At 36.6% G+C, this 121,896-nt stretch overlaps 1 protein-coding gene across 1 annotated transcript; it reads left to right on the top strand.

Annotated features, from left to right (window-relative positions):
• The first annotated feature begins 2,807 nt into the window (after positions 1–2,807).
• Positions 2,808–81,322, top strand: LOC121384202 (sodium/potassium/calcium exchanger 3-like). Its single transcript, XM_041514477.1, has 11 exons — positions 2,808–3,107; positions 27,898–28,095; positions 37,787–37,887; positions 49,973–50,059; positions 63,115–63,215; positions 67,655–67,848; positions 72,677–72,769; positions 77,397–77,621; positions 78,322–78,423; positions 79,244–79,375; positions 80,789–81,322. Exons 1-11 carry the CDS (start codon positions 2,906–2,908, stop codon positions 80,986–80,988), a joined length of 1,635 nt encoding a protein of 544 aa, XP_041370411.1. The 5' UTR covers positions 2,808–2,905; the 3' UTR covers positions 80,989–81,322.
• The last annotated feature ends 40,574 nt before the right edge of the window (positions 81,323–121,896 follow it).

The raw sequence follows: 121,896 nt of genomic DNA, 5'->3' as shown, positions 1-121,896 counted from the left end.
GATATTCAGAAAGGGTCAATACAAAGATAATATTCAGTAAGGGGTCAATACAAAGATAATATTCAGTAAGGCGTCAATACAAAGATAATATTCAGTAATGGGTCAATACAAAGATAATATTCAGTAAGGCGTCATTAAAAAGATCATATTCAGTAAGGCGTCAATACAAATATAACATTCAGAAAGTCGCCAATAGGAAGATAATATTCAGTAAGGCGTAAATACGAAGATACTATTCAGTAAGGCGTTAATACCAAGATAATATGCAGTAAGGAGTCAATACAAAGATGATATTCAGAAAGGGTCAATGCAAAGATAGTATTCAGTAAGGGGTCAATACAAAGATAATATTTAGTAAGGGGTCAATACAAAGATAATATTCAGTAATGGGTCAATACAAAGATAATGTTCAGTAAGGGGTCAATACAAAGATAATGTTCAGTAAGGGGTCAATACAAAGATAATATTCAGTAAGGGGTCAATACAAAGATAATGTTCAGTAAGGGGTCAATACAAAGATAATATTCAGTAATGGGTCAATACAAAGATAATGTTCAGTAAGGGGTCAATACAAAGATAATGTTCAGTAAGGGGTCAATACAAAGATAATATTCAGTAAGGCGTCAATACAAATATAATATTCAGAAAGTCGCCAATAGGAAGATACTATTCAGTAAGGCGTAAATACAAAGATACTATTCAGTAAGGCGTAAATACCAAGATAATATTCAGTAAGGAGTCAATACAAAGATGATATTCAGAAAGGGTCAATACAAAGATAATATTCAGTAAGGCGTCAATACAAAGATAATATTCAGTAATGGGTCAATACAAAGATAATATTCAGTAAGGCGTCATTAAAAAGATCATATTCAGTAAGGCGTCAATACAAATATAACATTCAGAAAGTCGCCAATAGGAAGATAATATTCAGTAAGGCGTAAATACGAAGATACTATTCAGTAAGGCGTTAATACCAAGATAATATGCAGTAAGGAGTCAATACAAAGATGATATTCAGAAAGGGTCAATGCAAAGATAGTATTCAGTAAGGGGTCAATACAAAGATAATATTCAGTAAGGGGTCAATACAAAGATAATATTCAGTAATGGGTCAATACAAAGATAATGTTCAGTAAGGGGTCAATACAAAGATAATGTTCAGTAAGGGGTCAATACAAAGATAATATTCAGTAAGGGGTCAATACAAAGATAATGTTCAGTAAGGGGTCAATACAAAGATAATATTCAGTAATGGGTCAATACAAAGATAATGTTCAGTAAGGGGTCAATACAAAGATAATGTTCAGTAAGGGGTCAATACAAAGATAATATTCAGTAAGGCGTCATTAAAAAGATAATATTCAGTAAGAGGTCAATACAAAGATAATATTCAGTAAATGGTCAATACGAAGATAATATTCAGTAAATGGTCAATACAAAGATAATATTCAGTAAAGGGTCAATACAAAGACAATATTCAGTAAGGGGTCAATACAAATATAATATTCAGAAAGTCGCCAATAGGAAGATACTATTCAGTAAGGCGTAAATACGAAGACACTATTCAGTAAGGCGTAAATACCAAGATAATATTCAGTAAGGAGTCAGTACAAAGATGATATTCAGAAAGGGTCAATATAAAGATAATATTCAGTAAGGGGTCAATACAAAGATAATATTCAGTAAGGAGTCAATACAAGATGATATTCAGAAAGGGTCAATATAAAGATAATATTCATTAAGGGGTCAATACAAAGATAATATTCAGTAATGGGTCAATACAAAGATAATATTCAGTATGGCGTCATTAAAAAGATAATATTCAGTAAGGGGTCAATACAAAGATAATATTCAGTAATGGGTCAATACAAAGATAATATTCAGTAAATGGTCAATACAAAGATAATATTCAGTAAAGAGTCAATACAATGAACCACACACACACACGCAAACACACACATACACAAACTTCTGAAGTAAATTTCAGTATGAAAAAGGCGTTCCCGGTGGGAAGGACTATGGGAATTGGAAATGTTAGAGGTAAATTAGCACAAGTACTCTGACTGTAAGAGAGCTAGATGGACATTTGGACATATTTATGTCCAAATGTCCGTCTAGCTCTCTTACAGTCAGAATACTCGGGCTAGAGGTAAATATACTTTAAAATGTTTGTGCGTCTGGGTATGTCTACCCCACCCCCTTTCTCTCTACTATCCCAACCCTGTTATTTTAGGTTAAATAGGGTCATGATGTCTTTACGAAATTTGTTTTATCACGGATACACTAAATTGTGACTAATTATAATTTGGGTAATAGTTTTGCTATCAGGGAATGACACATTGACATACATCTGAAAACCGTGTTTAGTTTTTAAGCAACAAACTTCACTTTATTTTATATGCATGAACGATACATAATTTTATAACATGTCACAGCGTCGTGATTTTTTAATGCTCGAGGAACAAACATATATTTTCATTCACGATTCCTATACCATTATCTCACAGCGACGCCTGTCATTTCTTTAACTGGAACGGTCTATTCATATTTATAGGGGTGGAAGCTTCAGAGGTATAAAATAAAACCATGAATACAAAATATATCTCAATACAGTGCCTAATCTAATACCACATACAACTAAAACTAATATAGATGCGTAGATAGCAAATATGTTCTGTCTACCATTTTTGACCATACTTTGAAAACATTCAAGCTGTTTGCCTCGAGATATAAACTGATCGTCCATTCCAATGTGTAGAGAATTAACACTTCCGTATTGATATCAGTGTATCGCACGACACGGCAGGACGGGCAGGTGCTGATCGTAGTAATATGTGGTTTATCGGGTGTGTTTTGTAGCGTAGATCATGGTTTCGTCGAGTTAGGTCTGTGTACAGTCATTATGAGGGTGATGCGACTCGCCGTTAGCTCACGAGCTGTCATATTCACGCTCGTGGTTACTGTTCCCACGCTTACACGTTTGTTTTGGAACGGAACTGTCAAGTCGACTTCTAGTAGTAGTAAGACGTCTCTACCTGTTTCCGATGTACCCGACGATCGCCGTACGTTACTGGAACGGTCCGAGAATTCCTGGAAAACGCACTGTGAGTATTTTTTATGATGGTTTAAACTATTTTATCGTTTTCTTGTCGGATTTGATAATACGACTAGAGTACACATATGTAACAGATTGTCAATTTTCGACAACTAAAGGGTTGCTAAGTAGTATATTTAAAATACCAGGGGCGTAGGCTGGGGGGGGGGGGGCGTAGGTTGGGGGCGGAGGGTCTGGACGACTTCCCCTGTTAAGGTTTTTTTAAAATATAAGATTAAGAACATATGGGGGAGGGACAGGAAAACAACAAACAACGGAGGGGACAGTCTTTTGGGGGAGGGCATAAGCCAGATTTTTATTTTTAAATATTTTGTTTATTTTCTTCTAAAGTGGGGTGGGTGGGACAAAGCCGCCCCCACCCCCCCAGTTCCTGAGTATTAGTCTAATCATATAGGTGTCCAGGGAAAATGTAGACAAAAGGGTCTACCAGGTTCATATTCAACCTCCCCCCTCCCCCCTCCCGGTTGAGAGACTAAGTGTCAGAATTACCAGATGTTTGATATCCAATAGCTGGTGATTAATTAATCAACGTGCTCAAGTGGTGTCATTAAACAAAACAAAGTTTAGACACAATTAGCACAGATGCTACAAGAAAAAACCTCACAACAATCCCAACCAAAACTGGAAACAGTGTCTCCCACCACTTGAGGATGGAAATGTAAGTTTTGTACATCCTACTCTATGTACTGTGCCCCTCCCCTCCACCCACCCCCTCAAGAAATTGTGGTCCACCTATTTCAGATATTGTTCGTGTGGGCCTGTAGCTGTATTCTGACATATATAAACATAATACGCTCGAGTTAGGTTCAATGAAGCAGGAACAGATATAGATGGCGGCCCAATAATTATATGTTTATCAATGCCACCAAAACATTAATGTTATACACGTCCACGCCTCCCCTTGCCTGGAATACATGGTTTCAACTTTCAGGCAGGGGTGCAGAAATGGAAAATATTTTTCTAGGCCACCGGACCAGAACCAACAAAATTTTACTAGCCTGCCAGAATTTCTACTAGTCCACCAGCCTATAGAACAATATATTATTGCTTAACAATTTTGTAATATACACTGTTTTGACTTCAAATGATATACAGTCAAACCTGTCCTAAGCAGTCACACAAGGGAGTAGATAAAAGTGACTGCTTAAGACAGGTGGCCACTGATTACAGATTGTGACATATAGAGTCTTTAAAACAGGCAAGCTAGTTTAGTATTTTATTTATTACAAACCAACTGCAAACAATCCGCAATGCAGAAGTAAGCAGATGTCGAGACCTACTACATGTTATTTTTCTACGAATTGGGTCAGCAAGTGATCTACGTCACACTCACGTCATGCCAATATTATACTAGTTAGATATTGAGTGATTGTTATGACATGAGCAATATGGTGTGTAATAATTTATATTATTACATTAAACAGTGAAAAATATATTTCAGTGACATTTCATCCCATATAGGACAGACAACAAAAGGGAACATTTTGTTCTGTATCGCAGTGCGATTCACTATACAAGTTTCAGAAATCACTACACAATTCTGTAACGTTTACAATGCTGTCATGTTTACAATTGTTACAACCAGTAATTAAACTTTTGAAAAGGAAATGAAAAAACCAATTGGTGGGATGGGGATATAATATTGTTAGGAATCAGTTGGAATTTCATGATCAACCAAATATAATTGGTCCTAATAATCAGTTTGCACCAATCAATAAACTGTTGATTATAAATACAAAAACGTTTGGTTAAAATGATAATGGATCACTTTAAGAAGTACTTTAATTAAGACTATATGTACCTATTGTCATCTTCACCAGACCAGCCAAAACCTTCAAATCATTAAAATTGCCTTTAATAGTTATTCAGTATCTGTTTTCTTTACATACACAATATGGAAGCAAACCCAAACCATAGCATATTGAGATCAAATTCATCATATGAACTGTAGAAAAAAAATTCAGACCTTAATCACTCCTGCTCCCCATCACTCACCAGACATACTAGTTCAATAACAGTAATGTTTTAGTTCCCTGTAGCATATGAATATTTATGGTATCAGTGTGGTAATACATGTATCATAAATGATTCCACATTATCTAAGTTAGGGAAGCAAGTAATCACTTCCAATTTTTTTTGCTGACCTGCTTCCGTGTTTTGTCGCACCCCTTTCACGTTCTGCTGCCCCCTTTATTTTCTTGCATCCTACTATATTTTACAGCATCCAGCTCTGCTATTTCAAAAGGCACGCTTTTTTCACACACTGGACATCAAAAGCACAACTGACAAAAAACGTTTGTAGCTTAAGACAGTTGGCGTAACATAATTTAACAGAATTATTAACAGCCTTTACTGTGTCTCATACCAGTATCCACTTGTATGTTTAATGCACATAATAAAATATTATTTTATTTGAGCAATGACATTTATTTTTATCATTCCGACTTAAAAAGCACTCATTTGGTGCCTAATTCGTAAAAAAAAAAAATTCGTATGCACAGGAATTATTGGAAGATAAAATCCAGTTTCAGTTACTACAGTGAAACACCTCTACACCGGACACCCTCGGGATCAAGTAAAAAGTCAAATTTTAAGAGATATCTGGTTTATAGATGTTATCCTCTGTACAGATATTTAAAAAGGGACTGTGAAAAATGTCCAGTTTTAAGGGAATTCTGGTTTACAGAGGGTCAGGTTTTGAGAGGTTTCACTGTACAAACATTAGGGTGACAACAAACACCTCGTTTATACAGATACTGATATTCTAAGCAAGAAAATGCATTGTGTAATTTTAATATGTATGGTATGTAAACAAATTTGTCATGAAAAAGGCTCTGCATGTCGTACACATTTCACAATGGCAGCAAACTCTAGTATAGCTAGAGTCCCTTTAACCATTTAATTGCACTGAATTCATGTTTAGAAGTGTCATATGAACTAACTTCATTTTGGTCTTGTTTAGAATTACTTAAAATCAATATTGATTCATATCGTATTACAGAAATGTTATTTTGTAATAAGAACGAAATACAATAGGCCCGACATTTGTAATTAGGTGCAATTTTTTAAGACAAGTTATATGAAACTTGCATTGTATTGAATGTGGTTATTTGTGGATTTATATACAATTCCCAGTTTTCATGTATTCTCTATATATTTGGGTATTTAATATACAGTGAAACCTCTCAAAATAGGACCCTCTGTAATCAGATTTTCCTCAAAACCAGACATTTTTCAAGGTCCATTTTTAAAAAATCAATAGAGTACTATAATATTTATTAACCTCTCGAAACTGGATACTTTTCAAAACCAGACTTTTTACTTGGTCTTGATGGTGTCCGCTTTAGAGGGGATTCACTGTATATGTACAATACAATACATATCATATCATTGCAGTATGTGAAAATAGTGGAGGTATAAAATGGAAATAAATAATCCCACCCCAACTTTTCTTTTGCATCCAACACACTATTCTGCTATTTTTCTGAATCTACATGTACATTCACCTCCTTAAACAAGCCTTTTTCAATAATTAATTCTAAAACTGACTTTATAAAACACCCAAAAAGGTATTAGTAATGAATGGAGTATGCCTTTTATATATCTTGCCATTCATTTATTAAAGCAAACATATAAATTACATTAATGTTTATTTCAATTAATTTTTGTGTATTTTTAATGAAAAACAAGTGCCCCGAAAATGGTGAAAATGGCCCAAAAGTGTTTGGTCTACCATGCCTTGCCAAATTTCTAGGGAAATCACTATACTGGTATATGTAAGGCAACAGAAACCTGTTGCTGAAATCTTTGGACTGATGCAGGTGGGGTGAGCCATAAATACAACAACAAAAACCGAGAAAAAAGAAGATATTAAGATTAACGTTAAAAATAGGACATACCACATTACATGTACCTGTAAGATATGGAGGTAGAGAGAGAGTGGTGATGGAGAATATTTTTTAGATTATATGTACAAGTTTCTCAACAGCTAGATATATTAATTTTGTTTTGGAGTATACATGTACAGTGTTATTGTGTAATATGAATGGGAAGGAAATGTCAGTGTGGAACAACTTGCCAACACATACTGTTTTAATAAATGCTGTTTAAGTGTTGTGTCAAACACATGGTATCCTTTAAGTGTATGTGTGATGGCTAATTTAAAGTGCTGCATGCATGCATACACCTTTGGCTCAGTTGGCAGCCCTAGAATACCGGTATGTGCCATTTTCAGTAATGGACAATATTATACACATTCGTCCTTATGGTTTGACGTGAATATGTGATCGCACAATACGGTTTAAATTGTAACACGCTGGGGTGGGATGTAGTCCAGTGGTAAAGTCACTTAGTGCTTGCTTGATGCACGGTTGGTCTGAGGCCTTGTTCTATCAGTTAAAGTTTATTTTGTTTAACAACACCACTGGAGCACATTGATTAATTAATCATCGGCTATTGGATGTTAAATATTTGGCAATTCTAACACATAGTCATCAGAGGAAACCAGTTACATTTTTCCTAATGCAGAAAGGGATCTTTTATATGCACTTTCCCACAGACAGCATACCACAGCCTTTGTCCAGTTGTGGTACATTGATTGGAACGAGAAAAACCCCATCAGATGAATGGATCCACTGAGGTGGTTTGATCCTGTGATGCAAGCACTCAAACACCTCAACAGTTAGATTGTGGCCAGGTTTTTTAACAAGAAATGCCAAATATACAGTTAGTTCTGTAGAAAAACGATTCAGTTTACAGTGGACATAACCATATGGAGTTTTTAGATTTGTGGGTGTTGTTGTCTATTTGATGCCCGCAAATGTTTAATTTTTTACCTCAGGCTTAATGCCTTCGGTCAAAAGTGACATTAAATTTGTGGGATCAAATAGACAGATCTAAAAACACCATATGGTTATCTCCTAATTGACAACTATACAGTATGACAATATGAGTTTCCATCAAAACATAAACTACATGCCCATTTAATAGAATATTAAAATTATCCTTTGTGTGATATACACTATGTCAGATTGCAGGAAAATCACTTTTTTCCTGTCAAAAAGGCATACATGGATATATCGCATTTTGGAAATTAATGCTTCAGTTGGTTTTTTCTCATCTTGTGAATTTATTGATGTATGACAATCATAAATTTAGTATAAAAAAGCTTCTAGGGATTTTCTGATGGGATTAGGAAAATCATCACATGGGTAAATTATACTTGGAATATTTTTACAAGCCACTGAATGAAGCAGTATACTGTTACACCACTGTTGAATTAATTTATTAGAACAGACTTAATTAAATATACATACATACATGTGTATTGGGAATTTTTGACACAAAAATTCTGAATTTTCAGTGCAACTTTCATTTATGGAAACTATAGGAGCCTATGTTTGGATGCGCAGAATGCCTGGATAAATCCCTTGCTTCACTTACACTATATGTATATGATTTTAAATATTTAAATATTTACAATTTATGACTGTCACAAAATATGAAAAAACACACCCAAGAAAACAAACCATTTCTCCATCTATATAGGAATAATACCTAGTAGTAGTGGAGTACAGCTGAACTATTAAACAATTTGTAGCTGGTCTGTCGATGCAAGTTACACCTGTAACTTGTTATACCTTATGTTAAGCTAATTAAATTCAGCTGTCTTTCAAATCTAGCTTGAGGTATGATGGCATAGGATCGATCCTCATCAATGGACATAACTATCAGATATTCCACCAGTGTTTGACAACTCAAGACAACTGGTGTATATCAAATGTCAGTGGAATGTCTGTATAAAAAAGCCCACAGTGTTAATCTATACCGCTAATCAATTTGGCTTTCTATGCTGAAGAATGTTCATAGTTTAGTGATCAATCAGTTGTTAACAGGTGAAATCATTTAAAACATTTCTAAAACATTAGTATTGAGTAGCCATAATAATAATAATGAGGAGGTAACTCAATTAGTACACAACTATTCTCCCCTGAGGATTTCTCTACAAATCAATAACAATATATAATGTAATATGTTATATAAACAATACAATATATATATTTTAATGTATATATAAGCAAATATCAGGCTTCTAAAATTGATAATGTTCTTAGTGTATTGCATACACTTTTTGAGTCTAGTTTTGCATTATAACCAGTTTTTCATTCACACATTAAATTATGACATTATTTACATTGCCATGATGGGTTATGCAAAACGAAATAGGTTATCTGAAATTTTTTATATCTCACAAACTTGTTGGTTTTGTTTAACGACACCTTTACTAAAGACAAACAGAAATTCTCCTACAATCATAACTTCATGTCCGATTTCCAAAATTCAAAAAAATAAAATGATATACTCACCAAGTACAATTCAAATCTGTTGTTAAATAGCAAATTAAGTTATTTTGAAATTTTGATTTTGAGTTGCTAAAGGCTTTAGTACACATTGATTAATAAACATAGGCTATTGGATGATCAAACATTTGGTAATTTTGAAACCTAGTCAGCATAGGAAACCCACTGGGTGTTTTTCCATTAGTACGAAAGGATCTTTCCATATATCCACCTTCATGTCTCAAATAAGAGGACAAGGCCATTTTGCCTCGACCAACGGAGATTTGTTTTAGGGCATTATAATACAGCCAAAAGGCAGGGCAACAAGGCAACCTTCAACAAGTGTATTAATATTTATAACACAACAGCACACATTAAAAATAAATAAGTCTGAACAGTTCATGTTTTTGTAATAAAACAACTTTTGTCGTGTTTCTTATGATGGCCAGTGATTAATATGCAAAATAAGGCCAGTTTGACCATAAGATTCTGTTTACCTTTCTGGACACTGGAGCATATGATTAGGGCATTGTGGCCATTTTTCACATGGTCACCATTAAATTTGAACCCTTCAGTTTCCCACAGGCAAGACAGTACATACCAGTCCTTGGCTTTTGAAAAACCATGGCGAGTGAAAAATCGCACACTTCAAAATGCTTAGCCGAGTGAAAAATCACACTCATCAAAATGCTAAGACGAGTGAAAAACAAGCATTATTAATTTATCAAGTAATTGGTAATGTACATTGTAAATGTAGAGACCTATGTTGCAAAAATTAACCAATAATGTTTTCTTCTAATTTTATGTTGTTTGGTTCATTAGTATAATGACTTCTTTTCCCTTTCTGGAATGGAGTTATTCAAAAGAATTTAAGGGTCAGACGATATTTTCGATATTATTTTCTGAATGTCAGTTATATTAGCTAGACCATAATGTCACGCATGGTATTGTTCCATTTTGACGAAAGTGGGTCTAAGCAACCCATAAATGAATTAAAATCCACTGTCATTTGACACTGTCGACTAGTTCTAATGGCGAAAACATGTTTACATTTGCACGTAAATTAGGGCGAAAGCGAAAGGTCTGCTAAGTGCCCATAACTTGCTTTTTCACAAAGCGCTTCATTTGCATGCTTTGCATGTGTATTCCATGTTCCCAATGCTGAATTTCCATATAATTGGAGCTTGCGTTCGTGTACGGTGCACACTCCAAATTCGACAATGGTACGACGTCAACTGACTATCGAAGATCGAGGAAGGGCTATTGCTTGGCTTCAGGATGGCAATTCGCAAAGAAATGTTGCTCTGAGACTTGGTGTCAGTCAGAGTGTCGTTGGCCGACTGTGGCAACGGTACCAAGCAACGAATTCTGTTCGAAATCGTCCACGTTCGGGAAGACCCCGAAGCACTACAAATAGAGAGGACCGCAACATCACCAATGTGGCTCTACGTCAATGCACAACCACTGCACGCCGATTACGTGACAATCTGCGGACTGCGACTGGAACTCGAGTGTCTGATCAAACCATACGCAATCGTCTGAGAGCCAATAATCTATGCTGCCGTCGCCAGGCTGTTCGACCACCACTCCTACCACGTCACAGAACGGCCAGACGTCACTGGTGCACGCTTCATCTGCGGTGGCAACGTGTTCAGTGGGGTCGAGTGATGTTCACTGATGAGTCCAGGTTTAGTCTCCAGTTCAACGACGGTCGGGTTCGTGTCTACAGACGTCCTGGGGAGCGCTTCACTGACGTTAACGTTAGACAACGTCACCGGTTCGGTGGTGGCAGCGTCATGGTGTGGGGCGACATTTCTATCCACCACAGGACCCCCCTCTATGTGGTGGATGGCAATCTGAATGGAATCCGCTATCTGAATGAGATTATCCGGCCGTTGGTTCTCCCAGGCCTTCAGCAGATTGGCGGCGGGGCAGTTCTGCAGGATGACAATGCCAGACCCCACTGCGCCAAGGTGGTAACGGACTTTCTCAGACAACAAGGTATCGCCAGGATGGATTGGCCAGCATATTCGCCTGACTTGGCCCCAATAGAGCATGCCTGGGACGAATTAGGCAGGAGAGTTCGGGATAACCATGCCCCTCCGGCCAACCTTCATGATCTGGGTCAACTTCTTATGGCAGAGTGGCAGGCCATTCCCCAAGAGTTCTTCAGACGTCTGATCAACAGCATGAGGCAATGATGTGTCGAGTGTATTCGCACCAGGGGTGGATTCACACACTATTAAACGAATGTTCTAATGTGTAAAATCCATGTTTGACAACCTTCAACTTTGACAGCATGTCATGTGACTTTCTTGTATACAGTGACGTTTATTTGTGTTTTTTTGTAAATATGGAACAATAAATTAAATTTTTGGTGTAGTTTACATCATCAATCTAATACACACTAAAACTTATTTGGTTATAAATTTTTGACCCTTAAATTCTTTTGAGTAGTATATATAATCATGACATAAATGATGCAGACAAATTGATTTTTTAATTACAATGTGTACTCAGATATTTTGATGCACCTAATTATAGATACCGTTTCAGTGTTAGATGGTTTGATGAATGTGCAGCTAAACATGTGTAGGAATAAACTTGCCTTGAAGTTCATTATTATATATAACGAACATGATTAGGATAGTTGGAATGGGAAAAACCCACTGGTTCTGAGGCGGTTCAATTAGAACTACGACCCAAGTATCTTAGGTATGCACTACCGACTGAATTAGATATGTTATATTATTATTTTAATTTTTTAAATAACTCGTTAAACGTAGGCCTTCAATTAGTTCAAGTGATAGTGTTGGTTGGGGCACTGACATGCACATGGCATTTTTAATTCAACAATTACGCAGTCAGTTCTCCTCCCTCAACATTTTGTAACATGTCATTTTACCTAGCACTGTCAGTTAGGAATGGCTCTGGCATCTATGTCAAGTCGGGGTGAGGTGTAGCCCAGTGGTACAGCGCTCGCTTGATGCGTGGTCAGTTTGGGATTGATCCCCGTCAGTGTGCCCATTGCACTATTTCTCGCTCCAGCCAGTGCACCATGACTGGTACATCAAAGGCCGTGGTATGTGCTATCCAGTCTATGGGATGGTGCATATAAAAGATCCCTTGCTACTAATTGAAAAGAGTGGCACATGAAGTGGCGACAGCGGGTTTCCTCTCTCAGTATCTGTGTAGTCCTTAACCATATCTGACGCCATATAATCATAATGTGTTGAGTGCGTCGTTAAATAAAACATTTCCTTCTTTCCTATGTCAAGTCAGCGTTATGTTATTGATCTAGAATGGTCCCAATGTTGTTGATAAAAAATATATATACAAACTCCTGACAAAATCTGTCATTACAAAGGATTTTATTCCAAACGAGGGATGCCATAATAAAGGTAATCTAAAAAAAACCCATAATTTTAGACACCATCACTCATAAATGCATAACAGCTTGTTAAATAGACCAGCTGTGTGCGTGCAGCTAGAGTTCCAAGAGTAAAAATAATCTGACCCCGATTGCTCTGATTGGTCAAATGCCACAGAATACTGGCGCATCAAATCATGTAACGGTCACATAGTCTGTGACTTTCTAACATACGTATTGAAACAAACAACAATTAAATAGTTGGTATGATTACTGTTACTATAGTTTGAACACATATATATATATATATATATATATAAATAACAAATGTACATCCATTAACCTCTGGCTGAAATACAGATATTTAAATGCAGTTTTATTTGACTTTTTTTTTTAAAGAGAATAAAAAGAGAAAAATAATAGATGTAAAAAAAAGAAAAGATACCTTTGTTTTGGCAAATGAGACCTAAGCCTATTCTTACATACTTATTATCATTTCTTTTCCTTCTTTTTATTATTCCGTCTACTTTTGAATTGTCTTTGTCTAAATTTCATTTCTTTTTTAAGGAAAGTAGAAAGTTACACTCTTGCAATTTCCGGGACCTCACGTAAGCTTTGTAGGCTAACAGTTATGAACTAATTGAGACAATTTTACGGATTTCGCTGATTTCTATAACGAATTCATCTGTGTATGCTACAGAAGCCACTATTTAATTCATCTCCATTTTTTTTCAATACTATATGACGTTGTGATCTATTACCTTACAATAGTGGACTGTTTCTAATTAATAATAAATTAAATAGGCAAAGGAGTTCTGATTGGATTGAAACATCTTCGGAGATGTCTATTAAACCAGTGTTTTTCCGATTTGTATAGCAAAGATAAGTACCAGTTGTATATTAAAAGCTTGCATGGATGCTGCCATTCTCGTCACATTTTTTTTCTGGTATTATTAAACGGGTTTTTCTATCAGCTACATATGGTAAATAGTGGCAATCAATATATAGAATTATTTTTATGTGCACTGTAACGTGCGTTATTTTTCACACTCGCCAGATTGAAATTACGTGCGCTGTATGAGCGTGGTCGCACCCGCGCACCTTAAAAGACAAGGTCTGACATACCACAGTATTTGATATATATTGTACCAGTTGTGGGTCACTGGTTGGAATGGGAAAACATTCATAGAATGGCCTGGTTCACTGAGATAGTTCGATCCTTGGACCCTATCAGATCAGGCAGTTACTAGATTCTGCCCCCAATATATATCGGGTGGCCCCCAAAAAACAATGACCATATTGAATATGGAATTGGCTAAAACATTTGGGAACTGTATTTCACTCTCATTACTATATGGATATTTGCCACATTCAGTGACAATTGTAGGCCCATATAGGTCAAATAGCAACAGATTCAAAATTGTAAGTAAAAACAAAAGTGACACCAAAAGGTAAGATGCGTCTAAACTTTTCACTGAAAGGTGTGAAATATCAAAATTACAATCCCCATACTTTTAAAATAAATGTTCAGTAGGGTTATCAGGGTTTTTTTTAGGGGGTGGGGCGCCACCCAATATATATATAAATATATATATATATATATATATATATATATATATATATATATATATATATATATATACACACACACACACAGGGTGAACCTCACATGGGTGGCTGTCTCTGCAGTGTCACAGGATTTTGTACAGGTCATGAAAATCCTGGAGAGTCATAGAATTTGCTACTGCCATTTTCCAGGCCTGGAGAGTCATGGAATTTTGAGTAAAAGAAAAGGAAGAAATGTTTAATTTTACAACACAGTCTCGGCATATCATTTACGGTTATATAGGATCAGAGAGTTAAAGACCTCACTGATAATATGAGAAGAAACCAGCTGCCACGAACCATTCCATGAGCTAGTTACCTACTCTTTTTAATTAGCATCAAGGGATCTTTATGCCATGTTAAATATTTCCACTTTATAAGCTGCTTATGTATATCATTTATTACTATGCGGCATGTGCATGTTCTGTAGCCCTGTATTGATTTTTCTTCATATCATCAAAGTTATTACATATTTATGACCAGTGCTATAAAGTGGCTCCATTTTCACATTTCCTTCCTTTTATGACTCGAATGACTCACCTACAATATTTTATGATTTTTGTGTTTTGTGACCTAGAGTCTCAATTCATTAAACTCCCACAACTTTGCCATCTCATAGTGCGATGCAAGGACAATGCAGTGTTGCTTAAGAGGGCTTTTATGAATTAGGCCCATGTTTTACAAATATCAGTGTGGTCCTTAACCATATGTCCAACACCATATAACCGTAAATAAAATGTGTGAAGTGCGTTGTTAAATAAAACATTTCCTTCTTCTTCATATAGTCATGGATGCAGTGCTGCAGCTATTATTTTATTTTAATAACTCAAGAATGAGCTCAAGATATATAATTAAAGGAAAGTAAAAGTTTGTTTTGTTTAACAACACCACTAGAGCTAGAGCACATTGATTTATTAATCATCAGCTATTCGATGTCAGATATTTGGTTTCATTAGTAACAAGGGATCTTTTATATGCAATATGTCCAACACCATATAACCGTAAATAAAATGTGTTAAGTGCGTTGTTAAATAAAACATTTCCTTCTTCTTCATATAGTCATGGATGCAGTGCTGCAGCTATTATTTTATTTTAATAACTCAAGAATGAGCTCAAGATATATAATTAAAGGAAAGTAAAAGTTTGTTTTGTTTAACAACACCACTAGAGCTAGAGCACATTGATTTATTAATCATCAGCTATTCGATGTCAGATATTTGGTTTCATTAATAACAAGGGATCTTTTATATGCACACACAGGTATCCCCAAACAATGACATGGATATGTTGTACTTACATTATATATATAACTATAGTATTTGTATTAGGCAGGGCTTCTAGAATTTTATAAAAATCCACTAGCCATGGGATCAGTGATTTTAAAAATGTACTAGCCATGATTAAAAATGTACTAGCCCTACTTTAAATAGATACAATTTTACTAATAGTAATAATCAGATATGTTACCTAAAGAGGGAGACTGAGCTTAAAGATCCTTAAATTGGGGTAAAAAGAGGGGGCAAGATATTCATATTTACAAAATATGTAAATGCAGCATTTGAAAAGGGATTTTTTCCACTAGCCGTCGGGCTAGTTATAGTAATTATTTACTAGCCTAACACTGAATATCACTAGCCATGGGAGTGGGGCTACCAGAATCTAGAAGCCCTGTTAGGGGTTTCTGTTTGGGGGTACCTGTGTATGCACCATCCCAAAGACAGGATAGCACATACCACGACCATTGATATACCAGTCATGGCTGGAATGAGAAATAGCCCAACATATAGGCCCACCGACGGGAATCGATTCCAGACCGATATAGTGCATCAGGTGATCACTTTACCACTGGGCTATGTTCCACCCCTAAAGGAAAGTAATACTTGGTGACACCCCTGCACATAATTATAATAAGCTACAGCTTATAACTTTTTAAGTTACTAGGTGCAGCACCTAGTTATAAAACTCTTCCGGACTGAAATCTTTAATGATATCACACATATACAGTGTCTCAGACTTCATTAGGGTCTCTGCATCGTTAAATAATGCACATTTCCTTCATTAGGGTCTTGAATCTAGACTCTAAACCTTTTAGCACAGGTCCTGGTCTTAAGAGTAAGAGAAAAAGATTTTCTTCAACCATAATGGCTGTTAAATGTTTAACTATAATAATTAGCAGCAAGTTATCTTGTATATACATACAGAGAAGCCACTCTAAACCTGACACCCACACCCATGGCACAAAGTCAAAACTCTGTGTTTAGGAGTATTCTGTTTAGTTAGGTTATGTACTGTACTGTTTTGATGGAATTCCGGTTTGCAGAGCATCAGGTTTGGATTGGTTTACATATAGGCAATATATAAGATGATGCATGTAAACTGGATGGCACGTTCCACGGCCTTAATTGGACAAACCAGTTCAGAACACTGGTATAAACAGTACAACCCGAACATCCCACAACTCATTGCATCTTAACTTAAGTAAACACTTTATATTGCTAAATCACATTCCATGTACTACCTCATTATACCATACAGGGGCGTATGCTCCCCCCCCTCCCCCCCCCCCCCTCCCCCTCCTGTTGAAGCAAATGGCCCGCTTTCAGAACTAAAACATACAGGTTTATACATGTGGAGTTTCTGGTGGTGCAAAACAAAATAGAAAAAGGTCCACTTGGTTCATATTCAACTCCACCCCCCCCCCACCCCACCCCCTCCAGGTCCAGATCACGCTACGCCCCTGCCATACATCATGAAATTAACGTGTCCCTAAATTAATGCAAATGACTAAAATGTGACATGAAATTAATGCGAGTGACCTCCCTTGAAATATTACTTTGTACCATAAGAACCTTAGTTTCTGAACACCTCAGTTAAATCTGAGTTACAAATGTTTTCAGTGATATCAACTCGCCTTTGACAATGCAACATGTTTGTGTATCAAATCAATGGTGATTTCTAAGTGATAATGAAAAAAGCCACTCGCAAAGTGGTACATGTATGCATACATGCATATATATATGGTATAGTAAGCATTGTGAATGTATGCATACATGTATGGTGTATAGTAAGCATTGTGAATGCATGCATACTTGTAAAGTTGTATAGTATAGTAAGCATTGTGAATAATCTAAACACTAAAAACTAATTCTTTATGTTCAGATTCACACATGGTTAATCTTCATGTTGACTTATATATGGTGAAAGACACTTATACAACTGTCACACATGGCCCACAGCTAGTTGGGCTATTGATTCCATAATTGGACTGTTACATACCCTGAATTGTGTTTTACAAATATATTAATTAATATTTGATTTTTTATTTTGTTTGAATAACCTGTTAGATATAAAGCCCACATCTGCTCACATTTTTCTCATTAATATCATGATCACATTGATTTAGTATTTGTAGTATATAAATGAAAGGAAAAGATTTAAAAAAATATAAATTCCAGCACCAGGGTCTAGAGTGAGATAAAGGTGGTTTTTTGTTTAATGACACCACTAGAGCACATTGATTTATTAATCATTGGCTGTTGGATGTCAAACATTGGGTAATTTTGACATTTAGTCTTAGAAAAGGAAACCTGCTACATTTTCCCATTAGTATCAAGGGATCTTTTATATGCAACATCCCACAGACAGAATAGCACATACCACAGCCTTTGGTATACCAGTCACGGTGCACTGGCTGGAACGAGAAATAGCTGACGGGGATTGATCCTAGACAGACCTCACATCAGGCGAGTGCTTTACCACTGGGCTACGTCTCGCCCCTAGAGTAAGAACACACTGCTAAACAGAAAAGCATAAACAAATCTTTTGTGAATATGCCCATTGACGAGAGCTGGGACATAGCCCATGAGTAAAGCACTCGCTTGATGCCTCTCTAAAAAAAAAAAAGCTGTCCCTATATATAGCACTGTAACAGATTAGTATACAGTTACGTGGTATTTCTCAGTTGTAACCGACTCTGTTATTACTCTAGTTTCGAATTCCAATCAAGTTGCTGATCAGAATGGATCATACTAAAGGAGAATACTTTAAAAAAAAAGTTTGGTCAGTAAATTTCAACGCGTTTGGATGTTTTGTATCAGACCCATTTAATTCGCACAAGATGAAATCCTGCGAGATGTTAATGCAATTGAAATGGTTTCAGTAAGAATTTTCACAACCATAAGAAATAAATTAAAATTTTTGAAAAATGTTATTTACTTATTTGTTACAGTAAGCACTATCACCTGAGAAAATTTTGAAAACCACGCATTGTAAACAAGAAACATGATCGCAAATGAACTATCAGTTATGGGAAAACAGCAAAAAACAATACGAGGCTTGATGTATTGTTAGCGACTTATTTCAAGGGCTGCTGATGCATTACTGATCTATAAGGATGAATCCCAGTTAGTGGGCTCATTGGGCTATTTCTCAGTCCAGCCAATCCTGCACAACCTTGTGCCATAGACACCATATGGTATGCACTATCTTGTCTGTGGGATGGTGCATGTAAAAGATCCCTTGCTGCTAATAAAAAAGAATAGCCTATGAAAAAAGAAAGAAAGAAGTGTTTTATTTAATGACACTCAACACATTTTATTTATGGTTATATGGCGTCAGACATATGGTTAAGGACCACACAGATGTTTTTAGAGGAAACCCGCTGTTGCCACATAGGCTACTCTTTTATGACAGGCAGCAAGGGATCTTTTATTTGCGCTTCCCACAGGCAGGATAGCACAAACCATGGCCTTTGTTGAACCAGTTATGGATCACTGGTCGGTGCAAGTGGTTTACACCTACCCATTGAGCCTTGTGGGTTTGGAGTCGGTATCTGGATTAAAAATTCCATGCCTCGACTGGGATCCCAACCCAGTACCTACCAGGCTGTAGACCGACGGCCTGCCACGATGTCACCGAGGCCGGTGAATAGCCTATGAAGTGGTGTAAGTGGGTTTCCCTTTTCATTATCTGTGTTGTCCTTATCCATATGTCGGATACCATATTTAACAAAAATTTAAAATTTGAGTGCATCTTTAAAGAAAACTTTGCTTTCTTACTCTGATCCCATAAATAGGATGTGAAAATATACCAGAACATGGGATGGGAGGGGGGGGGGGGGGGGGGGGAAACATGAGGTTGTCAAGAGCAGTTGATCCATCTCAATCTCAATCAATCTCTCCTCAGTGTGCTCTATTGGTGTCGTTAAACAAAACAAACTTTAAGTCAACAAACTTTAACTTGACTTTGCTCCTGAAATATGGCCAACTGAATTGCAGCATATGGCAACATCTTTTCCTTGATGGCCTTAATAATGTATTCTCAATTTCTGCATCTCTCAACACACTGTTATTCAGCAGTCTGTATGGTACATCTCCAAACTGTTAACATGTTAATTATCAGGGGATCAGTAATGCTAAAACAGGTTAATTGGAGATCTTTATTTCTGCTAGATGTCATCAGTTGACGTCCACCTGATCTAGAATTTATACGAGAAGATTGCGAAAATGCCAATCAGTGACGTCCGGATGACTGAATCAGCATGCTCCTTCAACAATAGACTGGTATCCGTGCATATTAATCATAGTCTGTCGTGTAATAAGCAAATAATCATGACGAACGGTTCATTTGTAGCAGATTGGCAGTGTACCAAGATAATACTTCCAAGGTGGAGCACATGTATCCAGCCAGATTCACTGACTGGAGATCTTCTTTTATTCAATTAATTACCTCAAGGTTGTGCGATCAGTATCAAAAACTGGCTTTAGTAAGACTTGTCATTATTTAGTACATGGTTCGACAGGGACCATTTTGCTCAGTATAGCTGTGATTCGCTCTGCGTGTTTCAGATATTGCCACACAATTCTAATATATGTTAAATAAAAAGGATAGTGGCTAATAAATTTTTGTCTTTGTCTTGATGAAAAAAAAAGAAAAAAGTTTGGTTTGTTTAATGACACCACTAGAGCACATTGATTTATTAATCATCGGCTATTGAATGTCAAACATATGGTCATTTTAACACAGTCATAGAAGGGAAACCCACTACATTTTTCCATTAGTAGCAAGGGAACCTTTATATGCACCATCCCACAGACAGGATAGCACATATCACAGACTTTGATATACCAGTCGTGGTGCACTAGCTGGAAGAAGAAATAGCCCAATGGGCCCACCGACATGGAGCGATGCTAGACTGACCGCTCATCAAGCATGTGCTTTACCACTGGGCTACGTCCCGCCCCTTTTGTTTTGATGAAGACAAAAAGTGAGATATAGGTACATGTGTGACTTATCTGATGGTGGCAGTGGTGTCGGCGTCAACTTTTCCATTAAAATTTTACATTGGGATCAGTTTCTCACAAACTACATGCATAATTAAGTTCTGTAGGTCAATGAAACTAATTAGTAGATAATTTGCACCAATGGATATTTCTCATAGTGCACTGAAAAATTTAATGATAGGCGAGATATTTAAATCTGTGTATTTCTTGTCTCAATGTTTATGTTTATGGGTCCATTTCTCACAAACTATATATAAAAAAACAAGTTTATTTTGTTTAATGACACCACTAGAGCACATCGTTTAATTAATCATCGGCTATTGGATGTCAAATATTTGATAATTCTAACACCTAGTCATAAGAGGAAACCTGCTACATTTTTCCTAATGGTTCTTTTATATGCACTTTCCCACAGACAGGAAAGCACATACCATGGCCTTTGACCTGTTGTGGTGCATTGGTTAGAATGAGAAAACATCCAGTCAGTTGTATGGATACACCGAGGTGGTTCGATCCTGCGATGCAGTCATCTTAAGCGAGCACTCAACTGTGTGAACTAAATCTTGCCTAACCCCTCCCATCCCCCACACATGATAAATTAAATTCTAGACCAATGAAGCATGCTTTATAATTGTGTCTATCAATATTTATTTTCATTTGAAGAATGCATGTATATTTTTGTTTTACATTTACATGTAGGTCCATTTCTAAAAAACTGTTATGCAAGTTTTAGATCAATGAAACTTGATTTATGGTTGCATCTATGAATGGTTATCCTAAAAAATGTTTTAACTGTATTAAAATTTTAATACGTTTTAAAAATTAATATATATTTTTTAAATTATCATTTTGTGAAATGAATATTTGTAGATGTATCTGCATATATGAATGAGACCGTGACTGTACGTAACAAAACAACTAATGATATAAGAATTCGGAATTCAAAATTTTTGGTTTGAAGCAAAATGTTCATTGTTGTGGCTGGATTTAGCACACTGGCCTTGTTGGTGCACCATTGGGCTATTTTTCATTTCAGCCAGTACTCCATAACTGGTGTCACAAAGGCTGTGGTATGTACTATCCTGTCTGTGGGATGGTGCATATAAAATATCCCTTGCTGCTAATCGAAAAGAGTAGCCCATGAAGTGGCGACAGCAGGTTTACTCTCTCAATATCTGTGTTGTCCTTAACCATACATGTATGTCTGATGCCATATAACCGTAAATAAAATGTGTTGAGTGCGTCGTTAAATAAAACATTTCTTTCTTGGTTGGTGCATGTAGTGGTTAAGTCATTGAACATAATTGGTACTGGGTTCTCCTTCTGGTATCGGCTCACATCCAAAGTGAGCTTTAAAGCCATGTCTGCATCAACCTCTCTCACTAACCACTAACAAGTAACCACTAACCCAATGTCCTGGATTTTCAGATTGTTTTTCCTTCCAACCATGTGCAGTACACCACAGCTGATACACAAAAGGCCAATACTTTCCTGTATATCCATGGGAAAGTAAATATTAGAAGGTTGCTTGCTACTTTGTGGTAGGAGTAACCTATGTGGTGCCAACGGGTTTCCTCTCAACCATGAGTCAAAATAACCATTAATTTAATTGTTATACACCAAATACACTTAGTTTAAAGGGACGATCAGTTTCGGATAACATACAGGACTGAAAATAGGCAGTAAGATATGGCCAGCTGTTATTATTTAAAACAAAAACCAGCAGGCTAAAATATAACCTGCTAAGAAAAAAGGAAAAAAGGTCTCCTGGAAATAAGATATCAGATATGGCTAGGGGAGGATTTAGAATATAGTGTGTGCAAAATTATAGGATCTCAGAGATGTATTGTAAAGAATTAGAATATAACAGAATCACAAGAAATGAGATAATCATGCATACGTCTATCCTTTGAAAAGTGACGTACAATATTTTTGACGGATTTTTAGCAGCTAAATGGTTTTTCACTTTTTACGCACCACTTTTTTTTCTAGCCCAAACATATGTCTGGTCCAAACTTTTAACAGTAATATACTAAGATTCTGTTGCGTAATATCGATCAATAATGACATTCAGAAATGTGAGAAAGATTAAGAAACCCATCAGTTCTAGAAATATTGACTTAGTAACATGACGACTAGCGATAACAACAAGCATTTTATGTGACAGTAATGCCATAGAAAAACAGGTTGATATTAAGAAACCTGACATATTTGTTTACATTTATCAGCATTGTGTGCGTGTGACAGGAAGCAGATGTCTATACCTCTTTAAGATGTGTTTCAGTTTGTGATTACAGTGGTTGAATATAATAATAACCTAAGAAAGGATAGGAAAAGTGGTTTAAGAACATTTAATTCAGCCCATTTTTAATTTTTTTTAAGGTAACTGCATGCCCTGAGTGGGCAGCCACTGTAAGATGTTTGTGACAAACAAGAGGTGTTTTTGGCTACTAAAATTGCAAGCTAAAATATATTTTCTTGTTCAGAATACCAGCGTCTGTATATCCAATGTATTTGCCATTGTGTGCTGATGTTTGTAGAAGTATTATAACTATTTCATCACAGACACACATAGCCAATTCTGTTAACTTTTGTTTTATCACAGACATACATCCACAGTGCTATTAAATATCTCATCACAAACATACATCATATTTTCTATTAACTATCTCATCACAGACATACATCCCCAGTTCTATTAACTATCTCATCATAGACATATATCCCCAGTTATGTTGACTATTTCATCACAGACATACATCCCCAGTTCTATTAACTATCTCATCACAGACATACATCCCCAGTTCTATTAACTATCTCATCACAGGCGTATATCCCCAGTTATATTGACTTATTTCATCACAGACATACATCCCCAGTTCTATTAACTATCACCACATACATACATCCCCCGTTCTATAAAATATCTCACCACAGACGTATACATCCCCAGTTCTATTAACTGTAACCACAGACATACACCCTCGATTCTATTGACTATAACCACAGACATATATCCCCAATTCTATTAACTATAACCACAGACATACACCCTCCATTCTATTAACTATAACCACAGACATATGCCCTCCATTCTATTAACTATAACCACAGACATACATTTTGCATTCTGTTGACTATAACCACAGACATACACCCTCCATTCTATTAACTATAACCACAGACATACACCCTCCATTCTATTAATATAACCACAGACATACACCCTCCATTCTATTAATATAACCACAGACATACACCCGCCATTCTATTAACTATAACCACAGACATACACCCTCCATTCTATTAACTATAACCACAGACATACACCCTCCATTCTGTTAATATCACCACAGACATACACCCACCATTCTATTAATATCACCACAGACATACACCCTCCATTCTATTAACTATAACCAGACATACACCCTCCATTCTATTAACTATAACCACAGACATACACCCTCCATTCTATTATTATAACCACAGACATACACCCTCCATTCTATTAATATAACCACATACATACACCCTCCATTCTATTAATATCACCACAGACATACACCCTCCATTCTATTAATATCACCAAAGACATACACCCTCCATTCTATTAATATAACCACAGACATATACCCACCATTCTATTAATATCACCACAGACATACACCCACCATTCTATTAATATCACCACAGACATACATCCTCCATTCTATTAATATCACCACAGACATACACCCACCATTCTATTAATATCACCACAGACATACACCCTCCATTCTATTAATATAACCACAGACATACACCCTCCATTCTATTAACTATAACCACAGACATACATCCTCCATTCTATTAACTATAACCACAGACATACACACTCCATTCTGTTAACTATAACCACACACATACACACTCCATTCTGTTAACTATAACGACAGACATACACCCTCCATTCTGTTAACTACAACCACAGACATACACCCTCCATTCTGTTAACTATAACCACAGACATACATCCTCCATTCTATTAACCCTTCATTCTATTAACTATCTCACCACAGCTGTACATTCAAAAGAGTACCTCTAATAACATTTACAATCCTAGTTATGCAGTCTTTTGTGTTTGTGTTTTAACTGTAATAATAGTGAGAGGTTTTATGCATTTTTATCTTGTAATCAATATATACATTGACAAGATTCCATGATTGGACAGATTTTTTATGTTTTCTGTTAGTAACAAGATATACAGAGCTAGTGATATTAGCCTAGCTTATACTCGACTCATTTACTTCAGACTAGAAATTCAATTGCATTTTTTTTTACATTAATTTAATGGTTAGTTTCAATGCAGGTTATAGAAAAAAAACCAATTTGTGATGATAAACAAAAAATATTGATGTTAACTTTTTCATTACCTTATGTTATATTTAAATATCTTTTTTTTATTTGTAACAGGCAAAATATTTTCCATATTTTCTCTATTCTATATTGGTGTAACGTACAATACTATTGGACCATTTGATGCTTACAAACCAATGGCCTTATCACAATTTGACAAACAAATTAAATGATGTTATGTACATGTAGTTTAAAGAGATTGTGTTTATGTGGCTCTCCGTTTTCAATGTTAAATTTATTTTTAAAATGTCATTTTAATGCAATTCATTATAGTTTATTTAGCAGAATAAAGATAACTTTTGTTTTTAAGTATTATCTGTGAATGTGATTAAAATACAAAGTTACAGCAATACTCAGAACACTGCGTAAAGTGGTTTACACCATTTCTATACATGCATGTGTGTCAAAAAGAAAGGCTTTTAGAGAAAAAAATAGCTGCATGGGGTAATAAATAGTATAACAAACTCTGAAACAGTTATTATCACATTTTTGTCCCACGTAAAATAATTTTCTTTTGTCTCACTCGCTAAAGCTCTTGACAACTAAAAATTATTTCACACATACAGGACATAAATTTGATAACTGGTATTATCCTCTATTTATTTAACACATAAGGCAGCCAGTATTCTGAATATTCTAAGGTTATACGCAAAAATCTAGTTTTTCTCTTACACAATCCTTGTAAAAAATACTGTGTGCGATTTGTGATATAACCCCTAAATATTTCACATATTGGTATTATTGCAATATTTAGAATTATGTACAGACAGTTTATTGGCTACTCTATGGTGATAATCTAACTGGTAAATGTTAGACCCAAATATCTGTAAGTTTTTAAAACTTCTGAAATTGGTTGCTGCTAAATATATGTAAGAACAATGCAATTAAGTGCAAACCTGTAAATCAGTTTTGGTCGGAAAAGATGTTAAAATAATGTTTTAACTTTATCTTTGAGGATATACCGGCCTCGGTGGCGTCGTGGTTAGGCCATCGGTCAACAGGCTGGTAGGTACTGGGTTCGGATCCCAGTCGAGGCATGGGATTTTTAATCCAGATACCGACTCCAAACCCTGAGTGTAGGTGTAAACCACTTGCACTGACCAGTGATCCATAACTAGTTCAACAAAGGCCATGGTTTGTGCTATCCTGCCTGTGGGAAGTGCAAATAAAAAATCCCTTGCTGCTAATCAGAAAGAGTAGCTCATGAAGTGGCGACAGCGAGTTTCCTCTCAAAATCTGTGTGATCCTTAACCATATGTCTGACACCATATGACCGTAAATAAAATGTGCTGAGTGCGTCGTTAAATAAAACATTTCCTTCTTCCTTTGAGGATATATACATGTATACTCTTCAAAAAAAGTAGGTGAACTCTAATAAGAATTTACAATTGCCAAAATTGTAAGGTATATTAGCTGTGGGAAATGGTTATATGATAATAGTTAATTAATTGGGCAAACATTACAACTGGTAGTTCAGTATTACAGTAGGTTTTATGACCATCAAAGATCTTGAAGGACGATTGGGGTCAGAAGTGAAATTTGAAAGTTGACGTTCTTTTATCAGTAAATCGCAAATTCAAACAATAAAAATGAATAAAAACAAAACAATAACAACTGCATGATCAACAGAATGAAAAAGATTAACAAAAATAATGTTCCACAGTGATTAATGGACCTTCCTGGAAATTGTCAAAATCGAGAATGACACCCCACACACGTGTACGGGGCAACTGCGTGATACATGTTGTCAAAACATATAACATTAATATTTTCGGTTCCCCTACTTTTTTTGAAGAGTATATATGATATATCTTACTGCACAATTGTGTCTGTTGGGTACCGTTTATCTTAGAGCTGTTTTAAAAATGTATTCCACTTGCTTTTACTCATTAAATACACTTTTAAACAACTCGTAAGATAAATGTTATGACAACTCATGTACTAGTAGTAGTACATTTTATACTCTCTCTTTCTCTCTCTCTCTCTCTCTCTCTCTCTCTCTCATCTCTCTCTTTTCTATATATTTTTATATATATATGACAAAAATGGCCATCTATAGTTTAAAATGAGTTACAGTGTCATTAAACATACACTCTTTTCCTTTTATTTGTTGACAGGTTATAATGCACAAGACGTACAGCAGTGACCATAAAGTTTCTTAATATTCTACTTTTCTTTATGTGTATATTTGTTGGTTATTCAAGCTCTACTCATCTTTTATTCAAAAGTACTAAACATGATCACATGCAAATAAGTGCTTTCTTTTACCACTGGGACAATAAACTGGGGCATATTTTATTTTCAGTGTTTAGTTCCATTAGCTTTAATAATTGCTTTATGACTTAACAGAAAATATAATCGCTCGGAAGCTATCTTGATATTTTGTTTTCTTAGGGTTTTTTTCTCTTCATAGACTAATGTGTAATATTAAAACTACATGTACAATGACTTATTAATAAAGAAAACCCCATATAATATGGCAGCAAGTCCCCCCCCCCCCCCATCTCCCTCTCTCTCCCCCTCTCTCTCTCTCTCTCCCAGGTCTGTCTCTTAATCCATCTCTCTCTCTCTCTCTCTCTCTCTTGGTCTCCCCTCTCTCTCTCTCTTCTCTCTCTCTCTCTCTCTCTCTCTCTCTCTCTCTCTCTCTCTCTCTCTCTCTCTCTCTCTCTCTCTCTCTCTCTCTCTCTCTCTCTCTCTCTCTCTCTCTCCCTCCCCCTCCCCATCTCTCGCATATATAATAGTTTAGCTATTTATTGTGTTGTTATTTTTCTCTGTGTTTATTTTCAGTTTTCTCTCGACACCTGTTGTCCAAACCGAACTGCACGCCTCGTGCTGTGGAACAGTTTCCACGAGACATCTTCTCCCAGGACCAGCGATCTCATGGAGCCATCTTGATCCACATCTTTATCGTGCTATACATGTTCCTGGCACTCGCCATTGTGTGTGACAGCTACTTCGTGCCTTCTCTGGAAATCCTCTGTGAATGTAAGTAGCATTCAGATACCACCATTTGATTGATTAAGCAGGTAGGTGCTGGATTAGTGTACTTAAAAAACCTGACTTAAGGCTGCATGTCGGTACTGCATTTGCATTCCAATACTGGGTCTTGCCTAGACTGACTTTTAATGACAGGATGAGGTTATAGATGGGAGTACGGCCACTGTACGGGCATCTTTAGCATTAACCACCAACAACTGATGATTAATTCACTGTCCTGGGCACCGTTTTACGAAGCGATCTTAGCACCAAGATCACCTATGCAGGGCAAAATATTTCATGAGAACTGTTGTTCTGTTCGTGTGTCAAGACGACTTTAAAATCACAAGAACCGCCAATCGGTTACGTGGTCAACAATTACATTTCTAAAATTAAAAGTACCATATACCCGCTAAAAATAACACTAGTAGCCATTTATTTATGGATTAATCATGCACTGCTTCAAAAGTGGCCGACATGAGATTAAGGGATGCCTGCTTACGAAAAGCACGTGGCCGCCAACAAGGTGGGAATGACCGACTTTGATCCTTGATTGTCCCGCATTGTCTCGGCCATTGGGTCACATTTGAGATGAATCTCAGAGTTCATGGATTAATTACGATGTAATTAGGAAATGTATTGATTAATAACGAGTCATCCAAAATAATTTAAGAAACAAGAAAACAAGTCTTTATTATTTTTTTTAACCATGAAATTAAATAAAATTAAAAGTATTCATTTCTGCATGTATGATAGATAGTATGGTATTACGTACGATCATGAATTTTACAAAAACACATAACACAAACTTTCCTATGTTTTACATGCAATTGCCATTCGGCAAGGATAATTTTATATTCAAATATCCGAAAACACGTTAAAAAACACATCCAATTAACCGTTGGATTTTGTATTGTCATAATGGCAAATGGTTCCGTGCAGGACAAACATATTCAAATATCCGAAATATACAATAATCCGACATCCAATTAAGTGGATTTGACTGTATCAGAAATGAAAGAAAAAATCAGTTTATTTTTAAATCCATTTGAACTACCAATATAACACAGAACCATAGTTCAAGTGTTTTAGGATTAGGTAGGCCTAACTCATAGGTTACAAGAACTATATTCACATATCCGAAAAATCGGTTACCTAAGTAAAACTCATGTGAACTGATTTCCGGTAACCTAAGATTTTGAAATATTGTCCCCTGAATGACATCAGATGACATCAGTACATCAGATAGCTATGCACTTAAGGTGATCTTAGCAGTAAGATTGCTTCTTTAAGCAGGGCCCTGTCCTGGACAGAAAGTCCAAATAGCTCGAATGTGTGTCCAGGACAATGTGTTAGGACCTTAGTAGGCATGAAAAATCAAATTAATATGAAGTAAAATAAAACCTTACAGTTAATAACGACCCATGATTCTCTTATATGTCCATTACAGTACAGTACTTAGTGTTGAGAATGAGATGTTCAAGGCATATTGTATTGTCACAGACCACTGACCTATTTAATGGTCTAACAAAGTATTACCTGAACAAAAACAATTTGTTTTGTCCCTAAATGTACTTTATTCAACAATCTTCATAACCACCATACTCCATTTATTAATGATATTTTGTAAAAATAATTGAATTATGGCAATGGTCCATAATTCAAAAACTGAAATTGCCGAGAGGGTTGACATGGATTTCAGTCCATCATGGTTCAGTTAAGGTGATGTAATAGCTAGATTTTGTTTTCAACAATCAATGTAGTTTTTATTTATTATCCATTTTTAGAGAAATAAGGTCATTAAATCTGTGACAGTATGCCTTTCATGCTTATAGAACATGAATTTCTGTGCAATTGGTATGTTCTTAGGGACAATTATAAGCAAAATAATTACACCTTTTGAACTTGTTAGTAAATGTTTGTTTTTTTCTTCAAGAAAACATGCTTCCGATAAATTTCATTAATTTCATTCTGATAGACACAGGAATCATTATTGCAATTTAGGTACACAGACATTTAAAAAAGAATCTGCATAAGCATCTTCAGTTAAAGATGGAGCACATGCAATTAGTTGATAATTGTGCAAAAAACTTTGCATCAAACATCATTAAAAAGACACCAATGACAGTAGTTTGTCTGTTGTTCCACAGAAAATAAGAAGGCAAAAATTGCATCATCATCATCATTGTCATTACTAAACATGTCTTGGGAAACACCAAAACTGATGACATCAAGGTCTTGGTGCACAAAAAATGTGATGTTTATCACAAATGTCTTGGCATTGTGAAACAAAGAATTATGTGCATCATACACAGGAAAATGATTTACAATTTTTTTTCGTTTAACAACACCACTAGAGCACATTGATTTATTAATCATTGGCCATTGGTAATTTTGACATATAGTTTTAGAGAGGAAACCTGCTACATTTTCCCCCACAAGGAGCAAGGGATCTTTTATATACATCATCCCACAGACAGGATAACATATACCACAGCCTGAGATATACCAGTCATGGTGCACTGGCTGGAACCAGAAGTACAATGTAGCCCAATGGGCTCACCTAGGGGGATCACTTTACCACTGGGCTATGTCCTGCCCTATCATATACACAGGATGCAGTACTAGAAATGTATATACACATGTATTCATATTGTGTGTGGAGTGACCAAGAGTTTTTGCCTGCTGTGTTTTTGATTTGGCTACGGTCCAGTACATATGTTGGCTGTGATAAAAGTGATTGTGAATGCAAGCTGTGGTTTGTCTTCTGCAAATGAGACATGACAGGTGATGAACTGATGCAACGTTTGAAGATTACTTGGAAATACAGATACACTATAATTCAGCACCCCAGAATCTCTGTACCAGCTCTCCAGATGGTTCAAACATATTTGTCATGGGTTTAGTGGTGGTTGTCATATACTTGTATGTTATATATTAAAGTAACAACATATTGCATTAAACATAACCTTGTAGCAAATAGCTGATTTTTATACTTTTTTCTGCCTGTCTGTCTGCCTGTCCGTCCATCCGTCCGTCTGTCCCACATGTTTTCCGGATGTTTTTTGCAGAAGGCTTTGAGATATTGAGCTGAAATTTTGTGTATAGTTTCATCATGTACTGTTACCCATTTGTGATAGAATTATGGCCCTTGGACTTTGTTTTCCGGACTTTCTTTTCAGAAGACCTTTAGATATTGAGCTGCAATTTTGTGTATATGTTTATCGTATATTGTTCGGATCAACTGTGACTTTCATGGTGATTTACCCATTTTTAATGAAGTTATGGCCCTTGAACTTAGGAGATGTGAAAATGTTTTTTTTCGGATTTTTGCAATGCCTGGAGATATCAAGATGAAATTTTATATATATAGCATTATCATTTGTATATAGCTTTACAGATCAAGTTGAAGTTTTGTGGTGATTTACCCACATTTCAGAGTTATGGCCCTTGAATTTAGGAGATATGAAAAATTGTTGGGCCCAGTAGGAGACATGTATTTCTTTAACAGTAATCTTAAAATGCTTGTTTTTAATATAGTGCTGTTTAGCCATATTCATTTGCCAACCATTATTGATACTAAAGAGTCATTGGACCAACACTGAGTAATCCATACATGCATCTGTTCCATTCATCCATCTGTATGTACATCCATGTGTGCTTCTGTCTAACAGTACATCCATCCATCCATCCATCCATCCATCCATCCATCCATCCATCCATCCATCCATCCATCATCCATCCATCCATCCATCCATCCATCCATCCATCCATCCATCCATACATCCATCCATCCATCTGTGTGTATGTCCATCCATGCATTCATCTTTCTACCCATGTGTACTTCCATCCATCCATGCATCCATCCATCCATCCTTCCATCCATCCATCCATCCAACCATCCATCCTTCCATCCATCCATCCATCCATCCATCCATCCATCCATATGTATGTACATCCATGTGTACTTATGTCTAACAGTACATCCATCCATCCACCCATCTTTGTGTATGTCCATCCATGCATTCATCTTTCCACCCATGTGTACTTCCACCTATCAGTACATCCATCCATACGTCCATCCATGCATCTATTCATCCATGTATGCATCAATCATACATCCATGGATCTATGCATCAATGCATCCATCCATGTATCCATCCATGTATCCATCCATCTATGCATGCATCCATGCATCCATGCGTCCATGCATCCATGCGTCCATCAGTCCATCCATCTTTGTTTGCTTCAGTTATATCACCATGACAGGTCATTCAGAACATAAAACACTGTTTTTATCTTCATCCAACTGAAATGACATTTAGATATTGAGCAAATATTTTGTGTCATGGATATCAGTTTTAATAACACAGCTGAAGGGCGGAATTCACCGCTGGTTATCAGTATCAAGTGTTTCCATTGTGTCGTGATGTCCCACCGGGAGAAGCAAGCTTCTCAGCTCTCTATTAAATTGATTTTCAACTGCAATGAACCCGATGTGGTGGCATGGGAAGTGTAGAAATGTCATCAGTATTATAACTGTGTGGGGTTGTGGTTCTGTCACAGCAAACGATGGCACTTTACCACAATATAAAACAATGCTATACACATATATGATTTGTTGTCTGTTCAATGTAGTGGATGGGAAGTGTAGAAATGTCATCCGTATTACAACTGTGTGGGGTTGTGGGTCTGTCACAGCAAACCATCGTTTGCTGTGACCACAATATAGAACAATACTATACAGATGTATGATTACAATTCCATATTAATTCTATTAGTACTACACTGACCTCTGTCTCACTAACCACTAACAACAAACCACTAACCCTCTATCCTGGACAGACAGCCCAGATAGTTGAGGTGTGTGCCAAGGACAGCATGCTTGAGCCTTAATTGGATAAGAACGAAAAATAAGATGAAATGAATGAGAATATCAGTGTCTATATATATTCAGTGTGTTTCCGGTCATATTCAGTTTCCTCTACTAAAATATACCTTGTATATTCAGACACTGATATTCTGGAGTACAAAATGTATTTATTAATGTAATTTTTGTCAGAAACGTGTTACAATGGCAGGAAACTCGGGACTCAGTGGGATGTAGCCCAGTGGTGAAGTGCTTGCCAGATACGTTGTCAGTTTAGGATCGATCCCTGTTGATGGGCCCATTGGGTTATTTCTCATTCTAGCCAGCTAGTGCATCATGACCAGGGCTAGCTCTGGCACTCGCTACATTTGCCAATTGCAAATTTTGAAAGCAGTTGGTGAATTTTATTTTAGTTTGGCAAAATAATTTCATGTAATAATTGACATTTGTTAGAAAGTGACTGTTGATTTCTGCAATTTTTAAAATTTAATAGACATTTTGGCAAATTGTTTTGCTCACCCAGAGCTAGCCCAGCATGACTGCCTTATGAAAGGCTGTGGTATGTGCTATCCTGTCTTTGGAATGGGGCATATAAAAGATCCTTTATTACTAATGGAAAAATGTGACAGGTTATTATATATGTCAAAATTACCAAATATTTGACATCCAATAGATGATAACTAATAAATCAATGTACTCTAGTGGTGTCGTTAAACATATTCTAAAGTTAAGCCTGCTTTTTTAACTTATTTTCGTGCTTACATCCAATTAAGGTTCAAGCACACTGTCCTGGGCACACATCTCAGCTATATGGGCTGTCTATCCAGGACAGTTGGTTAGTTGTTAGTTGTTAGTGATAGAGAAGAGGGTGTAGTGGTCCAACACCTACCCACTGATTCGTTAAAACTTGCTCTGGGTGGGAGCCGGTACCGGGCTGCGAACCCTGTACCTACCAGCCTTAAGTCCGATGACTTGACCACGACACCACCGAGGCCAGTTTCCATACAAAGATCTGCAACATGTCCCTGACCCGATGTGGACTGAATGTGTGCAGACCATCTGCTACAAACTCTTTAACTCTTTTTGTCTTGTCTTTATGAAGGAAATGTTTTATTTAACGACACACTCAACACATTTTATTTACGGTTATATGGCGTCGGACATATGGTTAAGAACCACATAGATATTGAGAGTGGGCTACTCTTTTCGATTAGCAGCAAGGGATCTTTTATATGCGCCATCCCACAGACAGGATAACACATACCATGGCCTTTGATATACCAGTCGTGGTGCACTGGCTGGAGAGAAAAATAGCGTAATGGGCCCACCGACGGGGATCGATCCCAGACCGACTGTACATCAAGCGAACACTTTACCATTGGGCTACGTCTCGCCCCTTGTCTTTATGAAGTAAAAGTGTGGGATTTAGCTTAGTCAGTGGAGTGCTCGCTTGAGGTGCTTGCATCATAGGATCGAACCACCACAGTGGATCCATTCAACTGATTGGCTTTTTTCTCGCCCCAACCAGTGCACCACAACTGGTCAGTAAGGCCATGGTATGTGTTTTCTTGTCTGTGGGAAAGTGCATATAAAAGATCCCTTGCTGCATTAGGAAAAACCTGTCATGGACAACTCTCTGGCGAAGTCAAAGGTTGTGCCCAGGCATGCATGAAAAGTTCTCTGATAGAAGCATGCCAAAAATTACCCACACACGCACATTAAGAAAAATGTAGTGGGTTTTCTCTGATGAATTTGTGTCATAATTACCAAATGTTTGACATCAAAAGATAAATGATTAATTAATCAATGTGTCCTAGTGGTGTTGTTAAATAAAATAAACAAAACAAACTTTATGAAGTAAAAAGGCGAGATATAAGTATTACTCAATGTTCAATTAAAAAACCATTCATTGAGATAAACTCCTGTGGAAACATTGCAGTTATCAGCAGCACCTAATAATTTTATGGTAAGCAAGACATTTAATTCCGTGGTATTCTTGTTAAATAAGATGATCAATTTAAACTGTACAATTTTATATAATAAATATATGACGCTCTCTATATAAAAAAGTTTATTTTGTAATTTTTCCTACAAGTCATAACCCGTATATATTAGTATTATCTGTGGATTCATTGCACTGTCTGTCTGTTGGGTAGGATGTAACTGGATGGACTGATTTTTTTCCTTCCACCCAACCAGTGTCACATGACTGATACACAAATGTATATCAAAGATTGTGGTATATACTGTGTCCTGTCTGTCTGTCTGTCTGTCTGTCTGTCTGTCTCTCCTCTCTCCTCTCTCCCCTCTCTCTCTGGATCTCTCTCTCTCTCTCTCTGCTCTCTCTCTCTCTCTCACTCTCTCTCTCTCTCTGGTTCTCTCAATGATCTCTCTCATCTACCTCGAACTACTGATATATATATCAATATTTTAATATATATATATATCTATATATATGTATATATACTGTATATATATGTATATTATATTTATGATATATTGCTATATGGATTTAAAATAGACATATATATGTACTGTATATATCTGTATATATATGTGTATATATATCCTACAATATATATAAATATATATATATATATATATATATATATATATATATATTTCTATGTGTGTGTATATATATGTATGTGTATATATATATATGTATTTTATATCTATATATATATATTGATATATATATATATATATATATAGTATATACATGTATATGACAAAAATGGCTATCTATAATTTAAAATGAGTTACAGTGTCATTAAACATACACTCTTTTCCTTTTATTTGTTGACAGGTTATAATGCACAAGACGTACAGCAGTGACCATAAAGTTTCTTAATATTCTACTTTTCTTTATATGTATATTTGTTGGTTATTCAAGCTCTACTCATCTTTTATTCAAAGGTGCTGAACATGATCACATGCAAATAAGTGCTTTATTTTCCCACTGGGACAATAAACTGGGGCATATTTTATTTTCAGTGTTTAGTTCCATTAGCTTCAATAATTGCTTTAAGGCTGAACAGAAAATATAATCGCTCGGAAGCTATCTTGATATTTTGTTTTCTTAGGGTTTTTTTCTCTTCATAGACTAATGTGTAGTATTAAAACTACATGTGCAATGACTTATTAATAAAAAAAAACAAAAAACAAACAAATAATACTGATGAAATAAATAAGGGATCATACAAATAGTAGTAGTAAATAGTAACTGTAACAAAAAAACCTCAATCCACAGTATCAGAAGTTGACTGTGTTACTGGTAGTCAGTTCAATAGTATAGTGACATTCGATCCCACGTAACATCTTTTTATGAAATACAGACATTACAGTGCTAGTAGTGAATTACATTTGGTCTACAATCCCATGTGTTGTCTTATTTATTTCCATCAATATAGATGTAGTTTAGGATGATAATGACTTAAACAGACATAAAGAGTCTTGATGCCAACTGAGTCCATCACATAAGTAACAGAGAAGCGGGAATGGTGATCTTACACATCATGAGGGAGCCATTAAAACAGGCACTGGTTACTGTACTCCACTGTGGGTTGGTGTTTTTCAGGCTTGTTAAAATAGGTTGACAGCCATAATTCCATCACCTAGAGTATAATTCACTCTAGCTGCATCTTACACATTTCCCCAAATGCCTAACCGGTTTTATTTTAATCAGTAATGTGTAAGTAACCAGTTCCACATGATTGTCAGCTTTTAACATTTTAGTTTATCAAAACACTTTTTTTTTTTCTTTCTCATATTGGCCTCCTGACTATTACACTGATTATTAATTGTATTGTTTAAGGAAGGTGTTTAATTAATGTAGCTGTCTGCTTTCAGGGAACATTTTGTTCAGTATTGTGTCGCGATTCGCTACGCACGTTTCAGAGATTGCTACACAATTTTACAACATTAAATAGCAGTTGCTAATAAATTTTCAAGTGATGAGAAATATTACTAATCACAGTTTTGAAAACAAAGGTTCCCTGACTTTGAACTAGCAGCCTTCTATTTATTTTAAAATGTAATGAACACCCTGACTTGTGCTGAATTCAGTTAATCATGGCCAGTGAAACCTGTCTAAACTGACCATGGTCAGTGAAACCTGTCTAAACTGACCATGGCCAGTGAAACCTGTCTAAACCGGATCACACCGGGGACCTAATATTTATCTGATTTAGACAGGATCCGGTGTTTAGAGGGTCACGTTTTAGAATTTAGAAAATTCCGGAGCTTTAAACTTGGCTGGTTTTCACAGGATTCTGCTTGGTTCAGGGTCTGGTTTATACAGGGTTTTACTATACCACAAAGCAAGGGACTATTTCTCATTCCAGCCAGTGCACCACAACTGGTATATCAAAGGCCGTGGTATGTGCTACCCTATCTGTGGGACGGTGCATATAAAAGATCCCTTGTTCTAACTGGAAAATGTAGCGAGTTTCCTTTCTAAGAAGACTATTTGTCAGAATTACCAAATGCTTGACATCCAGTAGCTGATGATTAAGAAATCAACATGCTCTAGTGATGTTGTTAAACAAAACAAACATTTTCTTTTTTTCAACCAAATATCAACATAAACTATATGTTAAACTCAAAATAGTCATAGTCTAAAATGTGTCCAGGTGTTATTAAGCAAACATTCCTGTCTTTCATCAACAAACCATTGTTTGCCAAATTTACACAAACTCTGTTTTTCTTAAACGCAGGTGTTTAAGCATTGTAAATATAATTATGTATTGTTACATGTGTGTAAAACCAAAAAATCAGGCTTTGTAAATGTGTTCCTGTGAGTTGATCCCAATTCCCTTGTTTCCACAGATCTGCATCTCGAGTCGGATGTTGCTGGTGCTACCTTCATGGCTGCCGGGAGTTCTGCCCCCGAACTAGCTACAGCTGTTATTGGAGTCTTTATTGCCAAGGTAAGAACACTGCTATTTTTATATACTCTCAGGGAACCTTTTGTTCAGTATCACAGCATGATTAGCTACACAAGTTTCAGAGATCGCTATACAATTTTACAACATTAAACAGTAGTTGCTAATCAAATTTTAACTCGTTAGAAATATTGCTAAAGCCCCGGTCACACTGTCAAGGATCATCTGGCCGGATCCATGATGGATGAAAACATCATGGATGACCCCGGATAGTTGTCTATCCACGGTTTAACTACGGTTTAACTACAGTTTTTGATGTGTAAACCAAGGATTATTAAAGGTATAGTAAACTCAAACAAGAGATTTGTGTGTTGGAAAGATGCATACCTGGACCACCAACACATACTGACACTTTAACAAATGAAAAATGCGTAATTTTAGAGTTAATAAAAAAACATGATTATTCCTGCTAACTGGGGGCAGCCATTTTGTTTAGTTTTTGTGACGTCCGGTGGTATAGCTTTGGGCGAAGTGACGTCAGCTCTGTCCATCTGCTCTATGGACAGTGTAAACAAACGCTCTAATTTACGACAAGGCACTTCGCTTTCATCAACCTGACTTGTAAAACAACATATATGACTTGATAGTATAATAAACTATTTAACTAAATAGTTTTCAAATTGCATCAATAGAACGAAATGGAGTTATAGTATTTTTCTTTTTTTAAAATCCAAAGAAAAAAATGCATATTATTAAGACTATTGGTATGCTACGTTCAAGCAAAAACGACCACTCACGATACCCAAGTGATAATTTTCTTTTCTTTGGGACTACATAATTGGTCAGTTTTGTAATTTTAGATGGGAAAGTCTACTTAATCAAGGGTTTTACAGAATTACTGACTGCTGATCGATTACGATTAGAGGGGCATCCGTGCAGTTAACACACAATACCCTATGATCTTAATAAAAGAGCCATGTCTTTTTAGTGTGTCTAGACACAGTGTCTGGGGACCGTCTAAATATACACCTGCAAATCAGGAACTACAAGTACAGGCCACAGAAAGAAACGACCAATTAACTAAGAAAAAAACTCCGATTATTATTTCAGTATGTGGGTTAATTTATGTACAAACCATAATACAGTTATTTCAACACTTTGATAATGATGGTTTATTTTGTATTAAATATAATATATAATTGTTGCTGGCTTACTGGGATGACTATTATTACAGAATATTGCGATGCATCCGCATAAATCAGGTATGTTTTGTTTCTTCAGTTCGAAGACTAATTCCTGACGTTACATGTTAGGTATTACGTAACCACCAGCTCGCCATGCAGAGGGCGTATTCACTGGGATGGTACAAAATGGCTGCACCCGTTATATATAATGGCCGTCACATTTAACCATTTTTTTATTAATTAACTATATGATTATACTTGTTGATATTAAGCAATAATGTGCATTATATATCGTTGAATACGCATACCAGGTCAAATGCCGTGATTGTCCCCTCCTTTAAGGATAGGGGTTATTGTTGACAACGGGGAGCGCTACGGATCGCTAAGGATCGGTACAGTTTAGTATGGACCACAACGGATTGTCACGAATGATGCCGGATCGTATCCGTGGCTAACCCGGCGTCCTGATCCTTGACAGTGTGACCGTGGCTTAATCATGATTTTTAAAACAAAATGTTTTCCCTGATTCTACACACACATTAGCTCCAATGTCCTCTAGTACAACCATTATTCTGTTTAAGCACTGTAGGTTGGTGGGCCCATTGGGTTATTTCTCGTTCCTACTAGTGCACCACGACTGGTATATCAAATGCCATTGTATGTAATATCCTGTCTGTGGAATGGTGCATATAAAAGATCCGTTGCTACTAAAAAAATGTAGTCGGTTTCCTTTCTAAGGCTATACGTCAAAATTACCAAATGTTTGACATCCAATAACTGATAATAACTAAATCGGTGTGCTCTAGCGATGTTGTTAAACTTGATATATACTGACGGAAAAAAATAAAGGATCACACCAATATGTAATGGCAAATTTTGGTTGCAAGCAAAAAGCCTCATTGATAATGATAGAATATCAAAGGTATGATGGACAGTCAGTCCCACATTACTTTTTAATGAATAGTCTCCACATATGTAAAGGTTAGAGCTGGGTGTTATTGAAATTTCAAGTTCGGTATCAGTATCAGTATTTTTGAGGTGATTTACCTTAGTATCGGTATGGTATTCGGTATTGATACAATACCAATACTGATACTGATATCAAGCGGTATTTTTGGTATTCTCAGCTTCAAATACTTGCCCGAGTTAAGTCTCACACGCTAATTTCATCTGAATAAAATTAAATTCCAAGGCCCACATCTTTCTCTTCTTCTCAGCTATTTTGTTTTGTCAGATATATTTTGTCAGTGCTTTACTAAACATTTTTCAACACCGAAATTTCAGTATTTTGGTATTTGCTCAGTATGGTACACAAACGTAGATCAGTATTAACATGATACCAATACCGGACAGTATATACAGTATACTGCCCAGTTCTAGTAAAGGTCAACAAATGATTTATCTAATTTTTTAATGTCATTAATGTTGTGACCCCCGTTTGTCCCTGGGGTGTAGGCAAAGTTTACTGTACAATGTCATGTAGTTGTATTGAGAAATGCATTTAAACTGTAATTTCAACAATGTATTCTCCAAGGCTATACTTTACCAAATCCCAGCAAATTTTGTTTGAAGCCTCCTTGGTATATGAATAAACACATTTATAAACTCATTATTCTGACATCCCCCCACCTCCCCCCCCTGAGGCCAGAGGGGTGAGGCCCAAAAGAGGAAATTTTTGCCAGTTTAAAAACATGTTTTCTATACTTTGACAAATGGTATAACCAGATAGTCTTCATATATGTAAAGCCTTATGGTTTATAGATGGTGTATCTAATTTATGAATATCATTAATATCTGGTACACTAGTTGTCCTCGGGGACGGGTTACGTTTTTCTTTACACACGATTATATAAAGAAATGCATTTACACTGTTATTTCTTCGACTTCTTCTCCAAAACCATTTAACCAATTCCAAGCAAATTTTGTGGAAAGCTTCCTTGGGATATGGAGAAATAAAGTGGTGAATTTAGTCATTCTGATGTCCACAGGGAGAGGTGGGGCACACAATAGGAAAATTAAGCCAATTTAAAAACATCTTCTCAAACTACTTTTTGTTGCAAGCTTCCTTGGCACATTGAAAAAAATATTTATGAATTTCGTCATTCTCACACCCAATAGCCGATGTGTATTTTTGTGCTGGTGTGTCATTAAACATTCATTCATTAATTCATGCATTCTTACACAACCTTACCCCCCCCCCCCCCCCCCCCCCCCGGGGCCTGAAAGGGTGGTACCCAAAAGGAGAAAATTATGCCAATTTTTAAAAATCTTCTTCTCTACTTCTAGAAATTCTATAAGCAAATAAATATTCATTTATTTAAAGATCAATAGATGGTTCATCAAAGTTGTGAATTTCATTAATGTTGGGTCCTCTGTGTCTGAGTTGTATAGAGAAATGTATTTAAACTGTAATTTTTCAAAACTAATGACTGCATTTCCAACTACATTTGGTGGGAAGCTTTCTTTACCCATGGAGAACCAAAATCGTGAATTTGGTCATTCTTACCACCACGAAAGTCTGATAGATGGGGTCAACAATTTACACTGATGACCATTAAGGCCTGTGGGCCTCTTGTTAAAATATGGCAATTTGGTGTCTAGCACTATTTAAAACTAAATGTTTGACTTCCAATAGCTGATGATGTGTTTTAATGGTGTCATTAACAAAAAACAACAACTTTAACATATTTCTTCATTTTGTTCACTCTAATCATGACTGTTGAGTTATCCTTTATCTGAAATTTTGTATTAAGATAGGCGAGACAAAACGTGCAAGCACATATCATATATTAAAGGGTTAATAAGTATCGGGTAAGCCATACCACTGACAGAAAAAGCTCATGAAATACAATGTAGCTGCATTCGTAACACCTTGTGGTGTATCTGTGTATTTGGAATCACTGTTCTAGAAGCTCATGAATTAAAGCGCCTTGTGGAGTATCTGAGAAACTGTTCTACCATTCAGAGTTATACATCAACTGCCTACCTTCCATTGAATTATTAATTGAATTATTCAGGTGATAACAGTTTTCTGTGATCATACAGATGATGTTGCAATTTCCATTAAATTCTATTATTACAGGCAGAATGCATTGAAGCAATTTTTATCATGGTGCATTTTGAAATAGTATACTAATTTTGTCAAATTTCAAGTTAGAACCCAGAAAATGAATATTAGATGGTCTAAGGAGACCCACTATATAAAGAGCACTGATGGTTTAGGTCATACATTGAATGTCAAAATCTGATGTATAAAAGAATCAGTTACAAAAGTTTTTGGGTTTTTTTGTTTTTTAAATCCTAAATTGAATGGACTGGAACTGAAAGGAATGGTGTTTAATGACCTTCCCCCTACATGAGGTGTGTGACAGGCAACTGTCACAACATACATGCTGCTTACACTTACCAATTTGAAGCAGCAAAAGTAAAGTTTGCTTTGTTTTAACAACACCACTAGAACACATTGATTTATTAATCATCAGTTATTGGATGTAAAACTTTTGGTAATTTTAATATATAGTCTTAAAGAAAAATCCTACATTTTTCCTTTAGTAGCAATGGATCTTTTATATGCACAATCCCAGACAAGATAGCACATAACACAGCCTTTGATATACCCACCATGGTGCACTGGCTGGAATGATTTTCCCCACACAATCGATTATGCATTTTTATAATTGATGATCACATCAATAGAGTCTTTGATATACTGGAACGAGAAATAGCCCAATGGGATGACTGACAGGGATCGATCCCAGACCAACTGCACATCTGGCGAGCACTTTACCACTGAGCTATATGTCCTGCCCCAGTGTTGCAGCACTATCCCACTTATTGTACAGCTAATACTATATGACCTTTGATGTAGGAGCATGGAGCAGTGGTTGTAACAGGAAAAACATCAGTGTGTCCACAGAGGATAGTGCACAATATTTCATGCAAACCACCAATCAGTAATTGCATGGTGAACCATTATAATGTTTTTAAAATTGACAGTTGCAAACTATTCAAAACATTTTCTAGACTGATTTTGGACACTTGAAAAAATCCTATTATAATATAGTTTGAACAATCAGGGTATTTAAAATATCCCAGGAAGGTCAGTGTAATACAGAACAGTATTGTACATGTGTGATAATTAGATTATTTACTGGTTATATATATGCAAATATATGTGTACGTCATGCAACAGAAGAATCCATTACTTGGTAAAAATGACAATAACCAAAGATTTTGAAATATATTGGCACATGTGTGAGAGGGCAAGTTTTATTACTTTTTACTTCGGCATCAAAATAAATTAATGAACTGTGTGTAAATAAAGAAGAAAAAACATTTTAGAATTGTTTTATATTTCAACAGTTCCCTAGCATATTGCACTTCTAAATGTCACAGATTCAGTGCAGCAATATATGGACCTTGTTTGCAATATGACGAGATTAATAATGAATAAAACTGCAACAGACATAACGTATATATCAGACAGGCCAGTAGCATCTGTTTATTAACATCTGATATTAAAAAAACAAGTGGAAATCAAGATTTAATATTTGGTTTCAAGTCATTAATTCAGCAATTCAATATGATGCAGTACAATATATTGTGTCTAATATAAACGAGAGTGGACTGAGACTGTTTGATAACGGTCTGTCTGTCTCCAGGCACCTCATTCAGCAACACAAGAATGTCGATGAAAATAACATCTGCAGAATTAAAAGGACTGAGCTGAGTACATTGTATACTGCCACTGTAAGATGTTTCTCACTAATGGAGCCATTTGAAGAATCTTTGGGCGTGATTTAGCTCAGTTGGTTGAGTGCTAGCTTGAGATGCTTGCGTCACAGGATCGAACCACCTCGGTGGATCCAGTCAACTGATTGAGTTTGATTTAGCTCAGTTGGTTGAGTGCTAGCTTGAGATGCTTGCGTCACAGGATCGAACCACCTCGGTGGATCCAGTCAACTGATTGAGTTTGATTTAGCTCAGTCGGTTGAGTCTCGCTTGAGGTGCTTGCGTCGCAGGATCGAACCACCTCGGTGGATCCAGTCAACTGATTGAGTTTGATTTAGCTCAGTCGGTTGAGTCTCGCTTGAGATGCTTGCGTCACAGGATCGAACCACCTCGGTGGATCCAGTCAACTGATTGAGTTTGATTTAGCTCAGTCGGTTGAGTCTCGCTTGAGGTGCTTGCGTCGCAGGATCGAACCACCTCGGTGGATCCATTCAACTGATTGAGTTTGATTTAGCTCAGTCGGTTGAGTCTCGCTTAAGGTGCTTGCGTCGCAGGATCGAACCACCTTGGTGGATCCATTCAACTGATTGTGGGTTTTTGCTCATTCCAAACAGTGTACTGCTGTGGTACCGGTATGTGCTATCCTGTCTGTGGGATAATGCATATATAAAAGATCCCTTGCTACTAATGGAAAAATGTAGCGGGTTTCCTCTTTAAGACTATATGTTGAAATTACCAGATGTTTGACATCCAATAGCCGATGATTAATAAGTCAATGTGTTCTAGTGGTGTCGTTAAACAAAACGAACTTTAACATTAAACATTCATCTGCCATAAACTGGTATGGTGATAAAAAAAGATAAGTCTTTTTTTTCTTTTTCTTTTAACATATTTGTTATGTTGAAAAACAAACTTAATTAAATATTTGAGTTTATATTTAATGAAAAACCTTATAACATGTATTAATATGAAGGTTCAGCTGTGACTCACGTTTGATTGATCTAGGCATGCATATAAATAAAACAAACATTACATTTCATAAGGTTGACAAAACCGTTTGGCAACCTGTTTGAATGTTTCTGATGCAACAATTTGTGAAAGATTGTTTAAATAATTCAAATAACAGTGCATCACACTGTGTGAGAGATGTCACCTTTGTCAGGGCGTTCTTCCAGATATGGTAACAGCTGAGATTTTGCTGATATCGTCTTTTTTTTCTTCTTTTTTTTGCAAACATACTTAAAGGGACATTCCGGAGTTTGCTGCAACTGTTAATATGTTATCGACTAACAGAGCCTTTTTAATGATTGTAATTACATATCAAATATATTTTGCTACATAAAATATTAGTGGTTGTATATTAAACATGTTTCTGATAGTTCTAATATTTTTACTAGGTTAAATTTCATTTTATTTCCTAAAATATGTTTTTTTTGTATGTATGAAATTATTTGAAGACAGAATCCAGTTTGGACTTCTTACAAATATTAAGATGACCAGAAACACATTGAATATACAGACACTGATGTTCTAAACAAGAAAATATATTTAATATTAATCGTAGAAATATTTTATTAGTTGGAAACATCTTATAATGCAACAAACTCAGGAATGTCACTTTAATAGAACAGGTGTATTTTCATATGATACAACTCTTGCTAGAAGAACCTTTTTCACAACTGATAGTGAGATTGTACATATAATAATTACACCAGCCATTGTTATGGTCTTCTTTATTTTTACTATCTCAGGGTTCATAGCGGTCTTAAATCACAGTACTAAAGTCACCATCGGTAATATGACATCATTATGATTAGCACAATTTAGTTTGACGTCACGCATTTTAACTAAATCTTTGAAAACATTATGCTCAGGTACACAGGTCTTGTTGGTTTGTAAGCAAAAACTGACCCATCCACAGCAACACATTACCTGGAGACCTTGCAAACTTAAATACCATTATTAACCAGGTTAATACACTAAAATTATCACATGGGTTTATGACATGGATATCATTTTGACTAAATCTTTGAAAACATTATGCCCAGGTACACAGGTCTTGTTGGCTTGTAAGCAAAAACTGACCCATCCACAGCAACACATTACCTAGAGACCTTGCAAAACTAGCATACCATTATTAACCGGGTTAATACGCTAAAATTATCACATGGGTTTATGACATGGATATCATGGGTAAGTTATAGGATAAATTGCAATTCATAACATGTTACATCTGATCGTGACCTGCAACTGTAACTCATCAGTAACAACAACTGGGTTGCAGTCCCTAACGTCTTTACTATTATACTGTATGTTCCTATGCACTGAATAGTTGTTTAGAAAATTGCATATATACCAAGCAAATGGTCATGTATGTACTGCTGCATCCAACTGTGAGGCAGGGGCGGGATGTAGCCCAGTGGTACAGCGCTCGCTTGATGCACGGTCGGTGTGGGATCGATAGCCGTCGGTCGGCTCATTGGGCTATTTCTCGTTCCAGCCAGTGCACCACGACTGGTATATCAAAAGCTGTGGTATGTGCTGCCCTGTCTGTGGGATGGTGCATATAAAAGATCCCTTGCTGCTTATCGAAAAGAGTAGCCCATGAAGAGGCGACAGTAGGTTTCTTCTCTCAATATCTGTGAGGTCCTTAACCATATGTCTGACGCCATGTAACCGTAAATAAAAAATGTGTTGAGTGTGTCATTAAATAAAACATTTCTTTCTTTCCTTCCTTCCTTCCAACTGTAAGGCATCAGTTAAGGATGAAAGCCAGAGCTTTAACTCATTGACCATATGGAGGTACTGACACAGCAAACTGTAGATCATGAAAGTGACTAAACTGAAGCTATACTTCTCACCGAGTAGATGTAATATTGTCTCTACAACAGTTGGCTACATTTTGCTGTTCATGTTTTCAGATTCTATTATACCGTAGTTGGTCATACACTTGTAATACTTTGGTCATATATTTATCATATTTTGGTCAGTATTGAATTTAATTTCATTCTAAATTCGTTCTCTATTTTTATCATGCCTAAACTATAATTTTGTTTTGGTGTGCACATTTGCTGCTCGAAGACATTCTTTTGGGTGTCATTTTTCTTATGTAATGGCCATTCAAAGAAATAAATACAGTAACTTTAGTTGATATGGTCATGCAGTATATTATAAAAGTCATTCAAGCCTAAAAAGATTAATAATTAGACCTGTTGTTTGCATGTTTCTACTTTTTCACATTTTTCACCCAAAACCAAATGTTGACACTGCGGCTGCCAGTGCTGGAAAAGTAACACATATGTTCTGACTTAAGGTCATACTGAGACAAAAACTCTAAACATTAATTTTTAAAAATGTAAATGGTATCTGACAAAATCAGTCTCATGTGCAGGAATGGTTTTGGGGGTCAGCCCACCCCTTCCCCACTCAAACTGAATTTTCTTTTTTTAATATATTTTCCAGGTGAGAATGACTTGATCATCCTTGGAAAATTTGCTTGCCAATATCTAGACCCCTTCTTAAATTGCTTAAATTCTTGTTCATGTGCCTGAACTTTTTATTTTTGGCATAAATAAACCATATCTACAAATACCTAATTAACACTACATTTATATGAGTCATCTTGTTTATTTTGTCATCATTTTATTGCTTGTGTTCAAGAATTGCATGTCAGTAACATGCATATTGTAATTAATGCAACCAGAACAAATATACAGCCCTTGAATATAGCAGTACAGTGAAATCCCGCTAAACTACACATGCTCAGGACCAAGTAAAATGTCCCGTTTTAAGGGGTATGCAGTTTAGAGAGGTTCGTTTTGTACTGATATTTAAAAGGTGACCATGGAAAATGTCCGGTTTTGAGAGAATTCTGGTTTACAGAGGGTCCAGTTTTGAGAGAATTCCGGTTTACAGAGGGTCCAGTTTTGAGAGAATTCTGGTTTACAGGGAGTCCAGTTTTGAGAGAATTCTGGTTTACAGGGGGTCCAGTTTTGAGAGAATACTGGTTTACAGGGGGTCTGGTTATGAGAGAATTCCAGTTTACAGAAGGTCCAGTTTTGAGAGAATTCCGGTTTACAGAGGGTCTGGTTTTGAGAGAATTCCGGTTTACAGAGGGTCTGGTTTTGAGAGAATTCCAGTTTACAGAGCATCCTGTTTTGAGATAATTCCAGTTTACAGAGCGTCCTGTTTTGAGAGAATTCCAGTTTACATAGGATCCAGTTTTGAGAGAATTCCAGTTTACAGAGCGTCCGGTTTTGAGAGAATTCCAGTTTACAGAGCGTCTGGTTTTGAGAGAATTCCAGTTTACATAGGGTCCAGTTTTGAGAGAATTCAGGTTTACAGAGGGTCCAGTTTTGAGAGAATTCCAGTTTACAGAGTGTTCGGTTTTGAGAGAATTCCAGTTTAGAGGTTCCCTTTTTGAGAAGTTTCACTGTACAACGATGTAGTAGGGCAGATAGAAACATTGTTCCCTCATTCATATACAGAATCCTGCAGTATTCCAGTCAATACATGCATGCCATCTCTGTCACTAAGTCATTGATCCACTCCTGTCATACATAAACATACAAACATAACATGTGTGCAAGATATTCCACGACTGTTACATGCAGCTTAGGTTTGCAACTCAAGCTATGTTATCCCATTATCAAATAGCACTTTACTTCTTTTGAGTGATTTTTCATCAAGCTAATGCGGATAATTAATAAACTAAAAGGATTAAATATCTCTCCAGTAGTCATATGTTTGAATGATGATACTTGTATAAGAGACGATACCATAAACCTTGCTCTAAGTGAGAACAAATTGCTGGGGACAAGTACGATTAAAATGATGGTATGTGCTGTCCTGTCAATAGAAAAATGGGTAAACTACTGAGTATGTGGCAGGAATAGCTTTCTTCTTTCACTCTTCAGTCAGTGTCATATGTACAGTTAGAATAATTGCATTTTTTATGACACCCCAGTATGACAAATACATCAGCTATTGGGTGTCAAACAGTTAGAAATGTAATGGCCATATTATACAATGTATATAATATGCAGGGGTGTAGCATGATCTGGACCTGGGGGGGGGGGTGGGGGGTTCGAATATGAACACATACCACGGCCTTTGATATACATGTACCAGTCGTGGTGCACTCGTTGGAGTGAGAAATAGCCCCATTGGCCCACCGACGGGGATCGATCCCATACTGACCGCGCATCAAGCGAATGCTTTACCACTGGGCTACATCCCACCCCAAAAAAATGTATCCTGTGGTAAACAAAACAATATTGCATGAAATGAGAAACATATTTTAAAACATTATCACAGATGCTTATAGAGCTTGTTTTAGAAATGGCACGTTGAGGGCCAGTCAGTCCACTGGTACCAACAAATTATGTGTGTGTTTTGTATGTGGGGGAGGGCGACACGGGGCCCAGTGATCTGTGGTTGGTCTTGGATTGATCCCCATTGGGCTACTTCTCACGTCAGCCAGTGCACCACGACTGGTATATCAAAGACTGTGGTATGTTCTATCCTGTTGTGGGATGGTGCATATAAAAGATACTTATCTACTAATTGAAAAATATAGCAGGTTTCCTCTGAAAGAAATGTTTTATTTAACGACGCACTCAACACATTTTATTTACGGTTATATGGCGTCAGACATATGGTTAAGGACCACACAGACTTTGAGAGGAAACTCGCTGTCGCCACTGCATGGGCTACTCTTTCCGATTAGCAGCAAGGGATCTTTTATTTGCACTTCCCACAGGCAGGATAGCACAAACCATGGCCTTTATTGAACCAGTTATGGATCACTGGTCAGTGCAAGTGGTTTACACCTACTCATTGAGCCTTGCGGAGCACTCACTCAGGGTTTGGAGTCGGTATCTGGATTAAAAATCCCATGCCTCAACTGGGATCCGAACCCAGTACCTACCAGCCTGTAGACCGATGGCCTACCATGACGCTACCGAGGCCGGTAGGTTTCCTCTGATGACTATGAGTCAGAATTACCAAATGTTTGTCATTCAATAGCCAATGATTAATTAATCAATGTGCTCTAGTGGTGTCATTAAACAAGAAAAACATTTTAACTTTATGTAGGGAAGGGGTATGGGCTAATAATTTTTCATGAGGAACTAGTAACGTTTCTAGGTCACTAATCCAGTGTGAATGTTTCTTACCCTGCTATAGGATAACAATGTGTGTTTTCTCTGTTTCAGGATGACGTTGGACTGGGAACTATCGTCGGCTCGGCTATTTACAATGTGATGTTTGTCATCAGTGTCTGTGCCATGTTTGCTGGTACTGTGAGTATTGGTGGCAGTTTCATATATTCAACTAAATTAATTCAGGACCTGTAGAAATTTGTTTGCAGTTTTCTTTACATATGGTAAAACTAAAAAACTTATTTTTGTTTCTGTTTTAAGGTGTTGACATTGTGGCAAGCACTTAAACTTTGTTATTGAAACAACTAAATATATGTGGAGTGAAACATGTGAGAATAAAGTCAGGATTTTATCCAGGCATTCCGTGAGTCAGAACATAGGCCCCTTAATTCCCAAAGAAAGTGGCCCTGAAAATTCCTAATATCTGTACTAAAAATTCCCAATATGTATATGTATATATATATATATATATATATATATATATATATATACAGTCGACCTTCAATAACTCAAACTTCGATCTTTCAAAAACGTCGACTCATAAAAAATTAAGGGATATTGCACTTCCAAAACTCGAAGTTTGTGGAGTTACTGAGCCTTTTAACTGTACCGGTAATACTTTAAAAAAAATGAATTGTCACCCAAGCCAAGCGTGATTGCCCCGACTGGTCTCGGCTATCGATAATACACGCGGTAATTACAGAATAATAGATCGCCGACTATGCGGAATGAAATGATCCTACATGCCTGCATTTGGTTGTCGGTGTTTGTACATGCCAGCGGGCCTCATTACACAAAGTACGAATAGTCTTGTAATCTTCAAAGAACTGTTGTAATAACAATTAACGCTGTTTGTTTTTGCTCTTAAATGAGTGAATCATGTCAAATTTGTTATTTGCTATTTAAGTATGAATTCAAAATGATTCATTACTAGTCATTTAGTTATGTTAGAAACTGATACATCAGAGATCGAGCAATCTGGGGAAGGACCCGGCAACGGGGGGATAGCCAGATCGGTTAATAGTCACGCTTTCTTGTCATCCAAGCAATCTGGCGAAGGGCCCAGAAATGGGGGGATAGCCAGATTGGAGACAGAAAGAAAGGGTGTAAAGAGAAAATTAACAGTAAAAGACATCGAGACGAAGTACAAAGCGGTAATGGAGGTAGAGGCAGGTAAAAAGACAAAAAAACAAATTGCTATTGACTTTAGTATCCCCCAAAGTACACTTTCAACCTGGGTTAAAAACAAAATTTCTATTCAAGAGGGTTATTTAAAGTTTGGGCCAAAACGTAAGAACATGAGATGAGGAATGTTTGAAGATGTAGAGGCCGCAACTTTGAAATGGCTTAAAAATGCTAGAGATAAAAATCTTCCCATTTCTGGCCCTGTATTACTTACAAAAGCGGAAGAATTTGCAAAAAATGTTTGACTGTGTAAATTTTAAGGCTTCAACTGGGTGGCTTGATAAATTTAAAGAAAGAAATGGAATAACATTTACTAGTAAAAAGGTGTGTGGGGAGGTAAAAGCTGTGGACACACAATCAACAGAAATGTTAGAATGGCATGAGAGATTACAGCTAATTCTCAGGAAATATGATGCCGACGATATATACAACGCGGATGAAACAGGGATATTTTTTCGCCTTCTGCCAGACAAAACCCTTGAATTTAAAGATGTAGATTGTCACGGGGGGGGGGGGGGGGGGAAAAAGAGTAAAGATCGGCTTACTGCCCTAGTTACTGCCAACATGTCAGACAACGACAAACTGCCATTGCTTATCATAGGGAAGTCAGTAAAACCACGTTGTTTTAAAAATATGAAAACACTACCAACTGAATACCTAGCTAACAAAAAGGCCTGGATGACTTCAGATATTTTCACTAACTGGGTAAAAACAATAGACAAACAAATGTCGAGAAAAATTGCCCTTGTAGTGGATAACTGCCCTGCCCATCCCAAAATATCGGGTCTAAAATCAGTTGAACTTGTCTTCTTGCCACCGAACACCACATCAAAAACACAACCTATGGACCAGGGATTAATCCAGAATTTAAAAGTCTTTTACAGAAAGAGGGTTATTCTCTATTATATATCGGCTGTTGATGCGGAATCTGAGTTAAAACTAAATGTTTTAGATGCATTAAATCTCATGCAGCAAGCTTGCAGGGATGGAGCAGCAAACGTGTCTTCCGATATCAACGAAATGATAATACTACAATGCAGTTTCACTTTGGGGTCTGCTGTACGAATTTCGAAAACTCGAACTCCCTGAAACTTGAAGTATTCCGTCGTCCCCTTCAACTTCGAGTTAACGAAGTTCATCTGTATATATATATATATATATATATATATATTTAATTATATCTGTTGTAATAAATATATTTAACAGTGGTGTTCTATATCATTTAGTGGCCTGAAAACATGAAGAGTTTCATCGCAAAATGCAATAAACGCCATATTAAAAACCATTGTGCGAACGCCACTCAGACACTGTTCACACGTAGACAAACACAAGTTCACATTAAGTTTTCTGCAAAACGCGATACGATTGTCTGAGGATATATCGCAGATTGCAGAGAAACTGGCGTAGTGTTTACGGTGGTTTGGAATAAAACGTTTTTAGGATTGGGTGTGTATAGTGGTGTTTATCACGTTTTGCGATGAAACTCTTCACATATCCTGTGTATAATTTTCCAAATTCCATCAGACATTCATGGGACCCTGGTGAGAATTCTGGATAAATCTCTGAAAGTATGCTATACGAAGTATAGCATGTAACAAACCTTAGCCAAAAGCACATTCTGGTGGTTTTTATAAATACATGGGGGGGAAAACCCATCATGTGCAAGCATTGTACATGTATCATGGGTCAGATTTGACTGAAATAATATTTAGACGGCATCAGTGATGAAAACTTGCTAAAATAAAATAACACTAGCACAGAATTAACTGAAGTCTGTACTGGTCCTTTATTAATTTTGTTCAGTATACATGTATATAGCACTCTACCACCTTGAACAAGCCACATGCAGGGATGACAGCATAACATAGAGCTGTCTCACAATCTATCACTTGGCAGAGGTTGGAGGGTAGAGTATTTATTATTTTATTCCCTATTGTGTATGCTGCAATTTGTTTATGAGAACACATTAAAAACGATTTGTCTTTTGCCTTCCCAGGCATGGATCCAGGGTGGTGTTTTTTACAGTGGTTGATCTACATATACCTATACCTATATTGTATATTTAATAGTGGTGATTATACACTTCCACTGGGACAGCAATTGTGTTGGTGGCATCAATCAGAAGTGACACACTGTAGCTAGGGATGAATTTACTACTGTTGACTAGGTACTCAGTGATGGCAATTAACATTTGATCCCAACACTGCCGGTAAATTATCTATACAGTATGCCTAGGTCTCACTCCAGGGTTTCAGCTTTGTTACGTTTTATGAGTTTATATTTGTAATCTAATTTCAATGAAAGTATGTGTGTGTGTCTGTAGGCGTTTATGATGTAAATGTCATCAATCAGAACCATTAACTTACTGCATGTAGTTGACAAAATTAGTTTTTATATTCTGCATATTCTTTACTGTCTTCACCCAACTCTGATGTGTTGACTTAAGACATTATGTAACAGGATGTAATTGTGTGACAAGCTGATGGTTGATTGTTTCTGTGTTTCATTTGTGGACCATTGATACACAGTGTTCACATCCAGTACAAGCATTCAGTCAGATATCCAGTCATGTATCCAATCATAAATATCCATCCAGTTGCCCATACTGTCATCCTTTTAATCGCCCATCAAGTCACTCAACTAGTTAGCACCCAGTCACTTTAAACTTTGTAGTCATTTGTGTTTTTGACAGTCTAGTCTCCCATTCAGTTGTCAATCCAGGCACCCATCTAGTCATCCATCCAGTCGCCCATTCAGTTGGCAATCCAGGCACCTATCTAGATATCCATCCAGTCACCCATCTAGTCATCCATCCAGTCACCCATCTAGTCATCCATCCAGTCACCCATTTAGTCATCCAGTCACCCATTCAGTTGTCAATCCAGGCACCCATCTAGTTATCCATCCAGTCACCTATTAAGTTGCAAATCCAGGCACCCATCTAGTCATCCATCCAGTCACCCATTCAGTTGGCAATCCAGGCACCCATTTAGTCATCCAGTCACCTATTCAGTTGGCAATCCAGGCATCCATCTAGTCATCCATCCAGTCACCCATTCATTTGGCAATCCAGGCACCCACCTAGTCATCCATCCAGTCACCCATTCAGTTTGCAGTCCAAGCACCCATCTAGTCATCCATTCAGTCACCCATTCAGTCACCCATTCAGTTTGCAATCCAGGCACCCATTTAGTTATTCCTCCAGTCAACCATTCAGTTGCCAATCCAGGCACCCACCTGGTCATCCATTCAGTTTGCAGTCCAGGCATTCATCTAGTCATCCATCCAGTCACCCATTCAGTTTGCAGTCCAGGCACCCATCTAGTCATCTATCCAGTCACCCATTCAGTTGCCAATCCAGGCACCTATTTAGTCATCCATCCAGTCACCTATTCAGCTGGCAATCCAGACACCCATCTAGTCATCCATCCAGTCACCCATTCAGTTTGCATTCCAGGCACCTATTTAGTCATCCATCCAGTCACCTATTCAGTTGGCAATCCAAACACCCATCTAGTAATCCATCCAGTCACCCATTCATTTTGCATTCCAGGCACCTATTTAGTCATCCATCCAGTCACCTATTCAGTTGGCAATCCAAACACCCATCTAGTCATCCATCCAGTCACCCATTCCGTTGGTAATCCAGGCATCCAGCTTGTGTTATCAATGAAAAGGCATGTAATATCTGAAAATTCCAATGGAACTATCATGTGTGGAATAATCCTGAAGTGAAGTGATGAGTTGGGTTTTATATGACAAACTAGAAGACAATGGACATCGATTTTGTTTTTATTGTCCCTTTAAAATGCAAATTCCTGTTTTAAATTCTGAATCGTGATAACAGTGGGAAATTCATCTACTGGTTGAATGAGGTGCAATATACATGTATGTAGCTCAGTGTGGCAGACCACAAGCCTTGAGGTGAGATGTGCCACAGGAATAATTGCCGTAGATTTACATTCAATCTTTTCCCCATTCCAACCAAACTAAAGTTTAAGCTTGTTTAATGACACCACTAGAACACATTGATTCATTAATCATCGGCTATTGGATGTCAAATATGACATGTTTGACATTTGTGTGAAGTAGCTGAATGTTACAAATAACAAGATATAAGCATGTCCACAAATAATCTTGGCCATCATGCAGGCCTGTAGCCAGCATGTTTTGCGGGGAGGGATCAAAATTGCATTTGAATGGAACTCATCAAATGTGAGCGCCGAAGGCGCGGAGCTGTAGAGATGGGGGGGGGGGGGGGGGTGTTCCCTAGAGGGTAAAATGGGTTTGGCACCATACCCAAATATTTTTGCAGATTTTATAATGTAATGTGCATGCGATCTTTAGCAGAACGAAGATATTTGGAAACATTGTTTCATTATATAACATTTAGTGAAATATCTTAAAATTTCCCTGAAATAAAAGTGTTATCAGTCACTCGGTGATTATTAATCATCGGCTATCGGATGTCAATAGATGTCAATAGAGGAAACCTGCGACATTTTCTTAATGCAGAAAGGGATCTTTTATATGCACTTTCCCACATACAGGAAAGCACATATACCACGACCTTTGTCCAGTTGTGGTGCACTAGTTGGAACGAGAAAAAAACCCAATCAGTTGAACGAATTCACTGAGGTGGTTCGATCATAGACCATAAATTAAGAGTTGTTTTCCAGGAGTGAACACTACAAAGCATCTATAAATATTTGAGTGATGGATTCATAATATACTAGTGACTGTTTTTGCACTAATATCTTTATCCCCAATAGCTGTGCTGAGTTTTTATTTGTAGTTGTACTTTTCTAGATATGTACAGGTTTGTTTCGATACTTCCTTCATATTGTGTGTCAGTGTGTGTACATTACGAGGAAAATTCATGTTTGTGTTTGTTATTACTGTTCATCACGGATATATATCTAAGTTTGTGTTTGTGATAACAGTCGTCATGATATCACTATCAGCCGTTAATGCAGCCAGTATATAACCAGCTCTGTTGACTATAAAGATAGTGGTAAAAACAACAGCTAATGTGTTAATGGGAATAAGTATTTGTTTTTCTCAGTATTTGTTTACAACTGGGTTTTCTGTTTGTTTTGTTTTTTAGACCAAAAAAAAAACAATAAAAAAAAAAAAACATTTTATTTTATTTTATTTTTTTAAATAATATTTATTGTCCCAAATCATATAGAAGTATTGGAGTTGGGAGCCCCAAGTCACTGCTTAATATACATGTCTATGTTCCAAGCAACAAACAAACCTTTACAAAATGAGAAAACTAACAGAAACTGATTGACACTCAAGTTAAACACATGCATTCGCATACATAATGTCCAGATATACAGGCAGAACACACTGACTTACACGAATGCACAGGTTTTTCTCAATATTTAAAAAAAAAAAAAATTAATAACAGCAAGGGAACTTTAATATGTTTTTGTGGACAGAAAATCACGTAATATTATTATGCCAGTCATGGTGCAGTAATTCGGATGGTGTTGGAGAAGGCAGCTACTACGTAGTGTCAGGGCTCATATACTGGAATAACATTTGGTTGAGCCAAGTTTTCAAATATGTAGAGTATTTCCTTGAACATTATTAAAATGTGGTTACTTTGTGGGAAATTTTATTAGCCAAAATGTTGTAGCCACTTTGTATAAAAATTAGCAATTGGCTAAATTGGCAATTAATTGACAGGGTGAACCCTGGGGTTGTTTAACATTTCTATCAGTGGGAGTCAATCGATCCTGTAACTGATTGCTCCTCAGAACTGTTCAAGCATGCCTGTCATGAACATAACTTCTGACTTCAGCAGAGAATTGTCCAAGACCAAGCTCTGTACCACTGAGCTATATCCTGCCCTACATGAGCCATATACCAGCCTTAAAGTGGAATGAATGAATGACTGAATGTGTAACAACAACCACCCAGCACACAAAATATATTGGCTATTGGGTGTCCAACTATGGTAAAGGCAAAACCTTAAAGTGGATGGCAACCTATTGGACCTCATGTTTTAAGGGGAGCTATCACTCTGACTCCCCATCTCTCCCATGAGACTAGTTCAATGAGTCATTTTAGCTCCCCTTTAAATATCATATGATTTTTTAAAAAATATATATACTGAGAGAAAGAAATAAGGGAACACTTGGTATTTTAGACCAAATTTCAGTCACCCTTAACGTTGTAATATGTGAATAGAGTACAAAGATGTAATATGGGATTCATTGTCATTAAGGTGAGATTCAATGTCAGTAACGAGGTTAACTTCCAGACAGTATAAATGAGGCTTCTGGTCGCAGTCTTTCTTTCCTGTTTGTTTTGGCGTATATATATATATATATATATATATATATATACTATAAAGCAGCTGAGGGACACTATCAGGACAACTACACCAACACTCCAGAAGAAGCTGTACCGTACAAAAAGTGATCTACAGAAGACAGTATCATTCATAGTCACAGCTGGCCTCAACGTGTAGTCGTCAAGCGAACAAAAAGAAGTAGTACTATAAAAGGATTAAATATCAATGCTCATTATTTTGTCATGTCCTTAATGGCTCCCCATAATGTAGATACATTGTAAGTTAGGGCAGCAATTATTCACTCCCCTCATTTCTTTCTCCCATTGAGGCCTGATCTATATGATCTCTCTGCTATTATCGTCTGTTTATAGCATTATAAACACTGCTAATTGCAAACTTTTCAACTTCTCCCACGATTTCAATCTGTTTCGACCCTTTCTGTCAGTTTTCTCCGACTCTGTCTTCTGAGCTGTCCATACCATCACCTACCTGTCTCAACTTCCTCCATGGGTGCAGTCTCTGTGTATTTCCCTACACCCACCTGGCATCCTCGTCCTCTGCTGCTAATAAAGCTGGTCTGACCCACGGCACTAACTAACGACCGCGGGTAGTAGGGGTGCAAAGTAGGTGGTTACAAGTGCCTCTTAACAATGCCAGAAGTAACTACTGAACACTCCCCGAAGTGGTCAGACTAAGCCCACAGCTAAAAGCTGATGGAGAATGGCAGGTGTGTGGCACAGATAGCCACATGCAAGAGACAAGCACCTGTCGCGGTTGGAGAGACAAGGACTGGGACGTGGAGGTGGACAGCAAAAGAAGTTGAAAGATAAGAGAGTTGCCAGATCGGGAAGAAAAGAGATGGAATTTAAAGGAGACAAAGGAAAGGGGGCAGTGGAATAAACAAAAAACAAAAAACACTGCTAATTGCTTCCTTGTGTCTAGTTCAGCAGGATGTAGAGAACGGCTAAACTTACTTTGGTCCAAAACAGACCAAAACTGGGTCTGCTGAATGTGGCAGAAACTTGTGTATTTTAACATCTGGACCTATAACTGTATATATTAACTGCATTTATATCGTTAGAATTTTTGTTTTTAAATCCCATATTGATTACTATATATATATATAATTATATACATTTAATGTTGTTTTGTTTGAAAACATTACACTGGTAATGCTTGAATATTAAATAGTTGCCTGTCTAACAGAGAAATATAATATAGTTTGTGTTCTATATTGTCATCCATTGTTAGATCTGTTGGTCACGCCAACACAGATGTGGTCTGTTTTGTCACATTCGGTTAAATGTGTTTCTTTTTTCACTGGTACCATACTCATTGTGCTGGTGTTTCATTAAACATTTTCAGTTATTCCATTCCATACTTGTCAGACCCAGACCCAGCTCTGGTGTGTTTTGTCACATTCGGTTAAATGTGTTTCTTTTTCCACTGGTACCATACTCATTGTGCTGGTGTGTCGTTAAACATTTCATTCGTTCATTCATTCCATATTTGTCAGACCCATGCAGACCCAGTTCTGGTGTGTTTTGTTACATTCAGTTCAATGCATTTTTTTTCCCCCACTGGTATCATACTCATTGTGCTGGGGTGTCATTAAACATTTTCATTCATTCCATTCCATACTTGTCAGATACAGACCCAGCTCTGGTGTGTTTTGGTCCTTATAGCTTGATGACAAATTAGCAGCGTCTTAGAAAGCACTTAATCCCCATGGTTGAGAGTGTGCGCCCATGCACTCAGGAAATTAAATGATACTTTCCTGGACAGTTATTCATAACAGAGTCAATAAAACTCGGGTTTCATTTGTGTATGAAAACGTGTGTATAATATTGCTATACATCTGACAATAAGAGAAACATGTGCAGCCCCGCAATCAATATTGTTGGCGATTTAACATGACTGCGGCAGTGTCTCTGTAGATGAATTGGTCTGCTTACCATGCAGTTTTCCCAATCAGCAGTTTATTCAGCTTAACAGGCACATTGTCCACATGTACCATGCTCTAGGCTTAATATCGGAGTTATAAATTACATCCCTGTACAAAACAGTCTCTTTTTTTTTTTATCAGACTCCAAATAATTGTGCTTTAAAACCTTTTAAATATGTCTGTAGGCATTTTTAGCAATCAATTTTTTGATGCAATAAAAACTGATGTAATGCTGGTTTCTTCATTCATTCATTCATTCATTCATTCATTCATTCATTCATCCATCCATCCATCCATCCATCCATCCATCCATCCATCCATTCATTCATTATTTTTTATTTCTTTCACTCTTTCACTCTTTCATTCATTCATTCATTCATTCATTCATTCATTCATTCATTCATTCAATTTCTTTTGCTTCAAAATCTATGCAGTTATGGTTATGGCACACATCTCGGCCATCTACATGTATTCTGTCTGTACTGCAAAGTACCGTAGGTTAATGGTTAGTGGTCAGTGAGAGACAATTCTGTGTACTATGATCTTACACCTCCCCATTGAGTCCATTGACTCAATTCCAGTGACTTACCTCCATTGACTTAACCACAAGACCACCATTCCTTCATTTTAACTTGAATGTTGTTGGGGTTTTTTGCTTTAGAATCTATGCATTTAAGTTTCCACAATTCACTCTGGGTGGAAGCCAATGCATGGGAGAGAACCCAGAACCTGCCTGTCTTGATTCCAGTAGAGTATGTAAGCACCACACCACCAAGACTGTGACATCTTCTCTTGTTTGCTATTCATTTTTAATGCACATGAAAACTGCTTTGATACTGGTTGGCCTGGATAATTAATTACCAGTTGGCTGTTAAAGCAAAGAAACTAATGACATTAATTTTACAGGGGAAATGTGATAGTCTGTTTCTTGAGTTGATTGGCTCGGCTGGGTCTTCAGGTGGAAATTAAGTGGCCTGAAGCTTAATTAGATACCAGCATGAAAATAATTTCAGTCGTGATAGCAGTGTCTATTGTAAAATGACGTGGGTGGATTCTTCTGTGGTAGAATGCTCACCTGTGTTGTAGAGGATAGTAGGATTGATTGCACTGTAGTCAGGTCAAGTCATACGGCTTAATGTATATGTTCAGAGCAAGCTGTTGTAGTGCACGCCTGTCATGGGCACAGGTGTCGACTTATGCCAACTTCTTCATTTAGGACAGGACAGGGGTTGGGGATGGTGGGACAAGACATCGCCCACACTGGCAGGTGTAGAGAGCACCAGCAGCACAACTAGGATTGCTAGAGGGTGGGGACATTTGTGCTGCTATTGAATTTTGAATTTGTGCAGTTTTCATGAGGTAATTTGTGCATGATTTGGAACAGTTCATTGAGAGTAAATTTAAGGAGCTGTTTGAGTAATTTTTAACCTAGTTTGCCAAATTATAGCTCTTACACTCTGTGAACCAGTCAGGTTTTTTATACTGACCCAGCCATTGCTTCCCAACTAATACATCAAAGGCCATGCACTTCCTGTCAATGAGAAAGTTCATATAAAAGATCTCTTGCTGCTGCCTGATACATGTAGCCCATGTGGTAGCAGCACATTTCCTTTCTCATTATCTCATTATCTAGGCATGGCAGAACATAGCTCAGTGGTAAAGCACATGTCTGATGCGTAATCGATCTAAGATTTATTCCCGTCAGTAGACCCCAAAGGGTTATTTCTCCACAAATGTTGTAACAAAGGTTGTGATATATACTGTCCTGTCTGTGGGATGGTGCACATAAAGATCCCTTGCTGCTAATCGAAAAGAGTAGCCCATTTTCCTCCCTCAATATCTGTGTGGTCCTTAACCATATGTCCGACGCCATATAACCATAAAAAAATGTGTTGAGTGCGTCATTAAATTTTAAAAATCATAAAAATCATTATCTAGATGAAGTATCAAAGTGATCATTCTGTGAGACATAAATACACATACACATGGTTTCAAATGTACCGAGGTGCCACTAAAGATTCTTTTCCTTTCTAATATTAAATAAGTTTTTGAGGAAACCTAGCAGCCTCATGTACATGTAGTTGGCTTTTGGATGGGTCACTAGTAGGCAGTGATGAATAAGTACTGTAAATGTAACAGACAAATCAGCCTTCAATGAAGGGGATTTTAACCAAAGACCTTCTGTATGAGAATCTTAGCACTCTATGACCAACATAGCTAACTGGGACATTCTGTCTAGCTATTGCCAGGAATGCTTTATAGCATCAGTACTATACAAATTGTTTGAGAGGTTTTATTATCCCATCCAAGAACTGATCCATCGCGAGCTAAGTGGTAAAGCACCCGCTTGATACGCAGTCAGTCTAGGATCGATCCCCATCGGCGGACCCATTGGGCTATTTCTCGTTCCAGCCAGTGCTCCACAACTGGTGTAACAAAGGCCATGGTATGTACTATTCTGTCTGTGGGATGGTACATATAAAAGATCCCTTCTTTTAATCAAAAAGAGTAGTCCATGAAGTGGCGACAGCAGGTTTCCTCTCTCAGTATCTGTGTGGTCCTTGACCATATGTCTGGCACCATATAACCGTAAATAAAATGTGTTGAGTGTGTTGTTAATTAAAACATTTCCTTCCTTTCTGATCCACCGTGATGTTTTCAGTTGTCATACTCATGTGTACATGTGTGTAATGTGTTTTGAAGCACATGGGATTGGGATCTGGAACCAAGTGCTACATAGATGGCGAAATGACTCGAAGACCACATGAGAGAAAAATGATAATGGATTGTTTGATACACATGCAGTAGCTAATGTGTGTTTTTGTGCTGGAAGTGTCATTAAACATTCATTCATTCATTCTGTTGGTTAAATTGGCATTGTAATAAATAGCCTAGTTCGAATAACAGCTGTCTGATATGTCTTGAACATCATGTCAACATGAAATGCTGAGACTCAACCATGATTCATAGCCTGATTCCTATAAGTTGACTTAGAACAGAAAACTTTTTTTTTTTTTTTTTTTCTTTTTTTCTTTTCTTTCGAAAAACCATGTGCTACAACAGCTTGTTCTGAATGTGCACGTAAAACCCTATGAACTGACCTGACCTGACCTGATCAGAAACTAGTACACCTGAAGTGATGATGGAGACCACATTAAGTTGGTTTATCTACATATTGATAAAATTACAATAGAGTGTAATGAGAGTTTGAGATATTGAAATGGGGAAAAAACCCTCTACATATAGACTAACACTTGTCTCCATAACTGTTAATTCTCAGGGGTACATGGTTTTTTAGAATCATTAAAAATACATTTCATAGTACCATGTATTACAAATATCAGGATGACCAGTATGTATGGATGTATGGAAATGGATAATCTTTATAATAAAATGTAAATAATGTCTAATTCAATTATTAAAAACAGCTCTAATAGTGAAAACTCTGTCATAGTGTTTAAAAACTAGGGTCTGTCACTTACTTGTCAGTACAAGGCCGTGTTATGTGCTTTCCTGTCTGTGAAAAAGCAACCTCTGCAATTGCTCGTTGCAATTGGAGATTGCCATGGAGATTTTCATTCTCCACATCACTTTTTTGCTGTGGGTTATATTAGATGTCGTTAAACAAAACAAGCATTTTAACTTTTATTTGCCAGTACAACAACAGAGTGATAGAATGTGTCCATGTTCAGTAAGAAATGGAATCAGTATAAATGAAGACATTTTATGAAGGTTGTATTTATCGTTTTCTCTTCACAGGTAGTGTATCTCAACTGGTGGCCGTTGATCCGTGACTGTGTGGCGTATTCGATAAGCATCGCTGCCCTTGTCATAGTCATTTTTGATGAAGTGGTCAACTGGTGAGTTGAACAATAAAAAAATTCCTTAATGCGTATTGCAATTTCCTCAGCATGTTTTTTTTCCCTTTTTAAACCCTATTTTATTTTCTTATGATCCATTTTTCATGGTTGATGAACGTTCAGATATATTTCTTTCTTTCATGTCATCTTTTTGTTGTAAACTGATTCTCCTTTTTGACATGTTATCTTTCATGACCACATCTAATAGGGTACAAGTGGGGCAGTTGCACCCTCAGAAAAAAAGAGTGTTTTTTGTTTTTATAAAGTGTCCTTTTTGTCTATCTGGAGATTACCTTCTATTATGTTGTGCCAATTTCTGTTACAGTCTACAGACAGGAATCTTAGATATAAACTTGTTTTGGTCTCATGAGTCCCCACTCAATTATACTGAGAAAACTGTTTAAATATCGATCACTTGTCTTTTTCAATAAAGTCAAAACAGAATGAGTAGCAATATACTTTTTTCTTGTTTTAATACATGTATTAGTTTTTAATCAACATAGACCATTCTGCTTTATTCTCTGTGCAAATACAATTGTTTCTGGTAAAATATTACAGGCTTGTGGAACATTTTATGATGAAATTTTCTATATTTTTTTAGTTTTTGTATGCAATTAACCAATGTTTTCTTTTTAAAGCTATTCAAATATGCAACATAATTTGTATTGATTTAATGCTAAATGGTTCTGTGCAGCCGAATATTATGCAAATAACCAATTTATGCTATAAACCGATATGCAATAAAGTGGATTCGACTATATATGTAACATATATACAGTGAAAGCCCACCTAATGACCACCCCAGTTCTAAGACTAATATTTTAAAGATCAGACTATTTCTTTATTATTTTATAGTAAAAATACCCATTATTAAGACCATCCCACTATTACAGATTACGACCAGTAAAGTCAGACCCAATGGTCGTTTTCAGTACATTATTACCCCCATAAATGTGACCACAGAATTTACCTGTCACATAACACAAATGACAATTAAACAATAAATGATGTGGTAAAATATTGTCTAGTTGTCCTCGCCATTGTGTTGAAATTAATGTGTTTCCCAAACAATAGACGAACAATAGACTTACATATATGTTTATGTAGTACCAGCAAACAATTTGTCTACATATTAGTACATTATGGTTAATCATAGGATTGTGACCCCGATATCAAGCATTTAATTACCTTTGTGCAGTGGACACCCCATCAAGTCAGGAGGGTGTTATTTATCCAGACAGTTGTTAATCTGCATGTACTTTGTGTAATAATTAAGAAAAAATAACGTACCCAAGGTTATAAATAGACTTGACACTTGATTATTCTTGAAGTTGAGTGCAAATGCCAATGATTGCTGGTCAACTCAACCTAAAACCAACTCGCCCCCTACCAACTCACCCCGGTGTTTGGAGAAATCGCCCCAAACTTTACTGTCTGTAAATAATTGTGAAAAAATTAAAAATGGATGTCTACAACTTTGGTGTCATTTTATTTATTAATATTACAGTGAAACTATCATGACCACTTATTAATTGGTTTTATATTGGGGAGATCTTAATATGGGATATTACAATGAACTGTCAAGCCTATTTTAACGACATTAGTGAGTTTGTCCCTTATTTTCTTAAAGGAATGATCAAGCAAAGCTTTTGGACTCCGACTGGTGTGCGTATTCAACAATATTTAATGTACATTATTGCTTAACATATTGGTATATTAATTAAGAAAACGGTAATGATATGAGTTGACTAAACAGTGTTGGGCGAGTTGACCAACAGCGTTGGGGGAGAGTAGGTTTTGGGGCGAGTTGACCTGCTCCCATGCCAATACACCGTCATCACCTATTTATTTTTTCGGTTGAGACATAATTGACGACATTCGACAAGGAGGGTTGGACGTAAAATGCACTATCACTATTTACAAACAATCATCATTGTGAATATTGATGATTTGGTATAAGGACCACCACACCCCTGTTTTAATGAGTCCATGAGTTTCACTGTAGTTTAATCACAGTTTAGGAGAGGTCCTAGTAATTTGGCAAACTTGTGCCCAGGTAATCCTTTTGTTGGTTATGCAATAAAATATGTTTTTAATCAATCACAATTTATAATAAAATCAAATTTGTGACTTAAAGGGACATTCCTGAATTTGCTGCAATTTTTAAGATGTTATCGACTAATGATTGTAATTACATACATGTATCAAATATATTTTCCTGCATAACATATTAGTGGCAGTATATTAAACATATTTCTGATTGTTCTAATATTAGTACTAGCGTAAATTTCATTTTATTTCCTAAAAGACAAAATCCAGTTTAGGCTTCTTACAAATATTAAGACGACCAGAAACACATTGAATATACAGACACTGATATCCTAAACAACAAAATATATTTAATATGTAAGTTTAATCGTAGAAATATTTTATTAATCGGAAATATTTTACAATGCAGCAAACTCACTTTTTTAGACTACCCTATTTTAATAAGATTTTTACCCACTTTAGCCAATCGGCTATTTATGCATATTCTAAATTATTATAGTTGCAGATAATGAGGCTTTTGCATCATGTATTCTATACCATATTTTATAATGAATGTTTCAGATCTGTGTACACTCACCCATACACTCACCCAAAGAGACACATCCATCCATCCATCCATCCATCCATCCTTCTATCCATTACACACCCATTTATCCGAAACTCCATACATGCATCCATCCATGCATCCATGCATCCACCCACCCACCATCCATCCATCCATCCATCCATCCATCCATGCATCCAACCATGCATCCATCCATGCATCCACCCATCCATCCATCCATCCATCCATCCCCATCCATCCACCACCCCATACTCCGTCCATCCATCCTTGCATCTCATCCATGCGTTCCATCCATGCATCCATATAGTCCATCCATTTCATCCACTCACATGTACGAGGCAGTGGCCCTGTGTGTTCTGTGCATGATGTTATAGTCTGATGTATTTCACTGTTATTACAGGTCCGGTGGCCCTGTGTGTTCTGTGCATGATGTACATTTGTGTATATAGTGCTGATGTATTTCACTGTTATTACATGTACGAGGCAGTGGCCCTGTGATGATGTATATATTGCTGATGTATTTCACTGTTATTACAGGTACGAGGCGGTGGCCCTGTGTGTTCTGTACATGATGTATATATTGCTGATGTATTTCACTGTTATTACAGGTACGAGGCGGTGGCCCTGTGTGTTCTGTGCATGATGTACATTTGTGTATATAGTGCTGATGTATTTTACTGTTATTACAGGTACGAGGCGGTGGCCCTGTGTGTTCTGTACATGATGTATATAGTGCTGATGTATTTCACTGTTATTACAGGTACGAGGCGGTGGCCCTGTGTGTTCTGTACATGATGTATATAGTGCTGATGTATTTCACTGTTATTACAGGTACGAGGCGGTGGCCCTGTGTGTTCTGTACATGATGTATATAGTGCTGATGTATTTCACTGTTATTACAGGTACGAGGCGGTGGCCCTGTGTGTTCTGTACATGATGTATATAGTGCTGATGTATTTCACTGTTATTACAGGTACGAGGCGGTGGCCCTGTGTGTTCTGTACATGATGTATATAGTGCTGATGTATTTCACTGTTATTACAGGTACGAGGCGGTGGCCCTGTGTGTTCTGTACATGATGTATATAGTGCTGATGTATTTCACTGTTATTACAGGTACGAGGCGGTGGCCCTGTGTGTTCTGTACATGATGTATATAGTGCTGATGTATTTCACTGTTATTACAGGTACGAGGCGGTGGCCCTGTGTGTTCTGTACATGATGTATATAGTGCTGATGTATTTCACTGTTATTACAGGTACGAGGCGGTGGCCCTGTGTGTTCTGTACATGATGTATATATTGCTGATGTATTTCACTGTTATTACAGGTACGAGGCGGTGGCTCTGTGTGTTCTGTACATGATGTATATAGTGCTGATGTATTTCACTGTTATTACAGGTACGAGGCGGTGGCTCTGTGTGTTCTGTACATGATGTATATAGTGCTGATGTATTTCACTGTTATTACAGGTACGAGGCGGTGGCCCTGTGTGTTCTGTACATGATGTATATATTGCTGATGTATTTCACTGTTATTACAGGTACGAGGCGGTGGCCCTGTGTGTTCTGTACATGATGTATATAGTGCTGATGTATTTCACTGTTATTACAGGTACGAGGCGGTGGCCCTATGTGTTCTGTACATGATGTATATAGTGCTGATGTATTTCACTGTTATTACAGGTACGAGGCGGTGGCCCTGTGTGTTCTGTACATGATGTATATAGTGCTGATGTATTTCACTGTTATTACAGGTACGAGGCGGTGGCCCTGTGTGTTCTGTACATGATGTATATATTGCTGATGTATTTCACTGTTATTACAGGTACGAGGCGGTGGCCCTATGTGTTCTGTACATGATGTATATAGTGCTGATGTATTTCAACTCCAGTCTGGAGGACAAGCTCGTTCCCATGGTAGAGCGGTGTTGTCCCAAGAAGACTCGGGAAGAATCCATAGTGCTGTATGAAAAAGTGACCTCTTCCAATGGTGCCATTGATACAAGAAACACTAGTAATGGTAGGCAAATTGCATCTAATCATGTGATCATTTGTTCGGTTAAGTGTGTGTAACAATCTTAATTTTGAGATGATTGTATGGATGGCTGGATCAGTACTGGGTGAGTGGATGGATGCATATATGGATGGATGTGTGGAGTTTTGGATAAGTGTGTGGGTATATGGAGGGAAGGATGGATTGATGGATGGATTGATAATTTAATTTAGTAATTGTTGCCAAAATATAACACACACACAGATATATATTATATAAATAAATTTATATATATATGTGTACACACACACACACACACACACATATATATATGTGTGTGTGGTGTGTGTGTGTGTATACACACAGACACGGATATATATTATATAAATAAATTATATATGTAATTATATATGTATACAACACACATACACACACATATGCAGACGAGCCCACAAAAATGGGTGAAATGCCTATTCAGTTTATAAATATATATACCATATCTTTATACCATAGTATAATATTAGATATATATAATTTTATTACTATATTTAAAAAAAATTGCAGTGAGTATTTTGTGTAAAGTAAATCATACATGTATTAGTAGATACTTCAAGGAATAGCAAAGTAATGCGTTTGGACTACAATGCTGTCAGCCTCTGGTGCAGTGTGGTCTATTGTGGTCTATTGTATCTTGGTGTAATAAGGACGACAACAAGTCCCACAATGAAAGGCTGTACAGCAGGGCTGCAGGCCAGTGTTGTTACTGGTCTGCTGGACACTGAGAGATATACCGACCCAGCAAACTCAGTGATGCATCTTTGGGAGAATTGATAGGTTGACTGTCATTTCATTATTTAAGTTTTTTTGTTTTTTGTTTAACAACACCACTAGAGCACATTGATTTATTAATCATCTGCTATTGGATGTCAAACATTTGGTCATTTTGACATATAGTCTTACAAAGGAATCAAGTTACATTTTTCATTTGTAGCAAGGGATTTTTATATGCACCATCCCACACAGGACAGCACATATGATGACAGACAGGGTAGTACATACCACAGCCTTTGATATACCAGTCGTGGTGCACTGGCTGAAACGAGAAATAGCCCAATGGGCCTACCGATGGGGATCAATCTTAAGCCTACCGTGCATCAAGTGAACACTTTACCACTAGGCTACGTCCCGCCCCTTTATTATTTAAAATTAACTTTATAATACAATTATTAAGTGTGAGCTACATGTACATGGTTTACATCTATTTTACTGTATACTTTTATTCCCAGTATAATGAGTAAAAAGTGTTATTCCTATTTTTGCTATAATGTAAGTGGAGTGAGCCAGCTTACAAAATATCTACACAAAACATTGCAAGCTTTATCTGAAAACAAGACAGCCTCGTTATTCATATTAGTGATGTCATTCTTGATCATTTTCAGTTCTTGACTATATACAGCTGCAGTTGGGGAAAAACACACAAATTGTGACACTAGTCAAGGGTCATTTTCCCTTTTAGCCAAAAAGCTATTTTAATACAGGATTTTCAATATTTTTAATAATTATAGGATATTAAACTCGCTACCATTTCGTATCATGTTTATGTCCTGAGTGAAATAATGTTCAATTGTCACGAGCTTTAGCGAGTGACAATGAAAATTATTTCACGAGGGACATACACATGTTATGAAATGGTAGCGAGTTTCATATCCTGTTTATTACCCATAATTGATCTTAATTTATATCACTCATCTCGTTTCGTTGTCGTTTCTGTTGATGACGTCATCGTGCGACGTCAAAAGTGTTACGTCCAACTTGGCATTCTAGTGGGATGTATCACTTTGAAATGTTCCAAGATATTTGTAACCATATGGGTAATAAAATTGAATATCATCTCCTAATATTTGACCACAACTTTAATAAAACTTTTTTCTGATTTTAACTGAACTTTATTATAATGATGAAATAATGCATTTCCTGTAGCATAATTTGTTTTTTATTTTATGATGGGTTTTAGTAGTTAATAATACATGAATCTTTTTTGCAAAAATGTTTAAAGCAGTCTAAAATAAAATTCTCATCTTACTCGAGCAGTAAGTTATTTATAGTCCTTGAAATAATTCTGAGCATAACATAAGCAGCTTGATAGTGAGTGGATTTAAAATGCTAAACAAAAATGTTAATCACTAAGCTAGTCTTGGGAGTGCAGTCATTCTATGGATGGTGCAAGAGGGATTAGACGTCCTTGGGGAGTGGCTGTCCTCCTACAGACAAGCACTTGTGACAGATCATGGATTCCATCACAACTTTGTGCAGAGATATGATTTTGATATTGAAATACAGTTTTGACATTCAGATTTAGAAAAGACTTAATTTCTACTATTTTTTAACATGTAACAGAAAAACAAATACTACTGCTACATGGCAAGTTGAATATGTTAATTGTTTTATTTTTTAAACGATAGTCAGTACATGAAGTGGATTGGCAAACAGGTGGTAGCTCCATATAAATACCTCTAAACCATCATCACATACACTTATCCTGTTATTATTATATTGTTTTACATTTATAGTGGCAAATTTATTTCCAAAAGAAAGCTAATATTCTACAAGCAAATGTTTATTACAGTATGTGGGTGGATTAAACAATTTTACATATCATTATCACTGTATTTGCTGGCATTATCATATTTCTAAATCATTAACATACTTGTATCTCGAATTTAACTGCAACATTATTGGACATATATTCTCATGGGAAAATGTTCCTGAGCAACAAATAAACTAGTCTTAAACCAACTACATCGTTCGTAAATGTTTGAAATTTGATAAAGATAATGACGTCAACATAATTGTGGAAATCTTCTCATAATGCTTACAAATGACAACAAAAAACAAAAAATCTTGAAAATAATTTGATTTTTATTTCAATCCCAGTAAACAGTAAATGCATATACATGTAGTAACATTTTTCTATAACACCCACCTGTTATAAAATATTTGTGTGATATTAATAATTTGTATGAAATCTTTGTAATTCCCAGTGTTTCCCACCCCTACCCACTAGTGATCATTTCTGAACTAGCCCTTATATAGTTATTGGAGAAAAATTAACTTCACTAGCATTATCCCGTTGGTGGGCCCATTGAGCTATTTGTCATTCCAGCCAGTGCTCCACAACTGGTGCAACAAAGGCTGTGGTATGTACTACCCTGTCTGTGGGATGGTGCATATAAAAGATCCCTTGCTGCTAATCGAAAAGAGTAGCCTATAAAGTGGCGACAGTGGGTTTCCTCTCTCAGTATCTGTGTGGTCCTTAACCATATGTCTGACGCCATATAAACGTAAATAAAATGTGTTGAGTGCGTCGTTAAATAAAACATTTCCTTTACTAGAATTAAACATATATATATTATGTGTAACATAAATCTGTTTGTGTGTTCAAGAAGGTGAATGCTTGCGAATGGATTGACCGGTTCTCATCCTATTACATTAGTTAATGTTAGGCATGAGTGACAGGGCTGAGTTCAGCTGACCCAAGCAGAAAAACATCTGCTAGACTGGTTTATGCACTTCACAGTAAACGAAATGGCCATGTCAGGAATCAATAAAATGTTTCGCCTTCACAGGCTGAACACAGGGCTGGTATACCTGTACATATATTGCTTTTGTACATATACATATAGCTTTGTTTATCTGAACATTGTTCAAATTGATATTTTGCTTTTGTACATATACATATAGCTTTGTTTATCTGAACATTGTTCAAATTGATATTTTGCTTTTGTACATATACATATAGCTTTGTTTATCTGAACATTGTTCAAATTAATATTTTATTTATAAATGTGTTCTTGTAGATGTCGTAGTAAAGATGAACTCTGTCCAGATCAGTTAAATACTCAGTGTTTTGTTTTCACTTTTCAGACCAAACTGGCAACTCGCCAGACAATGAGTGTGAGTCTTTCAGATTCTGTCTGCCACCCCCCCCCCCCACCAACCCCCCACACCCCTTGTATCTTTTGTCCATCCCTGCATTTTCTGCAATATATAGCTGAATTTTGCTTCAATTTCCATTTAGCATGAACACTTAAATTAAGACACCCTGTGTGTCAGTATTTTTTAATAGCTTAGTTCAAAGAATAAATTCATTTAAGTATAGATAAAAGATCAGCTGTTAGTTTAATGTGGATCATCATTGAATAAAAGCAATGTATCTTGTAAATTAGCATATTTTAAGCTATGATGGCTATTTGGTGTGACTGTTGACATTTGACTATATTGCAACACTTGGTCTTGTGAGAGAATTAATGTTTGTTTTGTTTAACAACACCACTAGAGCACATTGACTTATTAATCATCGGCTATTGGATGTGAAACACTTGGTAATTTTTACATATACATGTAGTCTAAGAGAGGAAACCCGCTTTTTATTCCCATTAGTAACATGGGATCTTTTATATTATCTACCATCCCACAGACATGATAGTGCATACCATGGCATTTGATATACCATACTAGGTGTGTGTGGAGAGGTTTTAGTCCCTCAATAATTCCAAATAAAAAAGCAATTACCAGCATTAAAATGTTATGATGAATGTTTGCGACAGCACATATCACGACCTCTCAGATATCAGTCATGGTGCACTAGCTGTGGTTGCACTGATATGTTTACTTTACATTTTGAGGGATACAATTTTGAACCATATTTTATTGACTTAATTTAATTTTTTTATCCTTTTAAAGTTTGATTGTTATGTTGGAAGGGTATGTGGTTGCAGTGATGCAGTTACTTTATATGTCTTGCTTGGTTCAGGGTTATTTAAAACCTTTAGTGGATTTTGGTGTTCTTTTATAGGTCAGTTTAGAGAACTGCAGCCCCTGACAATGGAACTAGGAGACGAGAGTGATTCGGATGATGAAACCTTTCAACAGAGGTCTCCCACACACTGTAAATTGATTTACATTTTAAAAGAGGTCTCCCACACACTGTAACTTGATTTACATTTTAACAGAGGTCTCCCACACACTGTAAATTGATTTACATTTTAACAGAGGTCTCCCACACACTGTAAATTGATTTACATTTTAACAGAGGTCTCCCACACACTGTAAATTGATTTACGTTTTAAAAGAGGTCTCCCACACACTGTAATTTGATTTACATTTTAATAGAGGTCTCCCACACACTGTAAATTGATTTACATTTTAAAAGAGGTCTCCCACACACTGTAAATTGATTTACATTTTAAAAGAGGTCTCCCACACACTGTAAATTGATTTACATTTTAACAGAGGTCATCGTTATAAGTATATTTTCATTTTAAATAACTTAGTGAACTATTTGCACCAAAAAAGAGCATTGTTACTGACAATAATAGTCATTAAAATTTTAAAAAGTAATTTTAGAAAGTATATATATATAGCAAAATCTTTGTTGTTACAGCTACTCAAATCAATAGCTATTTGTCAGGGTGTTAGAAACAAATGAATAAATGTTTTTTTTATCTTTTCTTTTTTATTTACGGAAAATTAATTTGATCAGTAGATTTTTAATATATCGTTAATAATATTTTATAACATTTAAATGTAGCAATAAGCTAAATGTCAAAATATACATGTTGTTCCTTCCTGAAAAAAAGTCGACTGTACATATACTTTTAATTACTGTTTGTAAATGTTGTGTTGTGTGTGTAATGATTTGGTTTCTTTCATTATATAATATACATATGTAAACTGTACCCGTGTACCATTGCTTATATAAAAATAAAGAATTAAAACAATTATTACATAAATGAAAATATATCTGTATTCGTATTGGTCAAAAACCAGTCACATGACTGTCCATAAATAGTGATATTGCCCTGAGACGGTCTCACCGGTCCATCAAAATTGATATTGCCCTGACCAATGAAAATAAAGATGAGACAAAATTATATCCAATTAATGAGTAGATAACATAATGCAACGTCAACTGCTAATTCTAATGTAAACAAGCACATACTTGTGACAAAACGCTTTGCTGTCCTTCAGCAAAAAGATAACATCTTTAGTCATACCAAGTTTATTTCCGCAAATATGACAAAAACAAGGTCAGTAATTGTCAAATTGTGTATGGAAGATATCGCAGATTTAGAAACATACATGATACATCAAAATGCAGTTGGAATCAACACTCTCAGGATTTTATGTTACAAATAAAAAGTCATTTTAGGGTAATCGGTAACTGTTCAGTATAAATGTATGTTCAGATTTATCACATTTTGTTTTTTATTTTGCTATTAATATGATTTAGGCACTCTTGCTGGCTATAATGTCTTGAATTTGATTTTTGTCTTGGCAATGTTTCAACTGTTTATTTCCGCATTCCTCTGCATGTCATACAACGTCATAGGATTACGTGACATCACTAAATCCCATCAGTTTTAACGCATTGAGGGAAATTATAAGCGTTGACGTATTTTATTTCTGATAAACAAAGCAGGAATGTATGAGTCTTATGGATGACATTATGTAATAAAACAATTATTGATTGCATTTCGGGCAATATCATGTTTTATGGACCGCTGGCCTCGGTCAATATCAATTTCTTTGGGTCCATAAATGATGATATTGCCCTCAATGACGGTCAGTAATTGATAAATATGAAGATCTGTTACAGTGGGACAGTGGGAAATTCCATGTGCACATTCTACTGCTTGACTTTATATTATCTAAAGAAGGCTGCCAAAAATAAGGTTACCTTGATGATATATTTTGTATACATGTACTCTAAATGTACTATAAATCCATCCAGTAATAAATGTATAGTACCATAATCCTTTTTTAAAATTTGGTATTGCCCCCCAAAAACATTGGTAGTGTTAAGATTGGATATTCCTAATTCATTACCTAACAAAATATGTGCTCAAACATACAACAAAGACAGTATTCAGTACAACTGTAAGAGAACTATTACTATTGAAAAAAATACACTCGTGTACAATTATGTCATCAGATGTTAAATTTACTTTAATGAATATATTATGAGAAGTAAATTGGGAGCAATTATTAGAGCTGGATTTATAAGATAGCATTGTATTCAATATATATACAAACAAAAAGAACAAAGAAAAAAGTAGCAGAAAAAAAAAAAACAAGATTATTTTCCACAGAATGCAGTTATGGCATATTAATTACATATATGTTTGTCTAACGTTTTATCCTACATTTGTCTTTTTAAATTACCATTATCTTACTTTTATGCATGCTTTATATCTGAGAATGACTTGTGTGGCATGGAATGTATTTTATGGATATTTCTACGGACCTTCAATTAAAATTCTTATACGGCATGATGAAAAGAAAATTTCTTATCTTTATTTTGTGTGTACAAACCTTAAGAATTTTGTGTGTACACCCACTAAAAAAAATGTTTGTGCAAACCTTCAGTATTTTTTGTGTATACACCCATTAAAACATTTTTTTTGGAAAGCTTAAGAATTTTGTGTGTACAACCAATAAAATGTCTATTTAGCTAACCTTAAGAATTTTATATGTATACACCTTTTAAAACATCTTTTTTGCAAACCTTCAGAATGTTGTGTGTACACCCATTAAAACATCATTTTTTCAAACCTTAAAGGGACACACCCTAGTTACGGCTAGTTGTTAACCATTACGGCATTGTTTTTCGCTATTAAACAATTTTTTCACAAATAAAATTGCACTTTACTTACCGTTTATTATTTAGAATATACATTTCCATTCACTTGAAGTGTTTTTTTGGTAATCCTGGTAATCCTGGTGTTTGTAATACCATAAAATGCATTTTTCGTATTTCATAAAATGGCATGGGCCTCTGAGAAAAAAAGTTGAGCAGACAAGGTCTAATCTATTTTTAGAGGGGATATTTCCATTTCAATGTCACAGACGTTGGTATACCACATGACCATTATCATTTTGGTTTGGTTTGTTTTGTCATGCACAGTTCGTGCAATCAACATCCGATTTGTTGTCGTTTGCTTGTTGTTCATTTGTGAGATTTTTCTTCACAGTTCGTGAACATTTTCAGTAACAATAAAGTTCAAACAAGTAAGTGTCTCAATACAAAATGTTACAAACCCTTAAAACCAATAATTTTGCTAAGTCTTACGATATCTGGAGAGGGGATACAACCAGGACAGAACAGTTGGAACATGTCCAGGAGAGGTGAAAGGAACGCACCCCAAGTCTGTGAAATTTGTTGTGATGTAGGCATTGTTGTGCTTCGAGCGACATCTACCGGTGACATCAGAATACTAACTTTCAAAATTATTTTAAGCAATTGGGACATGGGGATTCCCATGGTATTTATCGATATAAAACCTGCTTTTTCACTCCATTTGATAAAAACGTGATCTAAGTGTGTTACAGGTTTGTAGATTAACCAAATTATAATTTATTTTCGCTGGATGGAACTAGGGTGTGCGGCTTTAAGAATTTTATATAAAACATCTTTTTTTGCAGACCGTAAGAATTTTGTATGTAGGCCTACACCAATTAAAACTTCTTTTTTGCTAACCTTAAGAATTTTGTGTGTATGCAGCCATTAAAACATTTTTTTTTGCAAACCTTAAGAATTAAAATTGTCTCTTAACTCTAAAGCATAACTGATAAAACTGAAGTTGCTGAACTTGTACCTGCAATCAAAGTAAAAAATATTTAAAGTGACTTCTTCATAATTTTAAAAACAAAATCTTTTGTTTTGCTTCCTGTACCTTTGAGTCTTCCCAAAACCTTTCAATAGCAATATAAATAAATTTACATTTAACATATTGCTACATGTTTATTGTTATGGCTTGCTATTCAAATATGGCTGAGACTTTGTTTTTCTTTCTAATAATAAAAAGGCAGTTATTCAGTTACTTGGTATATTTATTGGTTTTTAACAGTATAATGTTATAGTTAAAGTACGTTTGAAGGGTATGGTATGTAAATGTTTCCAGTTTATGCTTGCACAAGTACATGTATACATGTACATAGATATATATTATGTAGCTATTAAAAAATGACAGATTTCTGTTTGCAGTTTGGGTTATTTATGTAAAATCTGAAAAGTTTTGAAATATTTGTTTTGAATGAGGTGAGGTGGGAATGTAGTGAAATATATGAAATCTTTTAATTTTAGGTTTGTAAAATTGTACACAACATAGAAATGATTGGAAGTCACAAGGATATAAAACATTTGTGTAAAATTGATATAATTATGATTTAAAGTGTTCATTGCATAAAAAAAATGTGTAAATTAACATTTGAAGAATAAAATCCCCAAAACAACTTTGAATATAATTTTTTTATCACCGCTGCCAGCAAAAAATCCAACACACATCAAATGATAATTCAGTATCTCATAACTTAAAATCTACAACTCATATACTGAGCTTATTTTTGGAGTATTTAAATTATTTTGAACTTTAAAATTAATAAAAACCCCGCTATATTTTGTATGTTACTTTCTCATGCTTACCAACTGAATAATGTATGCAAACACTGAATTATCATTTGATGTGTTTGTTTTTTTGGAGACACATTAACCTGATGAGTTAGTTTCCCTTCAGCTAAAGCATCAGAGGAAGAACCGCAGCCACTGTGCAGGCCTCCCAGTGGGTTTTGGAAGAGCTTACTCTGGTTTGTCTCCCTTCCCATCAACTCGGTTCTGTTCATCACGGTTCCCGACTGCCGCAAGACGTGCTGGAGGCGGTGTTTCCTCATCACGTTCTTCATGTCACTCGTCTGGCTGTCCGCGTTCTCCTACTTCATGGTGTGGATGATCACGGTAGTGGGTGAGTTTTCATTGGATGGATATATGTATGTATGTGTGTGTGTCTGTGTGTGTGTCTGTGTGTGTGTGTCTGTTTGTCTGTCTGTATGCCCACAAGTGACTGCCAGGTCCGATGTCAGGAATTAACATTCAATTTAATGTTCAAGCACTCTCATTGTGAGCACAATTTCTCAACAGCATGGATGCATGCTCACCAGCATCAGAAACTACTCTTTGGTTGGCTGGCTGAGAAGGATCATTGGTACGAGGTTGTCTATATGTGGTTGATCATCAGAGCAGTTGACCTTTGATTGATCATTTGCGAATGATTTCTAGAACAGCATGCAGGCCTCTAGATTTCAATGTTTATAGGAACATTTTTTTTAGTTCTATGCCCAGAGATCATCAAAACTCATAGGAGACCTGTTTTAATAATCATGGTTTTGTGATAATGGGTAACAGACTTTTGGTTGCATGAATTTGCCAACGTAGAAACCATAGCTTCTGTGAAATGCAGAGGCAGATTTTTGCTTGATCAGACTTGTATTGAACCAGACGTATCATGATGCCATAGCTCCAGTCTGCACAACTAACAATGCTTATTTCATCATGGTGATATGTCATATCTCAAACTTGGTATTATATATATAGTTATTTTAATTACAATCAGTGTTTGAATTACAACCAGTGAATGAAAATATAATTTTGAATTTGTCTTTCAGGGTACACAGCCAACATTCCTGATACAATAATGGGGCTTACACTGGTTGCATTTGGCGTCAGTCTACCTGATGTAGTGGCTAGTCTCATTGTTGTTCGAGATGGTAAGTAGTGCACACTAGCTTTATATAAGAAATAGGGTGGAGTTATTGTATTAACCAATAAGGCAGGGGGGAAAACTCTATTAACGTGTCCATATTGACTGAAGGTTCAAGCAAGTCCATCCTGGGCATGACTTCTGATTTAATGTGCCAAATCTCCTGTCCAAGGACAGAATTAACCGGTAAACCATTTGACTTGTTGTTATATCCATTGCTGGTTCAAGTATATCTGTTTTAGGCACATTCTTCTAATTCCTTAGGAAATGTTGCCAGCATATAGCATTGCCTTAATACGACACCACACAATATGAATGCCTCGTGCAAGAATACAAAACAAATAGCAGAATGTGACAAGCCAAACATTACAATTTTATCAGTTGCTATGCATTTGTCTATTCTCATACATTTGTCTATTCTCATACATTTGTCTATTCTCATACATTTGTCTATTCTCATACATTTCGCTTGTATCATGTAGCATTGCCTTTATTCTCTGTGAACTGATTTAATAGTTTAATCAAAATAAAAGAGGCCATGAGATGTCAGTTTGAGAAAAATAATGTTCTGTATGTTTCAATTAGAAGAACTTCATTATAACTTTTATATACCACTTGTTTATATGAACAATGAGAGAGCCACTGTAAAATTGCACACTGTTTGAAGCAAGGAATTTATGTGGTTTTGGACTAAACATTTTGTGAAAACACCTCAGTTATTTGCATATTGTCATTTTGTTTTTGTTGATTAATAATGATACAGCTGATTATGAATTTGATGTGTTGATATAACCTGCTGTTGGAACTACATGTATCTCCTGTTTCAGGTTTTGGTGACATGGCCGTTTCGAATGCTGTGGGCTCTAACGTGTTTGATATTCTCATCTGTCTTGGAGTACCCTGGCTCCTACAGACTTCCATCATCAGTCCTGGTAGTCACATCCAAGTCTACAGTGAAGGTATTCTACATTCCTTGTCTGCCACTTGTTCATGTTTAGCTATAAACATAGTTGCCCCACCCCCCCCACCCCCCCAAAAAAAAAGAAGGAAAAAAAAGAAAGAAGATAAGTGTCCTTTTCATACTACCTTTTTGTATGTTTTGAAAATTTTTATATTAGTATACCTTAATTTGATTCTTTTTACTAACACCCCCCCCCCCCCCCCCCCAATTAATACCCCACTAGTTATTTGAATGCTGGACCTAACTGACCCTTGTTAAATGGCAGATGTTATTTACTGTATACTATATTGGCTGTGTACCCTGGTGAAATAGCCTATCATATACTGAGAGTGAATTGTTTCTCTAAATAAATCCCTTTACTGTTTGCTATGCTCTATATTTGATGTATTCAGGTATGTAGTTAAGATCTCAAATTTCCTACTCTATGGCACTTTTAATAGTGTTTGATCTCTACACAATGCTACAAACCATGGGGCTTTTATACCGATATTTAAAATTCACTGGTTCATTAATGAACACCCCCCATCAAGTTATCTCCCCCGATGAAAGCACTCATGACATAAGCTTCAGGTATTCTGCTTTGGTGTTTTTATATGTTGACATATGAAGTTTAACAGCAGTGGTTAAAATACTGTCTTCCCAACCAGTTTTTGCTGGTCAGCATCACCACGGGCCGTGAGATATTTTAGCCTACAGTTCCGTCGGACTGACAGTTATTTTACATTTATTCATTAGGCATAAATAAATAAAAAATATGTGTTTCCGTTTTCCCGACCTACCCTAATTTTATGAAGCGACCCTGAAATTATTTTAAGCAGAAGAAAAGAAGAAAAATTTTAAATCCTGATTGATGATTTTTTGCAATCAACAAACTATAGATTTAGGTTTCTCTGTTTGATTTGATTTAAAAAAAAAAAAAAAAAAAAAAAATCCCATTCCTACCTAGCTACCTACCTACATGTACCTACCTAGCTACCTAGCTAGCTACCTACCTACCTACATATACCAATACCTGTACCTAGCTAGCTACCTACCTACCTAGCTACCTACAAATGTACTTACCTACCTACCTACCTACCTAGCTACCTACCTATTTACCTACCTACCTACCTGGCTACCTACCTACCTATTTACCTACCTACCTACCTACTTACCTACTTACCCTATTTTTTTCAAGGATGAAACCTGAAACGCACATAATTGTTTGTTTTTTTGCTTTATGATGATGTTTGGTTTTGATTTAGTTCTACATACTTTGTAGCTTGCTGACCAATATCTAGCAGGAATTTCATCCAATTTTTACCCCTATTGTAAACAGGTACACGTATATATGAATATTCCAGCCCGTAGAAGTAAAACAACCATTAAATTTGTGCAATATGAATGATTTATTTTTACTTTCTGTCTCTAGGTCTGATCTATTCATCCCTTACTCTTCTTTCAACTGTTGTTTTCCTCATTGTGGCCACACACGTCAACGGATGGAAACTGGACAAGAAGTTTGGAGTCATCTTAATGGTGGTTTATATTTTATACACTGTTTTAGCCTCCATGTACGAACTGAATATATTCGGATATTTTCATCCCAAAGAATGCCCTAGTAATTATTGAGTTATTAAATATATATTATTATTTATAATTTGATGTATATACATGTCTTTAAATAAATCTTCATTTTGAGGTATATGCCATTAACATGTATCGATCTCCTTTTAACAGTAACATACATTTTAAAGACATATAGTGAACATTTTTAACTATTGTTTTACACATTACAATACAGATGTGTTAACATCTAAATTATTAACTAATTTTTAAAGTTGTAATTACCATATAAATATGTATAAAATCTATCTTCTTATTGATTTTCTTCATTTTAATACCTGTAAAATCTGTCTTGTTAATTAATTATCTATTTTTATGTGTTGCTATATACACATGTACATGTACGTTGAAAAATATTTCTCACTTTATTATTGTTATGCATTTTAAATATACACCTTTAAGATCTTAATATATATTTGTTAAAACATTATATTGCTCCACTGTTGCTACTTAAAAGTATTAAAACATTTTTGAGATACGTGTATCATATATAATGAATAACATAAATAAGCAGAATTATTTAAATGGTTTTAATTATGCTTTGTTAATAAATATATTTTGTTTTAAATATGTTTCAAATTGTTATAATTAAATTTCCATTCCATTCATTACAATTTAACGTCGTCCCATTGGTCCAGTTGTAGCAATGCGGGTTTGTTCATTTCTCGATGAATGTAAAAATAACTTTGTCGGGAACGTAATTTTATCTGATGACGTAATTTTATATTGGTATTTTATTTTATTGAATATTATTGTTTACAAACCAAAAAATAATTCAAAATAAAATAAGAACTTTTAATATTATTATTAGTAAGTATGTTTGAAATTTAATTATATGTATTGTCTGTTATTTCTTTTATGTTCATCTGGGTATGAACAAAAACATCATCCGCAAAGTTACGTCAGAATGGCTTTGCCGATTCACACAGTTTGCAGATTATTTTTCTTTTATAAATACCCCAATGAACATAAAACAATAAACAGACAATCTTTAATTGCTTCTTGATGAATAATAGTCTTCAAATGGTTTAATTCCAGTGTTTATTGTTGCCTGTCACGTAAAACAATAATACTAAAAGTTAACATGGTGAGGGAGTATTTGCACAGCTACAGCAGTAAAATAAATAAACAATAATACTAAAAGTTAACATGGTGAGGGGGTATTTGCACAGCTACAGCAATAAAATAAATAAACAATAATACTAAAAGTTAACATGGTGAGGGGGTATTTGCACAGCTACAGCAATAAAATAAATAAACAATAATACTAAAAGTTAACATGGTGAGGGGGTATTTGCACAGCTGCAGCACTAAAATAAATAAACAAGAATACTAAAAGTTAACATGGTGAGGGGGTATTTGCACAGCTACAGCACTAAAATAAATAAACAAGAATACTAAAAGTTAACATGGTGAGGGGGTATTTGCACAGCTACAGCAGTAAAATAAATAAACAATAATACTAAAAGTTAACATGGTGAGGGAGTATTTGCACAGCTACAGCAGTAAAATAAATAAACAATAATACTAAAAGTTAACATGGTGAGGGGGTATTTGCACAGCTACAGCAATAAAATAAATAAACAACAATACTAAAAGTTAACATGGTGAGGGGGTATTTGCACAGCTACAGCAATAAAATAAATAAACAACAATACTAAAAGTTAACATGGTGAGGGGGTATTTGCACAGCTACAGCAATAAAATAAATAAACAACAATACTAAAAGTTAACATGGTGAGGGGGTATTTGCACAGCTACAGCAATAAAATAAATAAACAACAATACTAAAAGTTAACATGGTGAGGGGGTATTTGCACAGCTACAGCAATAAAATAAATAAACAACAATACTAAAAGTTAACATGGTGAGGGGGTATTTGCACAGCTACAGCAATAAAATAAATAAACAACAATACTAAAAGTTAACATGGTGAGGGGGTATTTGCACAGCTACAGCAATAAAATAAATAAACAACAATACTAAAAGTTAACATGGTGAGGGGGTATTTGCACAGCTACAGCAATAAAATAAATAAACAATACTAAAAGTTAACATGGTGAGGGGGTATTTGCACAGCTGCAGCACTAAAATAAATAAACAATAATACTAAAAGTTAACATGGTGAGGGGGTATTTGCACAGCTGCAGCACTAAAATAAATAAACAATAATACTAAAAGTTAACATGGTGAGGGGGTATTTGCACAGCTGCAGCACTAAAATAAATAAACAACAATACTAAAAGTTAACATGGTGAGGGGGTATTTGCACAGCTGCAGCAATAAAATAAATAAACAACAATACTAAAAGTTAACATGGTGAGGGGGTATTTGCACAGCTGCAGCAATAAAATAAATAAACAACAATACTAAAAGTTAACATGGTGAGGGAGTATTTGCACAGCTACAGCAATAAAATAAATAAACAATACTAAAAGTCAACATGGTGAGGGGGTATTTGCACAGCTACAGCAATAAAATAAATAACAACAATACTAAAAGTCAACATGGTGAGGGGGTATTTGCACAGCTACAGCAATAAAATAAATAAACAATAATACTAAAAGTCAACATGGTGAGGGGGTATTTGCACAGCTACAGCAATAAAATAAATAAACAATAATACTAAAAGTCAACATGGTGAGGGGGTATTTGCACAGCTACAGCAATAAAATAAATAAACAATAATACTAAAAGTCAACATGGTGAGGGGGTATTTGCACAGCTACAGCAATAAAATAAATCATCACAGTATTTGGAAGGAAATGTTTTATTTAACGATGCACTCAACACATTTTATTTATGGTTATATGGCATTGGACATATGGTTAAGGACCACACAGATACTGAGAGAGGAAACCCGCTGTCGCCACTTCATGGGCTACTCTTTTCGATTAGCAGCAAGGGATCTTTTATATGAACCATTCCACAGACAGGATAATACATTCCACGGCCTTTGATATACCGGTCATTGTGCACTGGCTGGTGCAAAAAATTGCCCGATGGGCCCACCGAAGGGGATCGATTCCAGACTGACCACACATCAAGCGAATGCGTTACCACTGGGCTACATCCCGCCCCACAGCATTTGGAATTTTAAAACATTTTCATTTTCGTTCTTTAAGGCTTGCTTTCCATTAACACTATTTAGCACTCAAGTTTATCAATACATGTATAATGCATATACAGTAACTGTTCTACCTTTTTCATATAATGCATTTCTGTGCGCTGTCATTCAGCATGCTGAAGAAAAAAGTCAATTGATGAGCGATTTTTCCACGCACAAGTTTTCTGCTTGGTGACATGGTTATGTAAAGTGTTTTCTAGTGGCTTAAAAGTATACTTTAACTATGTCAAATTTTATATAGTACTGTAATCCACTTGCAAAAACACAGTTATAGAAATTATCATTTCTGCATGCAGAATGGCAATGGTTAGCGGGCCTTACAGTTAAAAGGTACCTTTATTATAAAGGCAAGTGTGTAATATTGGAACTGTCAAAGTGGAGGGGTGGGGATAAGTTTTGTTTCTTTGCATGCATCTGTTAATGGAATGTGATAACAGAATACATATAATTAATGTGCAGATTATGTTGTAATCTCAGCTGTAACATACCACAGAAATTACATGTGTAATATATATGCATTTGTCCATCAATGTGATAACATGAATATCATTATGCAGGTGCTGGATGCTTGAAAGTTATACTGTATATTTTTATGGTGTATGGTTTTAATTAATAATTAAAATAGCTCATCACTTGACTGTCATATGATATGAAGTGTAGAAAATTAATAGCTTCACTATTGGATTACCTGATGACGGAGTTCAATCTGTCTTCATTGGGTGAGTAGATGTGAATGGGTTGAGGGGAGGGATGGCAATTAGAGGTGATGTTTGTTATAGTGAGTTTTTGTTTATTATCACACTGACTTCTCAGATTTTAAGACAAACACCTGATGGGAAGTGTTTTACCTATAATAGTGATTAGGTGTGCTGGATATACTGGTACACCAGTTATTTGCAAGAGGTAATCGACTGTCACGCTCATACTTGTGGTAATGTTTTTTCTAAAGCACTTCAGATCAAGGCGTAGCAGCAATTGATTTAAGACGCTTCCACGCCAACAAGGCGCTTACTTTACGGCCCTAACGGCGCTGGGGAAACCCCTGACTTCTAGCTTGCTTGGAATGAGCCAGGTGTGTGTTAGTGTGGTGCTGTATATTAGTGCTCCCTCAGAGGCTAACCCTGAAATAGAATTAATTAGGAAATGAAGTACAGTGTATTTACAAACAACAGTGCTGATCTCATGCATTGTAAATGCAAATAAATGTTTTAATGCACCCATGTATAAACACAGTTAAATTGCCTTATTTTGACATCATTTTCACCAAAAACTAATATGACCCACCATATTATATATCATACTGTTTGGTATGGTCCCTTCAACATGGATATATATATATATATATATATATATATATATATAATATTGACACTAATATAATATAGATAGATAAATAGAGAGATAGATACACAGATAGAAATATTTATATATCTTATATATATATCTATATTTATATTTTAAAAAGTTTCTGTGCCAAAATAAAATAGTTTCAAATGAACTGTAAAGATAGTAAATGGTTGAAATTTGTGTGAACACACCACAGTTGTGCTAATAATCTCATAATGTTTACAAATGTCTACTGTACACCAGATTAATATTGCGACTAAACAGCCAATATTGCCTACATGTATATCGGTCTGGAAAAACACACCTCATTGATCAAAAAGCGGTGAGGATTACCTACCTTGCATGTAACAGAAACAACTCGCAGCTTTAGTTGTTAACAATTAACATACCGGTACCTTTGGTAACTGAAACAATTAATGTTTATTCTCCACTGATTGATGTGGCGCTCAGTAGTAAATAGTAGAGAAAAAAACACAATTTCAGTAACCTGATATTTTTCCGGAACAAGCATACTGAAGCGATAAACGTAAAGTTTTCCATCATGGTTTACTAGTTTATTCAAAATCAGACACCAGCTAAGCACACTCCAACGTGGACAATAATGCGTGTGTATAAATTTCGCTACAAGGTTGGGCACGAACAACGCTAAACGCTAAATTAATAACCATGCAAGTTTTTCCCGGTTTACAGTGTTAAGTAATTTCTTGAATTTTTTTTTTTACATTTCCTTCAGTACTGTTAAAATATATACCTTGTGTAACACATTCACAGAAACCTTTTTCTACAAGTATGAATATATATATATATAGATAGATAGATAGATAGATAGATAGATAGAGACACACACACACACACACACACACACACACATGTACCTACCATTTTTATTATACACATTCCAAATTCCTGTATTCCTTTTGTGTTTGCTCAAAAAATTTAATCTTTAAAACCTGTATCTTAATTGTTATATGACCAAAACACCACTATATTATTCTTAAACTTATACACATGTTAACTATATTATCGTACACATGTATCTCTGTATGGAGGTGTTTTTATACACTGTTTATTTTGTGTTCAATTTGTAAGATAAATTGTTGCTTGAATGGACCAGTGGATGATGTAAAATGGACAGTATTATTAAAAGGCTATTTTACCAGGTACGTCAATCCAACATACACTGGGGAAACCTACTTGTAAATATAAATAATGCAATATAATAGTCTTTTGAGTATTTTGTAAAACAATATCTGGTTTTAATTTATCTAACCAAAAGACAATGTCAATAATTAATGAAATATAATTATAGAGATGGTATTTTTGCCACATTTGTTTAGCAGGAATATATTTGAAATATTAAAAAATAAATCGGACCAAAAAACTAAAACACCCATCAGTGACTATGAATGACATCAGTTTAATAATTAAAACAATTAAATTGCTGGAGGGTTTTGCTGCCATATCTTCTGTGGCCACTAGCTGGCAGATATATATGTTCCTTGTTTCACTGTACTTCAAATAACTTGTAAAATTAATGTTGATGGCTCATATATGTCAAATTCATATGACCTAAATTCAAAGATTTTATTTCCCCATTTACAAGGGAAAAGCTCTAATCTTAAACTTTGCGACATACATGTATATTGTGTACTTTTGGCTAAATGATGTCATTCTGCATCTGCTAGTGGTCTATACCTAGAGAAAGACATACATGTATCTAATGCTGCCTTCCATGTGCTTGTTATTACCACTTCAACAACTTCCAACTTGAAAAGAGCATCCAAAATGCCCTGGAGCTCATCATATTTCCAACTTGTAAACTCAGAAGTAAAAAATAGCTACCTGAGCAACCTTCACCCTTTGAAGTTTGAATTTAGAAGAAAAATGGCAATGAAATATTTCTTTGAACTCCATTTTGATGATAAAAATAAAGCTTACACCTTACATGTGCCACTGAAGACCAGATATCAAAAGCAAAAATTATGCAAGACCATTTTAAATATACTTTACACACCATTTCAATTGAAAAAAAAAAAGACATTCATAATTTACAAAACATTTTAAACATTAAAGGTGTTAAAATAACAAAATATTATAAAATTTAATTGTTTTTAAAAGTTTTATTATTATTTTTAAAGGATACATCATTATATTAGTGGAAAAGCTAAATTTATCAGTGATATAAATTTTTTGAGGAAACCGAAACTTGTTTCCTTACAAGTAGACCCAAATGCATACAAGTTGTACTTTTGAGTCGCATATCTGTCATTAGCCCAGACAATTTTAAGGTCAAGACATCATTTTCATCAAAAACCAATATGTTTAATTGATCTCAATTTACCTAAATTTAAAGTGGATGGATGTTATCTGTCTTCAATGCGAGACAAACTTATAATGAATACTGCTTTTAACAGTTTTCTTTGCAACATATCAATTAACTTGTTCATAAAACAGTAATAAACTTTTTGTGTTCAGTAACTGGGTATATAAAGAAAACAACCGTCTGTTTTAGCATATCATTAGGTGATCATATGACATATCTGAGTTTTTTAAGCCACCTTGCATTTTAACACATGTATTTTAAACTTATTTTACATGTTTTTGTTTTAGCATTTTTTCCTTTATTGCTAACAAAGTGGTTTGTGCAGTATCCTGGATTGAATAGAATATTATAATTTTTATTATTTTAAGTTTTCATTTGTATATTATCATTTTACTTAAAATATATTTTTGCTTATGACACACAATTGATGAAAAATCCCTGAAATAAAAACTTTAAAACTGTAGAAGTATTATCAATAAGTTATCTTTCACTGATGAAAAATAACAAATTGCATCAAAAGACTTGTATGTTTGAAACAGACTATATCAAACTGACTGATACTGGCTGCATTTATTTGATTACATACCCACGCATTTACATTTACTATAATAATAAATACAATTCTGGCTGTGCAATAAAAACATATTTGATTGAACGTGTGTGATACAAAATCTTGCATGCGTAATATGTGGTCATTCGAAAGATGTCATGCCCCTAGCCAGTAATGACATCATGTTCCTATCCAGGATGCTCAGCATTCTGTCAATTCCATAAAATTCAACCAATTTCCAGATGAAGTTAGTTGTGTTGTTTAATTAAAAGTTTGTTAATCATCATATAGAAAGGTGGTATGTAATAAATACAGAACCACATACCAGTTGTTTTTCCATGTTATTTATTGCACTCATTTGTAGTACACAAGATTTATACCACTTGAATATTACGTCTTCTCGTGGTATAATATTCTTACGCACTATTAACTAGTGCAATAAATAACATGTCAAAACAACTGGTATGTGGTTCTGTCTATTTGTTACACCTGGCAGTTATGATCACACCTGTCAGGTATTATGATATCATGTGTCTTGTTTCAAAATTCTCATCTAAAGTGTTTGTGTCTGGATATTACATTGTCAAACAATTTTACTTGCCCAAAAGGCAGTTTCTTTTACGTTTATTATGCCTATTATTCGTATACTAATTGTAACCCATGCTATGTACAGGAAATTTTAGATAGGTTGTGGTGACCCTACACTAGGCTTTCTATAAACATTATTACCACCATGTAGATAGCCAGCCTTTGTTAGCAGACACTGTACATATGTTAAGTAAAAAAGATGGTGACGTCCATTGCAGTTGTATTTATGGAATTCACCTTTATATGCAGTATTTAGCATGATGTGTGTACGGACCTGCATTGGCACAAAAAGATTCTTGCAAAGTACAGCATCTGGTTAGTACAAAAAAGAAGGTTGGCAGTTCAAATTAAAAGAGGAGAAGCGGTCAGAAGGAACTGTTCAAAAGAAAGGTGTGTACAGGGGGAGGGTTTCAGGGATCCAAACTCCTCCCTGTTCAAGCAAATTTCCTAGTTGTTTTTTTCAATATATTTTCTGGGGAGCTTGCCAGTTTAGACCCCCCCCCCCCCCCTTCCATTACAATTCCTGATTATATTATAGAAAGTAACAGGTCATCATAATGCTTAAAGCCAAGTTTATACTTGTTGCAGCAAGCGATAATACTGCTCATCAATGCTTGCAGCAATGTTGCCGATGCTAATGCTACAGCAACCAAAGTATATACCCGGCTTTATACAGTTTTCAGTTTGTCTTTCCATGGATTTTCATAAATCATATGTAATAAGCAAAAACATGGAGGGGAATAATTCTGATTAGTACATTACATGGTGTTTTGATTTGACGTTAACGTTGCAGGTGTCTGGTGAGACCAGATAATTGTTCAGTCACTGCTGATAAAAGGCAAATTATATAACAAATTACCATTGGAATTTATTGAAATCTGTATCATGATTTTTAACAGATTAAATACGTGTTCAGTTTTGCATTTATTTTAAATATCTTAGTATGTGTATCTAGTGCAGTGTTTGTATACTTTTTTCTTGGTAACTGCTTCTATCATGTTTTAGTGTTGTTGTTTTTTAAAAACAATAGTTATGTGCACATGAAATGTAGGTTAATTAGGAAAATGTTAATGTTTGGGTGTGGACAGATTATATCAAAGTTAAGCCAGCCTGTTCATTGTGTGTTGTTCACACACGCGTGCAAATGCACACACAGGGACACACATACACACACACACACACACACACACACAGGTACTCACACACACACACACACACACACAGTGTGAAAATCATGGGTACACAGGGATACACACACACACACACAGTGCGAAACAGACATTCACACACACACACACACACACACACAGTGTGACACACACACACACTGAAAATCATGGGTACACACAAGGATACACACACACACATATACATACACACACACACAAACACCGTGTGAAAATCATGGGTTGTGCCATACATATTTTCTGCACTTATAAATGTGACACCTCTCAAAGACAGGTGATCAGACAGACAGACAGAGAGACAGACACAGACACACAAAGACAAAGCAGTGCCACTGTCCTATCATCAACACTACAAACCTTTCACTATGTTTTTATTGTATGAACTATTTTGTTTTATTGTACAATAACCACACAGCGTAGGTTCTTGTTACTAGTTCTTGGTATGAATGTACGGTTACTTAATTGACGTGCCTATATCTAAAAGAGATTCAGGCATATATGGATTTACAGTATGGTTCCAATAAAACACAAAATTGCTGTGACAGTACAAATGTACATACAAGCATGTTTAAAATGTACTACTTTGTACATAACTGTGTTACACTGGCACTTGTATAACATTAGGACTATAGTTACCATGTTATAATGGTATTGTATATATTACTTATTATATGTATAGCCATATCAAGTTGGTATTGCATGTCTAACCATGTAATGATGGCATACCGGGTATGTACAGTGAAACCTCTCAAAACCAGACTTAATTTCATGGTTCCTTTTTAAATATCAGTGCAGAAGAGAACCTCTCTAAACCGGATACCTCTTAAAACCAGACTTTTTACTTGGTCCCGAGGATGTCTGGTTTCGCGGAGTTTCACTGTATAACCATGCCACTGTGGTATCATATGTACATATCTAATAATGTAACTGTGGTGTGTATAACCATGTTATGATACTACTATTTGAATAATTGTTCTGCCATATGGTATTGTATGTTAAACCATGTCATTATGGTGTTACATGTATATAACATTGTAACTGTGGTGTGTATAACAATGTTATGGTACTACTATCACTATGTGAACAATTATTTTACATATACAGTATTGCATGTTGAACCATGATACAGTGGTTTGAATGTTGGTTCTCTTGCAATGTAGAACTGTTGTTATACCCCAGTGCCCAGCCATATCTTTTTCGTGTTGCCATGGTCACAGACAATTCGGTCAGATAAGTGCCTTCTGTTTTATCTGTTATTTTATTATCCATATTGTTTTTATTTTATATTGTTGTGACAAAAGAATACTGCACAAGGTTTGTGTATATAGGTGGGCGTTATTGATTCTTTTAACTGATACAACAGCTTGATCTGACTTCTAATTCTTTTTATTTATGCAACTTGATTTTTAAAAATATATTTCAAATAGTGCACTTCTCAAATAGTGTAATAAATAATAGAAAATAAATGTTATATTGCTCCAGCATTGATCTTCAAAAGCTTCTTTTGTATGTGATATCAATACATTCCATCTGGCCTGGTGCTTATAAAACGTTTCAGAATCTAGACTCGAGACTAATAAAGTCTGAGACAGTAATGTCATGACAACGCCATACAAATTGTATGTGTGTGACGTCATTTGAGATAGAGTCTGGACTCTTAAAAGATTTTTAAGTACGGGCCCTGGACCACATTTTATGGAGTTGTTTAGCGCTAAGATCACCTACCATACTGTATACTGTGTATGATACGTAGTTGAGGGCTAGTGTACGTTGGCTTAGCAGAAAATTAGGCCAAATTAACTTCAAAAATGGAAGAAACCCAGTTATTTTCTAACAAAATATCATTTAATTTATGAAATTATTTTTTCCAAATTAAAATAAAATTTGCCAATTGTTTTTGAATTTCGCAACTGGCCGGACATAGGCCTGTAGTTAGGCACTTCAGGTAATTTTAGTGCTAAGATCGGTTTGTTAAATAGGACCCTCGATTCCAGGTGTTGATGGGATGAATCTCGTTTATTTAATTTGTTAGATCCCAAAAACTCTTTTTTAATTCTGAAAGTATTTTAAATTTGTTTCTATTTGATATGAAAATCCAACTGTTACAAATTTAATTGGGCATCTGATGTGTGTATAACATGCATGAAATCCTTTTCTATACTTACCTTTTATGTATTATAGTTGTTTTATTGGTTACTATTATTTATACAATGTACAAAGTGTTCTGTAATATACATGTACTGTATTCCAAAAGAGATGATATTAGGAATAAAGTCAGCATTATGTGAGCTATATTAGGCCAAACAAAATAAATTTCTGGTCTCTGGTCAGCACGTGCATCAATTTTGACCCTCCCACATCAACTTTTAAAAAAACATTTCTCATGGTATGACATCAATTTTTATCAGACTTTTCTTGCTAAGACGTAAAAACCATAATTGGAGCCAAAATGCCATCGCGTATGAACTAGGACCTGCATTCTGATTTCGTTTTAAATATGCCCCTTATTTCGGTATCAAATATACACACTTTTTCTGTGCAATCCATGCTTTAAAAAAAGAAAAAAAAGAAAGAAAAAAAGCAAGAAAAAAAAGCAACATCACAGCATCAATTCTGGAACTTTAGTCTGACCAGAGACTGACTTTTGTTATTAGCCTTATTAATTTATGATTTAGACATACAGAAATCCACAAGATTTAACATCTTTACTGTATAATGTATTTCTTCTCTTCTCTTCTTAATTTTTCATTTTACTCTACTTTTACAAGTTCATTGGTTTTATTTATGCAAATCAGATATGACTTTTGCTTTATATTTATGAATACATTCTTTGCATATATTTTTTAACAGCATAACAATTATAAAATTGTTTACAGTTTGATTGACTTAATTGTGGACTGTAACTAATAAAACTTTTAGTTTCGAATTATTGATGCCTATATATAATCTGGTAGTTAAAATAAAATGGGCTTTTCCACTTGTCTTCTATTAATTCTGAATACTACAGTAGATTTTATTTCCAACAGTCAAAACTAATTTATGTGTCGCAGAATTGTATAATTCCATCGAAAGATAATTTTTGCAAGTCTAATTTTCATTTAATTTACAGTTGCCTAATTCCGAAATGATGTGATCTGAAAAACACCACATTGTGTTGTTTTATAGGATATACTGTGTAGTACCTATTATATGATAAATAAACTTATTATTTTGTTCATCTATTTATCACAATAATATATGAAATAAAGAAAACTGTATTTTTACAGAAAATATTAGTCTTTCATTTGTTTGGGTTTAAATTTTTTTATAAAGACTAACCATGATGGAGAATGGCACTGTCAATGGTGTCATAGTGGGGAAGGTTAAAGTTTTAAGTTTGTTTTCTTTAACAACACCAATAGAGCACATTGATGTATTAATCATCAGCTATTGGATATCAAACATTTGGTAATTCTGACATTGCTGTAGAGAGGAAACCTGCTACATTTTTCCATTAGTAGCAAGGGATCTTTTATATGCACCATCCCACAGACAGGATAGCACATACTATGGCCTTTTATATACCAATTGTAATGCACTGAGTGAATGAGAAATAGCCCAATGAGTCCACTAACGGGGATCGATCGTAGACCGATCGTGGATCACATGAGCGCTTTATCACCGGGCTATTTCCCGTCCTTGTAGTGGAAAAGACGTCAGCAGGTGGATATTGAGTTTGTACTCAAAGTGAGTTTTAATAGCTCAGTGGTCACTTCACAACTACTCTCAGACAACCAGCCTCGGTGATGTAGTGGTTAAGTTATCAGATGTAAGGTTCGTAGATACTGGGTTCACTTCCTGGTATCGGCTCCCACCCAGAACCAGTTTAACAACCAAGTTGGCAGGTGTAAAAGTTTGTTTTGTTTAACGACATCACTAGAGCACATTGTTTTATTAATCATCTGCTATTGAATGTCAAACATTTGGTAATTTCGACATATAGTGTTAGAGACGAAACCCACTACATTTTTCCATTAGTAGCAAGGGATCTTTTATATGCACCATCTCACAGACAGGATAGCACATACCATAACCTTTGATATACCAGTCGTGGTGCACTGGCTGAAACGAGAAATGGCCCAATGGGCCCACTTGCGGGAATCGATACCAATGGGCAAGTATACGGTCACTGTCCTCGGGACAGCATGCTTGAACCTTACTTGTATATACGGTGAAAAATAAGTAAACAAACAAACAAGCATACTCTCTGACTCTTGCTGGTCACTCACAATTTATCATTAACACAGGTCCTGGAGAGACCACCCAAATACATAGGGCATCCGAAAATGTTAGCAGCTCGTTTGGGTGGAGTTGAGTAGGGGAGTTATTAATTCGCATTGAACTGGAGGATATCCGTTTTGACCACCTCAACTTCAGTTAGGGACTTCGTGCAGCATAATCGGCCTCAGTGGTGTACTGGTTAAGCAATCAGACTTAAGGCTGGTAGGTACTGGGTTCGCCTTCCAGTACTGGCTCCCACCCAAAACGCCGTTTAATGATTTGGTGTGTTGGTGTAAGGCCACTGTACCGTTTTCTCTCTCACTAACAACTAACAACTAACCCACTGTTCTAGGAAGACCGCCCATATAGCTGATGCGTGCATCCAGGACAGCGTGCATCATTGAACCGTAATTGGATACATAAGCACGAAATGAACTATAAATGAATCAATGCACGAATGACTGTTGAATTGAAAAGTCTGTCGAGTTTTGTCTAACGGAGAAATCAAAAAGAAAAAGAGAAAAAAGTAGAACGAGAGTTGTGTATTCATAGAATTTGTTAAGAATATACGACTGGGCATTAAAAAAAAAATACATGTATTAAGAAAGTCAAAGTAAAGACTGGCTTTAAAATGATCCCACCTCTCAGTTCAGTACCTAAAGCGCGTGTGCTTATTTGTAACTTTACTGATGGAACAATAGGCATTTTTCTTGAGTGTGTATGTGCGTGCGTGTGTGCGTGTGTGCGTGCGTGTGTGCGTGTGTGTGTGTGTGTGTGTGAAATCTTTTAACGTGCCCCTATCCTCATATCCTCAAAACGTTCCGGCACGTTCCCCTGGGCACAAACCGCTGACGTCGCTAATGATAGCATCTGGGCGGAAATTTTTCATATAAAACATGTTATTTTCTAAAAGTGACTGAATAGATAAAATATTGACGAAATTTATGTATGTGTTTATTGGAAGATGCAAAGTTTGTATATCAAGAACAATACTTAATATTTATTTGCTGGAAACAAATATGAGTCTCTCTTTAATATCCAATAGGCTACCACTATAGAACTGCAATTACATCGATGTGCTTTAGTTTATAGTGAACTTTCGTTGCTTTACAGACTGGAACACTTAAACTGTTTCCTCCTAGGCCTCTCCTAATTACAAACATATTAAATTTTACAATAACGGCGACTGCAATTTTTCAATAAGTAAATAAATAGATAGATAGATAGATAGATAGATAGATAGATAGATAGATAGAGATAGATAAATAATTAAATACGTAAATAAAAAAATAAATAAATAAAGGAGTAATCGATGGTTTAACAGTATTCATTATTAATATTTTATTTTCTCACAGCCCAATTGATAAATACTAACAACAATAATAATAGTTCTCAACTCATTTGAATGTCCATCCTCCAAATACCACCTCAGTTTATCCATTCAACTGATAGGGGTTTTCTCGTTCCAACCAGTGCATCACAACTGGTCAAAGGCCGTGGTATGTGCTTTCCTGTGTGTGGGAAAGTGCATATAAAAGATCCCTTGCTCCATTAAGAAAAATTTAACGGGTTTCCTCTGATGACTACGAGTCAGAATTACCAAATGTATGACATCCAATAGCCGATGATTAATTAATGTACTCCAGTGGTGTCGTTAAACAAAACAAACTTTTCCTCCGAATACACAATCTCTCATGTATATATTTCTGTGTATGTATCATTGTATATTTTATGACTATGAGACGCAAGGTTTAAAACAAATAAAATAAAACAAAACAACAAATAAATTAATCCACACCACGAGATAAAGGTTTCTTAGTCATATTGATGTGTCTGTTGAACATGCTCAAATATTCATTTACTGGTAATGGTATCCTCATTTAACGTGTCTCGACTCGGCCTTGTACAGCGGTACGATATGGTTAGGTATTATACGCTAGTGGTCTTGAATTTGTCGTAAATGGCCATCGGTAACGTCTGGTGAAATGGACAGGCTCAAAGGGCAATAACCGTTGTAATAATTTTGTTTTAAAGTAAACGGGTTATCTCTCTTAGAATGCTAGACATCCCGATACCGGTGTAAACGGAATAGAATACCTATAAAAAGAACCAACAACAGTAAACCAGCTACTAGTATTACTACTATATGAAACATCTGGTAGGACTATGCATGGTTCGTAAATAAAATGGACACAGGACCTCAGTTTCTACGGACTTGCGTTCCTTTTACATAGGATTCCAGGGCCGTAGAAACGTATAGCAAATTTTCTTCTTTTTAACCGTTTAAGGAGTTTTAGACTATTAACTACTCAGTTGCCCCCCCCCCCCCTCCCCCCCAAACAAAAAATAAATCCTAGCTACGGCCCTGGTTTCCATACAGAAATGAGTTTTAACCGCTGAGTGGTGGTGGTGGTGGTGATAGTGTGGTGAAGGATTTGGGAGAGGGGGAATAAGACATATCTTCTGCTAACCAAAGGGCAGGATGTGACTCGGTGGTAGAACGCTCACATGAGGCGTGATGGATCCTCTACTTAAATCTTTTGAGGATACTGTCCGGTACGTCATGGGGGGCAGATAGGAAAACTCTGCTTATGGTCTTCGAGGCCTTCATAGTGTCCAGACTCCAGTATGGTGCAATGGCCTTTGGGTGTGCAACCCAAACACACTTAAAAAAACTTGATGGAGTATATGGTAGGGCCCTCAAGATAATTATTGGGGGAGCTATCTGTACTCCATATGATAGTATAATGGTGGAATTGGGAGTACTTCCCCTTACCTTGAGGAGAATCAGGCAGGGTTTCCGGTATATAAGTAAAACAAGGAACCAGGTACCTGATTCTCCTATAAATAGTTTAGCTCCTCAGGAGGTTAAGACGGTCGGTGATAGGGATATATCCATTATCTCTTATCTTAATAAATATGCCACTGATTTTGGAGTTTCTGGACTGACCATTGGGGATGCTAGTGGTAGACTGGACTATCCGTGGCAGTTCGAACGCCCAGTGGTAAACTTCCACATTAGAGATGAAATAATTAAATATGATAACCCATACATTAAAAAAATTATATTTCAGGCAGTGGTGGAAAAATTCTATCCAGACTGTGTACAAGTGTACACAGATGGATCGAAGGACCCCGCCACTGGAAAAAACAGGTATGGCTTTTGCTATTAAAATTAACAAAAATATAAAACCGATAGCCATTAGGGCCAGGCTTACTGATAATATTTCGGTTTATACATCTGAACTTATTGCCATACTTTATGGGTTAATGTGGATACAAAATGATAATATTAAAAGAAATGGCCCTGGTGGATATGTGCTTTTCACCGATAGTCTAAGTTCGCTTCAGGCTATCCTTGGATGTGGGGGTGTTAGACCCGAAATTGTAAATAAAATATTTAAATGTTACTATAGCATTATCACCAGTGGAACTAAGGTTCGACTTGAATGGGTGCCGGCACATGTCGGCATTCCAGGAAACGAACTTGCTGACACGAACGCCAGAAACAGCCTGCGTGATAAGAAAATAGGGATCGAGATTAAATATAATTATAAAGAATTCAATTCTATATTAGAGCCACATCTTGGTAAACTATGGCAGTCCGAGTGGGACCACCATACCAGGGTGTGGCATGCATATATTAAGCCGAAGGCAGCGGGACCCGGCCCAGTATCCTTCAACATTAAGGCCACTAAAATAATTTCGAGACTTAGAATGGGAGTATGTTATGGCCTTAATGGTAATAAATTTAAAATAAAGAAATCTCCCACCCCCAACTGTCTGGTGTGTAATAAAGTAGAGGATGTGAGACATTTTCTGCTTGAATGCACCAGACACAGGTTAAAACGTAAGAATCTAGAAAGTTTTTTTAAGAGACATAATTTAGTGCTCAACGGCCTAAATTTACTGAACCCCCCGATTGAGCACAAGAGGGGAATTGATAGGCTCCTGATTGCCTTGGATCACAGGATCGGTCGCCAGGCACGGCATAGAAAGAAAAGAAAGAAATAGTTTATTTAACGACGCACTCAACACATTTTATTTACGGTTGTATGGCGTTAGACATATGGTTAAAGACCACACAAATATTGAGAGAGGAAACCCGCTGTCGCCACCTCACGGGCTACTCTTTTCGATCAGCAGCAAGGGGTATTTTATATACACCATCCTACAGACAGGGTAGTACATACCACGGCCTTTGATATACCAGTCGTGGTACACTGGCTGAAACGAGAAATAGCCCAATGGGCCCACCGACAGGGATCGATCCCACACCGACCGCGCATCGAGCGAGCGCTGTACCACTGGGCTACGTCCTGCCCCGGCATAGAAAGAAAACAATTCTGGTGTAGTACGTGGCGCTGACTGAGATCGAGGACGCAAAGCGAAATCGGGAAATTACAAAACTAGATCTCCTGAAATGCAATTTCCTACATGCTACAAGTAAATGCAACACTTTTTACTTGCTTTTTACATACAATGTATGTATACACTAAATATATACTAGTAAATAGCAATCATGCACCACATATTGCATGAAATAAAATCTTTATTTACAATGAACAACTGTATGGTCAAACAATAAAAAAAATCGTTACAGGAACAATCGCAAACATTCATCACGACAAAATTTTAATGCTGGTAATTGCTTTTTTATTTGAAATTATTGGGGGACTAAAACCTCCCACACACACCTAATATGGTATATGAATGAAATGTTTTATTTAACGACGCACTCAACACATTTTATTTACGGTTATATGGCGTCGAACATATAATTAAGGATCACACAGATATTGAGAGAGGAAACCCGCTGTCGCCACTTCAAGAGCTACACTTTTCGATTGGTAGCAAAGGATCTTTTATATACACCATCCCACAGACAGGATAGTACATACCACGGCCTTTGTTACACCAGTTGTGGAGCACTGGCTGGAACGAGAAATAGCCCAAATGGGCCCACCGACGGGGATCGATCCAAGACCGACCGCGCATCAAGCGAGCGCTTTACCACTGGACTACGTCCCGCCCTATGGTATATGAAAGACCGTGGCATGTACCATCATGTCTGTGGGATGGTAGATAATATAAAAGACCACATATTACTAAAGGGAATAAGTAGCGGGTTTCCTCTCTAAGACTATATGAGTAATTCTGCACTGACTGTCAGATTTCAGGTTCAACTGAAATAAAATTTTGACTACAAAGAGTATCATGAGTAAATAATCGTAACGCAGCAGTGATCTATCTGGCAGATTTCGATTTAAAATTGATTGAAATCTGCAAGGTGTCCCATCTCGGTCACGACATGCAGCCTTTCTTGAACTTCCATTTATTTTTGTTTCCCAGTTGATTTAACCTAATAATGTGAATCCCAAAATCTGCATTACTTTGTAAAACTAATATTCACATTTTGTTTGATATCTTAGACATAACTGAACAGTGTTCAGGCTCTCGAACTGTGGCAGTCTGTCAAATGTCAGGCATTCGCCGTAAAACCCCGTTCTCACTTGAACAATTTTCTACGCGAATTCCGTGCGACCACCAAATCGTACAGGGCGTGCGGGAGTCGCACGGCAGTATGTTGATGATTCGCACACGTTGTAGGGGTGTCGTGTGTATTTCGGACATGGCGCATGCCGGTGTGACATTTTTCAAATGTTTAAAATTATCGTACGGTTGTCTCTAGGTTCGCACAGTTCGCATTGGTCGCATAGAGGTTGCAAAGCAGACGCACGGCAGTATGATAAGTCGCACGGGAGTCGTAAGTGAGTCTTAAGGGAGCCGAGATGTGCGACTCCCAGCGGACCCCCTGCGACTCCCGTGCGACATCCATCAGACTTCTGTTCAACTGTCGTGCAACCTCTGCAAATCTCATGCGAGCGTATGCGAGCCCGGTGCAGAAAGGCAGTCGCATGGCAGTTGCACAAGTAACACTGCGCGGGGAGGGGGGGGGGGGGGGGGGGGCTAGGTAATTCGTACGGGAATCGCACGTCTGTACACTCTGTTAGTCGCACCGCAGTTGTACGAAAAATCGTTCAAGTGAGAACTGTGCTGTAACAAATGTAGATAATCACTCTATCAAGATACTTTTAATTTTTATTAGTGCAGGAACCTTTGTGAAGTTAAACAAGTGCATTCCTTGTGGACACCACTATCTTTCAATTAGATTAGTTTCAACAGTTTATACTTATTAAGCAAACTATCCGTTGTGACGTAGATGACTCACCGTGACGTAGATGACACATCGTGACGTTTATGACATTTGTATGCATATCATAGCCTTAGGACTCATGAGGAAAAGTAATAACACAACTGTTCAGTTTCATCTTTTAATAAACTAACACCACCATTGTTCGAGAACTTTACCAGTACTGACGGAATATAGTGGACCCTAATCTTGATCAGCATTAGACAAGTGAAGTCTTAAAAACAAAAGAAACTCGAAACTCATTCTCAAAGGTCCTATGTCAAAGTTGAAACTACAATATTTTGTTATTTTCACATTTATTTGTAATAAATAACTAGAAAGTAATTGGTCCCACGCATAATCTTTCCATAATTAACTCAATAATATATTTTAAAAGTTTTGTACTGAACGACAAAAGGGTTTCCCCGAATAATTTATAGCAAAATATAGCATGGTCACCATCTTTGTTTCTTTGTCAGTTTTCTGCAAGGGATTATAGAAAACACTTACGCATAAAACAGTGACGTCACTAGTTAATGCGTGTGACAGACTCCAGATTCCCCCTAAAATACTTTTTTTGCCCTACTAGTAAATGGATTTGGTTGTAATTTGTTGTATAGGCATCTTAGTTTAATAACAAAAAGAAACAGAAATTAAATTAAAACAAACGTGTAACATATATTGGGGAAAGTATCATCTTTTAAAACATGTTCATAATCGTTGGTGATACGAAAAAGAACAAATGGTAACGTATATGTTACAGAACAAACAATAAGTTTCGTGTTGTAGTACTATGCAGCCACAAACACTGTCAGGATATTGTATATCACCAACAGGCAAACCTGAAATAAAGATTTTATAACTGTGATATTCCTTTTTAACTCACGATAAAAATAACTAGCAGTGTTGGCTAATACTTTGGCAGTACATTACATTGGCCATTTTGTGTTTTAATAACTTTGATTTTGAGAGCTGTTCTGTGGGAACTCTGTTTGATACAGCATCGAGTTGCTCTTGTTCAAAGTATTGACTGTCATTCAATTTCTCCCTTTCCCGGTATGCCCTCTGAATTTCACCTCGAGTTTTACCCATGATCTGTAAATAAAGGTAACAGTAAGAAAAATGCAACATATACGTTATCAAAATGTTGAGCGTAAACTGAATGTTAATGTTTAAAGTTAATGATAAAAAACATTTGTTGAAATGAACAATCATAGTTCGCTCAGATGGCTGTGTTATATTTTCAAATATAAATGCAAAGTAAACTACCAGTTTCAGAAGTTTTAAAAGTCCTGGGAATCGTAAGAGATGAGTTACCAATATCAACAGATTCGTGACCAATACTTTCAAGGTAAGCAGATTAGCTAGTGTTGCAAATAATGCTGAATTAATGTACTTAAATAAACAATTAATATTCGCCACAACGGTCTAGTCATATTTTCACATATTAATGTAAAGAAAAAACCCCACTTTTACTGGTTTTAAATACTCTGGTAAACGTTACCAGTATTAACAGATACGTGACCATTACAAAACTATATTTGTGAGGCATTAAACAGTTTTATTCCAATATTTCTTTAATCAACAAATAATTTCACATTTTAGTAGCAATACAACATTCAATAATGGTATACATTAATATGAATATAGTAATACTTACCGATCAGGAAACTTCGCTCAAAGCTTGTTAGAAATGTCTTTTGTCATCCAAATGTCTTGGACGAAAATATGCCACACGAACCACTTTTGCTAACTTCATCACACTAAGTCAAAACTGTACAGGCGGGAATATTCAAACCTGAATACGACGAGAATATTAAAAATGTTTTTAGTAACGTATCTGTCTGTAACGTGCCTGTTTCTTTAAAGTTTCTTCTGTAAATCACCAAGTACTAAACTGACAAAAAGTACTTGTCTTTTTATGTATTTTATTATTCACATGCAGTCTTATTGGGATTTAAGACTACAGTTAAGTGCAACTGCTAACATTAACAAATATGATACATATTGTGGTAACACATCTCATGCTAATTTGACTTAAATAAGTGAATTCTCTGTTACTTGTCTTTGTTATTATTGATTAAATGGACATGGCTTGGTTTATTTCTCATGGTACTATCTGTAGACAAAAACGTCTTAAACAGTGTAATTAAATACCAACTTTGTTGACTATATCCAAGAAAGATGGCCTCTCATATTCCTGTAACGGTGTCGTCCCATTTGATAGAATTCCCAATTGGTCGAAATGCCAATTGGTAGAAAAATAAGTACACGTCTGTTATATAACCACTACCTGATTACCTGTGTATGTTTATACAAGTTTTGCTTATAAATGGACAATGGTCACCTCATGAAGCTGCAATGATTGTGACATTGTGAGTGTAACATTCTGAAAGAAACTGCTGCTTAAGTGGACATTTGTACTTGTATGTGTACTTGAAAGAATGAATATTTTAAAATGTTGAAAAATGTTTTGCTTTTCGTGAAATAAACATTTTTAGATGGAGACGTTCTTTTTTAATTAATTACAGACATTCACTACATTCAATACATGGATTATTTCGATATTTGTCATATTTACATACGTTATGCGTTAAGCGATATCTATACCATCTATACCATACTAATCGGTTTCCAAATAATCTGGAACAGTTCATTATAATGACTGAGGTAACAACATACATGTCAGTTAGACCATTAAACCATATCTATTGTTGTTTTAGCAGTTCGACCAATTGGGAATTCGACCAAATGGGAGTAATCCCCTGTAACGTATCTGTTGTGCACTTTGGAGACAAGTGGAGAGTGTGGTCTTATTACAAATGTCTGTTACAGACAACCCAATAATACTGATTTTAATATCCACCACTATTTTAGGTGTCAGTTTGCAGTTTCATCGCTACAGATTGTGTCCTTAATTATTTGTCGCACATTTTCCGTTGTGGGGGTCCACTTCCGACAGACGAAAATGACATTTTGGTAGCAATATATTCAGAATTTGTAATACATGTAGACAAAATTAAAATAACACCACCGAAGTGATAATGTCCATGCACCTTTGGTGTTTGTAAATATGTTATACGCATAAAATTACCTTTTCGTGTACATGTTTCCCCCATAGCATGCCTCCCGACACTACAACTCAATAATGGCTCATTTAGTGGAGAATGGACGTGAACCGTAATAGGATAAAAGCATAAACATCAAGTTAACTGCAGTAAATGAAACCCAAATGCATTTCCAAATGATTATTTGATGATTACAAACAAGTTCACTATTATTTTAAATAATACATTTGGTGCATGTGGAAATCAATTTTCATTGATGATAGAGGTTTGCTTTATTTATTTTATGTTTTTTTTTCTTTTTCTTTTTTTTTTTTTTTTTTTTTTTTTTCTTCTTTTTTTTCTTTTTTTTGCTTTGCTTTATTTTTTGTTAGTTTATCTGCTTTTTTTGTTGTTGCTGATTTTTGCACGAATTAAACGAAAATACCCGAATGCGAATAACATTTATTAATTTTGTGTTTGTTTATTTTGTTTAACGACACCACTAGAACACATTGATTAATTAATCATTGGCTATTGGATGTCAAACATTTGTTAATTCTGACTCGTATTCATGTATTTATTCATAACATTACTGCCAAACAGCTATATAGGATTGCAAACAAATTACTACGCATTTTCAGGTGGATTACAACTGATATTGTGGTTAGAATGATAAAAATACACGGTGAGAAGCTTTTAGGCCAGCTTATTTTGTCTGAATATCACTATCCCCCGCCCCCCCGAATTTGACGATTTGCGCCCCCGTGTCCCCTGAGGGGCGGGACGTAGCCCAGTGGTAAAGCGTTTGCTTGATGCGCGGTCGGTCAAGGATCGATCCCCGTCGGTGGACCCATTGGCCTATTTCTTGTTCAGCTAGTGCACCACGACTGGTATATCAAAGGCCGTGGTATGTACTGTTCTGTCTGTGGGATGGTGCATATAAAAGATTCCTTGCTGCTAATGGAAAAGAGTAGCCCATAAAGTGGCGACAGCGGGTTTCCTCTCTCAATATCTGTGTGGTCCTTAACCATATGTCTGACGCAATATAACCGTAAATGAAATGTGTTGAGTGCGTCGTTAAATAAAACATTTCCTTCCTTCCTTCCTGTGCCCTTGTCTCGTTCGCTTATAAATATGTTATTAGATATTCTTGGTCTTATATCATACTCAGGTTTCATTGAATTATTCATGGACTTTTAAATTAAATTTTAAGCTATTTTGAATGTCAAAATATCTAAATTTCCATTAAAAGCTTTTACGTAACATACTCATTATAAGGACTGTTTGTCTACGACTGAATGGACCAGGAAGAACAACAAAAAAAAAAGAACAAAAAAAAAGAGAAAAAAAGAGAGAAATGTTCTAAATCACTGAATTTGACAGGGCCGCAATTGATCCATCAGTTATTTCCCGAGTTATGTCCCAGCTCGAAATCAACTCACAATTACACAACGATCAAATCGTGTGAGCGCAACACGGGACGCTATCGCAATTAGATTTACGGACAGACACGAGCGGCGCGAGTATTGCCGAGTTACGTGGGAAAGGGTAGTTTGAGGGCGCCAGGACACGCCTAGAAGATGTTAATCTTGCGGTCTTCCCCTCTCGCTCGGAATCAAATCGATAAACCGCAGTCCTTGTTGAAACGCATTTCCAGATTAGAAGAAACTTTATTGGAACTTACTGTAAAGTCAACGGACATGAATGGCCCTTGATGAGTGCTTGCCTGACTCTCGAATGAAAATCAGTTTGAAGGTTTACTGAGCAATCAGGACAGTTTGTATAGAAAGTATCCCCCCTAGAAGCCGGCACTCTCAATTGACGTCTAGATAAAACGCATTAAAATGTGCGCCCCATTTAAAAGCATTTCATAAACAGCTGCTGTCGAGTTTGTTTGGATGAGATTAGATCATAATGACGTCGGTGTCGGCGCTGCCCTCGAGACGTGCACGGTGGAGTGGCAGCGATATGCTTCTTTTGTCAGTCAAATGCGTTGCTGTCGTTTTTGCATTTTTCCCTGCAAATTAATTATCGTCAGATTTGCTGAACATGAAACGTCTTAAGTGTATACCAGGGCCGTAGCTAGCGAGGGGTGGGGGAGGGTAAGGGAGGCAGAAAAAATAATCAGGAACTAATTACAGAAACTTAAAGAAAATTATTTTCTTAACTGTTTAAGGAGTTTTAGACTATTTAAGCCTACTCAGTTGCCCCCCCCCACCCCCCCAAACAAAAAATCCTAGCTACGGCCCTGTACACACGCAATACACAACTTATCCCTCAAATGCGTTTTCATATATACTCAACAACATTAATTAAAGGCCAGGAGACTTTTTAAATAATTCATTGCCAGTGTCATATTTTAAAGAAGTTTTGATACAGATGACTTCTAAACATTGTTTCATTAAAATCTGACCCGTGATACAGATGACTTCTAAACATTGTTTCATTAAAATCTGACCCGTGATACAGATGACTTCTAAACATTGTTTCATTAAAATCTGACCCGTGATACAGTCAAAGCTTCTTGCATATGGTGACCTTTTTTGTGCATTCATGAAAACTGTCGAAGTGCGAATGTTTCGTAAGAATAATTGTCATTATGTTCTGTTTAATTGTTTAAATCATTAGTTTTAAGAACATGCCACAACGTTGACCAGGCACCCAACAGCTCATATTTTCTATTTTTAAGAAAAATATCGAAACTATTTAATAGCCCATTATTAATTATGTTGAGTAATCATAAATTTTAAGAACATGTCACAAAGTTGACAAGGCACCCAAGAGCTTATCTTTTCTGTTTTTATGAAAAATATCGAAACTAATTAATAGCTCATTATTAATTATGTTGAGTAATCATAAATGTTAAGAACATGTCACAACGTGAACATGAACAAGACACCTAACAGCTTATGTTTTCTGTTTTTAAGAAAAATATCGAAACTATTTAATTGCCCATTATTAATTATGTCGAGTATACAACGAATGGACTATACGAACCTTTGACAGTACCAGAATCTTGAAACGTCAGAAATGAGCACTCTTTCGTCTGTGTAAGAGTTTAGTGTTCATTTGACTGAAGATTAAAAAGAAATTCATTACTTCACTGTAAATAACAATCATACACACGAAATACTCCCATCCACTGTTTGTGCGTATGAGCGTCTAGTTCTTTTTCGTCCTAATGTAGCAGATATGTTCTATGCTTTATTTTTTTCAGTATACGTCTTTCTGTACCTGGCATGTGTGATAATTTTTATATTGAATGTTTAACCCGGGCATTTAGCGAGTACCGTCGACTCGAGAGCGGGACGTAGCCAAGTTGTAAAGCTCTTGCTTGATGCGCGGTCGGTCTAGGATCGATCCCCGTCGGTTGGCCCATTGGGTTATTTCTCGTTCCAGCCAGTGCAGCACGACTGGTATATCAAAGGCCGTGGTATGTGCTATCCTGTCTGTGGGATGGTGCGTATAAAATATCCCTTTCTACCAATGAAAAAATGTAGCGGGTTTCCTCTCTAAGACTATATATCAAAATTACCAAATGTTTGACATCCAGTAGCCGATGATTAATATGCCAATGTGCTCTAGTGGTAACTTTAATCATCGACTCATTATGTTTCTTGTAAGGTCTGTTTTTATTAGTTGTTTTTAATATCTCTATCTTTTATTGCATTGCTAACCATGAAGATGACCATCTGTCATTTGAAGGGGGTCATTCTGCTTTTGCTGATTTCAGTTGATGGGTGTTTGATTGGTGATGATGTTTTCCTTCTATCTTGACGACTTGATGATACGAGAGTTTATGTTCAAGGTTACAATGACATTATAACTGACCTTGGTTCACTCATCTTAAACCTTACGTCTTTGGTAAGACTATGGATTATTCCGTGTCGTATTGATTAATACAAAAATATCTTTTTACTACAATTATTCTACATTTAATTATTTTGTCTTTTATACTGAATAGAAAAAAGATGGGGAACCTGAAATATTAATGTTAATATCAACTATTAGACCGAACATACGTTTTGACCAGAGACATCCTTATGTCCCCCGACTGCAAATCTGCAACCCTATGGTCTATCACGCAGTTGCCCCGTACACGTGCGTGGGTGTCATTCTCGATTTTGACAATTTCCAGGTCGATTAATCACTGTGGAACATTATTTCTGTCAATTTTGTTTTCATTCTGTTGATCATACAGTTGTTATTATTTAGTTTTTAGTCATTTTTATTGTTTGAATTTGCGATTTACCAATTAAAAAAAGTCAACTTTCAAATTTTACTTCTGACCCCAATCGTCCTTCAAGACATTTAGTGGTCATAAAATCTATTGTAATACTGAACTACCGGTTGTAATGTTTGCCCAATTAATTCACTATTATCATATAACCATTCCCCACAGCTAATCTACCTTACAGTTTTGGCAATTGTAAATTCGTATTAGAGTTCACCTACTTTTTTGAAGAGTATATATTTTCATCATATATTAAATATTGTAAGATTTGGATAATTATGTTTGTCATCAATGTTTAATTGAATGGTTAAACATATCAAAAATATTTTTTACCATAATGTATTTTTATGTAATAACAACATATCATGCCGATATGAACTGCTGTAAATAAGATTATTTTCTGAATCATAATTGTTATATGTTTATTAATTTTGTTTATTTTTCTTGAGATTAACTTTTCGATTTATCTCCCTTTATCTACAATAAACTGTTGAAAAAAAACCAGCAGTTGGTATTCTGAACAGACCATCCTGCTACATAAACACTGAATTTTGATGAGCTCTGCGGAATGTTTGAACTTTAATTGGATAAAAGCACAAAAATCAAGTTAAAAAGAGCCATTTGCATGCAAAACATAGGCACGTTTGGGACATTTGCTAAAACTGAACGTCCGTCTAAGGACAGACCGATGAAGGCTCTTGCATAAAGGCTCATATAGACTGGATGCGGCACTTGCGTGCGGCTCGACCTTTTGCGTCTGATGCATCTGCCGCTTGCCTTTTGAGCATATACACTATATACGATTATTTCATTGCGGCTAGCCTCATGCGTTTTGTAGACGTATACATCCAGCCTAGACGCACTGACTGAAACTAATGTTTTTCGAAAAAAAAACAGAAACGGGGGGGGGGGGGGGGGGGGGGGGGATGGGGGGGGGGACGCCGTGGTAGGGTGCATATTTGGGTGCGATAGGGCGTTGGCGGTTTGGGCCGGTAGGGATGCCTGTTAGGAGGCCTCCCCCCCCCGGAACGCCCCCCCATGGAAATCCGGATTTACCTTATTGGGCCCCCGCCTGTTGGAGCGCCGGACTGCTCGGTGACGCTGGGTTCCCCCCTTTGCGAATCCTTTTTCCTCTAGGGCTAAAGTTAAATAATAAAAAAAAAAAAAAAAAAAAATATATATATATATATAATATATATATATGTATAAATACTATTATTAAATATATAAGTATAGTATATATTACTTTTGAACTGCCCGATTGAAAATTTAATTATAATTGTGCACCTACTAATTATATTATAAAATAATAGAATGTTATAGGTTTAATTCTAATTATGGTGCTATTATATTAATATAATAAATAAACATATGTAATGATAGACCCCAAATTATTTTAATTTTGTGATCCCGTTTTTAAGTGGTCCTACCACACTATGAAAAATTGTCACCTTCATCTTCTCTCACACACTCCCCCCCGGAGTCGGTCACTGGCGAAGTCAGAGGCTGAATCCGGGGTGGGCGTGCCTGAACCTTAGTGGATAGGGGCACGCAAAATGAGTTGCCAGTTGCCAGTAGCGCACGCCGATTAACAGACCGGGGAAACAAGATTTAGCAGAGGAGAGATTTTGGTGTTGGCGAAAAGTAACCCATATCCCTTTAAAGGCTCCCAGGCCCATACCGGCCGCTCAATAAAAACGTTATCTGTCCATTAACGACTGCAGCGCACATGTAAATATACTAATAATCTGAAATCAGCAAAACTAAATTACATTTCAGCTAATCTACTTATCTATGGTGGCCTGTCGCTTTCCATTTAACCTGGACGCGATCGGTTAATTGAGCCATGTTGACCGTGGCTCATAATTAGCTTAAATCCCATTATTGTTTTTCGGTGAGCGCCATGTACACACAAATAAAACACGCTCATATTTGTTATGTTATTGTTAGCAGCTCTTCTTGTATTCCTAGATTATATAATGCTTTTAGGTAGTTTCGTGTGATAAAACACTTTAGAAAATTCTTGCAAATGATTTTTAACGTTAATTATGACTGCACGTTAAACGAAATGTCTTTTATTTTTACAGCGGTCATCTTGAATTAATGGCGCCGTCATACTGGATTTTGTGATAAATACAACACAAATTAAATAAACACACTCAACGTTTGCTTAGGATCACACAAACACACACACATACACACACGCACGCACGCACACACACACGCACGCACGCACGCACACACATTACGAAGTTAAAGAACTTTTATTTAACGACGCACTCAACACATTTTATTTACAGTTATATGGCGTCAGACATATGGTTAAGGACCACACAGATATTGAGAGAGGAAACCCGCTGTCGCCACTTCATGGGCCATTCTTTTCGATTAGCAGCAAGGGATATTTTATATGCACATCCCACAGACAGGGTAGTACATACCACGGCCTTTGATATACCAGTCGTGGTGCACTGGCTGGAACGTGAAATAGCCCAATGGTCCCATCGACGGGGATCGATCCCAGACCGACCGCGCATCGAGCGAGCGCTTTACCACTGGGCTACGTCCCGCCCCTTACGAAGTTAAATGAATATTGACTGCTACAAACATTGTTATACGACCAAGAACACACGAACACATTGGATACGCAGACTGGTATTCTAAACAAGAAAATGTTTTCAATATTGTGCAGGTTTTGTCACCCAAAAGGCTCAGTTATTTGACATTTTACAATAACTGCAATTTCAGGACACTCCCTTTAAATTGTGATATTTATATACTGTTAAAATAAGTAGGGGATATACCATTTCAGATATGGACGCACCCCAGTTGTAAATTGGGACGTAGCTCAGATTTAAAGTGAAAAGAAGACCAGCTGTAAAGCGGGATATAGCCTAATTGTAAACCTGGACGTAGCAGTTGTGTAAAACGGGATATAATCCAGTTGTAAATCGTGACGTAGCCCAATTGTAAATCATGAAGCTTCCCAGTTGTACATCGTGATGCATCCCAATTGTAAACCAGGAGACAGCCCAAATGTAAATTAGACGTATCCCAATTGTATATCAGGACATACCCCAATTGTAAATCGGGTAAAGTGGGAAGAAGACTAGTTGTAAAGTGGTACGTAGTCTAATTGTAAACCGGGACGTTGCACAGTTGTGTAAAACGGGATATTGTCCAGTTGTAGATCGCGACGTCGTTCAATTGTATATCAGGACATAGCCAAATTGTATATCGGGATGTAGCCCAATTGTAAATCGGATCGGATCTCAATTGTAAATTACGACGCAGCCCAGTTGTCAATCGGGACGCACCCCAATTGTAAATCGGAACGCAGCCCCGTTTTAAAGTGGAAAGAAGACTAGTAAAACAGGACGTAGCCTAATTATAAATTGTAAATCGCGAGATAGCTCAATTGTAAATCGGGATGTAGCCGAATTGTAAACCAGGACGCAGACCAATTGTAAATTGAACTTATTCACATTGTATATCGGGACGTAGAGCAATTGTAAAACGGGATACAGCCCAATTGTAAGTCGGGATGCAACCCAATTGTAAATCTGGACGCAACCCAATAGTATATCGGGAAGTAGCGCAATTGTAAATCGGAACGCACCCCAATTGTAAGCTAGGACGCAGCCAAAAATGTAAATTGAACGTATCCAAGTTGTATATCAGAACGTAGCCCAATTGTAAACCAGGACGCAGGCCAACTGTAAACTGGATGTATCCCAAATGTATATCGGGACGTAGCCCAACTGTAATTCGGAATGCAGCCGAAATGTTAATCGGGACACATCCCAGTTGTAAGCTAGGACACAGCCCAATTGTAAATTGGACGTATTCAAATTGTATATTGGGACGTAGCTGAATTTTAAACCAGGACGCAGGTCAATTGTAAATTGGACGTATCCCCATTGTAATTCGGAACGCATCCCAATTGTAAATTATGACGCATCCCAAATGAAAGCTGTAAATTGGACATATCCAAATTGCATATCGGGACGTAGCCCAATTGTAAAACAGGACGCAGACCAACTGTAAATCGAGACGCATCCCAATTGTAAATCGGGACACAGCCCAATTGTATATCGGGACGTAGGCTTATCACAAGTATAGAATTATCTACATGTATATGATATCCAGGGGACGTAGCCCAATTGTATATCGGGACGTAGCCATATTGTATATCGGCTTATAAATATGGAGTTTCAGGTGGTGCAAAAACAAAATAGAAAAAGGTCCACTTGCTTCATATTCGAACACCCCCCCCCCCCCCCCCCTCCCCAGGTCCAGATCACGCTACGCCTCTGATATCTTTACCCACTGAGCTCAATATTGCTATTATGCTACAATAACAAATGAGGTCTCGTGTTTGTTAGACTGGAAGCTTTTAGCTCCCTCGGCCTAGACAATGATCTAAGAATCGTTGGGTAGCCTACTGATCGGAACAAGAAACAAAGCACCTCATCAACTTCATATCTATCTTACAGGAATTTAGCTAATAAATCCATACAATACGACAACCAATTAGTCGCCAGCTACTGAGTCGAAAATACACGTTTCTCTCTAAATCTGATCCCACAGACCTTTAGTTTGATTATTCTCGAGTCAAATTCTATATCAACGCTACAAAAAGAAACCCGACGACCCTATACCAGTGCTGTACTTTCACGTGGGTTAGTCGTTAGTTGTTAATAGTGAGAGAGAGAGAGAGAGAGAGAGAGAGAGAGAGAGAGAGAGAGAGAGAGAGAGAGAGAGAGAGAGAGAGAGAGAGAGAGAGAGAGAGAGAGAGAGAGTAAAGTCGATGTGATGGCTGTTCACCCATCCCCACTGAGCCGCTGAAAGTCGCTTTAGGTGGGAGCCGGAACCTGAGTGCGAACCCAATACCTACCAGTCTTAACCACTAAGCCACCGAGGTCGGTTGGCTATTAATGTGTAATTTTACAAGTGGACCTTCTAGCTGACGAACGCACTATTGATTCGTGGGAGATTCCCCTAATTAAGCTATAATCTAAATCAGTTATCTTTTAACTCCGGAATAGCCAATATCCAGTCTCCGTTCCATTCACTCCGGTCCTGAATGAACGCAATCGATCGGCAATCAAAATCTAATAACCACGCGCTCGACTTGTTTTACAAGCGTCTTGTGACTTTTCCAACCAATCAAAATAAATTCAATTCTAACAGAAGCTGCAGTTTTGAGTAAAAATTAAGAGAAAAAAAAAGAGTTGCTGTACTTGGAATTCGCGGTCAATAAATTAATAACAGTTCGGTAGGGAATTGACAGCATTAACTTGGCTTAACTCTTCCACTTGCTAATTTGTAAAGTTAAAAAAAAACAATTGCACACACATATTAATATCGATATCTAAAACTACGTATTCAAATAGATAAATATATTACTGGTAGACAGGTAAATGTTAAAATGTATAAACCACAAACAGAATCTATAAATGTAAAATGTATAAACCACAAACAGAATCTATAAATGTAAAATGTATAAACCACAAACAGAATCTATAAATGTAAAATGTATGCAAACTGTTCTTCATTAATTCTAATATACTAATATCAGCTTATATTTGACTTCCAATAATCGATGCATTTTTCGTCCTTGAGTGTCTCTAAATATTTATTAATTCTCAGCGACTTAAGTAGTTTAGCGCAATTCCATTAAATAGAATTTTTTTTTTTTACTGAAAAACAACAGTTCTTTGTGGATTTTAGTTGATAGTTTTAAATAAATGACCGCATAATTATATGTTTTTGAAATTAATTATTTAAAAATATAAACGTATTCTATGTTTCTATATAAAATAAAAATAAAATTCGTATTTATAAAGGGTACTAATTTTGAATGTTTTGATATATTATTATGATAGGTCAGTAATAATAGACCTTTAATTCCAAAATACTTATCCAAACATATCTTAACATATCTTCTTTGTTTGCATTACCATAGTTTGACACCCAATAGCCGATGTATGTTTCGTGCTGGGGTGTCGTTAAACATTCATTCATCTTCATATTATGGTCTAACGCATGTAATACCAAAGCCTTTTTTTTCGGACAAGATACTTATATTTATGAAACATTTGTTTGAAGTCATATTTATAAATAAAAGTCATCCAAAATACATTAAAGTTTTAGTATTTTGAGATGCATAACTACCGTATGCCCTTCAGGTGATCTTAGCGCTAAGAGAGCTTCTTCCGCGAACGTTAGCGTCGCTCGTTTTCGCTGAACACGGAGCTGGAGACAGTTTTGTGAGTGCGGCGCACCGAGACACACGAATCGTACTATCTAATTTCACAAGTATTGAGATAGATGTGTTTGTGTGTGTGTGTGTTTGAGTGAATTCCCCCGGATATATACCAGTAGCAGTATCCACTAACTGCACTGTGCGTGTCCACACATACATGTATGCATAATTAACTAACGATTTTCGTTGTTTATATTGTAATTACAAACCCAAAATGCGACTTACAAATGTCAACGATATGAGGAAGAAATCGCCTGACAGCATGACACAAAAATAACAGTACGTGTTATCACTGAACCCCTAGGGACTGGCACAAACGCCGGGACCCTCTCCATTATAGATAACCGGTGTTCTTCAACGTTGCAAGGGGCGGGACGTAGCCCAGTGGTGAAGCGCTCGCTTGGGCTATTTTTCGTTCCAGTCCGTGCACCACGACTGCTGTATCAAAGGCCGTGGTATATGTTATTCTGTCTGTGGGATGGTGCATATGGGAAAATGTAGCGGGTTTCCTTTCTACAATTATACGTCAAAATTACCAAATGTTGGCAATGATTAATAAATCTAGTGGTGTCGTTAAACAAAACAAACTTTAATTTAACTTTTGTTGAACGATACTGTAAATAAGAATTGTTTCTAATTTTTTAGGAATTTATCGATGTATAAAAGTCACAAATGGTATAAAATCGCGTAGCCTATCGAAGCGAGTTTATACTACATTTGTGACTTTTATACATCGATAAATTCCTACAAAATGAGAAACAATTCTTATAATTACAAACAGTACAAGAAGTGTACCTTAAAACACTCAAAAATAATTTCTTTCGTTCTTACCGTCAGCCATGTTCTATAAATAAGCGTAGGAATACATGTATACATACTATTGGATGTTTTGGGTTGGGTTTTTTAACAGAATAAAAACAAATAAAAAATATATTGCAATTTTAATTTTTTTTATAACATGAATATCTCATCCAGTTTCCCTTAGTTTTTTAATCGAGAAAACGGGTCACTTCCTTGTTCTATTTTTAAAATGATCACCGAACTGGGTCATTGGGCTTCTCGCCCATCCAGCTAAAAATAGTTCCAATCGATCTTGGTCTTCCGTCATGACGTATTTTTATGAGGTTTATGGAAGGATAACGCTTGGTTTTTTAGTGACGTCAGCCAATCAGAATACAGTAAATCGTATAAATTCGGAAAGTTTGTAATTATACTGTATTAATATTGCCACGGTCTTTGCTTGTTTGTTTTTGTTGTTTTTGTTTTTTCTTTACCCCCCCCGCCCCCATGGGCGTACGACCCGGGGGGGGGGGCAGGGGGGGGGCAGGGGGGGGGCAGGGGGGCAGGGGGGCAAAACAGTGGGGAAAATTCGGGCAGTTTTTATCTGGGTAATATTTGGGGCAAATCAACCCCTCCAGCCCCCCTAAATCAAAGAGTCCCCATACGCCCATGCCCGCCCCCACCTCCGTCGCTCAGCGAATACTCGCCTTAGTGTCTAATCGCAATGTGCTCCATGAACAACCACTGGTATCAGCAATGAGTATCTACAAAAGAAAATAATGCGTGCTTATAGATTTTGTGACTTGAGTTTGGACACGAATGACATGGAATTTATACGCACGCATTCTCCCCTCCCCCGCACCCCTTCTTCTTAACAATACATCATGGAGTCGAGCTTGCGTTGGTGGTACCACGTTAACATGGATAACATTTTGACATGGGAATTGAAAAACCAATAGCAAAAAGTCTCTAATTTTTCTTATTAACCATAATTTTCCTTGCTGTTGAAGACACTTGTACATAAGTTTGACTGAAGTGGAGTATCGGTATCATTAAAAGTGGTCTTCATCATCATCCCCTTTGTGGCCGTAACGTTGACGTGTGAAGGGTGTGATTTGAAACTGAACACTTAGTTTGTGTGTACGTTGTGTGCACACTGTGGCAATATTTGTTCTTGTTTGTTACTGGAACACTAAATCATAACCTTGATTCCATTCCAATATTTATTGACATGCTACTAGAGTTTCGAGCATGTCTGCCCCGGGTCCGGTCTCTGGATAGCCAGTGATTTGACCCGAGACAGAAATATTAAGACAATTTTGAACATTACAGCCAAAATAAATTTAAATGGGGCTTTATCAATTTGTTTACGCAATCCAAAAACAAAATAAAATATAACTTACTTTTATTAGTAAATTTAACAAATCTTGGCGCTTTTACATAAATATTTAACCTTAAGCCCTTAATGGTGGACAGGAGGAAGGGGGTTGGTAGGAAAGGTTGGGTTCCGGTCACAGGAAATTACTTAGTAGTAATTAATACGAGGGGCAGCACTCATATTGGTAACGTTGGTGTGACCAGCCAGGGAAGGGAAGGGGGGAGGGAGAGCAGACCCCCGGACAAACCTTATCTCACCCTACGGCCGAAACCGCCTACGCCTAAGCGCCCCAAGACGTCCCTAGTCGGTCAAACCGCAGTGCCCTCCATTCACGATGCCCCTCAAGGAAGAATTATGTCCATCGTTGATGTCACTAGGAGAGTGACATGCCACTAGCAGAGCAGCATAGTGGTTAACAACGTAGAGGCTGAGAAAAAGTGAGGCGAATTAGGAAAATGTGCGTCTGGCCGGCCGTTGGTGGGGAAACGCACTCTGGTTGATCACTCGGAGCCGAGGAGACTCTCTGTCACCTACTACGAGAACAATAACGTTACATCATTCACCAGACGCTGTCACCACTTTAATGTTTAAAAACCGAGGGGGGTAGGGGGGGGGGGGGGGTACAGGGCAAAAAGACTGCCAAAACTCCCCAAACGGCATGGGCCAATGCATAACCTTGAAGTCACATTCTTTACAACATTGTGTAACTTTTCAACAATGCGACGTCTTCAACGTCAGGAACGTCTCAGGGCTGTAGGCATGCTCAAAATTCGCACCACCTAGCGAATAGTGGCCCGAAAACTTAATGTGTCACAATCAGTCATTACCCGATTGTGGGCTCGATATCGACAAACCAGAAATGTGGATGATCTTCGCCGTTCAGAACGGCCAAGGGCCACAACTCAGGTTCAGAACCTCTTCATTAGGACTTACACGTTCAGGAATCGAGGTCAATCAGCCAATCATATTGCAAGAGAACTCCGTGTTACAACAGGCGCTACAGTGTCTTGTCAGACTATTTGTAACAGACTGCATAGAAGTAACATCCACGCATGTCGACCCTACGTTACCCTATATTTGACTGCGAGACACATTGCTGCCAGACATTGGGCTAACATGCGTTGGGCTCGGGTAATGTTTTTAGACGAGTTCAGATTCACACTAGACTTCCATGATCGACGGCAGCATGTATGGCGGCGTCCCACTGAACGCTACGCCAACGTCAACGTTCGTCATCATGACCGATTTGGAGGGTCCATTATGGTGTGAGGTGGCATCACCATGACTGACAGAATCCAGCTGCATATTGTTCATGGGAGTGTCATTGGGAAGTACTACCATGACAACATCGTTGTGTCCTTCGCACGTCACGCTGCACACCACTTTTGTTTTCAAGACGACAACGCCCATGCTTACCGGAGTCTACTGGTCACTGCGTATTTGCAGCAACAACACCACCACACTATCGTGGCCAGCCTTAAACTCAGACCTTTCACCAATTGAGCACATGTGGTACATCATCGGACGACGTATCCGAGAACGTCAGCCAACCAAGTTGGCTGAATTAGGCGTCGCTCTCCAAAAGGTATAGGACAGAATCTCCCAAAATGTTATTGTACGTTTAATCAGGAGCATGCCACGTTGGATTTGTGCGTGCTTGGTGAACCGCGGGAGTTTTTACCCGTTTCTAGTGCAAATATTGAAAACGTCAAATAGAAGCACCACCCCTGTTGTCTATCTGTGTCTCCTCCGGACCTACATCACAATCCTGGCTATACTCTTTAATGCCAATCCCTTGTCACATGAGTGCTTGTGTTTTACCATTAATTAATATTGCAATAACAAAATTATACATCTCTGTTATATAATTTTATATTTGAATATCCCCTACTTATGTTGAAAATTATATAACAATTACCGTGGTATGTACTGTCTGTAGGAAAGTGCATATAAAAGATCCCTTGTTGCTTTATCTGTAGGTGTGGCCCATGGAGTGGTGGCAGCGGGTTTCATCTTGCATGATCTTTGTGGTTCTTAACCACACGTGTGACGCCAATAAAACCGTAAATAAATGAGTCGTGTACATCGTCAAATGAAACATTTCTTCTTCTTCTGGTGGTGGTGGTAGTGGGGGCTTTGCCTCAAATGGTTGACCACACGCCTGAGGTGCTTGAGTTGTATAATCGAACCTCCTCTGCGGATCCATTAGGTTTTCCCCTCCCAACCAGTGCCCCACAACTGGTATACTAAAGGCTGTGGCATGTACTGTCCTGTCTATGGAAAAAATACATATAAAAGATCCCTTGTTGCTTTATTTCTAGGAGTAGCCCATGGAGTAGCTGAAGCGGGTTTCCTCTCTCGTAATCTCTGTTGTCCTTACCAATGTGTGTGACGCCAATAAAACCGTAAATAAAATGTGACGAGTGCCTAGTCAAACAAATTACTCTTCATCATCATCATCATCATCATCATCATCATCATCATCATCACCACCATCACCACCAACACCACCACCACCATCATCATCATCATCATCATCATTTCTTCTTTTTGTTACCGACCTTGATGACGCCGTGACTAAGTCATCAGACTCAAGGCTAGTAGATAGAGGTTTCAAAGCCTGGTACCAGCTTCCACGCACAGTGCGTTTTTAAGGGCTCAATGGGTAGGTGCCAAGCCTCGGCGGCGCACTAGATATATCATGGGGCTACATGCTGGTAGGTATTGGGTTCGAATTCACTCGGTGACATGGGACTTTTTTTTATCGGGTATCGGTTCCAACCCAGAACGAGTGCAACGTCCGGCTTAATGGGGGTGGTGTAACACTTGCATCGACCAGTGGTCCATTGTAATAAAAGTCGTGGTTTGTGTTACTCGATTGTAGGAAACTTCATATAAAATATTCTACTATTAAAAACAAGTTTAAAAGTGTGCTTTCTTTAACGACCACTATAGCACATTGATTTATTAATCATTGGCTACTGGATGTAAACAATTTGGTATTTTCGACATACAGTCTCAGAGAGGAATCGTTTGTATGCACCATCCCACAGACAGGACAGCACATACCACGGCCTTTGATACACCAGTCGTGGTGCACTGGCTGGAACAAGAAATAACGCAATGGGTCCACCGATGGGGATCGATCCCAAATCGAGCGCTTTACCATTGGGCTACGTCCCGCCTTATTACAAATAGAAGAAAAAAAGAGTAACCTATGTGGCGGTAGCGAGTTTCCTCTAACCTCTAAACTAATAACAATAATGTTATCATCAGTCTAGGCAGCTGCCTTGTGTCCCATGGAGAGCGTTCTTAAACCTTAATTGGATATAAACACGAATATAGCTAAGGTGAGATTCTGATAATATATCTTCAATTGAGTTTAACGTCACTACTAAAAAATATTGCTGTATTAATCATCAACTATTGGATGTCGGACATCTGGTTATTGTGACACGTAGGACTCGGAGGAAACCCGCTACATTTTCTCATTACCAGCAAGGGATGTTTTGTTTGCACTTTCACACAGACAGGACGGCACATACCACTACCTTTTGTATACCAGTTCCGAATACTTCACTTATTTAACTATCTAATATTGCACATGAAACCTCCTCTAAAGGTGCAGGATCTCGCCTGACCGGAAGTATTTAATTACTTTGTCTTGTGGTTTCACTTGCTTCTTTTGTATGCACTGTCCCCACAGACAGGATGGCACATACCACGGCTTTTGATATGCAAGTTCTGAATATTTCACTTTTTTAACTGTCTAATACCGTATATATGAATCAAGATACATCTTCTGAAGGTTTAAAATCTCGCCTGACAGAATGCATTATTTGTTTTGTCTTGTGGTTTCAGTTGCATATATCCTGACGGTTCAAAGACTTCTTTCCGGAACACAAGCTCTGGCCTCTAAAGGATATTTACAATTAAACAGATCAATTTATTGTTTTTCATAGAAAGAATTAGAAATAGTCACGCCTTTTAGATGTTAACCGTCTTCTTTAATTCTGTCACAAGGTTGAAAGGTACCTCCCCAACGTAGTACATGTAGTAAGACACAAATGGAAGAGCCTCTATGGAAAGAAATCCTGTTTTGCAAGTATTCGTAGCAACTCTTCTGGAAGTCAAATGCAATTAGCATGATGGCATTTTAAGGCATCGAGTTTGAGGCGCGCGAGCTAGGAAAAGTCGGCTGACTGGGAAAATAATCATGAAAGACATGCAAATAGGTTTAACTAGAAAAGCAACGCAACAAAAAAGCACTTTGCGGCAATAATTGGTCTATTGAACATCTAACGACATCTGTGCTCCGTCGTTCACCAAGGAAGAAAAGACTGCACCCGTGTTCGTGCTCACGATTCGATGGAGGAAAGCACAACGTACAAACCATTGATCTTCTAACGTTACAATTCCAAGTATTTGGTTTTCAATCACGCTAGAAGAACGGAGTAGAGGGATGTCGGCGGTGGTGACGATCGTGCCGACACATAATTCGTTCTCGTACCAAATTCCGTTATCACCCACCTCTCAGAGGGGTAACCTCAGATGATGAAACGTTTCAAGTATTTTCTTTAATTCCATGATATCAAATAAGTTTAAAATCTTGATAAATATTCATCATGACGCATCACCATTGTTATTCTATGGCGAAGTCCGGAAAATGTCACCAATAACACTAAAAGAAACCGAGTTTACTTCCGTATCCTATGTCTCGAAGGGTGGGTGAGTGGCACGGGGGTGGTGAATATTAATTAATAATGTTCAAGTACTGTCGTGTCAAAACAAGAAAGAAAGAAAGAAAGAAATGTTTTATTGAACGACGCACTCAACACATTTTATTTAAGGTTAAATGGCGTCAGACATATGGTTAAGGACCACACAGATTGAGAGAGGAAACCCGCTGTCGCCACTTCATGGGCTACTCTTTTCGATTAGCAGCAAGGGATCTTTTATTGCACCATCCCACAGACAGGGTAGTACATACCACAGCCGTTGATATACCATTCGTGGTGCACTGACTGGAACGAGTGTCAAAACAATTGAAATCCATGTTTCTGAAATAAACTAACAGGTAGAGAACAAATTAAAAAGAAATTGCTGAACTACTTCTGAAAACCGTTTAAATGTTGTATGAATTCTTTATCTTCGGTACATTTAGCTGAATCATTTTCTGTATAGATTTACTTTCCTTTGTTTATATCGCACTAACCTGCTGACGTTATTAAAAAAAAAAAAAAAAAATTGTCCAGTTCTAATCAGTGTCCCTTTAAAACTAGTCACAGTTCTTTGGTTGTTAACCCATTTATAGTTCAGACAGGTCTTAGTTATATGGTTGTTAAACATTTAATTAGTAGACAATGCACATGGCTGTAGACTTTAAACTAGAGCCAGTCTTAGTTCCTTGATTGTTTAATAGTTCATTTGTAATTCAAACCCATCACTATAGTAAGATTGAATAGGTACATGTATGTAATAAAATCAAGTTTGGGCCATTACAAACATTAGGACGACAACAAATACGTTGTTTATACAGACACTGATATTATAAACACGAAAAATATATTTAATATGTAAATGTAGTCATGAAAAACATTCTGTTAGTCAGAAATATTTTGCAATGGAAGAA

Source organism: Gigantopelta aegis, chromosome 10 (genome assembly GCF_016097555.1).
Source record: "Gigantopelta aegis isolate Gae_Host chromosome 10, Gae_host_genome, whole genome shotgun sequence".
NCBI lineage: Eukaryota > Metazoa > Mollusca > Gastropoda > Neomphalida > Peltospiridae > Gigantopelta > Gigantopelta aegis.
Note: the sequence above shows the minus strand (reverse complement) of the source record. Positions and strands in the feature narration are given on the sequence as shown.

Bases quoted from the DNA above. Each gene is read 5' to 3' on its own strand.
- LOC121384202 (XM_041514477.1), top strand. From the start codon at position 2,906: ATGAGGGTGATGCGACTCGCCGTTAGCTCACGAGCTGTCATATTCACG. The intron at 28,096-37,786 runs GTAAGTAGCATT...TTGTTTCCACAG, and splicing joins TCTGGAAATCCTCTGTGAAT to ATCTGCATCTCGAGTCGGAT. The intron at 63,216-67,654 runs GTGAGTTGAACA...CTGTTATTACAG, and splicing joins TTTGATGAAGTGGTCAACTG to GTACGAGGCGGTGGCCCTAT.